Source organism: Carassius auratus, chromosome 20, assembly GCF_003368295.1.
Source record: "Carassius auratus strain Wakin chromosome 20, ASM336829v1, whole genome shotgun sequence".
Lineage (NCBI taxonomy): Eukaryota > Metazoa > Chordata > Actinopteri > Cypriniformes > Cyprinidae > Carassius > Carassius auratus.
Genome location: NC_039262.1, coordinates 20,729,102 through 20,873,280, shown reverse-complemented (window position 1 = coordinate 20,873,280; position 144,179 = coordinate 20,729,102). Strand labels below are relative to the sequence as shown.

Sequence of the window (144,179 nt, the reverse complement as noted above, 5' to 3'; positions counted from 1 at the left end):
ACGTACTAGTTTAGGGCCGTCGCCCAGATACTTCTGAATCAGCTCTGACCCAACGACCCGCAAAAACGTTGCAGACGTCTGATTGGCCACTGCCTTGGCAAGGAGGGTTTTACCTAACATCCAGAGAAATTATATGATAGATCAGGGTTTGTGATTTCACCCTTGTGAATTGTTTGGTAAAGAAATGATCTTGGCTCACCTGTTCCAGGGGGGCCGTAGAGAATGACCCCTTTGGGGGGCTTGATCCCCATTTCCTCATAATACTCTGGATGGGTCAGAGGTAGCTCCACGGACTCCTAGAAGTTAAAACAGATTCATTTTTCCCTGATTGTTTTCAAAATTACACAATTAAAAACTCAGCTCCGATCATTTTTGACAGACAAAACTGAAAAGATTTTATCTTGCCTTAATTTCTTGTATCTGACCATCCAGTCCACCGATATCAGCGTATGTCTCTTGTGGAGCCTTTTCTACCTTCATGACGGTAACAAGAGGGTCTGTGTCGTCCATCAAAACTCCTATGACTGCATGGACCTATAAACAACAAGTTATTTGATCACTTAATAGACAAATCTACAACTGTTCAGGATCCAGATGTAGCTTTCATTAGAGCAGCATTCAAATACAAAAGGTTGAAGATAGAATATATATTTAAAGGCATAGGCCACCCAAAAAAGACACTTAATGGTATGTTTTTTGTTTGTTGTTGTTCTCATACTTTTAGATACACTGTTGTTTGTAAATGCTACTCCTTATTAAAGCTTTAATACAGCATGGCAGCCGCATGTTTAACACTTTTTCCGAAGGCGGGGTTTATGAGGGTTTGTGATGTCACAAACCCGGGAAGTAACTCGTTGTAGTCCCTATGAGCCATTTATGTAGGCATTAAATTGCTTTAATTTTAAAAGACGAGATCTCCATTTGCGTTGAACTTTCAGCCTCATAACTTATATTATTTACAGATATTATTTATGCTCACACAGCATTATTACACACTAACGTTAAAAAAGGGAAATCGCAAACAACAACCCCTTTAAAAACATCTTAATTTTCATTTTTGAGTGAGCTATACCTTTACGTTTGACAAATTCATCCCATTTCCATTCAATCCTGACTGGTTTGGGGGATTTTGTACCTTGTGGTTGAGTAAAACAGAGCAGCCGGGCTCCAGCAGATCTTTGTCGACAAATGACAGGATGCTGACATAGTGCTCCGAGCCCACAGATGTGGAGACGATGGCATGATTGTCATCAATGATCTCTTCCAGGCTCCCCACAGACATAGGAGTTCCCCTCAGGTCATCGACTTTTGACCTCTCCTCCTAATAAAAGCAAAAAAACATAACCATCAGCACAGACAAACAAACAAAAAGGATGGCAAGAGAGATGATGGATGGATGGTGCACCTCCTGTTTCTCCTCCAGAGGTTTCATCTGCTCCTGGTTCCTGATGAACTCCTCTTCCATCAGCAGGTAATCTTTAATTCTCTCCTGCTTCAGGAGCTTCAGCCTACACTGCGTGTAAGGGGTGACTATATGAACAGAGAATCTGACATTAACTCAAAATCTGATGTAAAACACAGTGGAGTTCAAACGTTTCTTCTTGTACCTGAAGGCAGTTTGCTAGCAGCATCAGGGCCCTTGGACTTCCTCTTCCTCTTGCCCACTCTGGTTGGAATGGGTGGCTCATATTTCTTTTTCTTGTCCTGTTATGAAGAGAGACTAAATCAATAAATAAAAGACAAACCTCTGGCTGATGCCGTTTTAAAATACCAGGTATTTTTGGTCACCTTGTCATCCTTCTTTCCACCTCCTGGTCCGTGTCCTCCGCTTTGACTCTGGCCCTGTGTTGAGAAAGAGCCATGTCTAATGTTCATATACAGTGATATATATATATATATACAATAGACTAATATTTTAATTATAGCCTTAAATAAATAAATACAAATAAATAAATATTACATTAGAATGTACACGCAGATTTATAACAAAAATCTTAAGATGACATTAAAAGGATAAGATCATATATATATTCACGTTTTGTCTCGTTTTACGTTGTATGCGGGTTAGAAAAGTGATTTAACGCTTTAAGACCAACGCATCCTTCAAATGAAATTACTTGTGTTGTTAATCCTACATCGATGTATTAAACACGGGTATTAAGAGACACCGTTCACACGGCATTCACATATCATATTTGAAATTACAGAATAAACTTAGAGCAATGGAAACAAATTAAACGCCGAGTCTGTGAAGAAACTGCTGGCTCACTCACCATTTCCACCACCGCTGGTCGCTGGCAATAAACGTCACTACGGACAGACTAACGGGACAAAGGACGGGAAATACAGAAACGCGTTTGTTTATTGCAAGATTTGTGATTCTGGCCAAAAATAAATATATAATTAAATTTGTGATTCTGGCCCAACTCTGTAATTTCTCTTTAGCTAAACGTTTAATTAAAACTATTAATTCCGTCAGCTTCTGGACACGTATGAGCTGCAGTGGACCATAGTGTCCAATTCAATTTGTCGATGTAATTGTGTTTGTCATAATCTTGTGAAGGTAGGCCTGAATAAGAGTGCATTTACTGCCATTTCCAGTTTAATCACTTGTAATATGTTCTTACATATAATCTAAAATATTATATTACTTAGTTATCTATCATTATAAGGGGTATTGTTCACTATAAATATAACACAATAACGTATTCAGTGTTGTTTTAGTATGACTGATATATACTATTGTAGTACTTTGTATTACTTTATAGTATTAGTATACGAGTTATTTTATATATTATTTTGTAGTAATTTATAATACTATTACACTTCTTTTTATGTTTTTTTTATTAGATTATGTTCAATTATTTATATTGTAACTTGAATTTACATAGTTGTATTAATTTACACACACACACACACACACACACACACACACACACACATATATATATATATATATATATACACACACGCTGCCGTTCAAAAGTTTGCTATCATTGATGTTTTTTAAAGAAGTTTCTTATGCGCATCAAGGATGTATTTATTTTAACAAAAATACAGGAATTTTTTTTTATTTTGAAACATTATTGAGATTTAAAATAAGTTTTCTATTTGAATATACTTTAAAATATATTTTATTCCTGTGAATACATGCTGTTCTTTTTAACTTTTTATTCATCAAAGTATCACAGGTTACAGATATATATATAAACATGATTTGGCTGATAGGAACTGTGTGTTTTTGGTTCATAGACATGTGAACTTCAACGGTTTCTTTGTCATGTATGATTGCAGGTTTTGTTATTTACTGAATGTAGGCCATGGGCTATTTTCATCACCCTCTTTTTCATTTCACACTGTTTTGTCTGATTGCCTCCGTGCTGTTTCGGCAGGTTCTCAGGGGGTTGTCACACAACCAGCCCTGGAGAACCAGAAACAAAGACTCTTCACAGCACCAGCCAAATCATCTGACCCATGGAGCTGGTATTCACCGCTATCAGCCTTTTACCATCGGAGGGATCCTCCTCACACAGAGATATAGTCTCTATAGCAACCTCCTAACATCATGACAGAGTGGAGCTCTGGTAATTTGATCTGAAGACGCTCTTTTCCATCTTTACGTCTGAGTGCTGGCTAAGTGGAAAAAACCATTAGATTTATAAGTGTTTCATGTTGGACCAGCCGCATACACACTCACAAACAGAAAAAAAGACCTTAATTCAGGTTTATTTATTTATTTTGTCACAAACTGTTCTTTAATGGAGTTAGTTGATATGTCCTTTCTCAGTACATGTATCTGTGAATCAAGTACAGCATGATACGACTTAGCAGTGCAATGAGGAAGACACAAAGTTCAAGATATCATTGCCTTAATGAATTAAGACATTATTCATGCAGATGAAGTTGCGTAGAAAAGTTCCCATGCAGGATCTCAGTATAACTGATGCAATCCAAGCAAATGATTCATTTCCCAATCTACCAGTCCGTTAATGTCACACTTCCCCGTAAGATAGGAATATATTACCATCCTGTGACAGTGCTGAAATATGCAAGAAAACTAGTAATAAATTACATCTGTTTGTTTGCAAATGAATGCACTATAAGTTTACAAAGCCTCAATTAGAGAGATTAGTGTGAAATATGATAAACACAGCACAGCAGCTCAAATGTGCAAGGTCCAAATCAGCAGCAATACATTATTATTATTATAATTTTTATTATTAATAGAGTCTCATTCACTAACCATGCAAACATTCTCACTCAAAAATCATGATTAATAGACTTACAGTGGCCTCAAAACAATCTGGACTGTATCAAAAATACAGTCATACTGTGAAATATATTATACAATTTAAAATAATGCTGTTCTTTTTCACTTTTTTATTCACCAAGGAATCAAAGAATGGTCCAAAATATATGGAGCAGCACAACAGTTTCAAAACTGATGATAAATCAGCATGTTATAATGATTTCTGAAAGATCATGTGACACTCAAGACTGGGGTGATGGCTGATGAGAATTCAGCACTGCATCACAAAAATTTATTGTATTTTATAGTATATTAAAATAGGAAACAAATGTTAGGAATTGCAATAATTTGTTTTCACAATATTACTGCTTTCTCTGTATTTTTTAACAAATAAATAAAAATAAAAAAATCTTACTGATCCCAAATTTTTGAATGGCAGCATATATTAAATATTTTAATATCTTTATAGATAAATGTCTTAGATATTTAATAGCGCAAGCATATAAGTCATCAAGATACTTTTTTGTTTTCTATTTTCATGTAAATTTTAGTAACTGTGTTGTGTACTTTTGTCATTTTTAATAGTTATTGATTTGTTATGTCTGTATTAGTGCTGTCAAACAATTAATCACATCCAAAATAAAAGTCTTTGTTTACATAATATATGTATGTGTACTGTGTATATTTATTATGTGTATATATAAACACACATACATACAGTATATATTTAGGAAATATTTACGTTTATACATTTATATTCTTACATAATAATATAAATATAATTAATATAACATATTTTCTTAAATATACATGCATGTGTTAGTATTTATATATACACATAATAAATATACACAGTACACATACATATATTATGTAAACAAAGACTTTTATTTTGGATGCGATTAATTGTTTGACAGCGCTAGACTGTATAGATTTAATTAATTATATAAAAATTTTCAAATTGTATACATTTTTATTTTATTTCAGTTAATTCATCAAATACAACTACATGAAAATGAAAAATGTTGAAAAGTACATTTTTAAGATTTAATTTTATTTCCCATGAATGTTTATTTTTTTTCAACTACAATAAACCTGGTAGACACTTGTTATGAATCCACCATACATTTTCCAAGCTAACCTTGTCTGTGCACGTCCAGAAGAACATCTGTACACACAACTATAGGGCTTGGGCGCCGAGTTGCATTCTGGGGCTTGGCGGCCATGTTGCTAGCCTTGCGAATGTAAACATACAGTAAGTTGAACGAGAAGAGATGAGTATAGAGAAAGGAAAAAGATGTTAAAATCGCGAAAATGTTGTGGGATTTATAGGGATACGCTAAATATGGATGCCAGGGACCGGTATGTGGACAAAATCGGCACTATTAACGGTTTGGATTCATATGAAATTCCCAACAAATAGTGGAGTACCGACGGAGACTTGCTGCCGCACTTTCGCATTACAGATATCTTCGGCTACCTTGTTTGTTTTGTGAGCGCCTACACTTCAGAATAGTTCCGAAGCTACAAGTCATTGAATACTCATGTACAGTTCACAAATGGATTGGTATTTTCCTGTAAAATATCGCGTTAGCCCCTCCATCAGACCTGTCAAGTCTCTGTGTTGTTGTCCTGTTGCTACTCCTTGTCCTTCCAGCGAAACAGATGTTTTCAAAGCATCGTTTTGCTTACTTGAAAGCAACCTTAGCGTAATGTTGGGCTTTTTAAGATAGCGTGGTTGTTGTGAGAGCACGATTTCACGCCAATCTGTAACTAAAGTCACGTTAGACCTAGCTTCACAAATCGCTTCACGTTAGTTAATGCAGCAGTTTTGTACTTAGAATTTTTTATGTCAGCAGAGGGATAGCAACAAAAAGATGAATGTTGAAATTTCCCGTATTTTGGATGAGTCCCAAGAATTTTCCCTCATTTTCAATGTTGACTTAAGCTATATAAATTATTTTTCAGATGTTATGGTCTCCAACGCGCCTCCAAGCAGGAAAGCGGTGTAAAGTTAATCCATTCTCATTTTGTTTTCCCCATGGCGATTATATGTTGCGCTATTACACCCCACAATACAGCAACGGTTTACCATGGTTGAAATAGATTTTTAATTAATCAAATTAAGACACACGGATGAGAGGGAGTATGTCTAAACACTGCGCAGTAGCCCGAGTAGCAGTAAAGGACGCTGTCAACGTGGTGGGCATGCCAAGTAATGACATCACGACGCCCAAGCTCTATTAGTGAATGAGACCCAAAGGATGAGAGTTATGGTATTTGCTTGTCTTTGTTGTGATAACACTTTTCTGCGGAGGACGTCTGGTTGTTTCACATTTCTAAACGCTGGATTCATCAGTCTACACTTGTCTCTGCCAGTCGGTTGTTCATGATTCCCAGCGCTCCGACCCCTCCGGAGAACTCATTGTGACGTGAGCTGCTCCCTAACGGGCGAGGATAACCGTTGGCCATCTCTGACAGCTGCTTCTGCATGATGGCCAGATTAACTTTATTAGCGGCCAGAAAGTCCTTCATGGAGATCATCTCTCCAGACATCCGCCGTCCATCCGCCTCGCTGTCATTGACTCCGTCAGTCTCGATGGAGTTGTCCCGTCTGGTCCTCATGTGGCCGGGGACGACCACGTTCCTCCGCGGATGGCGGTTCCCTCGACCCGGGCAGCGACAGGGTGTCTCCAGCCTCCGCAAGAGCCAGTTGAGAACTTGCTTGATCACGATGGAGATGACGTTGAACAGCGAGTAGATGCAGCACACCCCTGTGAGGATGAAAAGGAAGTTGCCCACCCTGTAGGCCGCTTGAGCTTTGTACATCTCCCGCTGGTTGCTCACCATATCCCCAAAACCAATGGTGCTGAAAGCCACGAAACAGAAATAGAGGGCGTCCAGGTAGTCCCAACCCTCGGCTGCCGAGTACATAGCAGAGGCGCAGCAGGAGACCACGATGGCGGCGACTCCTAAGATGAGCATGACGCAGTACACGGAGGGTTTCCATCCGGCCAAGCTGTCCGTGCGCCGCTCTCTGCTGACGGTGGAGGGACGCTGGCAGCTCTGAGGCGGGCCGGCTTTTCGCCGTTCTCTGCACTCGTGGCAGGACTTCAAAACGAATGCGATCACTGTGATGACTCGTTCCAGGAAGAGGTTAAAGAACAAAATTGTGGCAGCACAGCCAATGAGACCGTAAAAGATCAAGAATATCTTCCCAGCAATAGTGACGGGTGTCGTCATCCCAAAACCTGTGGCACACAGAGAAACACAATCAGGGTGTGCTTTATAATGGGAAGATGTTTTACACATTCTACAGCAAAAATATACAATACAGGCTGCAAGAACACATTCTTTACTGTCATAATATATTTAAGTGTCATTACATATATATAGTTCTGTCAAACGATTAATCGCGATTAATCGCATACAAAATAAAGGTTTGTTTACATAATATATGTGTGTGTTCTGTGTATATTTATTAAGTATATATAAATACACACAAGTATTATATATTTAAAAAATATTTTAATGTTCATTTCTATAATTATAATAACATAATTTATATTATAAATAAATATATTTTATATATAAACAACATTTTATATATATATATATATATATATATATATATATGTATGTATACACATGCATGTTTGTGTATTTATATATACATAAATATAAACAGTACACATACATATGTTATGTGAACAAAAACTTTAGTTTGTGTGCATATAATCATGACTAATTGTTTGACAGCATGTGTGTGTGTGTGTGTGTGTGTGTGTGCTCTTGTTTTTGTGTCATATCAGGACACAACTCTGTATAATGACATGGGTATGACACAGGTGTTACAAGGAGAGGGGGACTTATGAGGACATAACCCAGCCTGCCTACCTTGTTCAGGCAAAATCAGATTTTCTTTATAGTTACTCAAAATATTAGATATAATTTTTATATTTAATATCATTTCATTATATAGATTTGATATTTTTGATAATTTTACACTTTCACTTTTTTTGTTATTTTATATATATATATATATATATATATATATATATATATATATATATTTTAGAATCTACTATATTTTGTGTTTTTCACTAAAATGTTATCAACCTACCTTCCTTAATCTGTCAAAATCAGAATTCTTTTTTTTTGCTTATATTTGACTCAAATCTGTTTTTTTCTTTCTTTCTTTTTTTGTACAAAAAGAACAACAACAACAACAACAACAACAACAACAAAAAAAAACTGAAATCCACGAGCTTGATCAAAACCAATCATAACAGATTTTTTTAAAACTAATTTCTGTTAATGCTTCTCAGTCTGAACGCTTAGATCTGATTTAATGTTTGTTTTTTTAGTGTTATTACACCAGGATGACATTAAGACATTTCATATTCCACCCTTTCTTTTTTATGCTTTTATCTCTGGCAAATGTGTTCAGATTTGGAAAATGTTCTCAACACTGTAAAATCCAATATTTTCCCTTACTTAGATTTAATTACTTATCTTTACTTAGTTGTTATACTTACTTATACTTCAAGGCAAATAAAACAATTTACTTACCGTTTTGAGTGACACTTAAAATATTCAAGTAGCCACAAAGGAACCAATGACATTAATAAACCAGTGAGAGGCAGCAGTGCACTAATATGTTGCTAATTGCCGTTTTTTTTTTTTGTTGTTTTTTTTAGCTCACCATTATAGTGATTAGCGTTCCCTTTGGTTGCGCACTTGAAACTTCATTTAATTTCCTCTCTATTAATGGAGAAATGCGTCATGAAATCAGAGTTATTTGATTTCAAAGAAAAGTAATAAATAGGTTTTTATAAAATGACCTATTTTTTAATTAAAGCATTTTTTTGTATGTGTTTAATAATGACCTTTTTGAGATTTTATTTGTCATAAATACCTTGATATGCTCTTTATATAATCCTTAAATAGTGAGTGGTAATATGCTGAAGTCACACACAGACCTAAACATTCATCATGTGGCATGATTTTTTTAAGTAAGCCCAACTTATTAGATTTTACTGTGAATAAAACATAATTAATGCAAAACATCATTGCTAAAATCTCACATGTTGAACCTAAAAAAAAAATGTGTTTAGAAATAATCAGATCTGGCACCCCCCTAACTTCCAATCAGTCTCAAAAATCTGATTTGAGGGAAAAAATAATAATAATAATTAGCAACAGTGTGTTTTGCCAGAGTAATTCCATATAAGTTGATTGTCTGATATAATCTACAGATGTCAGAAGGTCATGTTTGATGTAGATCATATGTGTTGCCTCTACACATAATAAACATCAAGCGCTGCAGACCTTTAGGATCAGCACATGCAGCTGTCGTGGCATGTCGTACTGCTACAGCAAGCTGGGTTAGGACTAATTAGAAACTGAGCTCTAATTGTCCTTTAACCAGCAGCATGCGCTCCAAATCCCACGTGAACCCTGGGCTCCAATCACCTCCTGCATTCAGACAACCCCACTTTCCCTTCTTCACAAACCACTAGAAGCAGGTTGTCAATGGTGACGGCAGCCCTACCGTGGCTTTTTCTGGTATTATCAATTTTACCAATTTCACATGCTCATTTTATTTTGGTTAAGATTTCACTGAAGGTAAATTCTGAAAGCATACAATTCACTGTCACATTTCTGAAGATCTTTTGCCTCTAAAATTAGGTGCATGAGATAAACTGACCCATTTGAGACAAAACACTAAGAGAAATCACATCACTGATAACTGTCTGTTCATATTGATTGCATGAACTGTCTGTCTTCTTGAATCTATAAGTATAGCAGGAGAGGGTAACAGAGTAAATATTAATAAGGCTAAATATGCTCCCCCTGCTCTGCATGTTTCCGTGAAAGCATCTAATTTTCACGCACGAACTGCCAGATGACAGACTGCATGGAAATAAGATCTAATGCATTCAGTATTCTCATTAGCTCTTTTGCAAACACAAATCTGACACATGCTGAGAATGAATAAAACTTGGTTTATGGAGATACTAATTATCATGGGTTCATATTAAAAGGGTTTCACTTCACAAAAGAGCAAGCAGAAAATGTCATCTGTGAGTTTGCATTAGTGCTGAATGAATGAATACATGAATAAATAGTTGATGTTGTTTAATTGATGGAAATGGAATTATTTTAGATTTACCTCTTTAATATTTTAAAAGGTTTTCACTAATGTTTAGGTTTAATCTCCTGCATTCTCACAAACGTGTTCTCTCTCTCTCTCTCTCTCTCTCTCTCTCTCAATATGTGCCTACACACCATCATATTCAACAATAATGTTTCAGGTGAATGTTTACAATAGCATGCACTTCTGTGGCTAAACAAAGAAGACACGTGATGGATTTTCAGCTCCATCTATTGAGCTGTCAAGACAGTCTGACAGAAAATCTTTGGGACCTGTTTTGAGACAAATGACAGTATTATGCACGTAACCCAGATACAGTAGTTTATTAATTTATTGTGTTTTACAGGACCTACTGAAAATGAGAGAAATTTGCGGTTAAATTGATATAATCATAATTACGAAATAAAGATTAAGATTATTAGACACAGTTATAAAACTCATGCGATGTTTAACTTACAGATGAAACGCAGAAATGGAATCTGATTTAGATATTTTATATAGGTATAGCCTGATTTTACAAATACAAATGTCGATGACAAAAAATATATTTTGAAGCTGTTTAGATAATGGATTTTATATATATATATATAAAGAAAAGGAAATGAATTCGTCTGCACAGATCATATCAGAGACAGATTATGTACAAATAAAATTTAACCTACGTAACGTTTTCCCCCATGTCTCAAAAATTTATTTAAAATCAATTAAAGAGTTAATTAAAATTGTTGATATCGGTAGCTAGCTCACATTAGTGCCACTGAAAGTAAATTATATCGTTATGAATGCGAGGTAAAACTACCTGTTGCGCGTTACTTTACTTTACTTCCGCTGACTGAATACTGTAAAAGCCTGTAGATTTAAAAGCTTCTGAAATGTTGCCTATTTGACCTAAATAGAAGACCGCTGCAGTTCGATTTAGAAGGTTATTCAACTCACCGATAGTTGAAACCACAGTTCCGACGAAATAAAAAGCTCCCGCGAAATCCCACCTGGGTCTGGTGGCGTCCACGCGGATCCCCGCCACATTGGCCTCCTCGTAGTTCCTCAGGAAGTTCTTCAGCTCGTCCGGACTCAGGTTGTGCTTGTGGGTGAACTGCTCGATCCTCTGAGCCCATCGCTCCTTGGCGAGCTTCTCCTTCGGATGCTCGAGCGCCGAAAACACCGCCGCGCCACACAACAGGTAGATGATGATCAGAAGAGCCAGCATGAGAAATCTGGCGTTATCTTCATTTAGAGAAGCGATGCTGGAGCAGCAGCATCCAGCCCGACAAGCCATTGTTGTTTGACAGGAATATTAGAGACACACATGAACCACCACATCCCAGTTCATCATGGATCATTCATTAATATGTCACAGATCTCAGTCTCAGAAGCCGTGTTGTGCTCCAGGTGTCCCGTTTGTGGCGGATCATGATGTTTTTGGTCTGGAGCGCAGCGGTGGATTGTGTGACCCCAACCTCTCCAGAAGCGCGCGTGGAGCAGATTGAGCTCAGTGCGTCAGATCAGATCAGATCACAGCTCTTACAGCTGCACACATACGACTCGGTGTCTAGCTGAAGATGTGCGAGAGATGACACATAAGAGAAATCTTTAGTTCAAAACGCGTGTAACAAGTTGTTAAGAATGCATGCATGTATTAAAGTTAATTGCAAACATGACAAATGTTGATTTATTTGTTGTTAAAATGTCAAGTGGTGTAACCATCAGTTAAAAATGACATCATTATATCACAGTCATTATTTCCCAATTTTTTAAAATAAATGCTCACCAAGAATGCTTTTATATGATCGGAAATACAGTATTATAATATTGTGCAATGTTAATAAAATCTAAAATAACTGTTTTCTATTTGAATGAATTTTAAAGTGTAATTTATTCCTGTGATGCAAAGCTGAATTTTCAGCATCATTACTCCAGTCTTCAGTGTCACATGATCCTACAGAAATCATTCTTATATGCTGATTTGCTGCAGAAACATTTTGTATTATCATCAGTTAAAAACACTTGTGCTGCTTAATTTGTGGAAACCATGATACAGTTTTCAGTATGCTTTGATAAATAGAAATTTAAAAAGCATTTATTTGAAATAGAAATCTTTTGTAACATTATGAACATCTTTACTGACAAATTTCAATATTTGTTGTCTTTTGGCGCAATTATTAGAAAGTTAGACCATTTTACATTTTTTACTTTTATCTCTACGAAAAGTTTCTTGACTTTTTAAAAATGACTTTTTAATAAATAAATCGACAACGTTATATCATAGAAGAGGTGTCTTCGAGTTATTTTGAAATTGTGTTTTTTTTTTTATATATAACTTAAATGCACGCAAAAGAATGTGGGTCCCCTCACTGACACATGCACAAGTCTTGTAGATAGTCATGTAACATTAAGCATGCTTGCATTATTAGATCAGATTGTGTGATGGGAATGCATCATTGCGATCAATAGTGTATGACCTTTTGGATCTGGTTGGGAAATTTTCAGCATTTACTCTGGGACGTCCAGAGGCAACTTCTGTAAATGTCACAGTTTGGACAGGGAGACGAAAATCCATTGTGCATTTAAGACAGACAGACACCATGTATTTATAGATTCCCTCCTAAACTGTCCGATTGATTAGTTTAGACATTGAGCAGAGCTGTGAAGTCTGATGCATTACGTTATTTTTAGAGCCTAAAAACGGCCTTGTCCTTAGAAAGGTTTCAGGACCTTGGACAGTTGATTCCCTCCATAATGAGTTGACAGCCATCTCTTATATTGTCATCATGATCGTGTCAAACAGTAACACCATGGTATTTTAATATAAAAGTCTCTAATGCATGGCGTTGCCATCGTTATAATGCTAGAATTCACAACTGTCTTGTCCCAAGAAAAAAAGGTGTCCATGGTAACAAGAACTGGCAAAACAGCATAAACTGTGTTAAATGTGAGAATGTGGTAAGAAATAATGAGAGGAAGCTAAGCCTGTTGTGGTGCTTTCAGCCCAAGCACAGCAAGAACCTGAAAAAAATTCATATTCATGTAAATCAACGATATCACATTGCTTAAACCAGAGGGAAAGTTAATGTTTAGATGCTACTAAGTGGACCTTACTGAGGCAAGTTTAGTGATTGCTTTTACTTGACGAATAACTCATCGTTCACCGTTCATGCTTACAATTATTTTATTTTATTATTTATTTTTTCTGAATATAATTTCATCATACAGGACATCAAACACAACAGTACTAATATTTCATTTTAGTAATTTTGTTGTGTTTTTATTTTATTTTTTGTTAGTTTTTTTATGGATATGTATTTTTATTCATTTTAGTTTATTGTGTTTTTGTTATTTTGGTACTTCAAGTTAAGCTAAATGAAAATTGGAAATGTTTCTAGACTAGATCAAATAAGTTTTTCAAATATATTTAATTTTATTTTATTTAACATTATAATTGTCTTTTAATTATATACATATATCTTTTGTCTTTTTGACTTTTGCATGCAACACATTTTTCACTTTCCACTCATTTATTCTTCATGAAATTTGGGAGTCTAGTTTTAGAGAGCAATGCTCCATGTAAAATAATAAAAAGTTTTCTTTTAGGTTTCCTTTTTTAGTGTACCTGCTTTAGGCAAGAAGGAAAGGAAATGTAATTTTGGCTTCAATAGAGTTGTAGAGCTCTTTAGAGTGATCTTAGTGACTGCTGTTGTACTGTGATTTCATAGAGGTCAATGCAACACATCCCGTTCTTCCTGGAAATTCCAAGTTTAGATGTGTTTGTGATTAACATTTGAAGGTTGTACTGCTTTGTTCTTTGCGCAGCAGTTCTAGAACAATTCCCTCTGATGTCAGGAAGACCTCCAAACTCCCAGGAGGCCGATGGATGGTTTTGGTAGGACTGACATCAAACCAACTGTGTGGAAGAGGAGGGGGAGAAAACCCCAGCACCGATCCAGCACAGAGACACAGGAGGAAGGATAGTTTAGATTTGCAAACAGTTGATGAAGATGCTGAAAACGTCCCTTCTCTTCTGCTGAAATGTGATTCTTTCACGCAAAGCGTTTTCTAATCATTAGTCCCACACTAGGATTTGCTGTCTTTGTTACTGTAAATGACGAATGGTTTTTGAATTAAGGTGAAAATTATTAAATAGGTTTATGTGCACACAGTTCAAGCACCTTTTATCAGCAGCGAGAGGAACATCAGTCCATTCCCTTCAAAGCTCCACTGGGACATTGGGGTCATTCAAGAGCGAGTCAACAGACTTTGGATCAAAATAAATGTAAACGAGAAAACAACCTCACTGGAATGATGAACTGAATTCTGCTAATGTTGAAATGTTTCAGTATATTTATGACGTGTAATGTAAACTAGAAATTTGAATGAATTGTCTTTTTCTCCTTTATGTCCCACGTGTTTTGCTGTTGACAAGAGGTTGTGCGTCCAATCACACTATGCAGTATTTTGCCAAATGATAGATTAAATTAAGTCTACATTAAATACGTGTTTGCACCCACACCGCTGAAGAATTAATTTAGAAAACAGATTTGTATATTGTGCAGTTCAGCCCGTCACAAATGTCTGTTTTAGTTGAAGAATGAGATATGGAGGGGTCTGCAGGGATGATATCGTGTTGCCATGGCTTTACGGGTGTTTTATAGTTACCGTATTTCTTCAAAGCTCTCAAAGCCCCTCCGTATGCTGTCTACATGCCAACCAATCACAGACAAAGACTCTGAAACTATAGTTACTGTATATCATTATATCATATATATCATATATCATTTTTTGCTCAAGTTTTATCAGTGCTGATTTATAGTTTTGAGGAAACTCGGATACTTTTTTAAAGATTATTTTCATAAAATAAAAAATAGTATTTATTTTAAATTGATCTTTTTTCAAACAATGTACATGTTTACTGTCACATTTAATTGATTAAATGCATCATTGCTGAATGTAATCTGCCCTTTTTGTACTGAGAAAAATAAAAAATAATTCAATAACTGCCTAGATATTATAAAGATTTTAGATATATTTTATAATGCTTGTCATTAGGTTGTCATGGTATACCGGTATTAATGATTTTTGAATATGAATAGTACACATACAATAATTTGACACATAATAATCCAGCACCAGTGCAGTTATGCAGCGTTAAACTCTCATTTGTGATTTGTTTCATTCATACATGACACCAGAGGGCGCCCTCACACAGAAAGTCCACAAGTAGACTCATAGATCCATAGATGTGATAAACCAATAAAATGCACTACATATTAAAAACACAAACCAACACATTCTTACCTGTGAAAGGTTATGCATTTTCTTCAGGAATTTAAATGTAGGGTTTTTACAAACAGATGCTGTACAATGTTGTTGCATTTTGAAACTCACTGATTGAAATGCTAATCGACATAGCCTTTATCACTGTATAGAATACTATAAAATAAAAATCAGTTCACTGAAGGAAATTCTTTTAAACACTTGATCATATTTATAACAAGTTTAGAGTAAAAATATGTTTTCTTTGACATTGTTCTAAACTAAAAACAGTTAGCATTTAAGTCTCTTCTGTTTAGCTCCTTTTGTATGCAATGGTGTGATTCATTGGTTGAAAAATAAATAAATGAAGAGTTAATTTGCAAAAAAAAGATAACAGTTTTTCTCAGAAACCACGTCTTTTTCATTGTGCATTCCAATTAATGTCAATCAAATTGCAGTTGGGTTATTTTGACTAGGTTAAAATTTAACAAAAAACAGCTAACTAAGGGGCGGTTCACATATCGCGTCTTTTGCGCGCGCAAGTTCGTTATTTCCAATGTAGGCGCGCGGTATGTGCGCTCATAATGGAAGTGGTGCGGTTGCGACGCGCACGCAGTGAGACGCGTCCATTTTTTCCAGGCACGTCCGCACCGCATCGAGTTAAAAACATTTAAACTTTTCAGAATGCCGCAAGCGCACCGCGGGTCATGTGACAAGGACTAACCAATTAGCTTCATCCTTTCCCGTAACAACGTTGAAAACTCAGTTAAGATGAAGGAACAGCTGTTCATAGCTGTATATGGATTTCCATTTTGAAATAGATTTAGTAGCAGCGCTACTGCGAGCGATTTTTAGTGCTGCAAATCCATTTATCCTTCGCTGAAATTTCCGCGTCTTCATGGAGAGAGCAGGTCATGGTTGCTTAGCAAAGGCAGACGCCCCAGGAGTGCTTCTGCCCGAGTGCTTTGGAAAGAAGGAAAAAAGCGACGCGCCTAGCGTTTTCCACACGTTTTAGGCGCAATATGTGAACAGCCCCTTACAAAATAAAAATGTTTACATTATTATTTTTTAATAAAAAAACTGAGTTATCTGTTTTAGCAAATAAACTCTTCAAATAAAGATTAATTTGATTTACTTATTTTACTTTTTCAAGATTTTTATAGATATCTCGATATATCGTTATCATGAATTGTTGAGATCACTATAATCGTGTAGTGAAAGATCTCATATCATGACAACCCTACGCCATTAATGTTTACAAACTCATAACAGCAGAATATATGGGGCTTTTTAATGCCCAGGTCATTTAACCAGCAGTGCATTTATATACAGCAAAACTTCAATGAAATAGTCTTACAAGCAAGAGAAATCGTTGCAATTGCAGTGAAAGGCTGACCTTCCATCTTTTCTCTGACGAGATCAAATATCAGAGCACTGTGATTACAGGCCTGGAGTCCAACAGGAGTTCTTAAAGCCAAACAGGGTCATTAGTCACTGCTCAGATTCCCTCACTGCAGTCTGTCTTTCAGCGGCAATCTTTGCCATTAAAGCCTCCAAGCCAAGGTCATGATGACACAAACAGCACTGCAGACACACAATCCTGAAAGCTAAAGGGTCACCTCAGAGTGCCATTTGGAGCAAATTTAATGCTAAGTGCTTATTTAATCCTGAAGAAATTGCAAGAGGGAGAATGTAATGTGAATCAAAAAGTCTTTCATAAGATCTAAATTAAAGAAGTATTGCAGTAGCTGAACCGATGCTGGTATCTTGTTGTTGGAGCAGAAAATAGGATTTAAAAATAAACAGAGGCGGTGCCAGTGCTTACTGATATTGTACTGAGGCTCAATATGAGAAATCCTGTAGCATCACACCCAAAAGACAGAAGGAGGATGTGCTCACAGCAGAGCCAGCAGCAGACATGAGGGGGGATCAGATGGTGTGCAAAATTGTGATGGCTCTCTCATTACGATAGCAGATGATTCACACCAGCCACAATCTGTTTTCTCTCCATTAGTAAAACACAGACATGAGAACCAGGAGCCTTTGGGGAACAACTGATTCGAAACACAAGTATTTTTAAGGGACATGTTGTCAGGATAAAGGGCCGACGCTGATTCTTTTTATTAATTCAATTATAATAATATTATGCAATTACCCCAGCTGATTCCTCTGTAGGGTGCAGTGGGTGGTTGCTAGGGCTTACCATGTGGTTGCTAAGGTCTTCAGAGTATTTATATATAATTTAAGTCAGTGGGGTCCAAACAGTATTGAAACATATCTTCGTACCAAATATAAAACAAACAAACGAAACGTAACGAAACCCCTAATTAAAAAAAATAAAAACATGAAATACAATTCTATAACAAAATCATTGAATTTACCAAACAAAACAGTGAAATATTTACCAACAAAACAAAAGATAAAACTAAAATCAAACAAAAAAATAAATACAAAACAAAACACTAAAACATTTCTCAAAATAAAACCTCACTGACTTTCATTATTGACAAACACAAACACTAAAACATTTTTAAAAATATATTTCTGTTTGTTTAGACACAGATGTACACACACACACACACACACACACACACACACACGTTTGTTTTTGTGAAACATCCCATAGGCGTAATGGTTTTTATACTGTACAAACTGTTTATTCTACGGCCCTTCACCAACCCTACACCTAGCCCTCACAGGAAACTTTGTGCATTTTTACTTTCTCAAAAAAACTCACTCTGTATGATTTATAAGCGTTTTGAAAAATGGGGACATGGGTTATGTCCTCATAAGTCACCCTCTCCTTGCAATACCTGTGTCATACCCATGTCATTATACAGAGTTGTGTCCTGATATGTCACAAAAACATGCCCACACACACAGACACACACACACAAGTGTCCCACAGTATAACAGGGGATTCCCCCGTGAGGGGCCGAACCTCTGGCAACCTCTCAGCATTGCTCTGGGCAACACTGATTACACTGTCACGTGGATGGTTAGGAGCAACAGCTAACAAAACCCTTCTGACCATCCCACGTCACTCTAACAACACACCGGAATATACAATTATCATGAATTACAAACCAACAACAAACCACAAAAAAGGCATTTCTTAAAATATCTTTCAAATACAAAAAATAAATAAATAATGAAAACAAAATGTGATGTGTATCATGATTTTACTTTCTTCTTGCCTGAAGATTCTGGCAAAATCAAAATAATATGAACTTATATTTACACATGCATTTAGCAGACGCTTTTATTTAAAGCAACTTACAGTGCATTTAGGCTATATATATGTATATATATACTTTTTTAACAGTATTAACTATTAAATTATTATTTTACTTATTACTTATTATAATTTTATTTATTATAAAATTACTATTACCAGAGTTAAGTATTAAATGTTTATTGATGAACGTGCTGTCATAGGAGTTTAAACCCGTATCTGTTATCGGGAGATTCTGGGAGATCCCAGTGGGCCACTCAGATTTGAGCCAGTGTGTAGAATTTTCGACCAGTACCCAGTTTTCTAATTTGAAACATGACTATGCTGGGGAATGATGAGAGTCATTATCTGACAGACAGTCATTTCTCCAGCATTTTTAGTGCTGACTAATGCAAACACCTCTAATTGGCCAACAAGATTTGTTTGTGATTGATTATAATGCTCAACAGTACAAAAATAATGCATGAAAAGTGATGCAACTGCAACGTGCAGATCTCAATGTGTCAGTCGTGAACTGACACTTTTAATTCATTTTCACATTGCATTTTAATCGTGACAGGAATAGCCTACTTTATTGAGCAGGAACAATTTTTGCCCATTTGTCTAGAATTTGTGGCACATTTTTGTTCATCCTGGTGGCATTTTTGCCATAACACAATTAATTTCGGACCCTGCTCTGCAATCGTTGTCTATCATGATAAACAGTCAAGTCACCTTTAAGCGCTTTATACAAAACAGCTTGTGTGAAAGCAGCTTTACAGTGATGAACAGGAAAATAGTGAGTTGATAATGCAAGAGGACGATAGTAAACAGAATCAGTCACAATTCCAAATAATGTCTGCTATTCTTTTTTCATTTGTGCATTTGATGCATTTTTTTTTGCTGTGCCTATTCATGAGTTTGATTGCAGAATGTTTGCTTAAGAAGTTTACTGTCGTTATTTATGATTATATTCTTGTTAAAACGTACAAGTTAAAAAAGGATGTTATTAAACTCTTGGAATAAAAATGAGCCCCACTCCGGTTAGTTATGTCTGTGAATGAAACTAAAGTATTTCACATTAATTGCATTTAAAGTCTACATTTAAATAGCTTTTTCAAATTCTAGACCGCTTTTAAATCTTCTGGGAAGTCTCACTCTCTCTGACGCCCAAGATCATTAAGTGAACTTGCTAAGAAAGTCTGTCACTAATTGACAGGAGAACAAAGAAACAGGAACAGAGCGTTCGAGTCACAGGAGCTGCAGTGCACATCATTATCTCACACCAGCACATCTCAATCGCTGCTGGTGCTGTGTGAGGTCAGCTGTGGTCCAGAGGTGGGCTGACGATGTGAGAGCGGGTGAAACAGGCACTTGGGTTGGGAAGCAGGTAATTAGTCCAGCACTTTTCCTCTGGGCCGTTCAACAGCTGCTCTTTCACGCAGTCCAACATACCAACAGCAGGAGAGAACAGATGCTGCTCAGGGCGTAATGAAGGAGCCAGAGGCTAGCAGATTCACAGCTTGACAGATGCCTTGAATGCTGGTATATATATGATGATTCTCCATCATTGCATATTTCTCTCCTGATTCAGCGACATTTGCATTTGGAGAAAGCAGTATTATGGAGTTCCAGAAACATGCTAATGATGGATTTGTTTCTGGAAATTATATACTTTTTTTGCTTCACAAGATGTTAATTGACGGACTGGAGTGGATTAATTATAGATTATTGCAATGTTTTTATCAGCTGTTTAATCACTCATTCTGACGGCACCCATTCACTGCAGAGGAACATCCCAAACCTGCATGCTGTTATTTCATTTAATGCAAATATCAAAGTTGCTTAAAACCTCTATGCACAATAAAAATAAAAAACATGATTGTGAGCAATTTGGGGGTAAACTACACTTTCAAAATTGTTTCAATGTAGTAAACCAATGGATTCAGATTGTGATACTAAAACTGATTGCATTAATAAGATGAGCCTTTTAATATTTTCCATCTGAACGACCTGTTTAAATAGTAAATACATCAATTCAATACAGGAAAATAACACTTTCTAACGGATTTAACATGCTAATTTTGTCTTTGGTATCACCTCCTGCTACGGAAGAGTGCAAAGGATACTTCAACACACAATCATGAGAAATTCTCAGTAAGTTCAGCAATTAGACATTTTATTCACCCAGCAACAAAACACACTTCTAAAAACTTGCCAAAAATGTATGGCTTGTCACCTTATAAAGTGCATATTTGTTAGAGGCAGACATGCTGAAACACTTAAAAAAGACATGACAGTCAGAATGAGCCCAAGACAATTTCGATTAAACAGACAAAGAATGAAACGTTTGGTCCTCGCAAGCCATGAATTACACACACAGCAAAGCTTCTTTAAAGAGCACAAGCATCTCCAGGAAACAAAAAAAGATCTGAACAATCCTTAAAAGTTTAATGGTAGTTGTTATTGATCCGAACCCTACCATAATCTGGCACTACGAAGAAGTTAGGAAGCAGACAGAGCCACAGTATTTTCCTTTATGAACCTCGAGGAAGAGAGAAACTATTCTTTGTACATTAAATTGTTAAAAGTAGTCATATCATGTTGCCCTGTTTAAACATTTCTTTTGGCCGAAAGTAAAACCATTTCCATGAAATACAAATATATATTCATTTACTATACTTTGTACAAGTTGGTCTTTATCCTGGACGTATTATGTAATAATCACACGAACCTCAGACGGCCAAAACATGTTTGAAATGAACCATCAACCATCACCAGAAAAAAATTAAAAATGACAAAATAAAACTTTGAAGTGGACACAGCATCTTGAGTAATAAATAAACAGAACATCAAGTGGTTAGATGCTCTTGCACCTTTAAAAAACGCCAATCGAAGCATGCTACTCAAACCCGCGCCTGACAGATCGCATGCACTCAACAAGCTTAACTGGCAATATCAGAGCTGTTGTTGCGGTTTCCGTATTTGTGATGAATGAAGAGGAGCACCACGCCGAGGAAGAAGCAGATGGAGCCCACGGTCATGTAGGCGATGCCCAGGAAGGGGTTTTTCCCTCCCATCCAGGAGATGGTGCTCAAGATCACACGCTTCCGGCCTTCAAAGCTGCGCACGGGGTAGTCTGAGGGGCGAGTGGTTGAGGAAATAATAAACCACAGTGTGAATAAGGGTGCTTTCACACTAGCACTTTGGATGATGTGAACGCTGTCTTCTGGACCCGCTAACCGTACCTGAGTCTGCTTAAAAAGGGTGGTCTGGGGTACGGTTCATGTGAACACCAGTACGGTCCGCTGCTGATAAATTGTACCAAATCACAAATGTGAACCGCTATTAATGACGTATGATTTAATAAAAATGTGTGTTTGTGCGTGTTTCACTCACTTTCCTGACGAGCATGATTGACGCACTGCAAACAGAGAGCTGTGCATCTCATTTCTGTTCGCCCTTCAGCGTTCTTTAGAGCATTTGCAGTACATTCGTAAGACAGACGCAAGTGTCGTTATGTCCCGAAGATTTGTAAACAAAACGAACCGCTCAAAAATGTCAATATATAAAAGTGCAGAGGGCAATGTTATGCATTTGCCGCCTTTTCCTGCATCGCTGTTTACTAAGCAATGGGGTAAACAGCTGCTGGCTTGATGACGCAAACGAACCACGGTTCAGACCCAATAATAATAATAATAATAATAATAATAATAATAATATGAACACGGTCCAGCAGGGAGCAATCGAATCATCGAAATATTCTCATTAAAAGTGTATTCATTTGATCAAAAATACAGTAATATTGTAAAAAAAACTACAATGTAAAATAACCGTTTTCTATTTTAATATATTTTAAAATGCAATTTGTTTGTTGTAATGGGAAAGCTGGATTTCAGCAGCCATCACAACAGCAGATCTTTTACTCAAAAAAACATTTTATTATTATTATTATTATTATTATTATTACTTTTGATAAATTTAATGTTAGTATTTTGAAAGAAAAATTGTTCTGACCCTGAATGTTTTAACAGTAGAATATACTTATTTTTCTTTATGTTCTAGGGATATGCAATGCAAGGATACTGTAGGTGACTTCCAGGCTGTAGTTGCCTCTGGGAAGCGTGGGTGTCATGTTGTTGTTCTTCTGAATGATGCGGTAGAGCTTTCTGAAGGTGGGCAGAGCAGCTGTGCGCATCCACACGATGAAATCCTCGTTTATGAAGCCGTTGTTATCCGCCTCAGAGTCCAGCTCATAAACAGGCTTGTGCCAGTTGACCGGCTTCGCTGTGTCTGGAAGATGAGGAGTGTTTTAGTAAGAGATATAGAAAAAAAACTACATATACTCCTCTGTACAGAAGTACATTTATTCTACCTTTAAAAACAGCAGTGAGATTTGGGTTGCTTCCACCAGGGTTCCTGAACTTCACACGTTTGTCCGTCGACCATGCAATCCCTTTTTTGTTCAATGGAATTTGTGTTTTTGATCCACTGGGATTAATGTAAAACAAATCCAGTGTGTCTGAAGCAAAAAGAGAAAGAGACGAGCAATATTACAACTCTTGAGGAAAGTCTTACAATGCTAAGTATTTGGATCCAGGTCTCACCATTAAACATGCTGTTAGCAATGGCTCCACACGGGGCTATAGGCTTGTTCTCATTAGTGCGGTATGGCTCACATTCTTTGCTTGGCTCCTGAAATATAGCAATATGCTTTGAGCTTCAACAGCATGCATCAAATCAAGAATTAAGTGCTTGTGCTCAGGGAGCAGCAGACCTAGTGTAACTTGGATGGATGGATGGATGGATAGAACTACAGATAGATAGACCGAACAACTGATCATAGATAGATAGATACCTTAAGCGAGCGCTCGTCTCCATTAAGCTGGCTGTCATCTCTGGACTTCACATATCGCCGATGGTTTTGGTAGAAATTTGAGAGACCATAGTACATGAAGACATTACTCTGAGGATATAAAGTTTGAATCAGGAACTGGTTACGAAAACCCATCATCATCTCCAATCAAATATCCTTTCTAAAAAAATTAACTGGGCACATTTGTGTTTATAATAGGCCTGTGTGCTGTTTAACATGTTACTTTTCAGGAAAGTGAAGGTTTTTGTTAGGTCCACAGTTTCCTCATAGGACAGATATAAGTAATCAGATGAAACTTCAAACAAAAAGTACTACAGATCCTTCAAAATAATGAACTACACCAGAGAGCAATGAATAATATCCATGAAGCCCCATTTTAATTCTCACTGATATACTCTATGTGCCCCTGGATCACGTGTATTTTTTTAGCTATAACCGGGAATACATTGTATGAGTCAAAATGATCCATTTTTATTTAATGCCAGAAATCATTAAAGGTCCTGTTCTTCGTGATCCCATGTTTTAAACTTTAGTTAGTGTGTAATGTTGTTGTTAGAGTATAAATAATATCTGTAAAATTCTAAAGCTCAAAGTTCAATGCCAAGCGAGATATTTTATTTAACAGAATTCGCCTACAAAAAACGACCTGTTTGGACTACACCCCTCTAGTTCCTGCAGTAATGATGTCACTAAAACAGTTTTTTGACTAACCTCCGCCCACATGAATTCACAAAAAGGGGGGCGTGGTCTTGTTGCGCTCCGACGGAGAAGAAGGAAGAGCTGTTTGTGTTTGTCACCATGTCGTTGAAACGCTGTTATTTTCATCTCAGAGTCTATTCATCTTTGTTTTGGCTTCCCAGGGACGCTGTACTTTTTTGTTTAACCTGGTTCCCGAAAATTATAATCCACATGTAAAACTATGTGCAGCACATTTAGCTGAGGACAGCTTGCTGAGGACAACTTCCTCAATCTCAATCAGTTTAATGCCGGATTCGCACAAAGATTATTCCTGAAAGATGGAGCAGTTCCCTCTTTGACTGGAGAAGGCGTTGTTTATGGACCACAACCGGTAAGTGTATTTTATTACTTAAATTGGTGCGTTTAACAGTTTCTGTAACTTATTACACAAAGGGCAAAGCTGTTTAGCTTTGTTAACTAGTTGTTATTCAAAACTACTCCAATACTAGCCCAGTCATGTTTCCAGGAGGGCCGCGTGCGCTCAGCTGCTGTCGAATCACAACACAGGAACCGCTGGCCCAATCAGAAGTCGTTACATATTTCTGAAGGAGGGACTTCATAGAACAAGGAAGTCATCAGCCCGTTTTTATGACAGTGAAACCGCGGTATACAGATAGGTGAATTGTGTGAAAAATACTGTGTTTTTACACACGAAACATGAACACATGTTATATTGCACACTGTAAACACAATCAAAGCTTCAAAAAAGCTTATATATATATATATATATATATATATATATATATATATATATATATATATATATATATATTAGGGCTGGGCAAGTTAACGCGTTTTTATCGCGTTAACGCATTAATTAATTAACGCCGACAATTAGTTTATCGCGCGTTAACGTACTTTTTATTTTGAAAGTCCGTTGCTCACTGCGTTTCACTACACATAGCTAGACTGTAATAAAACAACCGAATACAACACAAACCATGGGTCACAGGAGGGGTGGGATGTTTATCAGTAGGCTACTGGCTGCTTGGGATGAGCTACAGCGCAAAACAGAAAATCATGTCCAGAGCCGAATTCCATCTGGTTGGAATGGCTTGTATAAGCGACTCCTTCTTTTGTCTAAGTTCAATTTGTTTTGTTCTAATTCTGCAGCACTCGCTGCACTGTGCTTAAATGGCCAACAACCTTTCTGCATTTGGCCAGGACGTTGTCAAACGCGCTGTTGTGCAGATATACTATGACAGAACACTGGAGACTGTGCGCGTCGCAGGGGACGTGTTCAAAAGGCAGATGTCTCGCAGCAGCGATCATATTTCTTGCGCTATCTGTGCTAAGTGTGCTGACTTTATTTGAAATGTCCCACTGATGTGCAACAGGAATAAAATGTTTAGCGCACGTTTCAGCAAAATGTCTCTCTTTATCATCTCAATACAAATGTACTTAATTTTTATTTTATTTTATTTTTTATTCTTTTATTATGTGTTTTGTGTTTTCTTTCGCTGTCATTCTGTTGTACTGCGGAGCTTCTGTCACGAAAACAAATTCATCCTCATATGTGTAAACATACCTGGCAATAAAGCTCATTCTGATTCTGATCTGAAAATGTGAAAGACCTTGTGTGTCTAAGCAACTGGCTAGGTGCAGATGAGTAAGTAAATGTAAAGTTGGAAGAATGGATAGGCTAAATGAAGTTAATTTTGTCCACTCAACCTGTATCACTGAAAGATTTTTTTTTTTTTTTTTTTTTTTTTGGACTGAGATTCTCAGTCTCTTTAAGGAGATTGATGTTGTTGCTCGGAAGGGGGCAGTTAAAATGTTATGATTGAGGTTCTGGACATAATTTATATATATATATATATATATTACAAACTAAACAAAACTTTAATGTTTTATTTAATAAAACATTAATGTTTTATTTATACGTTAATGTTATATTTAATTTGATTAAATTAATGTTTAAGTTAAGATTTACAAAAAATGTTAACTGCTACTAACTTTTAACTGTTGTAAAAAAGCACTTTATTTGTTTAAAGTTTTGACAAACAAAATTGTATTGCACTTTTGTTCATACAGTAGAACTTTGAAAGAATACAATTACACAATACACTACTTTTGATTTCATTATTGAATTTTGCGCATGCTGCGATTAATCGTGATTAATCGCAGAAAATCATGCGATTAATCGCGATTAAAATATTTAATCGTTGCCCAGCACTAATATATATATATAAAAAAACTTAATTTTTGATTAATAATAATAAGCATTACTTAGGACATGACTCGAACATTAAAAATAAAAAAAGCAAACTTGTTTTTTGTCGATTCTAAACTGTCTATAAATTGTACAAATATATATATAATTATTTTTTTCGTATGTCAAGCTACAGGGTTAAGTCACGTGGGTTTGGAGCATCACGAGTGTGAGTAAACGATATTTACTTTTAGCTCAACTATCCTTCACCTGGAATGCAACATAATGTTCACGACACACACACAAACACACTCACTTCGAAAGGCTGGTCTAGATAGAAGGACAGGACACATTTGCACGGAGTCGTGCTGTTCCAGCTGAAGTTCTGAGAGCAGTTAAAACACGGACTGGACATGTCAGTCCCGGTGTAATCGATCTGTGAAGCAGAGAAACACGCGGTTACACAACACATGCGCCCAAACACACGCGTCACGGAGAGTCCGAGCGAACAACAGACGTCTATTCACCGTGAATTTGGTAGTAAAATGATTGTAAACACAGCGCAACAGACTCAAACCTCGAACTCGTTGATGTTGTTGGATGTCACGTAGAGGCCTATTCCTATGGGGATGAAGATGAGGCCGATTATGAAGAAGGCGGGCAGCACGGTCCCCGCGGTCAGGATGGGCTGCCAGGCCGGGAGCCTCTGCTGTTTGAAGGCCGTGTTGTCGGGCTTTCTGGTCCGGGTGGCGGCTCCGAGCCCCGCGGGTCCGGAGTGATGACCGTCTTCCTCCTTCGCGCTGTAGCTGGACGCCATCATAGCTACTTCCCAGCTCACAGCCCCAGAGATTTTATAAAAACACACTCCCTCTCGATTGTAGACGGAGGATTAATAAAGAAGTATAGTATATGTCCAATGTAGTAGACTGTGTTCACAGCGGCCTTCTTTCTAGCTTCTATGGAAAGTTGCTTGTTTTGTTTAAGGCGGTTCTACAGGAAGGAAGTGTCAGCCTCGGGAAGTGTCCGATTCGCGAATCATGTGCGAGTCGGTTCTATTGATTTAGCCGAACTGATTCGCGAATAGATTTTGAATCACTTTTACATACGAAAGAGTAAACACCGATACATACGTATTGCCAGGATAAGAAACGTACCAAACAAACTAACAAAATCCATAAATAAATGAACACGTTACAAAGACACACACACACACACACACACACACACAAAGAATACAGAAATACAGTTTTCAGCTTTAAGATTGACAGAACTTAGTTGACATATACTTCAACTAAATCAACTTTGAACAATGAAAAAATAGGTTTTTAATCAGTAAACTTTTGCTTATGAATGTGAAAATTAGCTAGCAGGAAACACACAATTATTATTTGTTTATTTTTTATTTTATTATTTTATTATTGTCAAACAATCCAAAGAAAGAATCTTTCAAAGAAAAAGAAAAGTCACTTACAAAATAAGATTGGATAAACATTAAAAATAATCTGACCAACATTGTTCTGTAGGGGGAAATTGCCAAAACAAATTAATTTAAGTCTTTTTCAGAAGAATGAAAACTGCAATTCACTTCAATGTCTGACTTATATTTTCTTGAAAAGCTTTAATAAGGTAACATTTATGAATCAACAAATGTTATTACTTTATTTGGCTTACGAGGCTACGTCCATACATTCTCCCATGGATCATGCACAATATTATTATCCAATATTAAGGAATTGTTGTCCTCTCTCTCTGAAAGCTGATATAGGTGTCAGTGAGCACATTTAGTTTGTTTGAATCAGTGTTCACATGTTTAATCTGGGCTGCACCACAAGATGGAGCAAGACACCGAAGCACAGACTGAGGTTCTCTCAGAACAGGTGTGAGCCACTAAACTTGCAGTATTTTATCAAAGCTGTATTTATGTCAAGCCTCTTTCCATTAAAACCTCCAAGTTCTTTATCATGCAGCTGTGGACCTTCAGACTTGCTCACCTTAAAAATCCCAATATCTCTCTTCTCAAGGTCTAACATGTTTTTTTTTATAGTTTGTCAACCTACCATTTCTTTTTATCCAGTAACTTCCTTTTTGAATTCGTGCAGTGCATCTCTGACTTTGTGATTTCTTTCTTTCTTGATCTTTGTCCTCCACTCTTTTTCAAAGCATCATTGCTCAGCTTTAAGTTCTGAGTTTTTGCGACTTTCCTCTGCTTACTTCATCCCCAAGGTCCCCCCTTTTTATATATATGAACTTTTTTTCTTAAATTTTCTTCTTCTTGTTCTTCCATGGGATCTCTTTAGCAAACAGCATGTTTAGTCTTGCAGAATGAACAAAGATCTGACCCGGTGATCTTTCATGAGTCCCTGAAGATGAGGAATTGAAGATTAGTTATTCACATATTTATGTACACATTGGCCATATGTGTGTGTATATGGGCCTATATCATATTGATCGCCTCCACACAGTCAAGGGTTAAAAAGGATTTGGAGAGTGCTGAATAAGCTAGATGCTAAAATAATCTCATGTGGAAAATCCAGTTTGGTTCCCTGGTGGTGTATCTTTCAGTGAAGTATCTTATGGCTTCTGCTGTTTGTTTAGCCCAAGCTGAAAATTCCATGCGAGTGTAAAATTCCATTATGGAAAAAAAATCTTCTGTTGTTTTAATATTTTGAGAAATTGGACACACTATGTTAATGTGTGCCTGATGGGCTGTATTTCAAAACGAGTCAGACAAAGTCACTCTGTCTTAGAAAGTACTGACTCTTAAGACTTTTGCATTTAATTTCACAGCACTGTATTGATAGACTATTTCTCAAAACTTCAGCATTTCTTCTTCTCACGCTCTACTCAAACTTTATTTTGTAGTAGGGTGCATTGAAAATACTCTATATTCCTGTCACTGAGAAACAGAAAGTGGCATTTCGCTATCGAATGAATCAGTGTGTTTGAACAAATTGATTGAGTGAATGATTCCTTGACTCACTTGTTGCCAGATACTGGCATAACATATATTACTCTTTTAAGGAATGTGCACAGAAAAGTGGAGTGATGTTGGATTAAATATCAGCCAGTAAAGTCAATGTACGGAAACTGAGTTTTGCTTAATTAGATTTGAATAAACTTTGAATTAGATTTGATTGAATTGTGAGAGTCACTCACTTACATTCTAGACAGTTGAAATGTCTTTATTATATACACTTCCATTGGAATAATTACGATTATGATTTCTGAAGGATCATGTGACATTGAAAACCATGCATACACAATGAAAATAATGCTTTATTTTGTGTTGATTCTTGTGCACAGCCAACAGAAATACATAAAAGTCTCAGGATGTCAGAAAATACCCTTCCTTTCCACCAGGAAGTGCAAATCTACTTGTAAACTCTTGCCGTTCTTGTTCATTTAAATTTTCTTTTGAATTAAAACATTAAGCTCATCAAGTTCCAATCTTGTCAATGTCTTGCTGCCTCACTGGAACATATCATATAATAATGGAGATTACTCTTTTTTTTTTCATGGCTTCATTCATGGAAGGGCAAAGAAGCTGCTCACCTGGTTTAGAGAAGTGAAACTGAAGTCTGGAAATTTGACTTTTCCAAACCAGTCTGAAATCTGACATGCCTCTGCAGAGCTGCAATGAAGCGTGCTAAGCAGTCCAGCATGGAAACACTGTCGTCTCCTCTTTTCCTCACAACTTTTCTGCTTTCTCAGCAGGAGATATTGAAATGCTAAACCACCATGATTAATCAACCGCTTGTAGCTGGAGACACCATAAGCTGCTTGGCCAAGAGAGACACAAACAGACAGCAAGGGGCCTGGATGCTGTCAGGGCCTGAAAGAAATATGCTAATAAAACAAGAACTGTTGGTGAGAAAGCGTTCAGTCAATGATTTCCACTGACTCTTGTAAAAGAGACACAGAAAAGCATAGCACCGGTATTATGTTTGCAATATTGCCTATTATGTACATGAATCAGAATGCACATGACTCCAACTGAATTTAGGGTAATGACTTTAAAAAAGAGGCCCAAGGTCACAGCTGGAGAACAAACATCTTTAAGTGGTGAAAGATAAGAGATAGCAATAAGAATCTGGAGGATAATGGCTCCATCGGTTGTGGAGTATTTTGGTGGACACCAGCAGATCTATCTAAGCCTCTTCAGAGGTCATTACATGAATTTGTCAATTACATGGCATTTTTGTGTATTTCAAGTACACAATTCTTTGTACCAAGAATGTATTTGTTTTTGTTTTTTAATGTCTTTATACTTGTTTGGGAGTGTGTACTTTGTGTATGCTAATGTATGCTACTTTGTTCATGCATATTTTTTGTGTAGCTATGCTTATTTATGAAAACCAGCATGCATTTTGCATATCTTTCCAGTGTTAAAATATATTAATGCCTTAGTCAAAAGTAAGGACAGTTTTTTAGTTTTTGCAGTACCGTGTTATTTATTTACAGTATTTCATTCATTTATTTATTCATGCTCCAAATCTGGTCATTTGAAATATTCCCTGGAATTAAAAAAAAAACAAAAAAAAAAACAGCCTGAGGAAATTAAGAGGTTAAAACAACTTGTTTAACCATCATTGGGACAAAAGCTGGTGGCATCAGAGCTGAAACTAAAGAAAGTGGTTTGTTCTGACCTTACGAGTGAAAGACACAAAGGTCGAATCTGATGGCAGGCAATGACAAGCCTCTGAGAATATATTTACCGCACAAACTGTCATATGAACAGGACTAATCTTAGGTGCACGGGTGTCAGTGTTCCTCCCCTGAGATCCATCTGGCCGCGTTGCTCTGAGAGGTCACTCCGGGGGGCGTCTGCACCCACTCTTTTCAAGCAGATGGCCTCACAGCGTAAAAAGTTCTCATGTCTTAGGATTCACTGGAAAAATGATGAGTCAGTCAGGATGTGGCCTGCCTTCAAAAATATCCCAGTGTCTTCCAGTGTCCTTGCCACCCTGACCAGCCATCCACATGATGACGGACTTCCATGATGTGCCATCTTTCATTAACCTCCCTGTGAGTGATGGATTAACCCTGAGGGCAGAGACAGAGTCATAGATTATTGAGAACCAGTTTGCCTTCGCTCAGCCTCTGGTTTATTGCAGATGAGACTGCGCTGCTTTAACTGCTGTATCACTCTTAGACTACAATATTAGAAAAACAAAACAAAAAAAACAGTTTTTCATTTGTGTTTAAATATACCAAAAAAAAATTGCAAAAATAATTTGATTCACTAAAGCTGACAAAAAAGGGACAAGGTAATATTACTAACACTTCCATAAGCAGAAATAATTATGGAGAAGTGCAGATGTGTCAAGTCTTTGTGATTATTTGTAGTGCCCACTGACATTATCATTTATTGTAAATGGAGATTATAATACATGGCAGATTTTAGCAGGTAAAGAATTGAAGAACTGCTGGAGGAGAATATTTCTACAATCCATCAGTCAAACTTCTGTATTGATTTCTTACTGTGAAGTCAAATATATCATGTATTTCATTTCTGATCATGAACTTTAAGGCTGCTTTTATTTGATGAAAAATACTGTGAAAAAAAAAATAATAATAATGTCAATATCGTTACTCCAGTGTCACATAATCCTTCAGGATTCATTCTAACATGCTGATTTAAGAAACATTTCATAAAATTATCAATGTTCAAAACAGCTGTTTACTATTTTGTGTAAACCGTGATACACTGCCATTCGAAAGTTTGGGTAAGAAATTCAGTTTTCAACAATAAATAGAAAACAAGATATGGGGGTGAGTAAATAATGACGTAATTTTCATTTTTTGGGTATTTAATATTCTGATGCCTGGGTGTAGAGCTCAAAGAAGAAGCCACTACCCAGAGGACAGATGAAGAAGATGGCAAGAGCGTCTCTCTTTCTGGTGCAGACAGGAGAAAGTCTCTTCCCTGAGAAGGACATGAACTCACACTCAGGATCTTGGCACAGTTGTAATGAGATGTGTGATCATAATGCACACCCCATTTACAGAAAACCAGCAAAGACATAACAAAGACATACCAGTCATCATTTCTACAAATGAAAGTCTGAAAATTCAGCTGCTGTGGTTGGACATGAATTCAGGATGCTGGTGTCATGTAGCCTGAACAATTGTGTGCATTTAGGATGTAACCTAAATAGTCAAAGGTAAATTTGATTTGCCTTTGATCAATGAAGCAAGTGTAAGTTTGGAGCAGTGGGTGCTGGGAGTGGATCAGTCCTCCACTCACTCCACTCTGGCTCTGTGCTGCTGTGGACCGCCTATGTTTCACTATTTAATCAGTTTCCAATGGATTAAATCAAAGCCCACACTACATTTATGCCAAAAGCCTGTCAAAGCACTGTGAAACTGAACACAGCGAGTAAATTCATTTCGGTATTGCTCTAAATGTTGGACCATGAGCTGGCTTTCACACATGGCTTCTGCATGCTGGCCGGTTTTTTTTATTTATTTATTTATTTATTTTTGTAAGTAACAGTGAAATATTGTTACACTGTAAATGTGTAACAGATGTAGTACCATGTATATATATATATATATATATATATATATATATATATATATATATATATATATATATATATATATATATATATATATATATAAACGCCTTATATTCAGGTGTTAAAAATTATTAGGCATGTTTTCTTCCACAGGTAAATTCAGTCAAAAAGAGAGGTTTAACTCAGACTGAAAAGTCAAAAATGATTAAATCCCCATGAGAAATATTAAAAAAGTTATGCAATAAAGAAATTTCATAGATTAGACATGACCATTGGACAACAAAATGCTTACTAGGACAGTATATATATAGGCACAAGAAGAAGCACAAGAAGAATGAACATAATGCAGAGTTTAGCCACTCTTTAGGCAGTAATTTTATAATTTATTTTTAATGTTATTGAGTGTTATCTTGCCTGAGGGAAGCCCTCTGAAACACTTCTAGAAAACAAATTAGAAACAAAACATGAAATTACTTAGTATAAATAAAAAATATTATGCTGCGAAAGCAGTTGCTTCCATCTGTAATTACTGTCTGCCTGAGTTTAGAGACTAAGTCATGTTTAAATCGTTTAAACGTGTTTATTACAATTTATAATAACTGTTTTCTATTTGAATATATTTTTAAAATGTAATTTGTTCATGTGATGTAAAAACTGAATTTTCAGAATCATAATTTTATCATAATTTTCATCATCAGTCTTCAGTGTCACATGATGCTTCAGAAATCATTCTAATATGACGATTTACTGCTCAGGATTTTTTTATTATTATCATTATGATACTTTTCTACAGGAAATATTGAATAAATAAAAAGTTCAAAAGAACAGCATTTATTAAAAAAATTGCAACAATGGTAAAGTTTTTTCTTTAATTTTTTAATCACTTTAAAGCATTCTTTCTGAACTGAATTTACAAAAAATGATGTATATAAAAAACTAAAGGTTTAGTTTGGACAGGCCCTAGAGTGAAGCGAGAAGTTTCTCACAGACTCTCAAGCCTGTGCTTCAGTCCCAGCATTGATAACTACTTGGGATCGTTAGGAGGATAACCTTAATACCGCTAATGCTTTCAAAGCAGGAGGAAAAATAAGATTGCTGTGTCATAAAATCAATGTCTCTTTATGAAGAATTCATTGCTCTAGTGTCGTTCTCCCGAAAGCTATAGAAGTTCTTGATTAGCGTCGAATCAATACCGTGTTGGAGACAGTGTGTGAATAAGCAAAGAGAGATGGCGGTGGGAGCCCCAGAGTGAATGAACCCTCTCCATCCGTGCGGATCTGTGTCAGTTCTGTGCAGTCTGGGTTAATTGGTCTGAGAGAGATCAATAACATCGGCTAATTTGCCTCCAGATCTCAGCAGCTCAGTGACATGGAAGGGAGTGCTGGATGCGTGAGACCACAAGCTTTTGATGAACGCGCTGAAACACCTACCATCAGCAAACTACAGCAATTACGTGTCCTCTAGTCCTAATGATGTGTGTTTTCCATGTCTGCTGCTTCTTCTCAGTTCAGAGCTTAATCACAGTCACTCAAAACCATCCTGACACCAGAGGTCACTGAACAGGTTGAGACACTGGATGGTTTTCTGTTGGTTTTATAACCTCTTTTCGATTTTTAGATCCAGTGCGATCGCTGTTGTGCGGCTTTGTTGCGTTGCTTTAGAATACCTTGGGAAAGGAATACAGCTCCAATACAAAGTCTCCATCTGTAAGCCTGGAGCGAAGTTTCCTCTTAAAGAGACAGTTCACTCAAAAATGAACATTCTGTCTTCAGTCACACAACCTCACGCCATTCCAAACCCATACATGACTCTCTTAGAGCATCATAGTTTTCATCAAAATTACTTTTGTGTTTGATAGAATGTTATTTTTGGGTGCTCAGTCTCATGAAAGTCAACATGTAAAATGTCATGTGAAAGCCATTTTATTTCCATAATCTGACATGTGTTCAGGTGAAGATAATCAATAAGGATAAATAGTTCTTTCTTTCTTTCTTTCTTTTTTTTTTGATCCATCTTTAATCGTGAAAAGTGGGTGTTACAGACCAAATGTAGTAGATATGTGGCCTTTCAAACTTCCTTCTTTTCCATAGATCACAAAAGGAGAAATTTAGTAGAATGTTCACGCTGCTCTTTTCAGGACAGTTAAAGTGAATGGTGACCAGAAGCTGTCAAAAAGCACCTTAACTCTATAAAGCCCTCTGTATCCTGTTTAATATGCAAAACCTGTTTTATACTACAGGTCCTTCTCAAAAAATGTGTATATTGTAATAAAAGTTCATTATTTTCCATAATGTAATGATAAAAATTTAACTTTCATATATTTTAGATTCATTGCACACCAACTGAAATATTTCAGGTCTTTTATTGTTTTAATACTGATGATTTTGGCATACAGCTCATGAAAACCCAAAATTCCTATCTCAAAAAAATAGCATATTTCATCCGACCAATAAAAGAAAAGTGTTTTTAATACAAAAAAGTCAACCTTCAAATAATTATGTTCAGATATGCACGTAATACTTGGTCGGGAATCCTTTTGCAGAAATGACTGCTTCAATGCGGCGTGGCATGGAGGCAATCAGCCTGTGGCACTGCTGAGGTGGTATGGAGGCCATCACTATTAAAACAATAAAAGACCTGAAATATTTCAGTTGGTGTGTAATGAATCTAAAATATGTGAAAGTTTAATTTTTATCATTACATTATGGAAAATAATGAACTTTATCACAATATCCAAATGTTTTGAGAAGGACCTGTATTGGGAGATATAGAGTGACAACTGCTATTTATATGCATTTTATGTAGCTATAGTAACTGGTCTGCTAAAATGTTCATCTGCTATATTAAGATCTCATTAATTTACATTACAGAATATTTAATCTTTTGTCAATTTAAATAGGAGCAACTAGATCAAATTGAATATTTTGCTCATTTTGGGCCCTACATTTTTTGAAAAATGTCCATCCATAAATCAAATATAATTGGCTACTCAAGAAAAAACACACATACAAACCTTGTTGTTGTTGTCAAAGGTTTAATAAACTCATTTGAAAGCTAAGTCATATAAGCGGGTAAGAAACTCTAGATTCATTTTGTGATGTTCGGTTTGAAACATGCTGAAACACTGATCTTTGTTATAAGCAAAGCATAGATATCATAGAGGGAAAGCAAGTCCATGGTTCATTACTCAACTTTCATGGGTTACTTTATGCGATAAAAACATTAAATGAGTAAAATACAGAATTGTCTTTTTTTTATTGCAATAACTGAACTGAATTGAAATCAAAAATGTCTGTTTGTATTATCATTGTTATATTACTCATGCAGATTGTTAACAATCCATCATAACTGAAGCAGAAGACAACGGCTCACATGACTGATGGCTCTAATGGGTAGATGAATATCAAACTCTTGTCTCACTCGTGACCTTCTCCGTTGCAGACCCAGTTGCCATGGCAGCCAAGTGTGATGCTTTTGACAGGGCAGACGGGTGCAAAGGTATGTGTTCATCACACACTCGTATACACACACGAACACTTTCATCTACAGCTGAACGGAGTGTTAACTTTGCCTCTGGATCGTACAAGAGTGATTTTGTTGGTGAATGTAGAATCTCTGTTCATAATTTAAACTTCTCAAACAGTTTCCATATGAACACCAATAGCACACAGTCTACACGCTGACCTCTGTCAGCCCATACTAATATCATTTGTAAGGAAGCTTTGAGATAATGATAAACTAATAACAGTAAAGCTTATTGAATTGTTGAAGTGTGTATAACTATTGCTGATGTATTTTCAGCTGTTTTGCTAATATACCATTCTGCTAACTGGAGAAAGCTTCCAATAACCTTCCCATTTTCAATATTTTCTATTATATATATATATATATATATATATATATATATATATATATATATATATATATATATATATATTAAATATATATTGTTGTTGTTGTTGTTGTTTGTAATTGTAATTGTAATTATGACTTAATATTTGTCTCATATTTATTTATTTTCTTATGTATGGGACTTTCTTGTTATTCTGATTTTATATTTAAAAAATGCTTACTTTATTTCTCTTCATTACTTACTTCTCAAAACTGTGACTTTGTATTTCCCAATTTCAACTTCTCGTATATGTGACTTTATTTCTTGCAATTGCAACTTTATATCTTTCAGTTGCATATTTTGTCAATTTCAGTTTTTTTTTTTTTTACTATTCTCACAATTGCCATTTCAGATCTGGCAATTAAGACATTGTTTCTTCTGATGGCAACTTTATTTCTAATTATTGCATTAATATTACTTGTAATTATGATTTTATATATCTGAATTCTTACTTTATCCTAATTGTAACTGATTTCTCAAAATTGTGACTATTTATTTTCTAATTAATAATTACATCTCATAATTATGACTATATCACACAATTGTGACTATTTCGTAGTGTTTTCTTTAATTGTAGTTTTATATTTCTCAATTTAATATTTTTTAAAAATTACAACAATTTCAAAATGTTTGTTTCATTTCTCATTAATCGTAACTATTTCTCACAATTTACTTTATATTTCCCAACTGCAATTTCTTGTAATTGTGACTTTATTTCTTGCAATTTTAAATATGTTTCATACAATACAATTTTTTCTTGTAATTAAAACTTTACATTTGTAAATTTTTTGTTATTGCAACATTCTCACAATTGCGATTTCCAATCTTTCATCTGAGACATTGTTTCTTTTAACTGCAACTGTATTTTTAACTATTGCAAATATATTTTTTATGTTTGTAGTTATTACTTGTAATTATAACTTTATAGATAAAAATGTTTCTTTATTTTTCCTAATTGTAGTTATTTTCTCACAATTGTGACTTTATATTTCTTTGTTCATTATTACATCTCATAATTATGACTTTATTTATCATAATTTTATTTCTCTACTTCTTAGTGTCACGTTTTTTCTTCTTCTTGTACTTGTGGTTTTATATTTCATAATTTTGTTTTTTTTTGAATGAGAAATTTCTAATAATTGCGATTTCAGATCTCACAACGGTGACTTTATTTCTCGAAATTGCCAGTTTGTCACAATTGCAAATTTATCTAAAAACTGCAAATATTTTGTAGTTGTGACTTTATATTTCATAATTGCAACTTCTCGTAATTGTGAATTCAAACTCTTGAATTCGAAAATAGCTTTATTTTTTACATCAAATTTAATCTTACAGTTATCTGAGTATGTTTACTACAATAACTGCCAACCTAAACGAACAAGTCCTTAATTCCCTGAACCACACCATCTCTACAAAACCCCACCCTTCAAAGACACGCCCTCCAATCTGATGTGAGCAAGCTTAAATTCACGAAATGATTGACAGGCATAGATCCATTCTAATAGCAGTAGTGATTTCCTAGGATGCTTATGTCAATAAGATCTGTCAGGCAGTGAGGACATTTTACGTGTGGTCGCATGAATCCCTCACAGCACCGTTAACGTGGGTTTACTAAAGTATAATGTGTCTTATATTGAAGAACATAAGGATTGTGACCATCTCCGTCCTTCACGCTCTGTGTCTGCATGCATTTAGATGTCCAGAGCGCCCGTCGCTGTCCATAATAAAGCAGCTCAAAACCCTGGACATCCGTCTATCCATTTAAAGCAGCATAGTTTCTCCCAGAGACCTTGGCGTCGGTTATGGTGGCCGATCCATCAACGTCCCAAGTGAGTGATGATGTCATCACCACAAGCCATCTGACTGATATATATTTTTTGTCAGCTCTCTCAGGAATGAAGGAGAAACGCCTCCAACAACCTTCCCATTAGCTGTACTGATATGGCATCTTCAGTCCACCAAATAACCCCCAAACCCCCCCCCCCCCCAGATCAGCAATTCCCACAGCGGTGCCTCTTAATGGCCCATTTCACCAATTACTGTTTTCACTGAACCAATTGAGCCCCGATTGTCTGCTTTCTGAGAGATGATAATTTGTAGCGAACTGAGGCCGACTGTGTCTCCCATGAACTCCAGCAGTTTAATTGCCATAATTATAGAATTACAACCGTAAATGAACTGCCCTGTCGCCATGGCACTGAGCGAATGGAGATCTTACTTGGGCTCTTCTGGAGAGCATAAAGAAGGACAGAGATGAGCCTCACAGGACGCTGCAGTAGATAGAAAACAGCTGAAAAGAGCTAATTAACCAACCGATGAAAGCCCATCCTCTATGTTCATTCTGGCATCTTCTTCCTCTCTTTCTTAGTCGCTTCTTGCTCTTGTTTTGTGTAGATTTGTGTAGATTCATTTCCAGCATTCACCTCTTTTTGATTTGTCAGATTTATGGAAAGGCTTTCATTGTGCTTTTATGGAGTCTCTCGTGATGTCTTATGACTGATGACCTGAAATGAATCATTATTTGTACAAAAAGGCAAACAATGTGCTTCTTTGAAGAGCCAGGACATTTGAAGGAGAGAGAGAGAGGAGGAATGGCATCAGAACATGAGCTTCATGAACCAACAGCTCTTATATGACAAAGGCTAGACATATCGTCATTGATCTGAGAGATATAGATATAATTGATTTAAAACTTTATTTATTTTTTACATTTTGTTTTTATCTGTGTTGTGACCAAGAACAAAGATTATAATATTTATTTTTAAATGATGCACAGTTCTTATTAATAATTTTATAAATATATTAATATATTATTAATATATTTATAAAATTATAATATTATTACTCTTTAATGTACCATTTACAACATAATACACTTTAGATATACATTTAGAGTTAAAAGTGCCTATCTCTTTTTTTTGTATTGAGATATAATAACAGGAACATTAAATGTGCAACAAATGTTCTGCCACTATTCAATCCAGTGTGAGTCAGGGACAGATCGCTCTCTCAGTCAGGATGCGCAGGTCCTCAGATAACCAGACCATGTGCTCTATGACTGTCCTGTGCTCAGTCTGATCTTGGCAGGGCAGTGAGCGAAACGGTTGATGGCAACTGTACCGGAATTTCATAAAGCTACAAGTATCAATGAAATGCTCTTGACCTTTGAATGGCTTTTTAATTCAAAACATAAAAAATTCAAAGACTCTTCGTCACATTCATTACCAGCACTACTTCATACATGAAACAAGATGAACGACCACGTTGTTTTGACCTTATGCTTCCTTGTGAAGCCAAGCAGTGCAGATGAATTTCACTCACAGTGGATCTCCTGTGAAAATTATTTATTTAATTTTTTTGGGCATTTGAATAATGTATCATTTTCGATGCTGAAATAGCTATGTTTGCGTTTTCCCCCTCCACTCCACCGTTCTCCTCCTTCCCTCAAAATAGAATGCAGAAGAGGGTTGTTGCTATGGTGATACATCCACTGGCTTCTGCGAGACATTTATAGCCACGCAATCCACGGGGGATTTAGCTCCCTGTAACTTTCCGTAATTTCCAATCTAATTATATCCCGCTGCTGTGGCTGGGCTGGAACAGTGCATGGGTGATCTGGGATTGAGCTTTTGGCTCGCTTCTCCCCATATGGTGACAGTGCAGTGTGCCCTTACCCATGAAAGCATGAAATATCATTTGGCCGCATGAATATAAGATGATATCACGTTAAAGGCCCCTTTGCAAGTGTCTCGTTGAGGTGTGTAAGACTGGGGTTTGTGTTGGCACGCTGTGCTGATGGCAGATCATTCACGTAGTACAGAAAACTCTTGAATGGTGTTCTGTTTTAACCCATTGAATATACATTATCAACCGATATATTTAAGCTTTTGTCATTTTAGTAATTCAAGTATTTTAGTTGCCAAGAAAATAAAATGTATAGTTTTATTACAGTAGCTTTCTTTAAACGTTTGACATTTTTCTATGAATAAATATATATTAAGCCTTTTCAATTATTTTAAGCATTATTTTAACTTGTTTTAGATTTAGTTAACAATATAACACTGCTGAAACTTCAGTTTCTTCCGTGCATGGAAATATTATTCAAATTTTGTGTGGTATGCAACATATCAGACTGTACTTAAATATGTCTTTATCGAGTAAGTGCATAAGTTCATTTAAACTTAAGATTTCATTGGACTTCATTTGCTAAATATCCACTATTATTGCCAAGTGATTGAATTTTTGCAGTATATGCATGGTTTACTCTGTTTAAAACGTATTTTTCCTTAAATATTTGTAATATTATATAGTTGTAGCATTTCGTTCCAATTCTCATTGCCTTCAGCAACACTTAAATGTGGAGTTCAGCTAGTAAGATGTTTCTATGGGAAACAACTTGAGTGACTAAACTACATCCACATCATCACCTTCTGTGCCCTACTTTTCCTGGTCTGAACAACAATAAAAACGCTCACAAACTGGAGAAACCTTAAAGGAGAATCAGTAATGTGAAAATAACACAGTGACAACTGTTAAATTGGCACACTTGGTTGTCTGAGCCGAAATTCAAATCAGCAAATTAACAAAAGTGTCATTCAACTCAGACTACATGAATAAATCATCATGTAGAGAATGTCTCGGGGTTGAATGAAAAGCTCTCAGACACATCTATTAAAGCCAAGCTGACCTTATTTCAGTTTGTAAGACTGTAGGGTGGAGGCCTGCTGACCACAACATCCTGTCGTCTCCACTGTCATTTTCTGCTTCTACAGCCACAGATATTCATTTAATATGACTCCTCCATGAGCAGCTGTGTCTCTACAAACTCATTACCACTCCCAGCCACCAATGATCAGAAGAGCCGAGTCAGATCCAAAGGCCTGTCTTCAGGGTTTAGTTGCATGAGTGATGAAGTTAGGTTAGACATGAGTAATGCATTAGACTCTCGGAGCGCTTGTGCAATACGTGCAGTCAGCAGGTGATGGAGTTACAGTGGGATGCATCAATATACAGTAGCAAACACAGACAAATATTCTAGGTGATGTGCTGCTATTGGTTGCTTTCAAACTGTTTTCCTGAAAGCTGGTGTGTACAGTATTTACAGTAAGTATGCTGGAATAAAAAGGGCAATTGTCACTTGATTTTTGTTGATGTTGACTTTTTGTTCATTTAGGAATTTCTATAAAAGAGTTGTTTTGGTCCATACAATGAAAGTCAAATGGGGTCATTTGACTTTCATTATATGAAAAAAAAAAAAAAAAAAAAAAAATCTGTTAAATCATACAGATTTGTACCAACATGAGAGAGTAAATAATCACTTAACTTTCACTTAATATTTGGGGTCCGACTAATTTTTACTTTTACTCTCTATTCATTTGAAAATCCACAAAAATATATATATTTTTTTTTAATTGACAATAATAAGAAAAGTTTTAGAGTTCTTTAGATTTGTATGTAGTCTTTATTGATTTTATATATTTTTTTTCTTTTCAATTTTTATCTTAATTAAGTTTTAGTCATTTTTGTGATTTTAATTTTTTATATTTCTATTTAGCTTTATTTGTATTTCAGTTTTAGCTCAACATTTTAGTAATTCAACATAAACTTATTTCAGTTTTCAAGAAACTAAACTATTAGAAAAATGTACAGCTTTATAACTGTAGTTTATGATTAACTTCTTATGTTTTTAAATGAATATTTGTATTAATTTCAGTTCTTTTTTTTTCATTTTTATTTTAAACATTTCGGTTATTTTAATAGTTTTATATTTAGTTAACAATAACAGCTCTGCTAAGGACCATGCAGTGATTATTAAAATTAAAATAATTAATTATGGCCTTTAACAGAGAAAAACCCAATATTAAAATGATATAATATTTTATCAAAAAATCACAACGTTATAATGTATGTTTCTCCATGTTACACTGAAGGCTGGAGTAATGATGAGGAAAATCCAGCTTTGCATCATAGGAATTAGTTTCATGTTTTAAAGTCTAAATTAGTTATTTTGAATTGTTACAGTATTCCACATTATTACTGTTTTTGCTGTATGTTTGATTAAATAAACGTGCATGAGAGTGTGTGTGTGTGTGCATGTACACACACACACACACTAAAAGATTCCTAATTTACAGTATGAACAGCTGTAATAAACCACATTTAATTACGGCTCTCACTGAAACTGTTCTGATGAAGGATCTCATATAAACCGAACGATATTTAATTAGTGGCGTAAACAGCAGCAATGCTTCTGCCAGAGGATGATGTCATTCCCACACCGGCAGAGGGAAAAGAGGTGGAGGGAAACATCTTTATTTATACAGTAAAAGCATTACATTTAATGAGGAGTTTAAGTGAAATATTATGATAATGTGACACTGACAATAAACCCAGTACTCTTTCTTATCATGATTGAAATCTCCTGAATATGAGATTAAACTAAACAAACTGGGATCGTGAACTACAAAATTTGGTCTGTTGTGTTTCAGAAAACTGTGTATGTTTGTTTGGACGTGTGTCATGTTACGGTGAGATAAACACACAAAGAAGATTAAGATTAATGCAAACGGTATTTTATAAATCCAGACAAGGGTAAATCCAGGACAGATCGGGCTGGAGACACACGTAGGGATGTGATAGACTGGATGAAAAACAGAGAACAGAATACAACTAATATAGTGGAGCAAATGATGATAATGAACCAGACACACCTGAACCAAATCTGTTTGAATAGTCTGATTAATATGCATTATGCAATTTTTGTGAGCATGCACAATTAATTGTTATTAAATATTACTCACACTGTTATCCTCTTACAAGGTAAATGCAGTATTCAAAGCAGAACATGATTTACTTAGTCATATGTGCATAATACTTCAATTAAACACTGATATGATCGGTGCAATAAAGATTAAAACCCTTAAGAGCTGTTTCTCACAGAAAGTGTTTTTTGCATTCCATGCACTGCGCTGCTTTGCCATTGTTTTTCTGTGTATGCAGACACTTAACATAAAATTTGTTGTAGCAGAGACCATTGCACTCTTTTGGAGCATCTTAAGCGTGACACTGCATGCTAAAAATGCCACCTTTATGCATTATGCATTTATGCCCCCTGTTAATGATTGCCACTTACAAGAGATGAAAACTCCAGTCATATCAATAGCCTAATAAAAGCTTGCTTATTTTGCATTAAGCAGGTCATGTTATGAGGGTGACCTTATTAAGTTCACATGACCATCAAAATCCCATTATATCATTGCAATTCACCTGTTATAGGATAATGTTGTTAGTGGTATAAATACTTGGTTGCTATGCTAATAGCAAATTTCTACAATTGATTAGTGGATAAAAAAGATTACCTTTGTGCGATGCTACATCCACACCGATAGGTGTCAGTATATTTTCAGGATGGTGCATATCAGCAAATAGACAGACAGACAGACATGGTGCTTTCCAAATGGGATATATCGCCCTCTGAAGGGCACTTCGGAGTGAAAACCATCATGGCCGCCATATTGAAGGGTCATTAGTGCTAAAAACTTGCCACTTCAAAGGATAGCTGCCCAATCAGAGCACACCTCACTTTTCAGAGCGATGAGCTTTGTGAAAATCGAAACATTTCAGAAAGGCACGACATAGAAGAGAAACAATAATGTACAGAATGTGCAAAATATTGTGTTTTTTGAACCCTAAACCGCATAAACACATTTCATTACACCAAATACACCAAATAATGTTACTTTTAGCTACATCATATATATGACATCTTTAAGAAAGGCTGCCAGGGGTTTTGAAATTGAAATTGATTTCATTTCACCTGTACTTGTCGAGGCGACATTTCTCAGCTTCTTTTTAGTTTAACTTGATGCACTAAAATAAAAAATAAAAAAATAAACTAACACCCGTCTAATGCATGACTAAAAACTAAATAGACAAACATAAAATTTACATATCAAAATCGTTTCGAAATATTTATAAATAATATTATCTCAATGATACTAAAATGAACGTTCATACACAGATTGGATCTTGAATGAGAAGCACCAAGCGCATCTTTATGAATGCTAGAGAAACCAAGCATATTGTTCCAATTTGATGTTCTTCCAACATTTGATAGCAATTTGTTCGCAATTAACACCAGCTGAGAGTTTAGCAAATAAAAATTGGGGAAACAAACAAACAGCAGATGACATTAAGCTCCTCAATTACATGTCGGTGACCAGATTGTTGGTGACAATGCCCATCTCAGCAGATGGAAGTCATCATTACTGAAGCTTTCACTTGAAGACTGATGTCGCGCTCACACACACACACACACACACACTCAAACACTCTTCGCAAGCTCTGTTTGCTTTTTCCTACCTCGTTGATTTGGTTTATTGTTTGTCTCTCAGCACTGGGAGGCCTTTTTTAACGCACGATGCAGAAGCATTCCAAATTGTTCTATTAAGTGGGTCATCATTTCCTACGGTCTCTTGAAAGACAAAAGAGCTTTTGTTCATCTCTTCCTGCAAGGCAAAAGCCCCCTGCCTCCATTCTCCTGTTGTATGCACATTAGAAAGCGTTTCTGGAGAACAGTCTAATGTCTATGATTGATAATGGAAGATTGCGAGGGGATTTATATGCAAGGAGTGCACATGTACCTCAGCGTTTCATGAATCGGATGGAAATTTTGGCACGAACCAAGCGTGTCTGTATGCCACGATGAAGAAAGTCACATTCTGCTTGTGCTCTGGTTTGAAGGTCTGAGTGTTTAAAATGGACATTTTTGCCCCTGGAGCTTGAGTCTGTGCCAGTGACTCAGCCCTGTAACTAATAAATGACGTCAGGTACATGTGCTATTCAGGACACTTCTCTTTAGAGCAAGGAAATGCTTTGAACGGAACTCAGTTTGTGATTTTCTTGCATACTTTTGAAGATACTATGATTGATTAAACTGGAAGACTGTTATGATATCTGAAAATGCCATAGCATTTCACCATGCAGGGTCAAGACCTTGTCCTGAAACAACATTCCTATTAACTAACCAGCTTTTGAGATTAGTTTAGGGTTAAGGTTATACGCTTAGGACTGGGATTACTGGTTTGAACTGCATTTTTGTCTGCCTTTTTTATTTTTCCCCTTTGATTTTAGGGGTAGTGAAAGGTTCTTGTTGAGATTAGGAATTGTTCCTCTAACATGTCATGGCTTGGCTAAATTACACTGACTACAGCTAACTGTGCATTAGCTTTCTCAGATGTTTTAACACCAGAACTTTTATCCTTACAAACAAAAAGCTGTGCATAAGTCTTCAGAGGCTCGTTTCAGAGAGGATGTTAAGTGAAAACTCTTAGTTCATTAACCCTGAAATAATTTTGTGTTTTCCATTTCAGAATGGGAGGTCTGTCAAACCTGAGAAAGCTGGGTAAGTCGAGCCTGTTTCTGAAAGAGAGGTAACTTATACTCTGAGCAAGCTGTAACTTACTCTGTGAACCTTACCTGATCAGGAGCAGTTTTTTTTTGGTTAATCCAGAGTTTCTTTCGTTCTCCAACTCCTTTTCAAGGCCTAAGCAATGTTTAAATACCTCATTACCTAATTTTTGTCTTATTTCAAGTACAAATTTAAAAAAATTCTTAAGTCAAGATGAATTTTCTAAATAATAAAAAGTATTTAAGACATTTAGTAGTGCTGTCAAACGATTAATTGGGATTAATCGCATCCAAAATAAAAGGTTTTGTTTACATTATATATGTTATGTTATATATGTTTCTTAGGCACAAACCCGTCAAAGAAGAGTTAGCTGTGGCCTGATGGTTAGAGAGTTGGACTTGAAACCTGAAGGTCACAGGGTTGAGTCTCGGTGCTGCCAGGAGCTGTAGGTAGGTGATGGGGGTTGATGAACAGCGCTCTCTTCCACCCTCAGTACCCATGGCTGAAGTGCCCATGAGCAAGGCACTGAACCCCCAGTTACTCCCCTGGCGCTGGATCTATAGCTGCCCACTGCTCCGGGTGTGTGTTCACTTCTCACTGTGTGTGTGTGCACTTGGATGGGTTAAAAGCCGAGCACCTATTCTGAGTATGGGCTACCATACTTGGCAAATGACATGACTTTCACTTTTTTCACTTTCTTTCACAGGTCTTCAGGTCAGGCTAATCTGATAAATGATATTCACTTGATAACATCTTGCTGTGTCCTCTGGAAGTAACCCAATAATTAGAAATTCCTTCAGGATTTCCAAGTGTGGTTGGATGCATTGATGGCATGCATATTCCTACCATCTAACCTACCGAAAATGAAGAGGATTACTGTGTGGAAGGGTAGGATGAGATATATGCTGTAACCACCACCACTGCTGTTAAATAAACTAACTATTCACAATCTATTTGGTAATCGTTATTTCCTACAAATACAGTAGCAACAGTTATTCTTTTTAAAAAGCATTAGACTACTTATGTGGAAAAAGCTGCTGTTCATTGAAAATACATTGAATGATATTTAATATGTCAAAAGTTTGAAATGTCATGTAGCATACACCCATGAAAAAACGGATAAAATTAGTCCAAATGGTGAGGTTCGTTCTTGTTTCTTATCTAAAGTCTAATCACCTCAGAATGACATGAGGGCGAGAAAATGGTTGCAGAATTGTCATTTCCGTGTGTACTATTCCTATAAACCTATAAACCTTGATATGTCCTACATTTCATAAAACCATTTCATGGGTCTTTAAATCAAGCCCACAGTTCATTGCATCGCTCGTTGTGGCTATTTGACACTATTTCACAACATTTTTGTATTAGGGGGCAACTAATAATGTAAACCTTTGTAATAATCTGAGTGAGTGATTTTTAAGGACAAATTTATATGTTGCCCTGGCCGTGTAAAGTTTTTTGTTACAGCTTACTCTCCTCACATGAACACCATAAAGTCAAGTCAATTTCAAGTCATCTATTTGTATAGTGCTTTTCACAAAATACATTGTTTCAAAGCAGCTTTACAGCAAAAATGAATATTTCGATTATCTTGACATCTTTATTTGCACAGGCCTTCAGCAGCACGTGCGGGAGAGGAGGAGCCGGGCTGGCCAGCGGGCGTGTGAGCTACGACTACAGTAAGTCAGTGAAGTGTGTCTGCTGTGTGGTATGTGGACAGGCATGTGGGCATTGATAGCTGGTTCCTCCCCTCCGTCTGATTAATGGCTGTGTGAGAAAGCAGCCACCCTTTCAGGCCCCTCAGACTTTCCAAAATAAACAACTCCTGCTCTCTGGATTACTATCGATCCGAGCCGCCGCTGAAGCCGAGCGTGCAAGGCCGAGATCGCTTTCCCCCGTTTTCGCTTTCCCTGTAATCTGTCCTTCTCTCACTTTATCTCCAGCCTTTCAATCCATCACTCGGACAATCATCTTGTCTTTCGACCTGCAATTGTGGTTCACCTGGAGTTGATGTCTTTGTCTCTTTTTGGAGGTAACCCTTTAATTTATATGACCAACATTGTGCTTAACTACTGTAAAAGCATTTAAATCCCGCTAAAAAGAAGTATGACTGCCAGTGGAGGGATAATGTTATGAATGTCAGAGATCTATAATGCCCTTGGCATCTTCTCAGCAGATTGGTATGTCGTCTTCTGCTGAAGCCTGTTATTATAGTCTCCTGAGCAACGAGAGGCCGGCTTCATGCGTGGTGTTCAAAATATGCTGTGTTTTTCTACCCATTCCTTGCATATTTTCCTCCAGCCAGTGTCTGAGTGGTCAGTTGACTGCCATGTCTCATATAGATGGGTTTGTATAAGGTCTGATCAACTTATTTTGGCCAAGAAGTGCCCACTTGAGAAGAAAATGACTGCCTGCATAGCAAACTAATAGATTGTTCTTTTTTAAGAGTGAAGTGTACTAATAATTGATGGTAATGGAAATATTAAAATAATTGCACTTCAGTGTATAGAAAATCCAGAAGTAACTGGGAAATTTGTTTTTGTTGTTGTTGTTTTTTTTTGTTATTGTAACCTGGCATTCTTTCTGTCCAAAAATGAATAACGAATGAATTATCATGGACATAAATGTAATGGACAAATCAAAGCAGAAAATACTGTATAGTTCTTGTGGATATGTACCATTCAAAATGGTTAGATTTATTATTTTATGATCACCAGGGCTGCATTTATTTTATTTAAAACAAACAAACAAAAACTAATATAAAATCATACTGCAATTTAATATAACTGTTTTGTATTTTAAAATATTTAAAAAATGTAATTTATTTATGTGATGCAAAGCTACATTTTCAGGGTTATTACTTCAGTGTCACATGATCCTTTCAGAAATGATTCTAATAGACTGATTAGAAAAAATATAATTATCAATGTTTAAAATAGTTTTCTGTAACATTATAAATGTTTTGTAACAAACATGTTGTTTGAATGTAATACAGGATGCTGAATATATATATATATATATATATATATATATATATATATATATATATATATATATATATATATATATATATATATATATATATATTTTTCTCTAATGACAAAAAAAAAAAAAATGAATAGTTGATTATTTCCCATGATAATGCAATCACAATAATTTCAATAAATAAAAATAAGTTTTAAAATACATGGCCATTGCAGATCAGATTTTTCTGTAGGCTGCACATCTAAAATAACCCAAGAATCTGAGTGTTGCTGAATAACTTCACTGTTGTTTCATACATTAGTAATTCAAGACCTTTACAAGAGTGAAACATAAAGCACATTTAAATGCATATGTAAATGACACAATAGCAGTATACTATAATAAAGATTTTTTTTTTGTTTTATCTCTAAAAAGTTGTAAATAAAACAGACTATTGGAGTAGGCCTATGTTTTACAAGAAAATAAAATTTCTGTTGTATGTACTTGAAAAATATAGTAGTTTATGTTTCTTTGTGATATTTTAACAGGTTTACTATAAATTTTTGAGTCAAAATGGTTTCTACCATTTTTCAGTGTATAAGTGAAATGCTGCAGTTGACACTTTTTACAGTGATCTGGAGCAGCCTTGATCATAAATCTGACTATTTCTTTGATTTATCACCCTATAATTGATACATAAAAACATTCTCCACGACAGAATTAAATTTAGCGGCATGCGGCCCCCCTAGAGCCTTTGGTGAGCAGGGCTTCCCTATGAGCCTCCGTCCAATGTCATCTTCTGAGTGCACCAGACGAGCACTAGGACCCTGAGAGCGCTGCGTGTTCTTCCAGGGGTTGCCTAACTCAACTCTCAGTGCACACACACACACACACACACACACACACACACCCCTGCTGAGGAAAACTGAGGGAGGCAGAGACTGGAGGAACGCGGCTCTGTTGTTGTGGTCACTCCGGGAACATGGAGAGGCTGGAGTGCAGGAACTGACCCGCTGTCGTCGGGAGGACAGGAGTACATGAGGAAGGGCTTCTTCAGAGCGGATCAGGATTAAAAGGTGACGCGATTGTTGATCTTCACGGCACGCGTGCGAATGCATGCGCGCTTGTCTGAGTGTGTTTGTCGTAGAGGCTTTAACAAAAGGAGGCTGGAGTGTGTTTGGGAGTGTAGGGACGGGTTGTGGAAATGAGTCATCGCTGTGCACGAGAGGAACACTTCTGTGTGTGTGTGTTTGGGGTGCTCTTCCTGTCTGGGGGGAAAGACGGCACTGTTTTTACAGGGGAAAGCGCGCGAGGCTGTTTGTTCCGTGCGAAATCGGGAGAGAACGGCGAGAGATAAAAGTTTGCCGTGGATCTGAAAGGTCACAGTTCTGTCATTAACTTCTCATCTGTTGGACCATCTGAAGAAGCCCAGGAGCGTTTCTGTGGGGAAGACAGGTTCACCACAGACTGCTTGTGATCTCTGATAGCCTGGACAGATGGTGGTAGGCGTGTGTGTGTGTGTGTGTGTGTGTGTGTGTGTATGTGTTGTGTCAGTCAGGCGGAAAACTAGTTAAGAGAGGCAGATCTGATGAGGAGCACAGCAACAGCAGAAAGATACACAGCTGACTGTACACATGGACGCTTCTAATCGCGCTGCCACGTGTGTGTGTGTGTGTGTGTGGAGTCTGTTTGGGACGTTGTTTTGGATTCTAGGGTGACTGTATCACATTGTTATCTGCCAGATTGGTTTTCCATTTTTGGTATTAACGCTGTATCGTGGTGGTCGGTTTATTTGATAATTTTGGGAATGAGTGTTTGGGTCAAAGGTCACCACAGAACTGTCATCTGAAATCAGCTACAATATGTGGCGACCAGTCAGCAGGTCCCATGAGGGATATGATGTTATAAACCTTGAAAATGAAAAGTTTGTCATATTTACTCACCCTCATGTTGTTGTAAAACTGTATGACTGTCTTTGTTTTGCTCAACACAAAGATATCTTGAAGATTGTTGGTAATCAAAGAGTTTTGGTGACCATTGACTTACGGGGAGAAACCCTGCTCTGAGCAAACCGAATGTGAGAGAAAACAGGTGTTTTTGTTTTTTAAAAACCTGTTTCTTATTTCAGACAAAATCTCAGTTGCTACTTTTTACCTTTTTTTTTTTTACAGTGAAACTGTTCCAGTGCGGTTATAATAAATACCAGCACTCTCAGACTGCCGACCAAGACGAGAAAAAAAAAAAAAAATATATATATATATATATATTATTTTTTTTTTTATTGTATCAATGTGTACTCCTCTAAACTGAAAAACAAACACAGTTTTGTTACTTGAAACATAATAAATGTTAACTGAAATAATATATATATATATTTTTTTTACTAAACTAAAATTAAATAAAAATCAAACTATAAAATTGCAATCTGATTCAAAACATTAATGAAATCTTTGATATTAGGCTATTTCAGTGATACAGAAATATCACTGGCCACTATTTTGTCCTGTTTTTCAGTAAGAATATCTTAAAATCCTCAACAAAATTCAACTTGCTTGAAGTATAATGTATATGAAATATATAAATGAAGGAAAATCTATATAAATGTAGTAAGATTGATTCAAAAACGTTATATTATTTATACAAACTTTTCACAGAGCAGTGTGTAAAGCTGATGATGATCAGTCCCTGAGTGCGAATCCAATTGATCTTAAGATGTGAAATGTGTGGAACACTGCAAAAACAAGCAACTGTTCGGCCACAGTTTTACTGATATGATGATATGATGTAATGCTCCACGATAATGAGTTTCAGGCCACAGAACCAAGTGAGAAGAGCCAGAACGCTGTTTTTCCTCTCAGTGTCCTTGAACTTGTTTGAGAGAAGAGAGCAAAGCGAGCAGCGAGAAGGGTGTTTAGTTTCAGGGGCTGATGTCATGACTCATGATGTCATGCTGTAGTCTGACTGATTGCTCTGCTTCTGATTGGTCGATGACCGCTTTGGCTGCGTGAGTCAGTGACTGTTTTTATTTTTATTGTCTAAAAATATTTACTGGCCGGTTGTTGGTGAAAGTGGTTGGCACTGTGCGTGTGTGTGTGTAGAAGGGCAGTGTATATTTGAAGCATTTTGAGCACTGTGTATGTATTATCGTCCAAACTAACCCTCAGTAATCAGGAGTAATGATTAGCTGCGGTTATCTTTACAGCTGGAGTATAAGCAGCTGTAAAAGCCCAGATTTCATGTGATGATGATGATGATGATGATGTCATGCCTCTGTGGCTCATGAGTGATTCGATCATCTTCTCCACTGGGCCATTGTGTCATTTTCTAAAATGATTGTAACGGGCTGTTTATTCTTGGAATATTTTAGTGATGCTTGCAGCTTGCTTAGGTCATAACTATTATTATTGCTTTTTTCATGTTATTTCTATATTATTATAGCATTTCTTCATATTTTGGAATTTATTTTTGTTTTATTAATTTTGTAATTTTTCTATTTTTATACTTTTAGTTTATTATACTAGTATACTTTTTTTTTCTTGCAAATATTTTGTAACCTTATTAATCAGGGTTATTATAGTTAACTAAAACCATAAAAAATATTTACTTTAAATGTTTTTTTTTCTTGAAAAACAAACAAACCACTTATTTTATATCAGGGGCCTGTACCATGATGGTAGATTGGTAGCTGAACAAATTCAGAGTTAGTTTTGAGTTGACAAAACCAAACCTCTCCAATAAAGCTTTGTTGGTAACATGATGCTGATCATCAACTTTCTTTGTCAAAGGCTTTGATCCATGTGTGACATCACTGGCGAACAGCCAATCATGAGCCTTGCAACACAAAGCAAGTTTGATTTACTTCTTGTGAGAGACCCAGCGAGATTCAAAACTAAAGGTTAAAGGTTTTGCTAAAGGTTAAGAGATTGAAGAATGTGACAAATTTAAACGTCATATGAAAAATGGAGGACAAATAAAATAAATTATCTTGCTCTATCAGTGCAGTCACAAGTGAAACTTAAGTTAGTTTATACATTTGAAAATGGAGAGGCATTTAATAGACAGCGCCGTAGATCACTGACAAGCTACGCAATATCGCGTTCATTATCCAAGATGAATCGCCTTCGATAATGAACGTGATATTACGTAGCTTGACAGCGATCTACGGCTCTGTCTATTAAATGCCTCTCCATTTAAAAGCAGGTGATGGCGATTTAGCGGTAATCACGGAACCGGATTTACTGACTAGGTGCGCATGATCATATCGTTAGATATATCGCCCTGCCCTACTAGCCAGCTAATCCAGCTTCATGTTTCAGGCGCCAGCTAATTTCTGGAAATATTTATAATTTTTATTTAGCTTAACATGATGAACTAAAATAACAAAGTAAAACTAAAATAAAAAATTATCAAAATTATATATAGACAATAGAATACATGACTAAAGCCCTGTTCACACCAAGAACGATAACTAGAAAGATAACGATATTCGCGTCCACACCAGCGAATGATATCGTCAGATTATTTGGAACGCACGTGCATCTGTCGCTTTAAATTCTTGAGGTCGTTACAGCAGGAAGGATTCTGATTGGCTGTCAATGTTTATATCGTTCATCAACTGGGGGAAAAAAATCTTTCTAAAAGTAGCTGCGTTAACATGGACACTACTAATCCGATCGTAATAGGACTAGAAGCACGATCAGAATAAAAGTCACATGTAAACCCAAAATATGACCCACGTCAATCGGATTGAATTTGCCAGGTCCAACTAAAATTTTTATCGGATTGTAAGGGGTGGATAATCCCTTTTGTAATCCGAGGGAGAGGACATGTAAACACTTGATCGGATTGAAAACCGAGAACGATTTTTAGAAATATATCTTTATCGTTATCTTTATAGTTATTGTCCCTGGTGTGAACAGGCTTTAACCCTAACTAAAAATAAAAACGCATTCACAGTATCAATAGAAAAACAATCTCAGTGATTCTAAAATGACGTGTGGCCTTCAAACAGAACTCTTGTTTTCTATACAGCCACATAATTGGGTCCATATTTTGGGTTTATGTGCTATATTGTCACCCTGGAAACCTTATGAAACATTCCTTCACAGCATTCTTTCTTCCATCCTTGACATTTTTTTTTTCTTTCTTCTGTGTCAGCTCACTTACAGCATGGGTCTGAGTGCACCGGCTGAATGATCTCTCAGACTCGGCACTTCAGAGGAAACCTCATGGGTCAAAGAACAGCTTGAGCTGAGCTTTTTAGTTTTAAGACATTATATTATTAAAGCTGAAGTGTGTCATTTTATGATGTAAAATACTGTCTCCTATCGCACTTTCTGATGCAGAAAGTCATCTAGAAGTAGGACATTTATGGGTTGGATTTTATATGTATATAAATCTAACTGACCCCAAATTTTTTAAAGATATTTTAGACTAAGAAAGTAAAGTGAATCTGATTTGTGTTGATCATTTTGTTTTGTTGACTTTGGTGTAAGTGATTGGTGAGATAAGTGTTTGTTCTGTGTTAGTTTAAAGGGAAATCTCAGGTGCGCTCTGATTGTTTCCAGCTGAGACCTTGACGCAAGAACAATAATCTTCCTTCTGAGCAAACGCCACAAATAAAATCACACACATGTATCTAAATGACTTTTTCTGTTGTGGTACTGAGTCTATCATTACCGGTGTGTTGATTATATCACTGGCTAGGTGACCGGCCGCGTATCCAGGTTCACTAGGATTTCTGTTTCCCAGATCTCAACAGCAAGAGCTGTGTTTCAGATCTCTTATGTGGACTCTGCTCATCTCTCTAGTCACTTTTCATGAGCTTGTCCCTTTGCTCCTGTGCGTCTCCCTTCGCTCTGTCTGGACCATGCGTGGGCCTGTTCTTTGGCAATGCAAAGGGGAAAAATACCTTCCTGTATGATGTCAGCGCTTAAACACTAGAGCAAAGCAGAACACAGTCTGAAAGAGGCCCTGAACTCACTCTCCACAAACAACAGCAAGAATGAGGATCATCTTTTTTTCACTGCTGCTGCTTAGCGTTCATACCTTAATAGTCCTTTCTGGCGAGGCTGTGGCGCGCTGGTCATCTGAGAACGGGTCTGAACGAACAGCTGTGATGGTCATGAGTGTGCTGCAGGTCTAGTTTCTCCTGTCTGAAATGTTGCTAGCGCTTGTTTGGAGAGGTCCACACATACAGTTCATAAACATACAGTGGCTATAGTTGACTGTTTAATGCATTTAATGAATAATTAATTGGTCTACTTTTGTGATTATTTCTTTACTGACTTACAAGAAAGTGCTTTTAGAGTTTTGTGACAAATCAGAGAAGCCGCTCAAACTCCAAGATGACCTCAAGAGACAGGTAACTAGCGACAGTAAGAATGTAGTTGAGGCAGATTTTAGCTTTGTGTGTGGTTGTATTTGGAGAGGAGATTCAGTAAACAATACTCTGTCTGAGGCAGCGAAATAATTTGGTTTATATTTATTTTGGTGTGTCAGAGTGAAAAACGTGGTAAAGTCAAAACTGCAAATTGGTTTTATCACAATTGATATCTAGACATTAATTTCTTTTTATATTAGTTTATTAAATGAAGATTGTTTATAATTGTTTATAAAATATTAATTGTTAAACATATATATATATATATATATATATATATGTGTGTGTGTGTGTATGTATATGTATGCATGTGTATATATATGTATATATAAACTTGTTTATATATTTTATATTTATATATATTTATATTATTAGAGTTGATAACTAAAAACATTTGTTTTATAAACCTTTTTTTTTACACTTTTGGCTATGAGCACAATTTTCCTTTCATATACAAGAATATACAAAAATGGACAAATATGTATTTCCCGTCTGTAAAGGGAAGGTGGCAGGCAACAGATTTCTCTTCTTGTGTGTTACATTAACTGCTTTATAGTCTCTGAATAAGCACAAATTAACACTTTATTAATGTGCTAAAAATGAAGAGAGTGATTGCTTCACTTTTTATGAATGGGAACTTCTGGCTTTTTCAGACAACAGTCAAAAATCTTATATCTTATGCTATTTATTTTTTTATTTGAACTGGTGACCAAAATCTTAGTGAATCCCTAGATGCTGCAGATATTTTCAGCTAAAATAACTTACGCTGCACTTAATTCAGTCCCCCTGGACAATCCTGATGGGTCAAGGCAAGGGTCACACTCAAGGTTCAAAGTTCACTGACTTAGCATCAACCAGCTGAAGATTAAACCAAGTGTTGAAACGATTCCATTATGGAGGCATCTTTTTCTGTTGACGGCCATTGAAAATGATATGGCAGATTTCAAATCACATCTACTCACATCTACAGCTACCATTGAGGTACATGGGAATGCTAACGGATATAGTTTCTGCCGGTATTATGGACTTCCTTGGTCTTGATCTCAGCACTGAACTTTTATTCTTGGGCACAATAAAGAGTCTGTTATTCTCGAGAAGCTGTCATTGAGGAGAGCTCCACTTTTGTCCTCTTATCGTGGTGATTAAGTGCCCAAGACCATTATGAGAGGGACCCTCGTGTAGAGCAGGAGCAGAGCCGCACACGTGGAGTTGAGATGCTGACTCCTCTGATTAATGCTCTGAATACGCTCAGAGGAATCAGGTATCACCAAAGTGTGCAGCTCACACTCTGAGTCTATTTATCATGTCTGTTACCAGAGCACAGGGGTTTTTATGAATCTTGAATAATGGAATTAAAGGTCCCGTTTTTCGCGCTTTGAAGCTTTGATTGTGTTTACAGTGTGGAATATAATGTTCATGTTTCGTGTTTAAAAAACACAGTATTTTTCACACAATTCACCTATCTGTATACTGCTGTTTTCACCGTCATAAAAACGGGCTGATGACTTCCTTGTTCTATGAAGTCCCTCCTTCAGAAATATGTAACGACTTCTGATTGGGCCAGCGGTTCCTGTGTTGTGATTCTACAGCAGCTGAGCACAGGCTGCCCTCCTGGAAACGCGATTGGGCTAGTATTGGAGTAGTTTTGAGAAGCAAGAGGGCAGGAGCATGTGCTGGAGATGTAGTTATAATCACAGGAGCGTTTCTACTGACGAGATGCGCATGAAAATCGCATTCGTTTTTTTGCACAGCCCTAACATCTAGTTAACAAAGCTAAACAGTGTTTACATGTGGATTATAATTTTCGGGAACCAATTAAACATAAATTGTAACCATTAATCTCCAAGTACAGCGTCCCTGGGAAGGCCAAACAAATGATTGGACTCCGAGATGAAAATAACAGCGTTTCAACGACATGGTGACAAACACAAACGCAGCTCTTCCTTCTTCTCTGTCGGAGCGCAACAAGACCACGCCCCCCTTTTTGTGAATTCATGTGGGCGGAGGTTAGTCAAAAAACTGTTTTAGTGACGTCATTACTGCAGGAACTAGAAGGGTGTAGTCCAAACGGGTCGTTTTTTTGTAGGCGAATTCTGTTAAATAAAATATCTCGCTTGGCTTTGAACTTTGAGATTTAGAATTTTACAGATATTATTTATACTCTAACAACAACATTACACACTAACTAAAGTTTAAAACATGGGATCACGAAGAACGGGACCTTTAAGTCAAAAGGGCCTGGTAGTTTATCATCCTTTGTCTTTTAGTGTCCAATGGCCAGTTTTCCTTTATGACTATTTACAATATGGTTATACTATAAGTTGGTAAACGTATGATGCCTGGTGTTTTAAAAAGTTCAAATTTTATAAGTCATGTTGTTTATTCCAGCCTTTAGTTGTTGTTGTTTTTTTCTGGACAGATATTACTGGTTTCTGATGGCTCCTTTGAATGGACGACATGCCTCTTTGGGCATAAACTAAGGTACACCTAGATTTTGTCAACTTAAAGCTGTGAAAATAAGTTATTAACCATTTTATAAAGGTTAACTTAAAGTGACAACCATCAGTTAATATTTAAAGTCTGTTTATGAAGTATTTAGTTCAGTGTGAAAGAGCTTAATGAGAGCACACTGAGCTTAATGAGAGCAGGAGCGATTTTAAATACATTTTATGTATTATTTGTTAAAATGACAAGATTTAGGAAAATAAATAATCTTGGTCATGTATTAAGTTTATCTATGTATTAATATGAACAACTATTATCAACAATATCTATCAAAAATTATAAATTTTCTTAGTAATGTCACACTGAAGCTGTCACATGACTTTGATTTTCAATTATTATCTCAAGCAGCGATCAGGCTCATAAGAAATGATCTAATCACTAATATAGGCAGGAGCCTGACCCTTTGAGGCCTTAAAAACAAGAAGCAAAACGTTAAAATCAATTCTAAAAACTCACAGGCAACCAGTGAAGAGCAGCAAGAATCAGTGTAATGTGGTCACTTTTCTTAGTATGTGTTAAAAGCCTAGCTGCAGCATTTTGAATCAGCTGCAAACTTTGGAGATTTCTCTTGCTAATGCCACAATAATGTGCATTGCAATAAAAAAGTCTGGAAGAAATAAAAGCATGAATGACCTTTTCCAATTCTGTCAAAGAAAGGAATGACTTTATCTTTGTTAGTTGCCACAGTTGTGCAAAACAAGACTGCACCACTTTAATCACCTGAACATCAAAATACCAGGCTTTACCGGGACATACAATTGCGTATCATCTGCACAGCAGTGGAACTCAATGTCATAACTGCACATAATTTGACTCAGGGGTAACATGTAGATAGTAAACAAAAGAGGACCCAAAATAGATCCCTGAGGGACCCCACAAAATAAAGGAGCACGAGAGTAGGAGGCATCTCCAAGCATCCTCGTCTCATCTTCCTCTTCCACTTCTCCTCCTGTCCTTTGTGCTCAGATCCATGGATGTGCGGCTGTTCCCTAGAGCTTCTGTCTAATCATGGTACCATCATCCCTCAGTCACGTTACCATGGCAGGGCCTGTCACACGGCATACGCTGGAGGACGTGTTGACTTTGAAATGCTGCTAATGACTAGAGGATGTTCTTTTTTTTTCCCTCTCTCTCCTGATGGTCAAGGGCCAGGAAAGAGCTTGGTAACAATGCTGGGTTGCTAGTCATTTGGTGTTACCTGCGGGAACCAACTTCAGGCTGATGGCGAGCGGCCCGTACTCCTGTTTAGTGGAGATAAGTGGTGATGCCACCGGCATGAAGCCTTTGCTTTTGTATTTTTGAACCACTTCAACTCCAGACTTCAGACTGTGAGGGGAAAGTTTCTGTAAATACTTAAGACTTGAATGAATGGACACTTTGAATGTCCTTTAATTGACCTTTGGGTGGACCTTTAAGGGAATATTTCAGCTTTATTAACTCTGTCGATTGCATCTGTAGCTTTATGATGTTTACCGCTGAAAATCGCTCCCAAATGTGCCTCAGTTTTTAAAAATAGACTGTAATGAACTTAGAATTTACTTAGTTGTGTAGCACTGGAAATAAACATTAAAAGATAGTTATCGCACTGTTTTCAAAGCAGAGTTTATAATAGGAGACTACTGTAATACATTCACTTGTCTGTGCACAGTACACAGTCTTTCAATTCTTGTCATAATCATGTAAATCTAGTACATTATATCCATTTTAAATAAGGAGTGTAACGCCTAAAACACTTAAAAAGTGCACATATCAAAATGACAGTTTAGATCATTTGCTGCTTGTGCTGGATAATTAATGTAACAGCTTGAAGCAAAATAAAACAGTACAATTTCGTCAGAGAAAAAAATGTTTTTACCAACTAAGTGACGAGTCCGTACTAACTATGTGGTTGGATTTTTTGCCTAGGAGTATTTGTTATATACGCTATTCCAAAGAGTTTTAATTTTAACATGTATATTTATGTAATTGTGTATATATAAAAAATGTCAAAAATTTGAGGTCAGAGAATTTAATTTAATTTAATTTTTAACTTTCACCACATCAAAGAATCCTGAATAATTAATGACTGTTTAAATAAAAATATGAAGTATTTGTTGAAACTTTTTTCAATATTGATGATGATGATAAATATTTCTTAAGCAGCACATCAGTATACTAGAATGATTTCTGAAGGATCATGTGACACTAAAGACTGGAGAAATGATGCTGAAAATACAGCTTTGCACCGCATGAATAAATTACATTGTAAAATAAATTAAAATGGAAAACAGTTATATTACATTTTAATACATTTTCATATTATTACTGGGGTTTTTTTTCTGTATTTTTGACCAAATAAATGCAGGCTCAGTGAGCATTAAAGTTTTAATAAATATTTATCAAATGTACTACTCTATTCCATGCCAAGTATATATCTCATGTATTTGGTTAATAAACTACCAGGAATTACTCGCCCCTTTTGCACTACAGCCCGGTATATCCATAGAAATGCTCTAGGAATGCTTTATTATAATGATGAAATTATGTATTGTGCAGATACTGTCACACCGGATATAAAAGCAAAGCCTTCCCTGCTCTTTCCCCCATTACTCCTCTCCCGTCAGTTACTGTTCAGGTCAAAAGCAGAGTCCGTGTAATCGAGAGAAAAGCCGAGTGAGAAAGAGAGGGGACCCTCTGCAAAAGCGTCTCTTAGCATGCTGCCAGTGTATGCTGTGAATGCAGGGGCCCGGGGCCAGCGCTGTTTTAAGCCTGACTTCTGAGAGTAGAAGTCTGCTCTCTGCACCAAACTTCACTCGCAGACCCTCGGGCTGAGAGCGCTCGGGTCACCTTCACTAAGCTCAGATCAGACAAGGGAGCGAGGGAACAGGGGAGCAGGGGAATAAAGCAAATGAGGGCTGTAACTCTTCCAACGGTAACAACTGGTTGGCAGCGGTGGTTCATACGGAGCAGTGCAAGCTCTCGCCCTGAGTCTATTGCGTCGCGACCCCCGCAGGGAGCACTGTGCGCTCCGGCCCCTTTGGACAATGAACCTTCACCTTGTTGCCATTGCTTATGGGCTTTTCTGATGTGGCTGGCTGAAAGGATGGACTGTATACTTTGATCTGCACATGGCTTGGCTGATTGGTTGGCCGTATGTACATGCCCTGGTGTGCCCTAACACTGTTGTCATGAGAACTGAGGAAATGAAAACTAAACAAGTCTGTTTTTTCTCAGTGCTGGAAAGGAGGGGGAATCTCCCATCTCTCTTAGTGCTGGTGTTGACATCGAGACAAAGGTCTATTATTTGCACTCTACGTGCCAGAACTGAAATCTCATAAGAGCGAGATACACCTCGGGGTTATGTGAAGGCAGAAGGATTTGTTTAGCAGGTTTTGTGGAATTTAAATATTTTGAATGAACATGAGTGCATTGAGACATTTGCTTTTATTTGCTTTGATTTAATTCGTGAGAATTCCTGCTGTAACGGATGTAAGTGATCACATATTATTTGTGGTTTCCATTTGCAACACATTAAACAAATAATGTTTTTTGTCTCATGGTGTTTTCATTTATAGCAAAAGTCTTTTGTCCCCTTTTGTCTGGTAAATCACTTCTTTGATGTTTTTATTTATTTATATATTTTCCTTTTGATTTTCTGGTTTTGTCTTTTTACAATAAGCAGCAAATATTTTGGTGTATGCTTGCTCTGAGATTGATTGTGTGCACGCACATGAAACCTGTGTGCATTCAGCCGCTTCTCGTCATGTTAAAAGGGGGGTGAAATGCTATTTCATGCATACTGAGTTTTTTACACTGTTAAAGAGTTGGGTTCCCATGCTAAACATGGACAAAGTTTCAAAAATTAAGTTGTACGTTTGAAGGAGTATTTCTGTTCCAAAAATACTCCTTCCGGTTTCTCACAAGTTTCGGAAAGTTTTTTTCGAGTATGGCTCTGTGTGACGTTAGATGGAGCGGAATTTCCTTATATGGGTCCTAGGGCACTTCTGCCGGAAGAGCGCGTGCTCCCGTATAGCAGAGCACTGAGAGCACAGACATTCACTGATCAGAGCGATTCACTGATCAGAGCGAGACCATCGCGAAAAGTCACAAAAGAAGTGTATTTTTGGTTGCCAGGGCAAGACAACCCTGCACTGATTACCAAAAAAAAAAAAACAGCATTAAGGGACCAGTGGATGGAGTTTATTTTTACAGAGCATCAACGGAGTTGTGTAAGTGTTTGTGTTTGTTCCCTGCATTTTCCAAAACCGCTAAGCAAATATATACAGTTTCAATACATACCACACAGAGACGTCCTGCTGAAGTCGTTGTTGCTGCTGCTCTCGTTCAGTTTCAGCCTCGGGATCTGATTCTGGATCATAAATATACGCTGAATCTGACTGTTAGCCATGGTTTGTTTTGGTTGGTTTTGTCCTCACGGTGTCACAGCTTCCAAACGCTCTCAACGCAAAAGCCTGCTGGCGCTCGTGATTCTTTAGCTCCGCCCACACGTCACGCCTCCAGCCGGTCGTGTTTTTCCGGGAAAAATCGGTACAGACTATCTTTCTCTTATGAATATAATAAAACTAAAGACTTTTTGGAGTTATGAAGGATGCAGTACTAATCTATAGGTACTCAAGATTAACAGGATATTGAGGGAAAACGAGCATTTCACCCAGCCCCTCCCCCCCCCCCCCAATTTAAGTGAACCATAATAGATGAGAAAGAAAACACGTTTATCAGTATATCAGATCGGTTTTTTTGGTCTTAAAGTGACAGCAGTCTAATAAACCTGCTGCCGTCTTTGTCATAAAGAAATCTCACTTTCGTCATTTTAATAGGAATAAATCCACATTTAATTTACACACTGTTACTGTTTTTTTTTTTTGTACGACATACAATTTAGGTAGTATTTCTTATTTCTGTTGTTTGAAAATTTTCATGTCCATTTCATTTCTTTTTGTTGTTTTTTGTGATCTCAAAATTGATGAAGAATTTTGAAATTACAATGGTTTCAAATATTTTAACATAAAAATATTATTTAAAGCATAAATGTTTATGATCATGGAAAAAGATATGATAAAATATTTTGGTCATATTTACCACCTCTATTTGTTTAGTTTTTCTTAGTATGTTTTGTTTAGTTTAGTTTTTTTGGTTAAATTTTTGTCAAGAATAAGTGTAAGGTCTAACAGGTGTACAAAAAAAAAGCCAAACAAAATGAGTGTGTGTGCGTGTGTGTGTGTTTTAATGCTAGTTGCATCATATTACAAAATGTATCTTTTTTATTGATTGGTGTTATGGCCATCGTTCCCTTTGTGAAGTAAAATAAATGAAAAAGCAGAAACAAAAGTAAAAAAAAAATACTTTTTTATTTTTTATTTGCAACTATGCTAGGTGAAATGAGAAAGCTTAAATGAACAAATTTAATTTGATTTTAATTTAATCCATAGTTATAATATTTATATGCCATAAGTATATCCATTGTTATCCAAGGTACATCAAAGAACATCATTATTATACCATGGGACTTTTTGTTCATTTGTTCTAACTAAAGCGGTCAATCTTGCAGCGTAGCGTCTCTTTTGTACCGAGCTGAAATATCTGTTAGATTTGAGGCGCTGATGGGCAGTCGGGCGAGCTGTTGTTTGCAGTTTTCAGATCTCTTTAGTCATTTGTCACGACTCTCCCCTGAAATATCTTGCTGAATTCCCCTTATTTCAAAGCGCTCCTTAAGGGCTTAAGCAAATCCGGTTTCAAACTTTCTGTTTGTGAACGGTAAAATGTAGCTGATTCTTGAGCGTAAGAGAAGTTCACTGGCAGCCCCAACGGTAGCCTGTTCGAGGAGTAGTTTGTTGTCATAGCAACAATAAAATTAGCTGGCCCTTTTCTGTCAGATGTAATGTTTTGTGGCAGTGCCACTACAGATGCACCAAAAGCAATCCTGCATATCGGGTGTATATATGTGCGTCTTTACGTTCCTAGAAAACAACCTCACATTGTAACCCTTGATGATTGATGTGTCAGTTTGCTGTGCTCACGACTGCTAAAGCCAGCCTAAACTGGTTGACTGGTCTGGAAGAAGATGGTTTTAGCGGGACCACCATCCTGGCTGAACTGGTCCAGCTGATCTCCCAGCCTGGCCAAGCTGGTTTTATCTGGTTGGTCAGCCAAAAACCCCTCTAAACCAGCCTGCAAACCAGCTGTAATCAGGCTAGTTTAAGTTTAAGATGGCCAAGCTGGTTTTAGCTGATTTTAGTTGTTTGCTAATCTCGTCTCCCAGCCTGGCAATGCTGGTTTTATCTGGTTGGTCAAATTAAACCCCTCTAAACCAGCCTGCAAACCAGCTTTGACTGGTTGACTGGTCTTAGCTGGTTTTAGCCGAACTCCCAAAATACTATGGTATTCCTTGAAGTACTTTTGAATACCATGTAAATGTAAATGCTAATAGCAAAGTACCATGATCTTACCATCACTGTACTACCCAAATACTTCTTTATTACTATTATTTTCTCATTATTGGACACGTTCATAGACTTGAACAAAATAGTGGACTATAACTGTTTTCTGTTGTGTTTTAGTAAAAAATGTAAAACTCCTTTATCATGATCTAGTTGTTTCCAGCTGCAAAACCCACACGTTTGTTTTCCTCGCTTGTGATGCCGTCCACATTTGTATAATCTGCCTTCTAAGCGCAGCCGTGCCTCGGCTGACCCCAGGGAGTCTCTGCTCCAGATTGAGAGGGGCGATAATGTTCTCGCTCCGTTGCTGTGGATACAGATGCTGTATTGGTCATGCGGCGCTAGCTGTCAGCTGTCAGTCAGTGCGAGTGAAGAGAGCTGCTGCTTTGACATGTGAGCGCCAGTGTCAGAAGCAGCCCTGAGGCGTGACTGTGCATTTTCCAAGGAGCGCTCCGCTGCATATGCTGTTATTGACTGATTGAATTGCCTTATCAGGGGGTGCTGCCCCTGGCACTTTGCTCCACATGCACGCGTGGCGTATGTATGATTGTGTGTGGGTGCATGTTGGCACGGGTGTCAGAGAGAGAGTTAAAAGTGATGGGGAACACTGTAGGGAGAGATTATCTGACTCGGGCAGTGTGTGATAAATTCGTATTTAGATTTTATGCATCTTCAGATAGTGCCGGGATTACTTCCTCTACAATCCAACCTCCTGCTAACCTTACCGCCCTGAAACTTCAAACGCACACACACACACACACAGACACACACACACACGCTGCTGCAAGAGAGAGAGCGGATCAGATTTTCCATTGTAAAAAAGGTTGCATCATTGTTATAACATAATTGTTGTATGGAAGCCTGAAAAGAAAGGTGATTGTGGCTTTGCATCTCACAACTACTTCAAATTATGGGAAATTAAGTCCTTTTATAATTTTATTTCTCGCAATTGTGACTTTACATTGCATGGATGTGACTTTATTTCCCATAATTGTGAGAAATCAACTCACAGTTGTGACTTTGTTTCTCCTGATTGCTCCTAATTGTGTTTCACACAATGACTTTATAACTCGCAATGCGACTTTAAACTGCACAATTGCGAGCTTATTTCTTTAATCTCACAAATGTTTTGTTTTTTTACTCTGAAACCCTGTTGCCTTATCTTTGTTTCCATTTAATTCGTCACAATGGCTTTCTACACCATCTGTCGAGTATCCCGGATTCTGCACTTGATTTTCTTCTTTAAGAAATTTTGAATGATTGGATCATGTTCACTTAATGCTTTAACTTGCTTTGGCTTATAATTCTAACCCAGGTGGAAAAGTTAAAGGGGAGTGATTTATGCATTCATTTATTTATAAAATACAATATTCTTAAAAGTTTAAAGCAATGTTATTGATCTCACTTTAAACTGTATTATCATTTACTCACCCTCATTTCATTCTTACCTTTCATTCTTTATGGAGACATAAAATCTAATATATCTATGCTCAGTTAAAAACAAAAGTTCATAAATGCTGCTAATTTGACTGGTGAGTTTAGCAGAAGTGGTTTGTCAGCTCTGAAGTTTCTCCATTGGCACTAATTTACTATAAATGAATGAATGAATTTGAGAAGCTTAAGCTTGAATAAACTGCATGCGTTTGTTGAGAGCGTCTCAACTCTTGTCGTCTTTTTCCTGTTTGCTGATTTCACCTCTGGAATATGGAGGTGGATTCCCGTTCTCATGCTGATTTTTCAGTCTCCTCTCATTTTGGGAGTTCACGGAGTACACATTTGTTTAATTGGGAACCAATATCTACAGATATAAGAGATAACTTAACATGCAGTGATTTTAGCCTCTTGTATTTGTTGATCCTGCAAACTACACAAACCAGACGTACTTTTACTAAGTTTGTTTACTGTAGTACTGGAGGTTTATTTTGATATGATGGTGCTGCATTTTTCATAGTAAAACACATGAGCAACTTATGATCTGTGTTTTCAGTCTCTCATAGTGAGTAAATGCTCCTTATAAACAGTTATTTAAAAAAAGGAGTTTTAAAGCTTCTTGCAGTTTCCTGAGAGAAAAAAGCTTGAGGATTTAACAATTGAAAAGAAAGTAGTTATGACTATAATAAATATTATTGTTGTTAAATACCATTATTTTATTTCCATTTAATATTTCCTAATTTAAGAATATTTCATTTATAAAATAAATAAATAATAATAATAACAATTTTCTTAAATACTTCATTTTAAATGCTTAAATATTTGAGTTTACTTTGAAATAATAATTATAAAAATTGAACTTTTTAACATTTATTATTATTGACTTATATTGATATATAATCTATTTAAAACCTTGGGCCTATTTAAATGCAGTTGTTAATAATGTTTTTTATTATTTAAATTATTTTAGGTATATTATTATTTAAATGGCTCTATTTTATAGTGAAATATTGTAGTTGTAATTTATTTTTTGTTTGTTTAATACTTCATTAGTTTATTGTTGTTATTATCATAGTCATATTGATATATAACCCCCCCCCCCCCCAAAAAAAAAAAATTGTCCAAATTGTGCAGCCCTACAAACGAGCACAAACATAACCAAAACAAAACAAACAAACCTTTAATGCCATTTTTAATCACAGTTTGTATTACAACAATTGCAATTGTGTGTGTCCAAAAATGCAAACCGATAGAGTTTATATAAGAGCTCCAAATAAAGCTTTAAAAAAATAATAATAATTCACTTCACAGTGTTGTGTTTTTCTGGTGTGTCTGCAGGAGCCGAGGGCTGCATGGGTCCAGTGGTCATGCCCCCAGGGAAGAAGGCGGAGGGTCCCAGCAGCGGGAGTGTGGCGCGGGGTCTGAGTCAGCTGTACCAGGACACCGAGGCAGCTGACCTCTCTCTGGCCCTGTCTGCCTCCCTCAGCCGGGCCGAGGACGAGGAGCTGACCAGCCTCAGCTGGCTGCACGAGAGCACAGATCTTCTGACCAGCCTGGGTCACTCGGGCCTGCGCAGCGTCAGCCCCCTGCAGGACTCTAACGGAGGCCATGAGCCCTCCTCCTCGCCGTCGTCCTCCCCTGAGCCCAGCGAGCCACCGTACCACCTGTCCACGGGTCCCAGCCGCAAACCGCCCTACTCCTTCAGCTGCCTCATCTTCATGGCAATAGAGGACGCTCCCTCCAAGCGACTTCCTGTCAAAGACATCTACGGCTGGATACTGGAGCACTTCCCCTACTTCGCCAGCGCCCCCACTGGCTGGAAGAATTCAGTGCGTCATAATCTGTCACTAAACAAATGCTTCAAGAAGGTGGATAAGGATCGCAGTCAGGTGAGGGCTCGTGTTTCACTGCACATTTTCATCTTCCTGAGTGATTTTCCGTCAGTAGTGCATCGTCCTGATTGCTTTAAATACTTCATCCAGAGGCGTTCACATGTTCTTGAATGCTTCTCTTTTCATTTATAGTCTAGGAGTTATGAAAACTTACCAATTGGGTTCATAATGAAGATAAAAAAAAATACTTTTTTAGAACACATTTGCCAACTTCTTTGAAATTTACTATTTGTATTCATGCAATTTTTTTTATACGAATTTGATACATTTTTATCCCTTTTTCATTATCCGTTTCTGTTTCAATTAAATAATAAAAAAATGTCAAGTTATACTATGCTAATAACATTTTCTTTGCATGTTGAAAACATAATCTAAATAATTATTTCCATGTTTTTAAATATATTTTAATATAAATGTCAATTTGATGATTAATTTATGAATAAGAACAAATTAATTATTAATTCATAAATATTATTAGCACATGACATTTTTACAAACAAACTTGTCATAAAAAGGTCAAGTTATGTGATATTTCCCACAGTTGTTTGGGTCCGCAAGGGTCTTTTCTATGATATCATCATGTCCTGTTTAAGGTTTGTTTGTTTTTGCTGGTTGAACGACATGAATTTTGTAGTTCTCATCACATGGCTTTGGAGTCAAAGGTTTTTCAAATATTAATAGCAGCGAAACAGTATTGTACAAATATTTGTTATTCTCCAGGAGGTAATAAGAGATTTTTTTTTTATTCCGCCAATGTTATAGTCATCTTATACAACATTTCATTAAGAAGTTAATATTGTGTTATTTTAGCCACAATGTTGTCTGTTTTGCTCAATTTTGCCAACAAAAATATAAAGTCAAATCAAAACTGTTCATCCCCGAGCAACCCACAGCGGCATTTCATTTCTTTATCCACGTTTTGAAATAATTTGGTGAACCATTGGCCATAGTCGCGCTGGCTTTGAAGTGGTGCTGCACAGACCGAGCGGTGTATGACGTCAAAGTACCGCGAGAGCGATTCAAAAGCACAAGGAGTCGTCTGCTCTCTGAAGCTCTTGCGGTACTTGCCACACACCGGTCGGTCTGATGGTGATGATCCGCTTCAAGTCAAACAAACCTAATGATTCAGTGAACCATTCATAAAGAACAGTTTACTTTACTCCTGAATGAATCAGCCATTTGACGAATGAACAGATGACTCAATGACTTAATCATTAAGACATTTACCACCGCTTTAGTTTATTATTTAGAGCAGTGGTTCCCAATAGGGCTGCACGTTTTCAAGTTTTTCATTAACCGTTAACCGAGGCCCTTAGCGGTTAATAATCGGTTAACCATAGTGTGCGCCAGGGTTTCCGTTGTCCGGTAATTTCCAGACATTGGCCAAAAAAAATACAAAAAAGAAATGTCCGACAAAATTTAATCTCTCCGGTCAAATTGTCCTATTAAAACTACCTAATAATCCCGCCCACTAACACAATCTGTATTTGAGAATAAGCCTAAAATGTATAAAGCAAATATACACCCACCTTTGGCTATGTTATAAAGGAACAGGCTCTAGTAATAGTTATGTAACTTTCCGTGTTTAGGCGAAGGTAACAAGCAGGCTCCGCGGCCGCCTCGCTAAGGCTATGACTATGTTTGACAGGTACAATATTTGAAAATCGATAATTATTTTCTTTTATTACATTTATATCTGAATTTATGTCAACCTATAGACTTTCAAATATCAAAATGTCATGAATTAATATGTATTTGTGTACAAAATGACATATAAACATATTTTCCTATTATATTTTGCCTGGAAACACTTCCAACAAGGCGTCAGTTCTATTTCTAGCATGCACGCGTCGAGCCGCGCCTGAGCCGCGCGTCTCACGCAGGCAGTCGGCAAGCTCTAACCTGTTAACATGGGAGCCGAATTAAAAACAGACACGCCACGCAGCTGAGATGCTTTCGCCACGCATCCAGTGAGTCCTGACCAGCCTAATGATGCCCGGGTGTTGGCTGTTGAGATTACAACAACGAGGTTGTACTTGAAGTATATCTAAGCGGGCAAAAAAAAAATATGAAGTATTGCATACTGTATTGCAATACTTGCATTTTGCCCCGTCACTCTCAATTTTAAAGTGCTCCAACGCTGTACTTTTTTTTTGCCCGCTTCATATTAGAAAAATGACTTCTTCTTGTGGACATTACAAATGTCTGTGAGCGCTCTGGCGGTCTCTGGTGGTGCAAAAATGTATTACAACTAAATTCAATGCACGCCATGACGTCACTTAACCGAGCAAAATGTTTCACTCGGTTACGCAATTTTTAACGGTTAATCGGTTAACCGGTTAACCATGGACACCCCTAGTTCCCAACCTTTTTCAACTCGTGACCCACACAACATAACACATATGTTTGCGTGGCCCAAAAAAATTAACTGACCCCGCTCTTGTTGGGTTAAAAACTTAGTACTCAGAAGCTAGATCGTTAACTGTCTTTATTGAATGAACTGGCAATGAACAGAAATAACGTTAATAAATTGTTTATTAAAAAAAAAGTTTAATAAATTGTCTTTTTGCAAATTAAGCGGTTGTGTGGCGTCTCCTTGATCTTGTTGCATTCCTTATCGAGGAACCGTAACAGTGCGTGTTTGTGTTATGATGTACAGTATAGACCAAAAGTTATGACACACCTTCTCATTCAAAGAGTTTTCTTTCATGACTAAAGATTGTAGAGTCACACTGAAGGCATCAAGGGCTATTTGACCAAGAAGGAGAGTGATGGGGTGCTGCGCCAGATGACCTGGCCTCCACAGTCACCGGACCTGAACCCCATCGAGATGGTTTAGGGGTGAGCTGGACCACAGACAGAAGGCAAAAGGGCCAACAAGTGCTAAGCATCTCTCGGGGAACTCCTTCAAGACTGTTGGAAGACCATCTCAGGTGACGACCTCTTGAAGCTCATCAAGAGAATGCCAAGAGTGTGCAAAGCAGTAATCAAAGCAAAAGGTGGCTACTTTGAAGAACCTACAATATGACAGATCTTCAGTTGTTTCACACTTTTTTGTTATGTATATAATTCAACATGTGTTAATTCATAGTTTTGATGCCTTCAGTGTGAATCTACAATATTCATAGTCATGAAAATAAAGAAAACTCTTTGAATGAGAAGGTGTGTCCAAACTTTTGGTCTGTACTGTATGTGTGTGCCTGTAAGAGTGTGTGTGTTGTTATGTATGTGTGTGCCTGTAAGAGTGTGTGTGTTATGTATGTGTGTGCCTGTAAGAGTGTGTTTGTTTTCTTATGTATGTGTGTGCCTGTAAGAGTGTGTGTGTTGTTATGTACGTGTGCGCCTGTAAGAGTGTGTGTGTTGTTATGTACGTGTGTGCCTGTAAGAGTGTGTGTGTTGTTATGTACGTGTGTGCCTGTAAGAGTGTGTGTGTTGTTATGTATGTGTGTGCCTGTAAGAGTGTGTGTGTTGTTATGTATGTGTGTGCCTGTAAGAGTGTGTGTGTTGTTATGTATGTGTGTGCCTGTAAGACTGTGTGTGTTGTTATGTATGTGTGTGCCTGTAAGACTGTGTGTGTTGTTATGTATGTGTGTGCCTGTAAGAGTGTGTGTGTTGTTATGTATGTGTGTGCCTGTAAGAGTGTGTGTGTTGTTATGTATGTGTGCGCCTGTAAGAGTGTGTGTGTTGTTATGTATGTGTGTGCCTGTAAGAGTGTGTGTGTTGTTATGTATGTGTGTGCCTGTAAGAGTGTGTGTGTTGTTATGTATGTGTGCGCCTGTAAGAGTGTGTGTGTTGTTATGTATGTGTGCGCCTGTAAGAGTGTGTGTGTTATGTATGTGTGCGCCTGTAAGAGTGTGTGTGTTATGTATGTGTGTGCCTGTAAGAGTGTGTTTGTGTTCTATATGTGTGTGCCTGTAAGAGTGTGTGTGTTGTTATGTATGTGTGCGCCTGTAAGAGTGTGTGTGTTATGTATGTGTGCGCCTGTAAGAGTGTGTGTGTTGTTATGTATGTGTGTGCCTGTAAGAGTGTGTGTGTTGTTATGTATGTGTGTGCCTGTAAGAGTGTGTGTGTTATGTATGTGTGTGCCTGTAAGAGTGTGTGTGTTATGTATGTGTGTGCCTATAAGACTGTGTGTGTTGTTATGTATGTGTGTGCCTGTAAGAGTGTGTGTGTTATGTATGTGTGCGCCTGTAAGAGTGTGTGTGTTGTTATGTATGTGTGTGCCTGTAAGAGTGTGTGTGTTATGTATGTCTGTGCCTGTAAGAGTGTGTTTGTGTTCTATATGTGTGTGCCTGTAAGAGTGTGTGTGTTGTTATGTATGTGTGCGCCTGTAAGAGTGTGTGTTGTTCTATATGTGTGTGCCTGTAAGAGTGTGTGTGTTGTTATGTATGTGTGTGCCTGTAAGAGAGTGTGTGTTGTTATGTATGTGTGTGCCTGTAAGAGTGTGTTTGTGTTCTATATGTGTGTGCCTGTAAGAGTGTGTGTGTTGTTATGTATGTGTGTGCCTGTAAGAGTGTGTGTGCTGTTATGTATGCGTGTGCCTGTAAGAGTGTGTGTGTTGTTATGTATGTGTGTGCCTGTAAGAGTGTGTGTGTTGTTATGTATGTGTGTGCCTGTAAGAGAGTGTGTGTTGTTATGTATGTGTGTGCCTGTAAGAGTGTGTTTGTGTTCTATATGTGTGTGCCTGTAAGAGTGTGTGTGTTGTTATGTATGTGTGCGCCTGTAAGAGTGTGTGTGTTGTTATGTATGTGTGCGCCTGTAAGAGTGTGTGTGTTGTTATGTATGTGTGCGCCTGTAAGAGTGTGTGTGTTGTTATGTATGTGTGCGCCTGTAAGAGTGTGTGTGTTGTTATGTATGTGTGCGCCTGTAAGAGTGTGTGTGTTGTTATGTATGTGTGTGCCTGTAAGAGTGTGTGTGTTATGTATGTGTGTGCCTGTAAGAGTGTGTTTGTGTTCTATATGTGTGTGCCTGTAAGAGTGTGTGTGTTATGTATGTGTGTGCCTGTAAGAGTGTGTGTGTTGTTATGTATGTGTGTGCCTGTAAGAGTGTGTTTGTTTTCTATATGTGTGTGCCTGTAAGAGTGTGTGTGTTATGTATGTGTGTGCCTGTAAGAGTGTGTGTGTTGTTATGTATGTGTGTGCCTGTAAGAGTGTGTGTGTTATGTATGTGTGTGCCTGTAAGAGTGTGTGTGTGTTATGTATGTGTGTGCCTGTAAGAGTGTGTTTGTGTTCTATATGTGTGTGCCTGTAAGAGTGTGTGTGTTATGTATGTGTGTGCCTGTAAGAGTGTGTGTGTTGTTATGTATGTGTGTGCCTGTAAGAGTGTGTGTGTTATGTATGTGTGTGCCTGTAAGAGTGTGTGTGTTATGTATGTGTGTGCCTGTAAGAGTGTGTTTGTGTTTTATATGTGTGTGCCTGTAAGAGTGTGTGTGTTATGTATGTGTGCGCCTGTAAGAGTGTGTGTGTTGTTATGTATGTGTGCGCCTGTAAGAGTGTGTGTGTTGTTCTATATGTGTGTGCCTGTAAGAGTGTGTGTGTTGTTATGTATGTGTGCACCTGTAAGAGTGTGTGTGTTGTTATGTATGTGTGCGCCTGTAAGAATGTGTGTTATGTATGTGTGCGCCTGTAAGAGTGTGTGTGTTATGTATCTGTGTGCCTGTAAGTGTGTGTGTTGTTATGTATGTGTGTGCCTGTAAGAGTGTGTGTGTTATGTATGTGTGTGCCTGTAAGAGTGTGTGTGTTGTTATGTATGTGTGTGCCTGTAAGAGTGTGTGTGTTGTTATGTATGTGTGTGCCTGTAAGAGTGTGTGTTGTTATGTATGTGTGTGCCTGTAAGAGTGTGTGTGTTGTTATGTATGTGTGTGCCTGTAAGAGTGTGTGTGTTGTTATGTTTGTGTGTGCCTGTAAGAGTGTGTTTGTGTTCTATATGTGTGCGCCTGTAAGAGTGTGTGTGTTATGTATGTGTGCGCCTGTAAGAATGTGTGTGTTATGTATGTGTGTGCCTGTAAGAGTGTGTTTTTGTATATGTGTGTGCCTGTAAGAGTGTGTGTGTTGTTATATATGTGTGCGCCTGTAAGAGTGTGTGTGTTGTTATATATGTGTGCGCCTGTAAGAGTGTGTGTGTTATGTATGTGTGTGCCTGTAAGAGTGTGTTTGTGTTATGTATGTGTGCGCCTGTAAGAGTGTGTTTGTGTTCTATATGTGTGTGCCTGTAAGAGTGTGTGTTGTTATATATGTGTGCGCCTGTAAGAGTGTGTGTGTTGTCACGTATGTGTGCGCCTGTAAGAGTGTGTGTGTTGTTACGTATGTATGCGCCTGTAAGAGTGTGTGTGTTGTTATGTATGTGTGCGGCTGTAAGAGTGTGTTTGTGTTCTATATGTGTGTGCCTGTAAGAGTGTGTGTGTTGTTATGTATGTGTGTGCCTGTAAGAGTGTGTGTGTTGTTATGTATGTGTGCGCCTGTAAGAGTGTGTGTGTTGTTACGTATGTATGCGCCTGTAAGAGTGTGTTGTTATGTATGTGTGCGCCTGTAAGAGTGTGTGTGTTGTTACGTATGTGTGTGCCTGTAAGAGTGTGTGTGTTGTTATGTATGTGTGTGCCTGTAAGAGTGTGTGTGTTGTTATGTATGTGTGCGCCTGTAAGAGTGTGTGTGTTGTTATGTATGTGTGTGCCTGTAAGAGTGTGTGTGTTGTTACGTATGTGTGCGCCTGTAAGAGTGTGTGTGTTGTTATGTATGTGTGCGCCTGTAAGAGTGTGTGTGTACCAGTCTAAGCTGTCATCCTGTCATTTGGTTCTCAACTTTGACCGAAATAGTTTTCCGTGTGTATGTATTCCCATAGCAACCGAGCTGTAGTTGACATGAAAAGCATGCTGTTTCTGTAGCAACAGCAAAACTGATGCTGTGTTGGTATGTGTGTAAGTAGATCTGTATATGCGTGTGTGGCTAAAATGTAGGAGCATTTCAGGAAAGTGGCATGAAGCACAGTGATCTGTTTTGATGGGTAAAGTTCAGGTTGCTTGACCAGTTGCATCACATATATTTACACTACGGGGCCGTTTAATGCTTGAATCTGATTGGCTGACAAACGTTCTGAGGTGTGTGTATATAGGTTGTGATTTGTAGGGAATTAACTGAATTAAATTAGAATATATGTGTTTCATTGTTTAAATTGGTTTCATTTTTCACTCTGAACCCTTTTTGTTAGTTTTTTTTTGTTTTTAAGATTTTTAACTGTTGGTGATTGTAACAATATAAAAACTTCAAAATCACGGAGGTGGATGGCACGACACTCCTCCACCGCCCGGTGGACGGCGACGGCTCGTCCGGTTTTGGGGCAGCCAGCAGGAGTCCCCCGTTCCCTGCTCCTCACCAGGCGAACGGCGCTGACTTCTCCACTCCCTCACAGACGGCAGCGTCCCTCCACATCTGGAGCGGGAGCTCGTCCGTCCCTTCAGAAGGCTACTAGTGGTTTAACTGAAGACTAAGTATAATGATTCACAGTGTGTTACTCAGTAGCAGATGTTTAGACACTGAATGCTCAGGTAGATCAGTCCCAGCGTTCTTACAAGACTCAGTCGACAGAGATCCAGCCAAACACTACAGGTTAAAGATAACAAATGTGTCTGCACTTCATTTTTTGAGTACTAAACATTTTAGCAATTTAGCATTTTAACAATTAGCAATATTCAGTGCACTGTGTGTATGTCTGTGTTTTAAAGGAATGATATTTTAAAAAAAATTTAAACACCGTTTTTCCCATGAAGTCATCTTATAATGTTAGTCAAGGTAGCTTAAGCCACAATTTAATTTTACATGACCTTTTCTTACCCTCTGTCTGGCACTTAATTAAGCAGCCTGTTTTTTGGTTTCTGTACCTTTAAGTATTCTGTATGTAAATGGTATTATTACTAACCCAAGGGTGTCCATGATGCATTTTGTTAATGTTCCCAATCGTCTGTTTAGCTGGCACACGCAACCCTCCAAAGCAGGCTCATGGAAACTCATTCTCCATCCAGGTTTTTTTTTAGCCAATCACGTGAGCTGTAAAAGCCATGTGGCTAAATACTCTGAAAGCTGCAAAATTGTGTTGGGAGAACGCTGTTTGGCTGATGGCACAAAAATAATGCGCACAGTCCCAAGCCTTTGAAGTAGCGACTGTCCATTACAAACTTTGAGCTTGGCAAAAACATCTACTATAATGTAATGAGTCATTTGCTATTTTCTATTTTGTAAGAACACATGGCAACCTTTGAATTACTGTAGATAGAGATGCTTTTCATGTTCATGTTGTGCACTGTAAAAAAATGACTGATTTTAACTATAAAAGACTGTAAAAACCTATTTATTGGTTAATGGTAAGTTCCCCCACTATTTACAGTGAAAAACTGTTTTGTAAATTACATGCACTTTCATGGTAATATAGTTTTTGAAAATGGTGAATGTATAAGTTACAGTGAAAAAACGTAAATTGACATTCCCAGAATGCATTGCATTTCACATTTGATGGGTCTTATTTATTGTGTACATTAGGGGGTATGTTACATCTAATGTTGTTCAGTTGATGTTTACTGCATTATTCATGTGTGTTACCATTATGGTGTTTAGTGTTTGTGTGAATGACACTGTGCATCTTTTATATATCTTAATATTTAAAAGCTGCTTATAAAGGGCTTTGGTTCACCATGAGACTTTCTTTCTTTACAGTACATTTTTTTATAGTGATTGTTGCAGGAGGGACTTCTAACCAGACAAACCTAGACTCCTCTCTTTGAGCAGGTTGCACTTCATACAAGGGTTGCCCTAAATACTGAATAAGCATTAATATAAGGGGGCGTGTCTAAATAAGGGGGCGTGTCTAAATGAGGTTGTGTCAATAGAACCATGAGGGTTTCTGAGGAAGCCATTATTGCAGCTTAGTTTCTGAAAGTGGAAAATCCAGTTTTCCATGATTTGACCCTTTTAAAATTCATGGAAATGTGTGTATTCTTCATAAGCCACGAGTAGAAAGCCTCTCTTTCAAACATAGGCAATCATGTATTCTGGCTCTCTGAGCGTAGAGTCTGTGGCAGAGATCTGCTTCCCTCATTCACTACGGTCGGGAAAGATTAGCGCTTGGGTCTGGGCTGGTTTTAAAGCGCCATCATTGTCTCCATGTAGACTGAGATACTCGTGCCAAACCCTCCAACCATCCCTCTCTTCTACCTGTTGCCATGGAGACCGGTGAAACCACAGGTGCATGTCTGCTCCTCCTCTGTCTCCTGTAGAGAGGGGTCGTGTGGCTCTGGCAGGCAGGTGAGCTGGAGCTGTATACCGTGTCGGAGCTGGTGAATGATGTACGTCAATCGGTGATGTTGTTTTGCAGGCGTGTTGATAGATAATTGAGGGCAGATGGAAGACTGGTGGGGGAAGTTATGAATGAAGTCATGGGGAGTGTATTTGAATTATCCTGCACCCCGGGTGGAAGCGGCACGCTGGGCCAATGGCTCCTCCAGCAGTGTGGAAAACACACACAGATACATGAAATAAAGTTACTTCCCCCAACCTTTTGGCAATTGGCAGCTTGTCGGCCCGTCTAATCAAACCTTTCCCTTAATTGCCTTGTGTAGTGTGTCGGTAAACACTGCTGATCATTGCTATAGCGGCTGTTATGTAACTACGGTAAAATCAGAGTGCTTTCATCATCCCGTCTCACTTTTTGTGCTTAATACGAGAACTGAGATCAAAGCAGCACGGGTTGAATTTCATGCCTTGTGAGTTGTGTTTTTTGGTAAAGTGAAATGTGGCTCTGGAAGCCCCCGATGGAGGGCAGACAGCTTAATTAGGTGGAGAACAGCTTCTTTGATCTAAAAATATATGCCAGTGTTGCCCGTTGAGGCGGTTTTAAAGGTGCCTCTTTATTCACTAGACAACGCGGGTCTCGAGTGCTAGGTCTAATCCTCCTCCCCGCTTTTTCTCAGTACTTCGCAAAAATGTACTCGGTGATGATGTACGGTTTATTTCAAAATAAACGTTGAAGGTTCTTGATAGCATCAGGCTAAAGTGAGTCTAAATTCAAATCTGCGTTTAGAGTAGGGCTGTTTAAGACTTTAGCACCAATTTTAGTTTAGCCCACCTTGCAAGTAGAGGCCTTTGCACACTGAGACTGAAATTGTAGTATGCGTTTTTTTCGTATTCGTCATCCTAAAAAAAAATTGGCACGCACAGAAACCTTGCACACTGAGTCTGCAGAGCAGTACTAAATGGAGTCTTCAAGCTGTGAGGATGGTTTTGCTGTCCTCTCGCTTCTTAAAAGGAGGAAAAGAAAGGAAATATTGGGACCATCCAATCTTGAGATAGAGACAGGAAGGAGAGTTCACCCTCAGGGGCAGCGGGATTATAACGAACGATTCAAAGTTTACTTCAGGATGTCAGTGGCTCAATTTGATGCTAGAGCCACATATTTTAAAAAAAGACCACCAATTTCTGTGAACTCAGTGTGCAAGGATCCATACAATCTTTCTGTAATGGATTAGTTACTTTTTTATTATTATTAATTTACTTAATGGCGTAACTAGTGAGTCCACAACACTGGCAGTCGAGGTTCACCTCACTCTTGGGATGGTCCTTTGCTCCAACCCAAATCAAACTCTTCTGCCTATAGCTTAGACCTTGATTGGTTTGCCTTGGGGTGTTTGATTAGGGTTGGAGCTAAACTCTGCTGGAAAGTGGATCTAGAGTGTCAGAGTGGCCCACCCTTGCTATAAAGTATCTCTTAATAATATTAATCTTGATACAGATATCGAAAGATTAATGATGTATCATGACAGTACTTTGTCTTCTTTGTATTTCAGAGCATAGGAAAGGGTTCTCTCTGGTCTATTGATCCTGACTACAGACACAATCTGATTCAGGCGCTGAAGAAGACTCCATATCATCCGTATTCCCCTCGGCTTCCAAAACCTTCTACCTCCCCGTCTGACTCTCCTCAGCAATACCACAGGTAACGCCTCAATTTATCACCCAGGTTTTTTTTTTTTTTTTTTTTTTTTTTTAGTTTTGGCCATCCATTTCTTTTCCCTCTCTTTCCTTTTCCTTTGCACCTACCAGTTATTGCTTTTTTCCTGTTTGGCGGTTTGTTTTCTTCTGGTACTTTCATTCACACTTTCCATTTTGTGTGGCCCTGAAAATCCTAGTCCGGACTTTTCCATTTCTAAATAAAAGTGCATGAGCACAAAAAACGGTCTTAGTGTGGAATGTGACTGAGAGGACGTTAACTTTACCATGGCTTGAATCATTTTAACCATACAAGAGCTTTGGATTAAACAAATCTTCACTTTATCTTTAAGAACGAGAAAGATAGGAACCCAAAGAGAAGAAAGATCACATCCAAGTTTTTTTTTGGTGTCCTCTCTTATGACCTTCCTGGGAGAACACATTGATCCAGTGTGTGAGGGTTTTGGGTCAATTCCTCACTCATTCTTGGACACTCTGTCAGCCACTGGACATGGTCCTCTGGGGAATCTGTGGGATGTAAAGAAACGGCACATGCTTGCCCTTCCCGAGTCGTTTCTTCTCCTCTGCTGTTGCTGTGACGACCAGAGTACCTCCATGGCAACACATGCATAAGACAGGTGGAACAGTAGCACAAAGCTATTTTTCTGGCAAAAGAAGAAGAAGAAACAACAGAGATAGGACAGACAGTTAGGGCTAAGAAACACATTATAGACTTAGCAACACTAAACTCCATAGCAACAGAAGATTTCAGGTGGCGGTTTCCTTGCTTTTTCCTTGATTTTTTTTTACCCCGCACTTCCTCTTGTTGGATGAAGGAGCTGCTCTCTGTAGTTTTGTGGTCTCTAGTTCTCTTTTGCGCAATGACAGTCAGTTACTGTGTAAACGTTTGTATATTAAATTACACAGTTGTGGCTCCTAACACCCCAGTATAGTGACGGGGATGCTATACTGTAAAAAGCACCATCATTTGGATGAGAAGTTGACTCTCTGTGGTCATTAAAAATCTCATGTCATTTCTCGTAAAGAGTAGGGGTGTATCCCCAGTTTCCTAGTCAAATTCCCTCCACTGGACCTTGTCAATCATGGGCTCTCCACTTGATTGGCTCTATGACTCTCTCCTCTCCAGCTGTGGCTGGTGTGTGGTAAAAGCAGTGGCGTCGTTGTCCTGTGGGTGCTGCACATTGGTGGTGGTTGAGGAGATATCGACTTCATATGATTGTAAATAGCTATATAAATGCCTTATCCATCCATCCATTAAACCTGATACTCCAAATGTATTTTCTGTAAAAAAAAAAAAAAAGTTATTGCAGCTTATGCTTTTACATTACTCTAACTCATCAAAATATGTTGAGCAATGTTTTTAAAAGGTTGGTTTAATGTAATTTAAGTTGAAATTTCTTATATACTTATACAAAAAAATTCAAGGCAGCAACTGAAGTAAAGCATTTTAGTTTAAATAGGATGGATTTTTTTTTTTACATTGTGGAAATATGATAGCTTAATATTTTTACATGGTATTTAGATGGTCCAAGTAGGTTTAGGCCCGATCGCAAATCTATTTTATACCCCTTTCCCTTCCCCTACCCCTCCGCCTACCCCTTCCCCTTTACCCTTGAAACAGAGTGTCAATGGGTAGGGGAGAAAATATTCCCCTAAGCATTGGGACACCACTACTATGCCATCACATGTCATCATTCGTCGTCTAGATCTTACAATACATACACATATACATATAATTCGGCTCCCATGTTAACAGGTTAGAGCTTGCAGACTGCCTGCGTGAGACGTGTGCATGCTAGAAATAGAACCGACGCCTATTTTTCACGCGACACGCAAGCATGATGGAAGCGTTTCCAGGCAAAATAGAATAGGAAAATGTGTTTATATGTCATTTTGTAAACAAATGCATATTAATTCATGACATTTTGATGTTTGAAAGTCTATAGGTTGACATAAATTAATAAAATAATAATAATTATCGATTTTCAAATATTGCACCTGTCAAACATAGTCTATTTTTCCGTCAGTACTGTTGATGGTTTCCTTTAACAGTAGGCTTTATATTTATGCTTAACATGAAGGTGTAGGTGTGTAAAAGTTGAAATTGTTGTCATGAAGACAAGAGCCTGGTCTGTCGGCGGTCACCTACAGCAGCAGCAGCACGCCAGCGCCACCTCAGGCACGGTTCTGGTGTGTAAAGACACAGAAAATACAAAGCATCCGCCACGCAACTGACATGCAGCAGAAACGCCACGCATCCAGTGTGTCTCCGACCTAAGACACTTGAGTCTGTTATTAACCATTTAGGAGTTATGAGAGATTTCACACTTTTGACCGCTGTAGCGCCCTTGTCAGGCCGTTTGGGGTGAGCTTTGGCGACGTTGTAGACTGTGTGAGCACTACCATCACTTCAGTAACATGCATTTACATGCATTTGATATATATTTCTTTAATCTATCCACTGGCATACTAATGCATTAATTATGCAATTAGATCCGCTCATACTTAATTCATAAATTGTACATTTTATGACAGTGGGATCAATTTTATAAGGTAAATGATAAAAGTGATGTCAGTCTGCTCATCTGTGAAACTAACACCCCCTGGTGTTCCTATCACTTAAAAAAGTGAGTTTGTGGATCGGATTTCAGGACTAAAGGAGTGAGTCAGTCCAAGTTTAAAGGATCATAGCGATTGTTATTGGAAGAACAAGCCATTTGGATCCATTGCTCTTGGACAGTCTATAATGAGTAATCATGGTAAATAATGAGATTTGCAAGCCTCGCCAGAAAGTCTGTACTAGTTTAATTCGATTCTTGCTCTACCTCTCAGGCTCCAGTTTGCATTCCACACCATCCGATCTCATTTACTTAGTTTCCTCCCCTGTTTTTATCTGACTTTGACTAGGATTTCAGAAGTTCATAAAACAAATGTTTTTTTCATTATCATTTTCACAGTATCTGGAATTTCCCTCTCATTCTCGCTCTGTGTTTATGACCCTCAGTCCTCCACTATGGCCAGGAAGTCCACTCTTCAGAAAGAATGGAGGAGTGCTCTTACAAGGTAAAAGTCCTATATTTTTTGTTACTTCTTCTAATCTATTTCTTAAAGACTCCATTATAATCAAAAGTTTTGTATGTACTCTCATGTACTCCTCGCTGTTGATAAATTAGCCATAGTGAAAAGACATTACCATTCAAAGGTTTGGGGTCAGTATGAATTTAAAATTTATTTTAATTCGTTTTTTATTTTCATCAAGGCTGCATTTAGTTGATCAAAAATACAAGAAAAACAGTAATATATTTTACATAAGTTTTCTATTTGTATATATTTTAAAAGGCAATTTATTCCCATGATATTAAAGCTGAATTCTCAGTATCATTACTCCAGTTTTCACATCAGTCTAATATGCTGATTTGGTCTTTAATGACTAGACGGTTCAAAAGATAAAGTACTTATTCGAAATAGAAATTTTACAAATATATGGACATGTCTGTCATTTTTGATCACTTTAATGCATCCTTGCTGAATAAATGTTAATTTGTATTTAAAACATGTACTTTTTTACAATTTGCAGTCTGTCTCTTACAATAAAACAGAACAAAAATATTGATGACTCATCGTGTACTACACAGATTTTTTGTCATATTAAATAATTACAATAAAATAACCCACCTCCTAATACCACCTGTCACCATCCAGCAAATAAAATATTCATGGTTGCAACTTAGCCTTCTACAGTAGCTTATTAAAACAAATCCAATAAGTCTCACTCAAACTTCCAGTTTTAATAGGAAATATGACAAACCATTTCATGCTCCCTGTAAAAGCACCACGCAAGAGATCCTTTACTTTCATTTATAAAATACATTTTAAAAACTCTTTATCGCACAAATAGCTGCATTGCACCTACGGATTACCTTTGTAACATCTTGGGAATATCTCATTTCCCACAACTGCTCCTTCATCTCTCTTTCAGTCCATCTGTTTGTCTCTCTCTCTCTTTCGCTCCCTGTTGGTGTCCCTGCCGTTTAAATGTCCATTTGATTCCAATCAGGGTGCTCTCTTTCCACTCCACCGCGAGCAGCTAAATGGAAGGAAATGGATACATTATCTGTCTGTAGTGGCTCCTCTCTCCTTCTCGTCTGCTCTGGATAATGGAATAATGGAGGCAGAGCTGCCTGTGAAAAGTGTCTGAGTGATTTGAGTCACATTTGAGTGATGTCAATGTCTTTGTGTGTGTGTGTGTGTGTGTGTGTGTGTGTGTGTGTCAACTGCTGGACCGGACACTCTCTCAGCTCAAGGCTGCTTCACTTAATCTTGCTCCTAGCTTACAGTTTGTGAGTGGCTGGACACCTGCGAAGGCTCTTCTTGTCGTGGCCCTTAAAGCGATAGTTCACTCAATAATGAAACTTCTGTCATCATTTATTCACTTTCCATTTTTTTGTCTGCTGTGAAACCAGTAGCAGTGGATTGAATACTGTTACTGACCTTTCAACAAATCAGTTGAGCGAACATAATGTCAGTTAATATTTCTGGTGAAATGGTTTATGATGTGTCCGTGCTACTTTCCACTCACCTTCATGTTTGTTTCAAATACAATTTTTTTTTCTTCCCCTGTTTTTTTTTTTTTTGAGAAGTTTAACAGAATGTTCAAGCTGCTCTTTTTTCATGCAGAAAGGCGGCAGAAAGCACCTTCAGAAAGTAATTCATATGACTTTCATACTACATTCCAAGTCTTCTAAAGGCATACGATAGCTTTTGTTTGAAGAACGTATGACAGGATTTTCATTTTCAGTTGATGATTTTTCTCAGGGTGATGTTCTTCAGATCTTTTAGGGCAGTGGTTCTCAACCAGGGCACCAGGAGCCACTAGAGGGCGTCAGCACTATTCCAAAGGCCCCTTAAAATAGCTTAAATTGGTTTCAAATAAGCTCAGTTTGATCTAAAAACGGTTACAATTCTAGATGTAAATTGACATATTTTAATGTATCACGTTTTCTTACCTCCGCAATTGTCATTTCTGTTTTTCTTTATTTTTTCCCCCCTATTTTTTATTTTAAATTCACTCATTCATACAAGTTTTCAAGACTGTGGATAATGAGAGAAAAAAGGTTGAGAACCGCTGTTTTTTTCAGTTCTCCTAACCATTTCTGTAAGATATTTATCAGGGATGTAGATGTTGTATGAGCAAAACAAATGCTCAGAGAGCAGCATAAACTGCATGTTCTGCTGTCGAACATGCAGTTTATGCTGCTCTCTGAGCATTTGTTTTGCTCATACAACATCTACATCACTAATAAATATCTTACAGAAATGGGAAGTAATGTAATGTAAACAGGAGGAATGTAATCCAGTCGGGTTTATTTTCTCTGTGTTGTAATTTGGGTTTGTTTTTCACAGTTCCTCAGAGAGTGATACAGCACAGCTCACGGGTGGCTGCTCAGGGGCTCTTTCCGGTTATCAGACCCCTTCCTTTGAGTCCTGTGAGCAAGAGGACCACAGCCGTGAGGTAACTATATCCTGCTCCATCAGTGGTGTTGTTTATTCAACTGTTGAAATAGTTTTTTAGTAATTGAAAAAAAGAAAATAATTGAAAATAAAATATAAATATTAGATAAAAGAGAAATTGAGTTTGAAGTACAAAAAATAAATAAAATAAATATAAATATAAACAAAAATGAAAGTTAAATAGAGATATTAAAAATAATAAAAATGGCAAAAGCACATAAAACGAAAATTGAATTATAGAATATTAATAATTACTATAATAGTGAATAAATAATATTTTTCTTGCCTTTAATTCATATAATTCAATTCAATTTCAATTCAAGCTCCATATAAATGGGGCTTACATAATAAAATGCAAATGCAAAGCGGTTTAAAAGAAAACACAAAATGCATTTTGTCTTGTTAAAATATTTGTACATATTTTTTTGACATAAACCTTACAAAATTGTGTTAGATATGTGCTTAAAGTGAGAACTAATGTTAGAAAATTTCATTAAAAAAATTGTCTTTTTAAATGTATATGTCTGTTTTCCATGTTATTAAATTTACAGTGCATCTAATGCTTACTGAATAGTATGGAAATAATAAATAAAAAAAAATAATAATAATAAAAAAAAAAAAATATATATATATATATATATATATATATATATATATATATATATATATATATATATATTATATTATATATATATATATATATATATATATGTGTGTGTGTGTGTGTGTGTGTGTGTGTGTGTGTGTGTGTGTGTGTGTGTTATTGTGACTTTTTATCTCATAATTAAGACTTTTTTTAATAACATTTGCGTGATACAAACTCAAAGTTGTGAGTTATAAAGTCAAAAAGATAAAGTTTTTTTTATATATTCATTGGCAGTAACAGGCTTCCATAAAATAGTGCTCTTAGCAAATCTCAAACTGAATAATCATGTCCTATACTATATATATATATATATATATATATATATATATATATATATATATATATATATATATATATATATATATATATATATATATATATATATATATAATATTATATTATATTATATTATATTTCAAATTGTAATATCAGCCATTGATTGATTACCTGCCATAACATAACACACCATATATACCCTGAATACACAGCGAGTTTATTGAAGAATAGCATCTGTGTAACTTTAATAATGATTGGCCTCTTAACAGATCAGCCCTGGGCGACTATCTGACACGGGGTAAAAACAGCCTGCTCTCTGACTCTCCTCCACCCAGCGATGATCAGGAGGAGGACCACACGTACAGCAGCTCGCAGTCCCTAAATACAACGGGGGACATTTCTTCCTCCACTCAGGGTTCCCTCTCTGTCTACAGCCCCGGTCAGGAGGTGACACTCACTGAGGTCAAGGAGGAGCAAAAAGACTTCCCGCTGGACGCCACACCACCTCCTTCCCAGCTGCTCCAGCGCAGAAGACTGCTGTGGACCAAAGGTCACCTGCGGACCCCCGGCGACACGCTTCCCCTGAAGAAGAGACGGGCGGAAAAACTCCTGGTCAAAGAGGAGGAGGACGAGGAGATGAAGGAGGCGGCGGGGTCGTTGCTTCACCTGGCCGGCGTGCACTCCGGCGTGAATAAAAACACTCTGCGTACATGCAAGAAAGAGCTGAAAGAGGAAGCCGATGATTAGTAATGAACGAAAATCCCGTTAACACAGATCTAAATACTTCTGTTCCAGGATATCAGGTGAATTCTAGTCAGTTGTTGCAATATCAATAAAATCACTGTTGTCCCTTGTCAAATCTGATTTCCAGGGTGAAAGATTCTCATGTTCATGTTGTTTTGTGTGAATGTGTGTGTGTGTGTGTGTGTGTGTGTGTGTGTGAAGAGGGAGAAAAGCCATAGTAAAATTTGGGTCATTTGAGTGAAAATGTTTTTTCTTTTAATTCCTCAAGCCTACCGAACAATTGAGATGAACTAATTATGTTGTAGCAATCCTTCTAGTTCACATCAGAAAGCTGCTCTCAAGTGTGCCAAAGATATGAAACCTGTTGATGAAAGTGCAGCTAATACATGCACACTTGTTAAGACCAATAATTGGTTCAAAAAATAGTGATACCAACCTATATTACAAAATAACATCCGATGAATATCTGGGTCAGTGACGTGACGCTCAGTTGTCTTTGTCTGGGTTTATTGATTGATTTAAAAATACGTAGTTCATACATACAGAGGTTTTTTTGTGATGGGCATGGTTTAATTTCTGAATTAATAGTGGCAGTTTTTGAGGCATACAGTTAAAAATGTCTGTTTGATACAGCTGTACTCATTAAAAGTAATATGGCATTACATTTTATTCCTTTAAAAATAATAGTATTTTATTAAAGTCATATTATAATAATGTTATAATATCTATTTTTGGTCTGCAAAAATGCAACAACATCAAACTCATATGATTGTGTCTATGAGACTTAAAGATGATTTGCCAAATTATGACACGTTCCATTAAAAAAAAAAATCATAATTTGGAAAACGTTTTTTCAGAGACTACATTTTTTTTGAGGTGTAAGGAAAATATTTGTGTAATTAACGGTGACACCACATGATGTCAAGAAATAAGTCAGTGACCCATTTATTTATTAAGCAGTAAATGTTTCGTATAAAATGGCCTGTGTCCAGTGGATAACAAACGTAAAGGTCAAATGCAATATTCCAGTTCTCTCTTACATGCCTGGTATTTAAAACATTTCTGCAGTTAGGTCTTATTTGAAGCACACTAAAACTAATCTAATGAAGCAATGTGTCACAAATGCCTATTGTGTTGCCAAATGTTGGTGTTTTTTAAGATTCTTTAAAAAAAAATGTAATCTTCATCACAATCCAAGCAATTTGTCCTGTCAGGATAACACTGTAAAAAGTTACTCCCACCGAAGGCAGTTTTTGCCTGTTTTTCAGTTATATTGCATGGGTGCTTGTACATAAGAAAGAAGTATTTTCTTTTCTAAATGAAAGATCGTGTAAGATAGATATTTAGCATGAGGCATGGCTTATTTTCTTACAAGAAAACAGAGAGGCTTCTCTAAAAGCGTAGGTTTCTTTCTTTACTCTCTCTTTTTTTAAAGCTGTATTTCTCTTCTGCGGCAGACAACTCTTCCAAAGGAAGAGACTTCACGGAAACCCATTAATGAACAGATCTGCCTTGTATTGAATATCAGGTGAAACTGATTTTGCCTTTTTCGTGGTCCTCTGTTTGGTGGTCCTTTTCAATTCATCGATGTAAGTGTTCAAATGTTGTTAATAATCAGTGTTGGATGACCCATCACTCTGTACACCCTTTAAGGTTGTGCCTGCCTTTAGTTGATGTGCTTGGATGTGTCTTCAGTTCTTTTGTACCGGTTCCATACTCGGTCATTTTCATTGTGCAGTCTGCAGCATTGATATCATAAATTGTACTGAAATAGTTTGACAAGGAATTAGAATTGGCTTTTGGATAATCCCTTATTGGCGCGATACTTCGCTATTGACCTTGGCTTGTCCGTTTCCTTTATTTTTTGCTTCCAACCCTCGAAATCTGTGCATCTGAATGTCCAAGTGTGCACGGGGGTCCTACAGTCATCTTAAAAGGAATAGTTCACTCTAAAATAAAAATGTAGATTAGTTTGCTGCTTCTTTTGAACAGATTTAAAGAAATTGAGCATCGCACCTCAATGGATCCTCTGCAGTGAATGGGTGCCGTCAGAATGAGAGTCTGAACAACATCACAATAATCCACATCCCCTCCAGTCCATCAATTAACATCTTGTGAAGTGAAAAGCTGTGTTTGTGAAGAAAAAAAAACTTTAAATAATGGCACATATTTCTCTCCTGATTCAGACAAGAGGAGTTTTTCACTGGAGAAAGCAATATTATGGATTGAGGACTCATATGAAATTATTTGCTTATACAAACATGCACATTTTCACTTCACAAGACATTAATTGATCGACTGGAGTCATGTTGTGGATTACTGTGATGTTTTTATCCTCTGTTTGGACTCTCAATCTGACGGCACCCATTCACTGCAGAGGAGCCAGTGGTGAGAAAGTGATGTAATGCCACATTTTTCCAAATCTTTTCAACAAACAAACTCATTTACATCTTGGATGGCCTGAAGGTGAATAAGTTGTCCATGAATTTTCATTTTTTTGGTGAACTGTTCTTTTAACATTGTTTTGAAAGCTGCTAGTGGACATCGGTCAGCATCATTCAGATATTTGCTACGCAGCATCTATCACAATGTTTACACTCCACTTGCGCTTTATGTATGAATCGCTTTCTGAATGTCATGTGTCCCCCAGGGGGAGCTGAGCACAGATATATTAAACATTTCAGCACTTTTTTCAATAGTAAGATAGGACTGCTTGTCTTCGGCAGGGGGTCTAGTGATGGAGCGGCACTGTATGTGTGAGTACGATGTGAAATTAGAGACGTACAGTGGGATCTTTATTTCATCCACATATAGGCAATAAGCTGCTGCTATGCTGTTTTGCTTGAAAGTGATTCCAGTCCCAAAATATGCCATTTGTTTTGTGTGCCCAAAGCATCTGATTTAATGGCTAAGATTCATACAAATCCATATAAGACAAAAGGGGGAGAAAAGTATGCATGAATTGTTTATTGGAAAACATTCACTGCCTCTGAAATTATGTGTGAAGTAATATAAGGGTTTTGTCAGTGTTGATGATGTTTGTTTTTGCCAAATATGTTTTCGTCCTTGTACTTGCGTATGATTTTTAGAGCACAGTGGAATAATGATGAATATGTATTTGACCAGGTCTATTTTCAATACACTCAGATGCCAATGCTGTACGAGTATAAAGCTGTCTATTTCCTTGGTGTGCAATCATATTGCCAAAGAACAAGATCAAACTATTTCATCAATACTTGTAAATAACCACGTCGTCTGTATGACAATAAATGTCACATCATGTTGTTACTTTTTCACATATTTCTCCTGAAACTTCAAATAATGTTTATGTAATGTATTGTCTTCCAGTTGCAATAATAAAAATATCAGAGTTTTAAATGACGAGTTGTTTTCATTTATTTATTTTCAGTGGTAATTCAGCTGGTAGCAAAATGTATATTATATCATATTACATTATTATTATTTTTATTTATTTATTTTTTTTGCTAACATTCTGGCAAGGTTGTCTTGATATTATATATCATCACTTTTATAGAAAATTCATAACTAAAGGCAATACAGGCTCAATCAGCAGCCACCAGCTCACTTTAGCCCATCTCTGTTGCTATGCAACTCCAGGAGCCATAAGCAAGCAATCTGTGCTTGATACATTTTATTAGTCTTTGTGTTGAGTCTTTATGAGTAAAACACTACAGGTGTATTTTATACCTTTAATACATTTCATTTTGAGTGCCTTTTCTTGCTTGAAAGACAGGCCTAAAATTTCAGAGAGAACAATGCATAGAGAGTGTTTCATTTTAGATTAAGTGAAATGAAAGTGAGTGAAATTCTTTTAAAGAGAATTTGGCATTATATTACTTGAACGTCTGTATATCCTCTGTAGTGAATGGGTGCCGTCAGAATGAGAGTCCAAAAAGTTGATAAAGCCATCACAATGATGCACAAGTAATCCACACCACTCAAGTTCATCAATTAATGTCTTGTGAATTAAATATCAAAGAAACAAAATCCTCTATCCATAAAATTGCTTTCTCCAGTGAAAAGGGGACTTGCCTGAAATATGCATACAAGCAAAACTAATATATATATATATATATATATATATATATATATATATATATATATATATATATATATACACACACACACACAATTATATAATTTATTTGGATCATAATCATAATAATATACATAATTTGGGTGTCATCAGTTTATATGAATTTCATTCACTTATATTTCACAGAATCGTAAGTAAACACTAAAGTTTTCATTTTTGGGTGAACTACTCCTTTAATACATTCCGTGATGTTGACACTCCATTGCCATACTTCTGGCAAACATGAACTCTAAATTTCTATTTATCTTCTACAACCAGATTTGCATTCAAGTGGCACAGAAGCTTCACCTAATGTGTGATTTAATTTAGGTGTTTAACGCTTCTCAGAGGAGGCATAAATGCATAGCATAAACTGCCTTTGATACAAAGGTCTGACGTGGGTCCAAGCTACATAATTTAGTCTGTATTTATGCGGCATAGTATCTTTACACTGAATTTTGAGCCTTAAGGCTTCTGTGTAAAGGCACCTAAAACCTGAAGAAAAGATCTGAATTTAGACAATCCACTCTTTAACTTTCTAATGAGGTAGGCTAGTAACTCACTTCCCTGTAGGAGTAAACGTCTTTAAATATCTATCTCCAAGAATGTTGACACTGTTAGTTAAAACACAAGAAAAATAATGATTAAAATACATTTTAAGATAAGAACTAGTAGTTTCTTATGGAGTGGTACACATCGCTCTCTTGTGGTGAACAACATGATAACTCCTTCAGGCTTGTATTATCCAATGAAGGACTAGCTATACATTTCACCATAGCTTGCTTTAATCATTTATCTTGTGTTAATTGTGCAATTTAAGCATAACCCTGAGGCAAACTCTGATGTTATGAGAGAGCGACTCCTGAGAGTTTAAATTCGTTTTTAAAAACATAAAGCTTAAAGATATATCGGCTGGATTTGTTACAGCTTCCATAGCGAAGGGCTGATCCAGGATCTGCTGACTAACCCCGTCGCGTTCGATGTAAGACCGCGTCAAACTCTCGCGATACTTCGTACAGCGCCCGCTTGACCCTGCCCTGTGTCTCGCGCAGCTCCGTATATAAAGGCGGAGGACCGGAGAAGACGGACGGCTGGGGAGCGGCAGCCCTGGGACTGTGAATAAGACCGTAAACCGCTGTGTTTTTATTTCCAGAAACTTTAATCGGCAACTTTTTAAACGTTTTAGGTGTTTCTGTGCTTTTTTTTAATGGTTTTTGGGGTTCTTGCTTGATAGTCGCGGTGTGTTTGTTTCCGCTCATAATGGCGAGCTCGGCTAACTCGAACCAAGTGGTAAGGATCAGAAAACGCCTTCATACTCCTAATCACACACGTGTCCAAGCATTGTAGTTAGACGCAGCGCATTTAAACCAAACCCACACTTGGCATTTTCAATAATAAAACATATTAGGCACACGTACACACACAATCTGATCCATCTGAGCTCTTTGTAGGGAAGTGTGTGTGTGAGTGTTTGCTGATGGGGAGAAAACAGTGGCTCTGATCCATTGCAGTAAGCTTTATTATGTGTTGGAAAAAGCGCATTAAAGTGCTAAACTAACACGGACTTTGGTACATTGTTACGTATAAAAAGCTGTGTTTGATGCGGAAAATAAAACGTTTGCTCGCATTCTTCGTGTAGTTAACTCGATATATTAGAGTCTGTTACTAAAGCACCCTTGGAGTCTAAAATTACACAAACAAATTCAACAGATCTGCGTTTATTTAAAAAAAAAAAGCCGAGTCGTGTTGTTCGTTGCCCCGCGTTACAACTAAAGCCTTTCTAAGCTACGTTACATCACAACAATCTCATTTTAACGAATTGTAACGTTACACGACCCCCAATGTTACCGAGTCCCCTGCATATAAACCCCAACACGACCCGATTTTCACAATAAAGCCCGTTCACGGAAGCCTGAGCACTACAGTGTTTCACCATAGCTACCGTCTGCGTCTCTCTCCGCCTCTGACCTTCCTTCTCTCAGACGCCCGGTTTTATACAGCCATACCGGGGCTCTAATATAGTCGGCCCGGGATGGGAAGGTGCTACTCGGCGCTACGTCACCGGCTCTGCATATAAACACCAGACCGCGCTTTAAATAGTGAGCCGACGGACAGGACGCGACGCAGACCGCGAGCCCGCTGCCTGTTTTCATTTTTAGAGAAGCTGTTTATTAGTGGCGCCATAGCGATGTGGTTTCTGGGTAGAGAAAGACGTTTGCTTTCTCATTCCGGAAGTGCGTGTGTTTTGAATATCGTTTCATTTTGGCCGTGCTGCACGCGCTGTTTATGTACAAAGCAGCCATTATGGACGCGTTACATGAACGCTGTGTGTCTATTTTTTGCTTTGACTTCGACCCGGTTACCAAATGGTGATTGGGGAGTCAGACTCAATGAGATCGGTTCTTTTGAACGGTTCAGTTTCAGAGAGCTGGCTGAAAAACAATCCAGTATTTTTGCGTAATTACGTCATCCCCGATGTTCCGTCAAAGCACTGACGTGTGTTTTTACTCTCCACATCTAGGCACACATTCGATGTTTACTGCTTTATGTTTTGTCCCGGTTCAGTTTGTTGCAGACATGATTCCACTAAATAACAAAGTGTGTCAGAAACCAAATATATTTATGTATTTAAAAATATATTAGTAATTTACATACAATACAAAAAGTAATCTGTGTTTGCCTGAAAAAGATTTAAACCGTAAATGTTTTTGATAGTTGTCATGAAGCCAAACTGTGAACATAATTGCATTTTATTTTTTAACAACTTCTGTTATGAGACCATTAAAATTAAAATTTTTCCTTATTTGTCAAATTCGCAGTTCAATCCAAATCATCTTAATCATTGTTTCTTGGCTCATCATGAATCAAATTGCCAAGAAATGCTTTGTTCAATACGTTACAGTATTATAGTAATACAGTTTTATTTTAGTCCACTTTGTAAACCAATTATATGAATTGATATTCTGGACCAATTGTTAATTCATTACATTGATTTGTAATATTTTGTAATTCGTTAGTAAGAAGTTATTTCAGTATGTTTGCTTTCATTGTAGCCTAAAGTGTACAGAGCAGTGATGGAGGATGTCATCAGTGAAGTCCGAGAGCTTTTCCTTGATGAAGGAGTGGATGAACAGGTGCTGATGGAGCTGAAAACGGTAAGATGTTTGATGTTACGATGAATACTAATCTGCTGCATGGATCGATGGTTTATTCAGACCTGCATTTTGCTGCTCTTCTGTTTCTGAGCAGCTGTGGGAGAATAAGCTGATGCAGTCCAAGGCGGTGGACGGTTTTCATACGGCGGAGCAGCAGGCTCTGCAAGCTCAACAGCAGCAAGCCCAACAAGCTCAGCAAACGCAACCACAGACCCAACCACAGCAAGTCCTCCTGCCTTCAGTGCAGCAGCGTGAGGCCTGCTCCGGACATGCACGTGTTCTTAGTAATGAAATAAGATCCAGTAAATATCTAATAGTCAGCTGTTTGTGTGTCTCTTCTCAGCTACTCCGCAGCAGGTCATTGTTCAGGATCCCAAGATTTTCCAGCACATGGGCAGCGCTGGAATGGTGAGTGTCGAGTTCTTCTAATTCACGTGTTAGTGTTTGGAATTTTGAAGTAAATGTTTTTTGGTTTGATTCATGCATTTTAATAAAATTTGTTACTGTTGCACTTTGACTTGATTTAAGGTTTGAAGTTCAGAGTTCAAATAAACTGAAAATTGTGAGCTCTGCTGTTTCCGTTTGCTTGGGTTAAGGGCGTTGTTTGTCTGCTGCTTTAAATGCTCAAGCTCTTTAAAGCAGGATTGACTCTGATTGGCTGTTGGGGTGTTTATCATTAATGAGCTGAAGTCATTCTGAAAGTGATTCCATTGATATTTATTGTTCCTCAATGGCATTATAGCAGTTTTTAAATTTAGAATGATTTTTTTTTTAATACAATGTTGTTGTCATTGGTGTGAACGGCCTGTAGAGTTGACTCCATCACTTGTTCATTTTTCCAACTTTGATGCAAATCTGAACATGCCAGCATCATCCCCCAACAGTCACAGTTACTCACGAAGCAGAAATGTCCCACTGACAGTGAATGACTGGCGTGGTTTGGTTGTAGTTCTCTGTACATGTGAATACTCTGTAGGATCAGCATTAATGCCAGCAGGAGAACAGATGAGTGGAGTCTTCCTAGAAAACGGTTTAGACAAAGCTGGCGACTTCAAATTAGATTACAGAGCAGATTCCAGTGAGGATATTGTGCTCGCTGCCTCTCTACCTGATCATTAATGTATGCGTGTTAAATTAAATTAAATTCTTGTTTCAATCTTTTGTTTCACTAGAGTACAGCAACAACTTTGGCTTTACCCGCAGGTGTCGGACAGTTTATCACTCATCAAGGTAAGACATTAAAATCTTAAGTGGTTCTCAACCATTGGGCCTCAAGATGACTATAAAATAACTTGAATGCATATCAAATTCTTTTTCACTTCCATAATTGAATCACAATTGTCTTCCAATGATTCTAATGGATTCACAAGTTTCAAAATCGGTGTTCTAAAGCAGTGGTTTCCCGTGTCCCCCTGCTCCGCACACGCTCTGCTCTCTCACCCGATTCAGATAATCAGCTCCATCAATGAACTGTGTTCCAGTAATACACTTATGTGACATTACTGTCGGATTCAATGTACTCAGCACAGCATCGTCTTTAAGTTTCTACCTTTCTGAAAATCCTGCATCAAATTGTTTCTTGTTTTAAATCTAATCTGCAGTAAAATGAAGTGAACAAAGGAATCTTACTGATGCGGTCTGTATCTTTAAGATTAAAGTTATTCAAATAAAGTGTATTGTCTGGTTTCTGCATAGAGCTGCATTTGCCGCTCTTCATTTTTCTGTGTGAAGTGGTGGGCGGGGCTAAAAAGGCAGTGATGTAGAAGCAGTTGTTGATCACCTTCTGCGGAGGCAGTGTTTAGCCACACTATTACGTCAATCATAGAGTAGAACATTCCACAAACTGTCGTTTTGGCAGACTGCCAAAGTTTTGAGTTCTGAAACTTGCGGGATATTTTTTATAGTACAATGACCTCTTACAGAATGTCAAGATCAAGGGAATTGTTTTCTTAGTTCATGACCTCTTTAAAGCATGCAATCTATAATCAGACCAAAGTTATTTTTGACCATAACTCTTGGTTTGTGAGGTTGCTTTGGAAAAGTGTCTGGATGACAAATTTATTAATAAAGTACCGTATTTCCTCAACAAAAAAAAAACCGGTAGTCAAATAAACTCCGGGCCTCTTATAGTGGCCAGGGGCGTGGTCAACACGGACAAATAAAGGCCAGGGGGAAATGTGTGTGGATAATCAGCAGAGCAAGATAACGAACGTACACGCCCACTGCCGGAGCATTTCTCGAGTCAGGAACCAGTCGGATTCGAGAACATAGGATCTGATGATACTGCGGTCCGTAACTTTGTTTGTGTTCAAAATGTAGAAAAATGTATATAAATGTATAATGTATATAGGGTGCACCTATAACAAGTGTTTATATTCTGACTATTTTAGATTGCTTTGGGGGTACCGCAGCGGAGTAACCCAGTACCTTTGTGATGCTTCATAGACGTAAACCGAGAGAAGTAGTTCCGGCTACGATGTTCTTCCGCAAGACGCAAGCAGTTCTGTTTATTAACCGCTAGAGCGTCAAATTTACCAACTGCAGCTTTAAAACGGTTTATTTAAAACAATTACTTATCAAACGGATTGAATTAGAAATAAAGGCCTGCCTCTAATAAAAGCCTGCTTCAAATAAAAGAGTTACATTATGCATTTCAGGTAAATAAGGTTCAGGTTTTTATTTGAGCAATTACGGTAGTTCAAAATAGTGGTCGACCGAAATTAAAGTTTTACTTGTGTTTTTTTTTTTTGACTACTGATATCTTGGAAAGCATGGGTGATGATAGCCAATAGAAAGTATATATATATATATATATATATATATATATAATTTTTTTTTTTTTTTTTTTGTAATTTAAGACCATGTAATATGAAGGTGGGCAAATGCGTAAAGCGCATCATAATTTGAAAACAAGTTTGTAGCATTAAAGCGGACTGACCATCACACAGAGAACACACTATCATGCAGATCACATACACAATTCACAAGATCCCACAATTGGATTTTGCAAGGTTTGTGAAATTTTAAATGTTCATTTGTCATTCAGATTTGTTTAAATTATATAAACGCATGTTTGCTTATAATACTTTGTTATAATACTTTTTGTCTACATGAATTCCTTTTTGTTTTAACGATTATTAGACTTCTATCTGTATTAGACCGTAAACAAGGAGAATGTGAGTTCTCAGTGCAGTCAAAATAAGTCACCTCGAATAAATTGGCCGAGCAGAAATATTTATCGGCAGATGCTGATATAAAGAAAAAAAAGCCAAATATCGGCCGATATATCGGCCTTGGTGATATATCGGTTGACCTAGTTCAAATCAGGGATATCATTGTGATTCTCTTTGATCCACCCCTTAACATGCATCATTATTGTGAAAGCTTTGTTTAATAAGCTAATAATTTTAACTGGCCAGCAGCCTTTCACTCGCATTAATCATCCATTTCGTTTGCAACGTCCTCTTTCTACAATCCAATAAATTCCTGGTAGACTCAAGTTCTGTCATCTCTCTTTTGTGTTGTTCACAGTTTACATTTTTCACAACTTTCTGCATGTTAACACAAGTGTGAATGCCTTTTAAAAAAGCCCATCTCTCTGTGTGTTCAGGTCAGATCCTGCAGGTGGTCAGAGCTTCTAATGGAGCTCAATACCTCATTCAGCCCCAGCAGCAAATGTTGTTGCAGCAGCAGGTCCTGCCACAGATGCAGCCTGGAGCTGTGCAGGCTCCCGTCATACAGCAGGTCAGTGCTTCATACTTCACAGAACACACAACAGTGACACGTTTGTTCTAGTTCTGTCACTGCAGGGTGTGTTTTGACTACGTCTATGCACTTGATGAGTGGGACTTGTTTCCCGAGTCAGCAGAGGTCCTCATCATAGACAACCAATGCAAGAAGTCTGTCGGATCATGTCTGGTTTAAAATGCAATATCAGAACTGATGGAGGATGGTTTTACTGGAAAATATCTGATGGAAGTAGAGCAGGTTTTACTATTGCAGGGTTACTCCAGTGGATAACATTTAGTGTAATTAGCTATGTCTATTTTTACTTTTTTTTTTTTTTTTTTTTTTTGTTGCATAGATTTAATTACCATGCAAGTAAATAATATATAATATACTTGTGTGGTAAAGTGATTTTACCTTTTTACCTACATAAAGAGAGCCATGTCATGAGTCAGAATGTGTCACAGGTAGTTTTTTCACAAACTGAGCTAAGTGCTAATATATTTAAGTTGAAAATATTGTCATACAAAAAACACCATGGTGCATTTATCGTATAAAATGTAAAACTGCCCTAATGTTGAAAAAAACATTTTAAATGGATAATACTTTTACCAGTGGTAAAGTAAATTTAAGTAGTATTGTTCCAGTAAATCTATTACTATTTTCACCATATGTAGTATGGAAACTTACCATTATCCAATTACCAGGTTTTTACTGTAGCTTATTTTTATTTTTTTTTGGTGAGGAGTCAACTGATCTGTGTATGAGAACCGAAGTGCAGTGAATGTGTGTTTCTCTTCATGTAGGTGTTGACTCCTCTTCAGGGAGGTCTTTCCCAGGGGACCGGAGTCATCATCCAGCCGCAGCAGATTGTCCTCACAGGAAATAAAGTACAGCAGAACACTCAGGTCAGCAGAACTCCTGACCTCAAGCATAAAATACACCTCTCCGATACTGAAAAATGCATGAGGCTTGCGTGTATTGAGGGGAGTTGCATGTCTTTAGGTCATGCAGGCAGCGGCGATGGCTGTGCAGCCGGAGCAGGGAGCTGCTCAACCGCAGACACAGCCTCAAGCACAGGCACCGCAACAACAGCCACAGCAGACACAGGCCTCGCAGCAACCTCCCATGGTGCTCCAGGTGGACGGTGCAGGAGACACGTCCTCAGAGGAGGACGAAGAGGAGGAGGACGAGTATGACGAGGACGAGGATGAAGACAAGGAGAAAGATGGTGCAGAAGATGGTCAAGTGGAGGAGGTACTCTTTGGATGGTGCTATTGTTAATTAAAATCCATTAAATGTGTAATTTGATAAAAGGAGTATCTAAAATTCAAAACTGATTGAAGATGAATAAAGATATATAAAGGTATATAAATGATATTTATGTGCTGGACAGTGTCTAGTTTGGTCCAATCATAGACTTGTCAAATAGACAAACTGTCTTTTAATTTAGGAGCCATTGAACAGTGGAGATGACGTCAGTGATGAGGAAGATCAGGAGCTGTTCGACACTGAGAACGTGGTGGTTTGCCAGTATGACAAGGTTAGTATTGTCACTTGCGTTAACACATTTGTAAGTCTATATATACATGTTTATTCTGGATTGAAGGTTTTAAACCATGATAAACAGGGATTCTTTTTTTTTAATTTTTTTTTTTATTACGTTTCTCTTAAATGGGTGATAACTGGGTCTACATAGAATGTATAGATTCCCACAGTTTTATATATAAATGTGACCTGTGCTGGCAAAATGAGAATTTAAATTTTTTTATCTTCAAATTCCTTTTGAAGATAGTTTTACCAGAGTTGAGCCAAATACAGTTTGGGTTTTTAGCAAAAATAAGTTACATGAATTACAAAAATAAATAAAAACATGCTATAATTCAGCCATGATATTTTTTGCCATGAAAAAGCCACGGAAGCTGGAGTGGCATGCAAACAAACTATTAAACAGTCACAATCCATAACCTGCAAATTAAATGCAAAAATATTGAGTTTTTATTTAATGTTAAAGTGAAATTGGACATTTGTATGGGAAGTTTGTATTAGTTTACCATTACATAGAAATGTATTGAAAAGAATTATATTACTGTATGTGAAATCTGACATTGCATAAGGAAAAATTCATACTTAAAGAGAACAAAATGAATACATAAAAAATGGTGACATGTTAAACCTTTAGAAATGTAATGCAAACTTTTTTTTTTAGTTTTTATGGTCCATGAAATTAAATTCAGACGATGTCTTTTTCTTCAGATTCACAGAAGTAAGAACAAATGGAAATTTCACCTGAAAGACGGGATAATGAATCTGAACGGGAGGGATTACGTGTTCTCCAAAGCCATTGGAGATGCAGAGTGGTAGATGGTAAAGAACTGAACCCAGAACTGTCCACTCTTAAGGCAAGACACATCGAGACCTGAAACTGTACATTTCAGGAGATTCCCACTTCAGGGGCTGAAGAGTAACGTCCCAGTGCTACTGTGCTGTTTAAATGATAGCGGCATGAAAATAGCGTGTGCCATCCAAGAGATTTGTTTCTTTCTCCACCCCCCCCTCTTAAGATGGCCCTTTTACCTGTAGAGTTTCACAGGACCCATAACTTCTCTTTTAGAACAATGTTCTTGCCCCTCAGATGAATGAAACCAATTTCAGCGTCTGGCGCTATCTAAAGTTGACTGGTGTGTTAAGACGGCCAGTTTCTACTGCATCCACACGTGTTTGTTGGTAATTTCCGTAGCTAGGTCAGTAATCTGAATCCAGTGAATCGTCCAACACGAGGACCATTTCATCACCATTCGCCACCTTCCACTAACACTAAAACAAGCAACCAACAACTGTGTTCCCATAATTTCCTTCCGTAATTGCTATGTTTTTAGACCTTTGTATGTTGAACAGCAGAGATACCAATGAAAACCGGCAAATTTAGTGCAAAATTGTCGATCTCACGAAATTGTTGCCGTGTTTGTACGTCCGTCATGGATTTTTCTAACTGTACTCTGACTAAAGATCTGCTCTGACAGAGCTCGTGTTGTCCTGCGTGTTTGTGTGCAAGCTGTTGTGTTAGGTGTCAATGAAGTGCTCGGTCAGGCCACCCTTCATTCTTTACTTGCGGTCAGGCTTATTTTACACATTTCTAGTAGTTTGTATTTATTCCTGAAGCTCGGGCAGCGTTGATGAAACCGAACTGTGCTTTTATTGGAAGAAGTGCTCCTTTCAGAGGAGGAGTTCAGCACGTGATTCAGTGCACTGTGGAGCTTTGTTAGGGTGCTTTTATTTTTGTTTTATAGTATTTAGTCTGGCTTTTTAAGATGTGCCCTCATACAGTTTGCTGTGTTCGGTGTCTGTATGTTCAGCAGATGAAACTATCGATACATTTTGGTACGTTTGTTTGACGAAATGGCTTGGACTAGTGTTGGGGCTTTTTTTTCTCCTTGTTTGTGCCTTTCAGATTTAATTTAGGTATCAGGTCCTTTGTCTAAAGGGGGAGAGCCTTTAACAAATCCTACGAACTGTACATTTCGCTTTGCTTTTCTAATCGTGAGTAAAGAAAACTTCAGAACTACTGTGAGGGAACATGTTTATTCATATACTGTTTTAACAATCAAACTGCTCTGTCTCTGATTCTCATCTCTATGAAAGTTGTGTTATGTAAGTAGAGATCTTTAGTATCTTGTTGAAACATTGAGTTTTATTTTGCCTTTTCTGAACTTTATTAAAGCACTATTAAAATGGACTCTCATTCTTGAGCTACATTTGCCTTTTGCAACTTGCCATCTGAAAACTTATTCACATGTAGGTTTGTTCTTGTTCGGGGTGGATGCCTGAAATCGGTTGAAACTGACCTTTTAAGTGTCATGAAATGTTCTGCCTGTGAAACTACTTTCCCTTATTGTCATTTGTTGTGTGGGTTATTAAAGGGATAGTTCACCTAAAAATTAAAACTAGTCCATAATTTATTCACCCTAAAGCAATCCTAGGCATATGAGTTTATTTTTTCCCTTTGAGACGAATACAGTTGTAGTTATTAAATGTCTAGTCTTGGCTTATAATATAGTCCTCCATTTTTATTTATTTTTAACAAATGCTCATTTTGTATTTCTAATTTGTGCCCCCATAATTAAAAATCTAAGAAGCTAGGGTATATAAAGAAAAGCCAAAACAAATTAAAACAAATAAATTTAGACCGAACTGTTGCTTTCTAATTTAATTCAATTCTAATTATGAATCTTGTCTGTTAATAATTGGTTAACGAGTGTCTGTTGTTAGGAGAATAACTGAAGTGAACATCCCTACGCTAGAGCTTATACTACACCGAAGTCCTTTATCATTCACAGACTCATGTTCAGTTAGCTGAAGCTGGATATTATGGTTTATAAAGCTTTGTGTGAATAATTTTCTTACAGAAATGCATCTATTAATTTCAGAAGGCCTTTATTAACCCCCGGAGCTGTGTGGAGCACTCTTTATGATGGATGGACTTTTTTGGGGCTTCACAACCTTGACCCTTATTCACTGCCATTGTGAATCCTGCAGAATTTTTTAACTATAACTCCGAATGTATTTGTCTGAAAGAAGAAAGCCATATACACCTATTGCTTGAGGGTGAATAAATAAATACATTGGTTAAAATCTCTCAGTGGTAGTGTTAAACGACACCCTTTTTTTTTTACTACTAACAACTAGTAAAAGTGCATGTCGCCTCTGATGACCCCTTTCAAATATAGTATCCCTAAAAAGGAACGCTCTGTACCATGCAAAAAAATTTGGGGTCAGTAAGATTTATATAATCTTATATATAATAAGTGTCTGATAGATTAAAAGTACAGTGAAACAGTAATATTGTATACTCTACTGTTTAGTGTCATATGATATTGCATGTGCGCACATTTTCCACCCTTGAAAATGTAAATGTATTTTGAATATGAATCACCTGGGTTTAACAATACCAATAATACTGCCACAGTATGTCTAGGCATTAAATGAGCCTGTTGATGATGATGATCTGCTGAGAAGCACCCGGCTGCAGCCTGCAGATCGAGGCGGGGCTGCACCTGGGGTGTGGTTGGCTGCACGTGCAGCCCCGCCCCATACCTACTCTGATTGGTTCAATCGTCTTCCATAGACTTACATGATTGTTGGTGTAGGACGGAGAATGCTGTTTAAAATGCTAAAAACGCTGTACAGTTTAATAAAGCCTTCATAATGCACAAAAGAACAAGCATAAAAATAACATTACCCTGTAACTCGCCATGTCCCTGAAATAATTGTTTTGGTAAATTAAGCTAATCTTTAGACTAACATACGAATATAGTAAATTAATTGGGTTGATTATCCACAGTAAGACGATCAGGTCTTCAGATAGAAGAATTAATTATGAATTAAATAATTTTAGAAAATAGGATTATTTCATATCATCAGAGTATGGGAAAGGAAAATGGAAGGGGTGTATCATTACTGTTTTAATCTATATGGCATGACAAGACAATTATTGTTACATATAATTATCCGTCATGCAGTTGATAAATGACACTGCAATATTCTAATGTGTCTGCCAATTCAATTTTTATGAAACTTTTAATTTTCTTTACTACATTGCAAAACATAGACTTTTCTTCCCTTTATTTCAGAAAAATATGCTGCTCCTCGTTATCTGAAAGTGAAGAAATCGATAAACTTTTATTTCTATCGGTCAGTGATGATTCTGAAAGGACATACCTGTAAACCGTTGCATTTCATGATAATTGTGCTCTTATCTTAGTGAAGTCTCGCAGCCACTGTCAAATATTGAGATAAACTTTATAAAGTATCATCTATTTATATTAAATTGGTATCTTCTCCGATATACATTTTGTGACCATTGCGCCGATTCTTTTCAATCAGCTGGAATGATTCGGGACATTCTACGTTAAATGTGGCGTAATGCATTAAAACGTGTTTTATAAAGACCAAACTCAGTAAACATTTTTAATAACACACTTTATTTACAGACAACCAGGTTATGGGTGGAAATTAAACGCTTTGTGTTCGTATTCTGTGCTCATATCTGCTTGTCGGTGAATAAAATGCTATATTAATAATTTGTTTGCTGAGTTTGGTCTTTTTAAAACACTGTTTTAATGCATAAAGCCACGTACTTTCACGTTAAGCGTGCTTTTAGAGTGTCCCAATTATTCATTTGTGAATTAAACTGTTCAAGAAGAGCAAACTTGCAGCAGCTAACATCTCTTGATTCAATAAATCAGACATAGTGAGTCAAGTTAACAAAAAACTGCATCATAGTAAAGGCTTTGTAAAACTGTATAGCTTTTTAAACAGCATTCTCCGTCCTACACCAACTACGCACACATTTCCTTCCTATCATGTAAGTTTTTGAAAGACGATTGAACCAATCAGAGTAGGTATGGGGCGGGGCTGCACGTGCAACCCCGCCCCAGGTGCAGCCCCGCCTCGATCTGCAGGCTGCAGCCGGGTGTACTTGGATCTGCTTGAAAACGTTGATCCTTACTGCAACAGTCCACCAGGTGGCGATATTCCCTGCAAAAATAATTTGCCCATAAATCATAATCATATTGTAAATTTATTAAAGTACTGACTAGACTGTACTGAAACTGCTTCACAGATATAGTGATGATGACTGGGGAGAGAAATGTAAAGTAAAGGACATGATTTTACTTACAAGAACAAAACATTTAGGGAGGAACACTAAAAACCAAGTTTTTCTTCCTCCTTGGTCACGACATAAATGCTTAATCTCCAGTTAAAAAAAAAAAAAAAAAATCCCTCCAGGTCCACACCTCGTTCCTCCTGAATCAGCACTTTTCTGCTGCAGGTCGCCAGAGTTGCTCTCTGAGGTTGATTGAGCACCATATCAGCACAAGTCTCCTTCCTCCATCATTTTATCTCGATGACATTCGCCTCGAATTTTCAATCACAGTCCATGTCCTAATACCTACAAGTCCCTTCGTCCCATCCGTTCCTTTCGTCTGAGGTCACAGAGCCACACAAGTGTGCGTATATTCACCATCTGGGTTTATATGCCTCATCAATCTTCACACACACTCCATTAGGCTTGTAATGGAGAGCACAGCTGTGTTAATGCCTCGGTTTCAGATGAATTTAACGCCTACAACAACATCAGCAGATTATCTCCCACTCTTTAAAATAGGTATTTTATGGTGTGGTTGTGGAAAGTACAGCAGTAGCCCTGAGCTTTTATATTTATCACTATCTACACCCACCATTCAGCTCTTCAGTGTCCTCTGAAACCCGGCAGGTTGTTCACATGTACAGAGGGCCGTGTGTTGAAGTGTGTTTTCCATGTGGACGTCCTGACAGTTCAAACTTAGTGAACGTTTTTGGATGCACGCATAACCCAGTGGTTATGTAATGGAGGAAGCAGATGATTCAAGCAGTAGAAAGACAATAGTCAAGAAACATGATTCACATTGTTAATATTTTGACTCAGTTTCGGGGGCATTACAGATGAACAGACGGGGTAGATTAATGCCGGTGGCCGTGAACTTGAAAAGATGACTCTTCCTGCGTTTGAAACAAGATACTGTACCTTCTCATGTTCATTCATGTTTATTTCATGCTGTAACTAGTAGTGTAGATGATCACAACTAGGATTGCTACATTAAAGAGCCACAAAATGCTAGTTATTGTTTGCATTTCTTTAAAATGAATTACAGAATTTGAAAGCTGAAACTTTGCTGCGATTTATTTTTCACTGCATGAGAACACAATGCGTGGCATGAGAAAGGCATGGCTTGTCGGACATAGCAAGCAGGTCTTTACGAAGTCACTTTAAGCGCCTAACCAAAAGGAAGAAAAGTCTTTGTGAGAGCGATGAGGGAGTGAAGCGACCAGAAGCAGCTGAACGCTGGGGTGTACTGTTTGATGAAAGATTGAAACGAGAGCGATGGCAGCACTGCAGGCCAGAAACAGTCTCCTGGATCTCATCTAAAGTGCACTGACTGTTCTTGACCACGCTCTTGTTTCTTCTGAGAGGACATCAATACTCTGCTAGTGGAATAAAGGACTGGGAGAGGCGTCTCTGTCTGCAGTGTAATGGGAAGATCAGACTTGGCTCACATGCAGGTCAGTGACCTTACGGGTTTAATGGCTCTAGAGGCCATGACTCGGTGCAGGGTTGAGTAAAGCTAAACTGATGCAGAAACGGATTTGTTATTTCAGACCAGGAGAGACACGACGGTCCTAGCAATACGATATGGGCAGGGGCCCTGTGGTTAGACATGTACATACCTACACACATGAATGTATGCATGCATCCCAGGCTTGTCTGAAACATTTGAGACAGGGAAGAGCAAGGTGATATTCTGTAACATGCACATGCAATGAAAAAAAAACACATAAACACCCACCCACAAGCTTATATAACCAGGAGACTGCCACTCCACCACTTTATACATGATGAATGTATAATAACTGAATGTGTAATGGTTACGGTCACATAACACGCAAGTAAACAAATACAATATTTCATTTTTTTGTGTGTTTTTTTTTAAAATCCTTTTATAGTTGTTTGTTTTCATTTAATTAATGATTAGCTTTTCATTTGACTCACAAACCCCCTGCAGTTCCTTCACAAACCCAGTTTGGGATAACTTGAAGAAATACAATGTTTAATGCACTTCATATTATTAATAACAACAACTGGAATGTATTTTCTAACTCTTTGTATTTTTATATCAGTATGGTACAAGATTATCCTTTTTAAATCAAGGCAAAAATCGAGATGGGTCAAAAAGAAATCTAAAAGCAGTCTGATTATATTACCTAAAATGTGTAATTGTTCATAATGTAATGAATTACCTTACTAACCACACATCTTGTCATGTAATTTAGAATAAGTATTACAATGAAAATCACACACATGAAGCGTATATGACCAAGTCTAGAAGTTCATGCAACCAGACACCAGAAACTTTACTGAAAACCATCGCAGGATTTATTGTTTTATGGCTTTTAACTTTGTGTGCAGTTAATAATAATGTTAGTTTCTTGTTAAAATAATATTACTTCAAGAAAGAAGGCATTGTTAACAAAATAACATTCTCAATAACGTGATATGCTAATGAATGTTTTAATCGAAAGTTTTAACTTCGTGAATCTACAATATTTTATATTTCAAACTTAAGAACATGGAAAAAATAGCAACAACCACCTAATGTACAATGAAACAAGGATAAATATTGAAAGTAATATAAATTATTTAACATTTATCACATTTTCCTTCTAAATTATATAAAAAGTATTCATTTATTTAAAAAACTAGTTGTTTTACAGAACATTCATAGATTACAGTGACATATCATTTCAATAAAATAAGGAATTGGCGATTTCATGTGATAGTTTTATGAATCTGTAATTGCCACATCATGAGTATCACTTCAATCAGATGTGAAAATGTAACAACTCATTGATATCTGTTTTTCACAACGTAAGGAAGCCCCGCAATACGCAGGGCATCAAAAAATTAGTTTATACTCATAGTGTTCTTCCCCACGGAAATCTTTAGTAAAAGGCGAAAGATTTATACGATCTGAGGAAAAACAAGAGTGTACTGACTGTCTGAAGGGAAGCAGGAGGTTCAGATCAATGACGACACGCAGCGTAACGACGGTAAGAGACACGTTCATCATTATCAGACATGTTCAACTCACCTGAACATCAGCAACATCGATAAAGAATCTTATCCATGTGTCTACCGAGCTAGTATAATCAAATACAATTAATAAAAATGTTAGAAATGTGTGTGAAATATAAAGTGTCGTGTTGCATTGTGGGTAGCTCTAGCTCGTGTCGTGGTCTTCCGGATACGTCATGCCCCATTCAGTTCCCTTGACTCTGAGATCTGACCAAAGACCTTCACTCTATAAAGACACTAAAGCATATAAACTGTGTTATATCATAACAGTTGTCGTTAAATTATTATAACAGGTCCATTCATGAAACCATCTCGGGTCATTCCTGCTAAATCTGACTGGAGCTTCATAAACTTTATAAACTCTTGTGAGTGCAGAGTAGAGAGAGAAACATGAGTCGATTATCACTAATCTCTCCCCAGGCGGTGTGCTGCCTTCTTTAACCACTTCAGCTGGTTTAGTATCATTATTTGAGGACGTTTACAACAGTCTCATGGTTCACACAACTTCAGGGGACTTTCTAAACCGAGCTGTTTCACTGGATGGCGACTCAAGCGACACCAAACGAGGATGGTCTTTTTTTGCACTTTTAACATTTGCTGAAAGATTGCCTGACATAAAAAAAGAAGAAGAACATTATAGCAAACTACAGCATTAATCATACTTTTCACGCATCATCAAACCCTTACGATGTAACGTCTTCCTGGCGACCTCGCTAAAAATGTCATTCATTAACGTTACTTTAAAATATAGGCATAACCCTTCCATTAATTTATACGAATCTAGATTTAAGACAATTTAGGACATCAATATGAATAATAACTAGCTAATCATGACCGAGTAGCCTACCTCTGTACTGATTTAAAATATGAACAGGTCATCACCACATTTTTTCAAAATTTATCCACCCACCCACCAAAGCGGATTAGCGGAAGTAAGCCTATGGGTGAGACTTCCGGTTAATTAGCCGATATAATGAGGAGAACGACAACGTGCAGCTAACGGTAAAACTGTTTGCACTACAAACCAATGTGCTCATAATTAAGATAATACATTAAAATAATATGATAAAAAACACCCCAACTTTCAATATCAAGCAGCAAAACGAAATGTTTAGCTCAGCTAAAAATAGTTGGACTGAGTGGACGCAGATGAGACCAGAAGCCAATTTACAATTGGCCACGCCCCTTTTACGATATAAAAGCAAGTTTTTAAAAGTTTGTAGATTATTTAATGTATAACCAATGAATAGGAATATTAAGTTTATTTTTTAATAGGCCTATATATTTACACTGCCAGAAAAAAATGCAAAAATTGTACCTTTAGGGTTACAACAGCTTGTCACTGGGACAGTACCCTTAAAGGGACACATTTGAACCTTCTTTACCCCTGAAGGGTGCATATTAGTACCCTTAAACTAGCATTACTCATATGGTCCTATTATGAACTCTTTGGGGTAAAGAAGGTACAAAGTTTCTCTTTAAGGGTACTGTCCAGTGACAAGCTTTTGTACTCCTAAAGGTACAATTTCGGCACATTTTGAGTGTAAAGAGGAGAAATGCAAATAAAATCTTAAAAATGACTTGGATATTTCTTTCTGTTTGGAGGGAGTTTTATTTAAACATGTATAAATAACATATAGGCCTAAGTGTTTTTAATAGTTTCCTTGCACTGATTCTGCAGTTTAGTGTCTGAATGAAACACCTGGATTTGTATGTCAGAAAAAAAACCTACATATTGCTGTGTCTTTTCTAATTGAAAGTCCATTTTATGCTCATGTACAGTATGCCTGTGTTTGAGTGCCTCTGTGTGTAATTATTCTGAGGATCTGCTGTGCAAATGCCCCAACACAAACTACACAGCATGCTTTGCTGACTTTGCTAAAAACCAAAAGAGCACAAAGACAGAAATTGTTCGATGTTATCTTCCTCGGGTGGCACAGGAAATGAAACTATATCAGCATTTTTTAAATCCCTTAAGATCTCTAATATCTCAGATGCTTCTTCTAGACAGCAATTAGATTAAACAGAGTGGAAACTTTTGCTTTTCAGATTATTCCCTTAAGAAATCTCAAATGATTCATTTAGGGATCTCAACAATGTCACAAACTTAACCCTGAATTCCACGAAGAGTTAAAAACGAAGTTGTGAAAGTGTGTAAAGATATCGCTCAAACACAATATACTACGATCACGTTTTCTGTTGGCAAATTGTTCTTAATCTCCCAGTTTCTTCATGGCCTGTGTCATGCATCATAGCCTTTGACAGACGACCCAGCCATTAAATAGTAACAAAGTCTCCCTCCTCAACTTCACCTGACACTCCGTCGTCTGCAAACTGACACGCTGGAGATGATCCAGGGATGAAAGTTAGACTAATGAGCTCAATCGTTCGGTTTACTTTGGCGCTTACCTTTCAGGGGAGACAACCGCCCTATATACGGAAGACACCCAAGTCTTTATCCCCTCACACCTGTCTCACAATCTTAAGGCTTCCTCGGTTCTGGACAGGCTCCAGAGGTCCGTTTGCAGATGATGTCTCAGGTGTGGGCAAGAGAGAGGCTTTCGATCACTGTCGGCTTTAAAGATCATAGATATGTGTGTCTATTAAAAAATGTGGGTCATTTTATTAAAGAACAGATCAACAAATCTGGTGCAATCAGTCAGAGGAAAAAATATAACAGATAATTGCGCGAGATAAAATAAGAAATAAATTGTAAGAAAATCACAATAATGAGAATGAAAGTAGCAATTGTTAGAATAGAAATGCACCCTGTGAGATATGAAATTGCAGATATGACAAATAAAAGTCAAACTGTAAGATATTAAGTAAAAATTCAGATAAATAGTTGCAATTAAAATAGTTGCAGATGTGATACATATATATATATAAAGACATTTATGATGAAATTAAGTCACCATTGCAAGATGTAAAATCGCCTTTGTGAGATAAAAAGTTGCAATTGTGAGAAATAACTTAAGAAATAACTGCGACTTATTTATCAAAATTACTTTGACATGAAAAAGAGAAATGAACCAAGAGAAAACATTACCTTCTACAGCCGCGAGAGGGCGCTCTATGCTGCTCTGTGCTCCTGTAGTCTACACTGCTGTAGACAGTAATGTTTTCTCTTGGTTCTTGGTTCTAAATAAATGCGATTTATAGTCCAGTGCGACTTATATATGTTTTTTCATCGTCATGACGTATTTTTGGATTGATGCGACTTATACTTAGGTGCGACTTACGAAAATACGGTATACAGTCACACTGCGAGAAACAGCCACGAAGACGAAGTAAAAAATTTAACAAATAAAATTTGCTATTGTGAGAAAAAAAGCTGCGATTTTTTTAATAAAAAAAAACTAACAATTATTACCACTGATCTATTATAGATCAGTGATTATGACAAATAAAGTCGTATATACTTAAAATGACGTTAATTGTAAGATATGAAAGAGCAATTGTTAATAAATTCTAAAACTCGGTATTGCAATGGCAAGAAATAAAGTTACATTTAGGCTACTTAAAATCAAGTTAGTCGAAATTGCAACTGCAAGTAATACGGTCAAATTGTGGTATATAACACTGCGAGATATAGAACACAATTATGACAAATAAAGTCCCAAGTCTAAGACCTTAAAATCGCATTACTTTTTCCCAATAATCTGAGTATTCCTCGACTTAAAATACAATCCACCCACATTAAAGTATCAGTGCATGTTTGTTTATTTATTGTTGTGGACTGTGGAACAAATTTGATTCAGCTTAAACCCTCGAGCAGAGTTTTAGACACATATCACACTGTACACATCCTTTGTTATTACTTTTTTCAGTCCCACACAACCAGCATGGAGTATCGTGCCCCAGTCATACACAACAACGGCTCTACTTGGTGAGTCGATTTACCTGTGGGAGGCCTGAACAGCTAAAGGCAAGTGTTACTCCACCACAATAAAAGTTACACAATCAAATGAATCATGATTTTCAAATGTAGGCTTGCTGGTGCAAAGCCCCGGGAGGAACAGATTGAGATCTTCAAATGAAGAATAGTTTCACTCGATAACGATTGGCCCTGTTTGTTGATACAGGAGGACAGAAAGATTCTCCCACAACAATAATAGAACAGACTCGGTGCTATAGACGATGTGCATATCATGTTTCTCTTGCACCTGCGTCAGCTCGAATGCAACAGTCTCTCTCTCCATCTGTCTCGCCTCACAGAGAGAGACAGAGACAGACAAGACGGTCAAAGTCAGTGGCTGTACACTCTGTCCCTCCTCGGTTTCTGCTACGTCAGGGATGGAGTCTTGTGACATCACTGTACACACATGCCTCAGGTACTGAGGAGAACACAGACATACACAATCTGATCTTTGAGTGCTTGTGTTCAAACATGTTGGACTCTCTGAATTGTTGTATAAAAGCAATATCAGCATCGCATTAGCATTGTTTTTTTTTTTTTTACTATCTGCACGGATTTAGCCATAGATTCAATGCAGACATTCGTCAGACAATCCAAAATGCAACGCTCTTGCTCGAGGATAGTGGATATTGCTTAGAGGGAAAGTTCACACAATATAAAAGTAATATAAAAATTCAGCCATTATTTACTCTCCCTGGTGCCGTTCAAAAGATATATGGTTACCATTTATTTTCACAACACAAAGAGAAAAAAAAATGCCCTGCTCGAGGTGCATGGTTCACAATTCGAATGAACAATGATCTTCAACCATATGAAAAAGCCTGACCCATCATAGACAGCAAGGGTACTACCATGATCAATGCACAGAAATGTAGATAGGACATCGTTAAAATGGTCCATGTGACATCAGTGGCTACTCCATCATTTTATGAAGCAATGAATTAATAGAGTGTTTCTAAATGATCTGTTCTTTATGAATGCTTTAAAATCTTGGCACAAAAAACAATATACATTCATGAAACTTTTTTTCCTGAATGTTTGTCTAACATTAGGCTGCTTTTTTCAGAACGTGCAGAGAACATTCAAAAGTAATGCTCCCATAAAGTAAAAAAAAAAATGTTAAAATGAAATGTTTGCATAATGTTTGATCATGTGACTACCTACCCATAAACTGTGTATATATAGTACTGTCAACCATTAATCACAATTTATCAATTCCAAATCAAAGTTTTTGTTTACATGTGTGTGTGCTGTGTATATTTATGTATAACACGTACACATGCATAAAAATATTTTAGAAAAATATGTTATGTTTATATATGAAATATATTTAAATATTATATAAAAAGAACATAAATATATACATTTTTATGCATGTAAATATTTCCAAAATATATGCTGTATGTGAGTGTATGTATATATAGGCTACATAATAAATATACACAGTACACACACATATATTATGTAAACTTAAACTTACTTAAATTTTGGATGCGATTAATCACTAATCAATATATATATATATATATATATATATATATATATATATATATATATAACTATTTAACCTTAAAGAAATGTCATCCACCTGTATGTTGAAAGCATTGAAGAGTGTGTTTTTCTCCTGTGCAAATTAGCAGGACACACAGACTTGTGTCAGACTCAGTGCAACAACCTCCCTCTCTTTCTCTTTCTCCCACTCACTCACTCACTCACTCACAGCTGCAGAGAGAAGCACAGAGTGGAGCCGCCATACAGCAGCAGCACACAGCGCGATGGTGCGCCTCAGGACCGCGTCGCGCAACTTAACTGCGTTTCAACACGCCATCAAACTCACGGACTTGTGAGGCAAATCAGTTCAACTGTTCAGACCTGAACTACGCAAAATGGACAAGCAAACTACTTCCAGGACCCTAAACCAACACATCAACGAATGAGCTCATGGTGATCTCCACAGAACGGACCACGCGCCAAGCACGGTCACCTTCGCTGTTGAGGAGACTTGCGAGGGGATCCCAAGAACAGCTCCGACGCGTCCCTGGCCAGCAGTAACGAGCGAACCGGATCCCGCAGATCAATGAAGAATGCGCGAGCGCACGCACAGTCGATGAAGCCGGCGGCGGGATCATGCGTGTTCTGCCCGAGCCGAGCGCGCAGTCACTGCGGCTGGTGTTTCTCTTCGTCTTCGTTATGGATGTAGCGCCGTCCCCGGCTCTGACCGCCGGCTGCCCGGACCGCTGCGTGTGCGACGACCAGCTGGTGGTCCAGTGCGCCGGGCAACAGTTAAGCGACTTCCCCGTGGATCTCCCGCTGGCCACCCGACAGCTGATCATCTCCAATAACCGGATCGGCGACCTGCCGGCGCTGCAGCTCAACTACCTGTCGGACCTGGTGTACCTGGACTGCAGCAACAACTCGTTGACGGAGATCTCCGAGTCTACTTTTGGCAACCTGCGCAAGCTCGCCTACCTGGATCTGTCTTTCAACAGCCTGACGCAGATCGAGGACCGGACGTTTGGCCCGCTGGCCAGCCTGGTGATGCTGAGGATGACGGATAACCCGGGGCTGTCGGAGATCCACCCGGACGCGTTCGCGGAGAACGCGGCGCTGCAGGTGCTGGACGTGAGCCGCAACAACCTGACGGCGCTCAACATCAGCTCTCTGATCGCGCTGCCGGCGCTGCGCTCGCTGGGGCTCAGCGGGAACCCCTGGAGGTGCGACTGCGACACGGAGGACCTGTGCCTCTGGATCCAGATAGAGGGCTTCAAGTTCCAAGGTGGGATCATGCGCTTCTTATCTTTAGCTGCTCTGAAAACTTTCCAAGTCCATTGTATAGCTTAAAAACTGACAGCCATGGTTGCCACAACTATAATAACGATGTTTGTCATTGTCAAACATGATTTTAATGAACATGTACCATAAAAATGCACAGGTTAGTAGATTTTGTAGCAATTTAGGCCTTTTTACATTATTTCTCAATACACTGACATTGTGTTATCTTTTAAAATATAATATTTTCTGGTCAAATAAAGCCAATTAACTTTTTTTAAATAGAAATATAATAGTATTTTATAAGAGTATTTCTTCTATGATGCACTTTTGAACTACTTTATAGTTCTGTAAAGTGCTGAACACCACTCAACAAATCAGCACCCCTAATTAAAAGCCATTCTATGCAAATAGGTTTTTAGCCTGAATTTTAAAACTAGAAATACTAATGGAAACTCCATAAACCATTCCATAATCTAGGCCCAACAACTAAACTATGAACAAAGTTTTTTACTGTGTATTATATCAATGTATCAAAATTGCCAATAAGTAGCCTAATTTTTTGTTTAATAATTAAGTGACTTATAATATGGAGATACTGGAGCAAGTTATGATCATCTCTTTCTGCTACGAGCTGAAGTCTTTAACCGCTGCTGCATTAACAAATGTTACTGCCTTTCCTCCAGGCATCATAATTGAGCATAATGGAAGTGCTAATTGTTAATTAGTCATTTAGCTGATGATTTTATACAAAGCGTCCTCGTACACATATTATACAGTCTCCCAGGGGCAATTTGGAGTTATGTTTCACGATCAAGGGCACTGTGTGTCAGCCCTAACAAGTGATGAAGTAACCACATTTTCCAGGTCGGATAATATAAATGTTATAATAATTTAAGATTCAACCATTTCAAATAAGTTGAGCACTAATCTACACAGCCCCGACTTCTGAAGTCTGACCAACAACCAGCCTCAGTTAATGACTGGAATGCATTACCGTTGCTTTTTCTTTTTCCTTCGAGCCACACTGATGAATATTAAATCTGTGTGTCAGTGAAATATCATTATTTTAAAAAATACAATATGTAGTTTAAGGTGATTTCAATTAATTCCAGTGTTGGTGCCAGGAGAGAGAGGAAGGGAATGAAAGGCCAGCTAATTATCTCCACCATTAGACCTCCAGAGTGAGTGGGTCTTTATCAGTCTTATCACCCCAGTTCGCGTTATCGAGTTATTCAGGCTGATAATTTGATCTGAAGACTGTGTCTCGGTGGAGCAGAGGGCAGGGCACAGGCAGACCCTGACAGTTTAGTCTTAGGGCAAATGTACTCAAATGTTAATCTCTGCACAAACGTGACATTTTGAGCTGAATGCTCATCGTTATTTTTAGTCGAGCAGCTGTAAATGAACTTGAGATGTGTGTGCTTCACATGATCCATGTCACGGTATATGAATAATGCATGCGTGTGGAAGGGCTCATCCAGTTTTTGTGGATGGTTATTTTCTTTCTTCCAGTTCAAAACCTTGCTTTAGTGCAATGATTGATTGACAAGGTAATAGGAAGAGCTTTGGTGTTGTCCAAAATGCAATTGGCCAGATTAGCGCTTACACTACAGTACAAATAGGTTTTGGATTGCCTCTCAATGTGGTTTGAGTTACTTTCTGAGCCTCCACATTACTGAAATGTTCTGAAACCCAGAAACATATAAGAACATTGTTAAAATAGTCCATGTGACATCAGTGGTTCCCTTTATGTGAATTTAGAAACTTTATAATTTCCCAACAATTACAGAAAGTTAGATAACTATGTTTGCATATCCCACCTCTACCAACATTGTTCAACGATATGCCGTTTGCCAAATCCATAGTTCCCACAAACATCCGAAAACAGCATTTTGAAGTTTCAAGATGTTTACAGCAAAAATCTGAAATTGATTTGATCTCAAATTGAATAATTAGCAGTTACGTTATGCTCCATCAGCTACTTGACGTCATTATAATGTGTTAAACAATATAGTTCAAATGATGAATGTGTAACGAAGTTTCTACATTTTCCAGGAAACACTCATGACTAACTACTTAGTTTCTCCATGCATCGGACTAATTAGGCACTTATTTAAATAAATGTAAATAAATGTATTGGGCCCCATGGAAGCTTGCTGAGGCCCCCAATGGGTCCCGGCCCCCTGTTTAAAAACGTTTTGGTTAAAAATCACCAAAGTCTAAATCAGATTTGTAAGCATTGGATCTTCTGTGTGTTTTGCTTTTCAGACCTGAATGGATTTGATTTGGTTGTGCTAAAATCAGATTGAACAACTTTTTTTTTTTTTGGAGAGCAATTTTGTTCTTGGTGCTTTGTCAGCTGTTACACCATAATTAAGCTGTTAAAGATAGAGCATAGAAAGTATAGAAAGTATAACAATACACACAATCTGTCCAATCCATCTTTCCAGAAATAAGTTAATGTAGTCTGGGAACTTAATAGAGAAAATGGAGCTTTTCCAGACGTTGAGATTGAACATAAGCTCTGGCCTCTCCGTTATCGGGGAGCAAAACCCTAAGAATGCAAAAACCTAATTTCTCTCAGTCTATTCAAAGACACGCTGTCTGTCTGCTCATTGTCTCTCTCCTGATTAGACTCTCTGACGTTTTGGTGTTGCTACGTCCACAGAGAGCAGATGGCTAATTATGTCTTTTTTTTTAAAGATGATATGAGAATTCTTGTCCCATTATATAATCCTGTCCAAGCACCCTGACTGCACCAGCTTACAAGAGCACTGGTGCGTCTCTCTTAATCACCAAATATCACCAGCTTCAGACGAGAATACTTGTTTGTGAGCAAATTAAAGTTATTGTTCACTAAAAAATGAAAATACTGTCATCATTTATTCATCCTCATGTTGCTGCAAACCTGTGTGACATGAACAGAAAAATTCTGAAGGATGAGAATATGAGCTTTCTATCTTTAATCAGATGCAAAATCACCATAAAAATATCATAAAAGTGATTAATATGACTTGTGTGCTATATTTCAAGTCTTCTCAGTTATTCATCTCGACTTGAGAGAAGTGATGTCTGATTTAATGAACCCTTCTTTTGAGTCAGATCTACAGTTAATCAGACTTTTCCAGTTCTTGATTTCAACTCATTCAGTGATCTAGGCACAGCAGTTTAAGGAATAAAAAAAAAACTGTGTTAATCCTCAAAATGCATAAATTTGATCTATAGTTTTAACAAAAGCCCTGAAGCTGTCAAAAGTCAGATGACACATTTTGCATCATCCAATGGATATTTGCTGAGAAAAAAATATGTGGTTATGTGATTGCAGGTAACATGGGCAAAAAGTGTTTCACATTATACATTTACAAAGCTGGTTGAAAATTTACATTTACATTTACATTTAGTCATTTAGCAGACACTTTTATCCAAAGTGACTTACAAATGGGGATAATGGAAGCAATCAAAATCAACAAAAGAGCAATCACATGCAAGTACTATAACAAGTCTCAGCTGAATGCAGTACATGTTGCAAGGTTTTTTTATTATATAATAAATAAAAAGAAAACAATTAGAATGAAAAACAATAGCTTTTCTAATCTTTTTGTAAAGATAAAAAGCAGTTAATGAATAGAGTGCAAGTGAAGATTTTTGAAGAATTTAATTAGAATAGAGAGTGCTAGAGTTTAGAGTGTCAAATAAAGAAGGAAGATATGTGTTTTTAGCTGATTCTTGAAGATGGCTAAGGACTCAGCTGCTCGGATTGAGTTGTGCAGGTCATTCCACCAGGAGGGAACATTTCATTAAAAAATCTGTGAAAGTGACTTTGTGCTTCTTTGGGATGGCACAATAAAGCAACATTCACTTGCACAACGCAAGCTTCTAGAGGGCACATAACTCTGAAATAATGAAGTTAGGTAAAGGGGTGCAGAGCCAGTGGTAGTTTTGTAGGCAAACATTAATGCCTTTAGTTTTATGCGAGTAGCTTTAGGTAGCCCATGCAAATTGATAAACTGATGAGTGACATGCATTCTTTTTGGTTCATTAAAAATTTATCTTGCTGCCATGTTCTTGATTAATTGTAAAGGTTAGATAAAAGAAGCTGGAGTACCTGCCAAGAGGGCATAGCAATAGTCCAACCTGGACCGAACAAGAGCTTGAACAAGGAGTTGTGTAGCATGTTCTGAAAGAAAGGGTTTGATCTTCTTGATGTTGAATAAAGCAAATCTGCAGGATCGGACAGTTTTAGCAGTGTGGTCTGAGAAAGTCAGTTGATCATCAATCATAACTCCAAGGCTTCTGGCTGTTTTTGAAGGAGTTATGGTTGATGTGCCTAACTGGATGGTGAAATCGTGATGAAACGATGGGTTTAATGGAACCACAAGCAGTTCTGTCTTAGCAAGGTTGAGTTGAAGGTGATAGTCCTTCATCCAGCAAGAAATGTCTGTTAGACAAGCTGAGTTGTGAGCAGCTATTGTCAGATCATCAGGATGGAATGAGAGGTATAATTAAGTGTTATCAGCATAATTCTGAATGACAGAGCCTAGTGATACCATGTAGACAGAGAAGAGAAGTGGTCCAAGAACTGAGCCCTGAGGCACCCCAGAAGTTAATGTTGCGACTTGGACACCTCACCTCTCAAGCAGTGGACAGATCCAGCAAGATTATTATTGAAGATTTAGAATCTGCTCTTGCCAGTCTTAGGGCTTCAAAAACTGAGAGCAAGGCGGGAGGTTGTTCTGAGTGAGAAAGGCAGAAACTTAGTTGAACATAGCTCGTTTAAATGTTTTTGCAATGAAAGGAAAAAGGGAAACCAGTCTGTAGTTCTCTAAAAGAGATGTGTTAAGGTTGGGTTTCTTAAGTAGTGGGGTTATGGGGGCCTGTTTTAACTGCTGAGGGAAAAACACCAGTGTGAAGGAATGTGTTAATGATGTGAGTGAGTGCAGGTACAACTGCAGGAGAAATGGCTTGAAGGAGATGAGATGGAATAGGATCAAGTGGATAAGATTAAAAAGGATGAGTTTGGAGACTTCTTCCTCAGAGAGTGAAGAGAAGGATGTGAACGAGTGTATGTTTGATGGTAAGATGTGCTTGTCAGATTGTGGTGTGGAAAACTGTTCGTTGATGGTATTAATTTTATTAATGAAGAATGTGGCAAAGTCGTCAGCTGTTAGAGTTGATGAAGGAGGGGAGGAGGACAAAGGAGTGAGGAAAATGTTTTAAAGTGCATGCAAGAGTTAGACGAATTGTTAATTTTGTTATGTTAGTATGTCATTTTAGCAGTGGAGACATTTAGCAGTGGAGACATTATCAGAGAAGGAAGAGAGGAGTGACTGATACATAGGTCAGTAGGATTTTTTGATTTGCGCCACATACTTTCAGCTGCCCCGAGCTTAGAACTTAGAGTTTAGTCCTGAATTACTAGTAATAGATGTAATGAAATCTGCTTTGTTGACTGCAGACTAACAATTCCAGAGACCAATAGAAAAAGAAAGTAGCGTATTAGCAGACATGGGAAAAGTGCGCAGGTTGTTATTGCACTGCCTTTAGTGTGTGATCTGTGATGCATGGTTTGTGAGTAGTAGTAATAGTATGGATATGGAAACACATAGTAAGAGTTGGTCATTAAACTGAAACCGAACTGAAGCAAGGTGTAGAAAAGAGGATGAATCAAAAGCGATACGTATGTCCCTGCACGGTAGAGTCGATGGTCTTTAAACTCTTCAGTCTTAACAGGAGGATGGCTTCACACAATTGCTGCCACAGTTTGTAGCAAATTGATAAACGTATTCTATTTCTATTATATGATGAAAGCTCCAGTTCACATTCATTGTAGTTTTTTTGCAACAACATACAGGTAAGTAGTAATAATTTTCTTTATTCTGGAATTCTGAAGGGCAATGCACAATTTTAGTGAGCTATACTCTTTTAACGCACTCTCCTCTGTCTACTTGTAACTAAAATGTAGAAAGAAACACTGAAGTATGTAATAATACTCTTTTGTGTGTGTGTTGGTGTGTATAGAGTCTATTAAGTGTGTGTTTGGTGCAGATTGAGTGACCACTCTGTGTGATTCACACCACTTTAGCATCTGTGAGTCATTTTGCATTTTCTGCCTCCCTATTTCTCTCTTTCACCCTGAAATATTCACAAACAGGCCTTCAAAATGCCTCTATTTAAATCAATGTCTTAGTCCAGTGCAGTATGCTAATTACAATTCTCCGCGCAGCGTTCATTAAGAAGAGAAAGTGCCGAAACCAATGTTGTAGAGTTGGTGTCAGCCTGAGCTATAAATGTAGGATGAAATCCTGATCCATCACCATCCTCCTTCAGCGTTGGGTGTTATTGATCTTTAAAGATCTCTCCTGCAGTTCATGTGCACTGAGAGAAGTTAACGTGAAGTAAAGCAGTTTATTTGGTTTCACAAAGCATCACTCTTGGCTTGTGCTGTCTTAACAACCCCTTGAACTGACTTTAGGAATGTGAATTAATTAATTTCTTTCCTGTGTTGACATATTTACTGTTGAAACAAAAGGACATTTTGAAGGGCTTGTGCTTATTATTTTACAGCCAGTAGCCTTTAGTTTACATCACAGTGCTACTGTGCTACTTGCTAGTTGGTGGTGGTTTGTAATGGTCGGGTATTTGGTGAGTTAACACAACCCAGTTAGCCACTATAACTACATCTTCTTGAGCTAAAAAAGTATATTTCTCTTTTAAATGTCAATAACAATTACGCTAATTAAATGAAAAACAAGCGACATTTAATGATAATATTCCATTACAATACTGATTATGCTCTCGTGGACTTGTCTGCTGCTTTTCATGTCACCATGGAAACCCATTTCTAAATCTGAGTGAAAAGAATAAAAATGTGTTTGCAACTTGATATCTCACAATAGCAGTTTCATTTTGCACAGTTGATTTTATTGCAGTTGCAATGTTCTTGTAATTTTAAAGACTTTTCTATCAATTGCAGCTATTTTTTCATAATTATAACAATCTGGGTGTGATATATCTTCCAGTATGACTTTATATATTACAATGATTGCACATGATATCCATGTTCAGATTGGGCGGATCGCATGTCCAAGCTCCCTGTGAATGGTCAATCGCATCTTTATTTTGCACAATTGTGATTTTATAGCTGTTATGTATAACGTTGTTTCTCACAATTGTAACTTTCTATCTCTCATTGTCATTTTGTAACTCACAATTGATGTTGTAATTTCATTACTTCATTACTGTTCTAATTCTTGTCATTATGATCATCCAAAAAAAGTTTAAAATCACAGTTACTAGTTAACACTGAGTATTGGTCTTAAAACTAAAGAGTGACCTTGTTTCTTATCATTTGCGACTTTTCTAGTAATTGCGACTGTATTCTCATGATTATAATAATCTGGGTTTTATTCATACTGTCATACATAATTCATGCATCTTTTTATGATGTTTTTGTTTTTGTTTCACAATGTGACTTTTTTTTATCATGTCTCTCGTTGTGACTTTATAAATCTCAGAATCTCATGTCTCTCAGTTGCAACTTTGTTTCTGATAACTGACCTCATAACTTTTAGCTGTGACTTTATTTTGCGTAATTGCGACTTTATATCTTATAACTGCAATTTACAAACTCAGTTTCTGAAAATTGTGACTTTAAAACTGTCCCAATTGCCATTTTAATTTTTTTGTATGAGGTAGAAAAGGGCCTCCATATATCTGAGTGCAGGATAGCTGCAGACTCCCCAGTGAAGAGTTCGGGATTGTGTGGGACATCATTTTTCTGGGTCTATAAAGTCAGCATATGACATCTGGGCTTGGTCATTGAATTTTTTCTAGAGCGACAACATACACAGACCAGTAGCAGCTCTGTTATGATGTCTTCTGGCTTGATTACTTCATTTTGTGTTTGTGTGTGTGTGTGTTCTCATACCTGTTTTCTCTATTTGTCCTGGGCCTCAGAGAACCACGAGTTTCATTAACTCACACATTGAAGACTTCCTCCTTTGGGGATACCTCTTCTCCAGTTGTTTAGTGTGTGTTTGTGTGTTTCAATGAGGCTTCTTGTGCTGAGAAACTAAATTTCACCATCTTGCTGAGTTGAAATCAAGTTTTACTTCAAATAAACACAGGCATTCACTTATAACTGAAAAAAGTTACATGCTGCTCTCTGCAGCCGTGTTTTTGTTGGGTAACATGCTGAAGTGTTGACACATGGATAAGGGTGTTTGGATGATTAGATGTGAGAGGTAATTGTGAGTCCTGCAGTGGTGTAGTAAATGCAGCGTATGGGAGTGTGGGTGTTGCACACTGAGTGGATGCAGAGGCATGTGCGACGCCAGATGCTTCTGCTAATAGGGTCTGATTTAAAGGCGAGCCTGGGGCTCACGGTAAGTTCGTTAAGTGCCACCTCATCCTGTGGGTACTAAGCACATGAAAAATGAATGCGACAATTGTGTGTAGTACGTTTAGAGACACCATTTACACCATAGAGTATGTGACAAATACAGTTAACAAATAAAGCTTTTAAAATAGCAACTATTTGTCAGTGGATGTATATCAGTATCAGTTTTTTTATTTTTATTTAGGGGTTTCACTGGAACGGAGAGTGGTCAGGTGAAGATATACTAAAATACAGCACGCAACTATGATATGGGGCATCAAGGGCAACCTTACTAATTAGAATTAAAAAGTCATTTTAAGAATTTTGAAAGTTTGAAAGAATTCTCTTGTTTTCACAAAGGCTGCATTTACTTGCAGTAAAAAAAAAAAAAAAAAAAAAGTAATAATGTGAATTATTATTAAAACACTTTTCTATTTATGTAAAAATGTAATTTATTTCTGTGAGGCCAAAACTGAATTTTCAGCTTCATTACACACACACACACGCACACACACACACACACACACACACACACACACACACACACACACACACACACACACACACACACACACACACACACACACACACACACAAAACCCTTTTATAATTATTATAAATTTTGAACTGCTTAGTATTTTTGAAGAAACTGTGATAAACTGCCACTCAAAAGTGTGATTATTTTTTTAAATGTCCATAAATAATACTTTTAGGGATGCATTCTACTGATCAAATATGTCAGTAAAGACTTATAATGTTACACATGATTTCTATTTCAAATGAATGTTGATCTTCTGAATTTTTCTATTCATCAAAGTAACTTGACAATATTTCGGAAATATCTTTTTAGTCAAAACGGTTTTAAACATTGCTATATTAAGAATTATTATTAATAATTGAGCAGCAAATAAGCAAGTTAGCATGATTCTGAAGGATCATCTGTCACTTAAGACTGGAGTAATGATGCTGAAAATGTAGCTTTGCATCACAGGAATAAATTACATTTTAAAACAGTTATTTTTATAATATTATTTTTCACAATATAACTCTTTTTACTGTGTTTTTGATCAAAGAAATGAAGACTCTGTGAACTTAACTTTTAGTGTTTATGAACTGAATGAATTATGTCACCTGAAAAAGTTTTTCTTGACAAAATGCAGTTTCTTTCATGTATTTTGAGCCAAAAAGATAAAAGACAGATGCATTTCGTCAACACAAATAAAATAATGCATTCACTGCAGTTCCTTCTAATTTGTGCACACAATGAATTCAAGATCTGACTGATGTCACCTGTCCCAAACTGACTGGCTGGATTTTAAGGAAACAAAGTTTAAGAAGGCTCTGGCTGCAATAATCAGACTTTCAGCCAAGATCTATTTGTTGAATTTTCCCCTTGAGTTTACAAGAAAACTAAAAATATATAAAAGATGAATATTTTAGCTGTTTTTGTCCACATTTTCTAACGTTTTTGTGACGTTAGATGGAGCGGAATTTCCTTATATGGGTCCTGAGGGCACTTCTGCCGGAAGAGCGCGCGCTCCCATATAGCAGAGCACAGAGAGCACAGACATTCACTGATCAGAGCGATTCACTGATCAGAGCGAGAGCGTCGCGAAATCTCACAAAAGAAGTGTGTTTTTGGTTGCCAGGACAAGACAACACTGCACAGATTACCAAAGAAAAAACAGCATTAAGGGACCAGTGGACGGAGTTTATTTTTAAAGAGCATCGACGGAGTTGTGCAAGTGTTTGTGTTTGTTCCCTGCATTTCGAAGATGCTTTTTTTACAAACAAGGCCCAGTTTGACGACGGATTTGCACATCGTTTATTTCTTAAGGATGATGCAGTCCCAACGAAAAAGGGTCACGATCATGTGTTGGAACCGCAGGCGGTGAGTAAAACTGCTTAAAATATCTCTGCCTCCTTGTTAGTGCGTCCCCTCCCATCGGACACCGGGGTTCGAGCCCCACTCGGAGCGAGTCATTGCTGCTGCTGCTCTCGTTCAGTTTCAGCCTCGGGATCTGATTCTGGATCATAAATAAACGGCTGAATCTGACTGTAAGCCATGGTTTGTTTTGGATGTTTTTTTCCTCACGGTAATGTCACAGCTTCCAAACGCTCTCGCGTCACGCCTTCAGCCAGTCGTGTTTTTCCGGGAAAAATCGGTACAGACTATCTTTCTCTTATGAATATAATAAAACTAAAGACTTTTTGGAGTTATGGAGGATGCAGTACTAATCTATAGGTACTCAAGATTAACAGGATATTGAGTGAAAACGAGCATTTCACCCCCCCTTTAAAGTGCTTCTACCTACATTTTTTGCAAAACTACAAAAATATATCTATAGGTATATAGGTATATGTCTCTGCACCTTACATCTGAAATGAAAACTAGTGGCATGTAAAACACAATTCCCCCCCCCCCCTTTTCACACAAATATTATGAATACAGTGGCAGATTGTTGTTGAATAAAGACTTATTTCATTGCATTTCCTTGCACAATACTGTTTTTTGACCTTTTACCACAGTTTATGATTTGTAAACTAATTCTTTTTGACATTTTCAATTCAATTCAATTCAAGTTTATTTGTATAGCGCTTTTTACAATACGAATTGTTACAAAGCAACTTTACAGAAAATAATGTTTCTACAATATTTAGTAGTAGCTTATGGTGGTGACTGTCAGTTTGTGCACGTTTGACAGGATTTTTTTAAACAAGACGTAGTCAGCTAGACGATGAACATTATTAATATTATTAATTAATAATTGTTATATGATTCAGTCACACATGTAGCAATAATTGTTAGTTCTGTTTGTTGATTCAGGGTTAGCATCATCTGAGATCCTCTGAGGGTCAGCATCATCTCTTCTCAGGTGTTCTGGATCCAGACTGGAGCTTGTGTAAATCCTAGTTACCACGGGATGTAAATCCTGTGGCAAAACAGAGAAACAGATAGAGACATCATTAGCGCAGCTGCTGATCCAACAAACTAAAATTAGTTTAACCCAAGCTAATGAATAAAAATGCACCTTTGATCAGATGCAACTACACTCACAATTTAAGAGATACATTATTCAAATGCTTGGCGAAAGAGATGCGTTTTTAATCTAGATTTAAACAGAGAGAGTGTGTCTGAACCCCGAACATTATCAGGAAGGCTATTCCAGAGTTTGGGAGCCAAATGTGAGAAAGCTCTACCTCCTTTAGTGGACTTTGCTATCCTAGGAACGACCAAAAGTCCAGCGTTTTGTGACCTTAGGGAGCGTGATGGGTTGTAGCGTGGTAGAAGGCTAGTTAGGTACGCAGGAGCTAAACCATTTAGGGCCTTATAGGTAAGTAATGATAATTTGTAACTGATACAGAACTTAATAGGTAGCCAGTGCAGAGACTGTAAAATTGGGGTAATATGATCATATTTTCTTGACCTGGTAAGGACTCTAGCTGCTGCATTTTGGGCTACCTGTAGCTTGTTTATTGAAGATGCTGGACAACCACCTAGAAGTGCATCACAATAGTCCAGTCTTGAGGTCATGAATGCATGAACTAGCTTTTCTGCATCAGAAACAGATAACATGTTTCGTAGCTTGCCAATGTTTCTAAGATGGAAGAATGCAGTTTTTGTAACATTGGAAATATGATATTCAAAAGACAAATTGCTGTCTAATATGATAATATTTGCATCACATAATTGGCTCCATATGTATGTTTTTTCTTTCATAGTAAACTTGCTCGGTTGCACACCTGGTACAGCATTGCACTTGCGATGTGTAATGTTTGGGTACGAGTCCCGTGAAACACGAGTCACAATAAAGAACTTGTAGTGAAATGAAAGAGTTGCAGTAGCTAAAATGTTATGGTTTCTTCCTCAAATGTGTTATATCTTACATCTGCTTTTGTTAACACTATCAGTTAGGTTTAGGATTGCGTTTAGAGAAGGCAACGTGTTATTTTCATATGCAATAGAGCATTAAGTATTTTGCGTCACATAATGGACATTTAATTTCTGGACTGCCTCAATAAGTTCAATAAACAATGTAATAAAAAAATGCTAGGGTTAAGTTCATCTGTTTGGGATAAATCCGAATGTGCTTTTAGAAAATTGTCATAAATTGATAAATCATCTGTCACCTCAGGCATGTTTTCTCACATTGGAGGGAACTTTTCATGGTTCCTAGAACTATTAGAGGAAGTTAAAAAATTTTGCGTGTTTGCACCGCAGGAGCTACAAATGTATTTGGTTCTAGGAATTCAGTTTGGGGGAACTAATGGTGCTTTTCCATGCATGGTATGACTCGGCTCTGCACGGCTCAGTAGGGTACGGTACGGCATGAATCGGCTCGGTTTGCGAAAAGTGCCATAAATTAGCTCCTACTTCAAAGTAGGTTCTAAACAGTTCTATAGGTACTACTAGTGATGTAGTGTACGCTGATTGGCCAAATGCATACAAAACACCAGCTAAACTGCAATTTTTAAAAAAGCTGTGGAAAATATTAACACCACGAACATGGAAAACAGCGATAACGGCATTTACCAGTTGTCTACGGCATTTTGTTCTTTTTTAAGCTTTGACATTAACACTTCAAGCTGTCATAGGAAATTGACTCAAATTTGCATGCACACAGCAGTGAACACACACCCGGAGCAGTTGGGTGTTCAGTGCCTTGCTCAAGTGCACCTCAGTCGTGGTATTGAACGAATCCGAATCTCTAACCATTAGGCCACGACTTCCCCATGTTGTTAATAAACACCGTTCATAAAGTTGTGGCTGTCGGTTGCTTCCGAGTTCCTGCTCCCGGTGCGAATGCATCCAGTAAGATGTCCCGAGAGGGAAATTGCTGGCTTGTTCCTAGAACTACGACATGTAAAAGCTCCTTATGTCAAACAGAATGTCTCATGCTGTCTAACTGGGTGATTTGTGACTAGAATAAGCTGCAATGTGGAACAGACTTTTTGCTTACAGTCAAAAGTGTGGCTACACAGTACACAGGTCTACTGACAGCCACACAATCAAAAAGCTAATCATCCTCTAGACACTCATTGTGATTAACATTTTTGTAATTTTGCTGTCTATTCATAATTTGTGTGCCCTTACTTTCTGACTGTTGAATTGTGGCAGCTCATTGTATACCTCTCACTGCTTCGGTCTATTAGGAGCAGAACTTATAACCCAGGGTCTCATCAGGATATGAATGATTGCTGCTGGCTCATCATCTAAGATACCTCTTAATAAACTAGTCCAGGTGATTGTGAATTATTGTGTCTGAACACAAGATGATGATATTTCTCAGCGGCTCAATTGTTTCTGGATCAGCTGCTGGAGAGGTGATGGGTCTCCTCATTGTCAGCACTTTCACAGTGTGGAGAGAGAGATAGAGAGAGAGAGAGAGAGAGAGAGACAGGAGGACCATCTGACAGAACAGCATTCTTCCTGATTGACACTCACCCAGAGAACTTTATTTCAATCTGACGTCTTTCGAATCACCTAATCTCTGAGACATATTAGCTCTGGTCCAAACTCTAGTGAGCTGCCTGCCTACGCACCATGTAAGACTTGGAAAAGACGGAAAGACTATTCCAAACAGAAGGCTGTAAAACTGTGCTTGCTTATAAACTACCTTGTTTTGTCCAAATTCCAAGGCAGCACCGCATGTAAACTTCATGGTAAGGCAGTCCACTGGAGGGCGATATTACAAGGATGCTCTTGGCAATAGTAGATGTGACTCACGATATCAGCAGAAATAATGTTAGGAAGGCAGAAATGGCGAGATTTTATAGATGTACGCACCATTTGAAACAATAAAACTTAAAAGCTGTTTGTTGCTCTAAATACTTTATTAAAGTAACATTTCAATTTAGTTATACTTTCTATTGGTTCAATTATTGTTTGGTTTAAGAATTTTCTAAATTTTTTTGCTTGTATACAAAAGTTTGAGTCTGAAAGATTTAAGTCTCTTACACTTACCAAGGTTGCATTTCAATAATATCTCTTTATTATAAGTGTTGAATTATATATTGTTGAATTATATATATATATATATATATATATATATATATATATATATATATATATATATATATATATTATAATAAGTGTTGAATTATATATATATATATATTTTTTTTTTTTTTTTTTTTTTTGGTGGAATTGTTTTTCTTTATTATTTGATGAAAAGAAAGTTCAAAAGGAGAACATTTATTTGATTTGTAAACATTTATTTTTTTATTTTTTTGGTAATTAGTACAATTTTTACTGTCAATTTCGATCAATTCAATCCATCCTTGCTGAATAAAAGTATTAATTTATTTTTAGAAAAGATCTCAAACATTGTATATCTGGAGGAGCTAGACTTACTTTTGGGCACTTTTTTTGGACAAAAAGTTTTACTTAAAATGACCCAAAACGAGTCAATCACAAGATAAGATGACTGGTTGTCTGAAAAGAAGGTGAACTGATGAACTTTAATAACAACATAAGAGATACACAAAACATGCTTGTAACTGTATTATTGTATTATTTACTCAGATACTGTGTTGTGTAATAATGACATTGTATTCTGATTCTGTATTAATTCTCTCATTGTATTCGCATATCGATTGACTCAGAATGACAATAGATTAGTCTGGTGACCTCCATCCATACTGACTGAATGCCCTCAACCTCACGAGTCCTCTGATATCTGAAGTACGGTTGTGTATGTGTGAGTTTTTTGAGGGGGCTGATCTGGAGAGAGTATTAGACTCATATCTGCAGCAGTGAGAGCGATGCCTTCCAGCAAGTGCTGTTTGAAGGGAAAGAGAGCAGCAGTTTATGTTTCTGAATGCTTGTGTTGTTCTCTGCAGTACCATATTGCTTTCACTCCGTCCCATTCCCTTGATTTTAGCCCTATTATTCGCTCCTTCTCCCCTGATGAAGAGCACTTGTTGGCTGAAGGGTATCTAGTCCGGCCAGGCTCATAGGCTCGGAGCCAAAGAAGAAGTGGGCGGTCTCAGGAAGAGAGTTAAATATTCATGAGTCAGAGGGAATAGAGAGAAAAGCAGATAAGATAACAGATATGCAGAAGTGGAATGGGTTTTCCAAAGCCTAGATGTCAAACAGATGCTTGCAGATACCTTCTGTCATTTCCTCTGCTAGTCAATGGTGTTTTGACGAATGATAGCAAAAATAGATTTGTTGTTTTGAACACATGGGAATTTGTAGGCACAGCAGGATTCGATTTTCGATTCAGTGAGTCAAGATCCGATTCCTCATGGTTCTTGATGCATCTCAGTGTCTGAGTGCTGTTGTTGACTCATTGTCATGATGCAAGTGTGGTTCTTTAGACGTGACGCAGCGTGTGATGTGTTTGGTAATGACCTCAGCAGACGCCGTGGCAGCTCATACTCCGCAGACTCAGAGGAAGGTCACCGGATAGATGCTGAACGTAATCTACCTCAGCTGAGGCCATTGGTGGGAATGAAAAATATACATGTTCTCAAGGGCTTGTTGTGTTGCTTTATTTACTAAGACCTGTAGTTGACCTTCAGGAGAGTTTTATAGTGCAGTCTGAATTCTGCTTAACAAATTGTAATGCCATTTTACTCAAATAAACATAAACATCTGATTCAGTTTGCTTGTGCTATTATCATTGGATATCAGTCTTGTATTGCAATTTTCAATATGTATTGTTGCGGTGTTTTTTTATTTTTTTATTCAATAGCAACAGTTCTTACTCATATTTGGTACATGGCATGTGTTCATTTTGCATCCTGTGTACATAAAACACAATTTTATGGAATTGTGACTTTGTATGTGAACTTTGTCTTTATTCTTCATTATTGTAAATCAGATCTTATACGAAACAGATCAAAATGAATTGTTTTTAAATTAAATTCATATTTTTATTTCGGCAAGGATGCATTAAAGTGACCAAAAGTGAGGGTAAAGGCATTCATAATGTTTCAAAAGATTTCTATGTAATAAATGCTGTTCTACTGTACTTTAAATTCACCAAAGAATCCTGAAAAAAATTGAATCATGTTTTCCATAAAAATATGAAGCAGCACAACTGCTTGGTAATGATAAGAAATGGTTCTTGAGCAGCAAATTTAGCATATTAAAATTCTTAGGATTCTTTGGTCATCCTCATTTTTTTTTTTTTTTACTTTTTATTCATCAAAGAGTTGAAGAAAAAAAAGATCACAGGTTCCAAAAACACTAAAGCAGCACAACAGTTTCCAGTGACACTGAAGACCACACACACACACACACACACACACACACACACACACACAAACACAACAGATACTTTATAAAGCTGCTGCCTGGGCTAATTCCTGTACAATAATCTTCTCCCTCCGCACACTTATCAGAAAGTCCATCCTCACTGAGATTCAGAATGAGAGTGAGGAAAAGTCTCCCACCTCCCAGCACTTCATCCTCTTAAAAATTAACATATGCAATTACATAATTACTGGGCTTTAAAAATAGCAGGCCACTCTTCTGAATAAATCTGAGCTCATCCATATTAGATTAAACCATGCACTATTGCTAGAGAACTTTACTAGGGATGCTTAGAAAATGGAACGTAAATGAGAAACTGGTCATTTCAGGTTAATGTGTTTAACTGTAGTTGTTTTCTTCTATGACATTTTAATGTAGAGCATCATATAGTTACTATTTTTAGTTTAATCGTTTTCTTTTTAAAGATCTTTTAAAAGCATGAAAAGAACTTAAAGGAATGCCACTTTTTTTGAAAAAAAAAAAAAATTGCCCTAGAGGCAAACAGTTGAGTTTTACCATTTTTGAATCCATTCAGCCGATCTCCGGGTCTGGCAGTAGCACTTTTAGATGAGAGTATAGTTCGTAGCCATATCAGCCTAGAAAATCGCAACTTTTCATTTTCCGTCAGTCTTTAAGAAAAATATAAAAACTCTTTGGTCATTTTTGAGCGAGATGCTAACGGTCTAATCAGATTCAATGATCTATGCTAAGCTAAGCTAAAAGTGCTACCGCCAGACCTGGAGATCGGCTGAATGGATTCAAAAATGGTAAAACTCAAGTGTTTAACTCTAGGGGAGTTGGGAAATGAGCCTATTTTCAAAAAAAGTGGAGTGTTCCTTTAAGGTGAATGGTTTAAAAAATGTGTGCCCATGAAATTTCATCAGTATATTGGTATGAAAGAAATAAACTCAAGGTATTCAAATATTCTAGCACAGTTCATGAGCTACAAACAGGTGCATGTGAGTGCAGTACCGTCAAGCGTTATATTATCTCTCTCTGTCTCATGAAGTGTTTGGCAGGAAAGGATGCATTGGACAGGCATCTGAAATTTGACAGCCATAAGGTTTTAAATTTTTATTTTTTTTCATGCCGTGTGTTGGATAATGGTCCCGAACATTTTGGTGTCCCTACCATGCTTTTTAACTAGAAAGACAACATGCAAAAACAACAACAACAACAATCTAGTGATAAACCATACTGGAAATAGTACACAAATTCATTCAGGTCTAAGCTGAACTGTACTGGTAATTGGTGGGCAGGCCTTTCTCAGAAAAAAGCTGTGGATTTTCTAGGGACAAGGATTTAGTCATGAAAGCCAGGCAAGCACAGAGATATTCATGAATCATGCTTTGAATGATGTCATTTTTCCTCAAGCACATTTTAATATGCGTTGAACTGTGTGTGTTTTTCAGTCTCTCTGAGATCTTGGAGAAACATCGCTGTTAGAAAACGCAGTAATGTAGAACTAATACTGAATCTGAAAACACTGCTGATTCATCCACCAATATTTATTTTCCAATCTATTCATGTATTTAAAAACTAAAAACCAATAAGCATTCATTAAAAACAATTCCAAAACACCTTAAAAAGGCAGTTTATACACATAATAATGACTTGATAATGATATAGCTTCTATGATTAGCTTTTTTATTTTTCTGTATCAAATAAATATTATAATACCATACAATATAATATCATTATATTATAATGTCAGAATGAAATTCTTGAAATCCTAGGTTGGCATGATAATTTTTTCACAGCTTCGTAATATCTAAAAAGTTTTTGTCTGCCAAACCAAAGTCAAGTGGAAGAAAAGGAAATGACATCATAGAAACGACCCCTCTACTACTATTACTACTAATAATGGTATGAAGGTTTCTCCATTAATATAATAATATAAATATAATAGACTTTTAAAGGATTTAAAAGCACACTCTTATATACCATTGACAATCATACAAAGGCAATGAAAATTTGTCCTGTCCTGAAACTAATTGGAAGTTTAACTAGCACTCCATGAACCTTTATCTTATCATTAGCTCCTTTCCAGTTTCTTTCAGACTGCAATCAGCAAATGCATCTTAACTGAGATTAGAAATAACCTGCATACATTCTGTGCCCATCTCTGCCTTTCCAAAGCTCTGTTTAAATGTTGTAGCGGCCGAAGCAAGACTAACGGTAAAGCCACAGGGTGTTCTGTAATTGAGGTTGACGGGACAGTCTCTACACTGCTCACTCAGCGCAATCGACACTAACCTTGAGCAAAAGTGTCACTGAAAACACGACAGTTTACTGAATAATTCACAGCTATTAACAGCACTGTGGCACCTCAGTTATTGCTGAATAGGGAAATGTTTGGTTTGGTCTTTAAAGGCATAGTTCACCCCAAAATGACTTATTTTGGGTTCCATAGGGTAAGGAAAATCATATGATTTGTGATGAGATGACAGCGAGCAAATGATGACAGATTTCTCATTTCTAGATGAACGATCCCTGTAAGTGAACTTGTCATTCGCTGATTGTATAAAAAGTCAAATGAGAGACCTTTACAAGTTTTATTGTTTAAGTCCCCTGATGAAAAGTTGAGAAACACAGTTGAAATGAACTTCTCTGTTAAAACAGATGGTTATTGATATCATTTCTCTCTGTCTGGTAGTCACCTGCTGTTCATATGTCTCCAAAATGAAATAACAACGCAGTCTCTTTCAAGACCTGCCACCTGCGTCTTTCCAGAACTTGATGTCCGATAACAATATAAAAACACATCACGGCTCCAGAGACCTCAAATAATTAGACTGTGAAAGAACTGCTGATGATAAAACAAGGCACGATAACAGCGGCGTTTGTCTGACACACTTAATCAGCTTTTTGCAAATGGCAACAGATGTTCCATTTTATATCTTTTATCATAGTAGCAGGTGTTTTGGTAATAATAATAATAATAATGAAAATAACGATAAGATGAAAGCTTCCTGTAGACAGCATGCCATCTGTGGAAGGTTTCCTGTAAGGAGCTGACAGATACAGCAGATCTTGCTCTGATACAGTGTGTGTGTGTGTGTGTGTGTGTGTGTGTGTGCGTGTGTGTGTGTGTGTGTGTGTGTGTTTGTGTTTGTGTGAAGGTATGTGACAGCTTTGACTAGAACATTAACATCACTACATCCTTCTGCTGCTAATAATGAAGTATTAATGATCTAATTAGGCTGAGGGTATGCTTTTTGGCCATACCAATTAACAGTTCCAGTACCCTGAAGGATACTTTTTTATTTTTGTATGCGTGCATGTTTAAAAAAAAAAAAAGTACTATATTTATTCAGATGCTACCGGCCCAATTAGTGAAGTGAAAAGTTAAGTTAAAGGGTACTTTAAATCGTACCCTGCAGAACCCTGCCTTAGCTGGTCTTAGCTGGTATACGCTGGAAGTATAGCTGGTTTTAGCTGGACTTACCAGCAAAATAATTGGTCAAAACCTCTCTAAAACCAGCCTGCAAATCTTTTATGACCAGGCCAGATGACCAGCTAAATCCAGCCGACCATTTTATACAGGTTTTATTTTTTATTGTTTTTATTTTTTAGCAGGGAAGTAGCTTTTAGTTAATGTCTGTTTCATCTAAATGGTCTTTACAGAGCTATAAAGGGGCATAGTGATGGGAAAATTGGGACAGGATGAAAAATTATGTTCAAAATGATTTTGCTTTATCGTTAAAAAAGTTTGCGTTCCTAGATAAACTTGCAGATGTTTTGCATTCCTCTAAGAATTGTGTGTAAGTTTCCCCAAACATTGCATTAACTCACAAAGGTTTTGTTTCCCTGCACTTTGCATTTGCTCACAAGTCTTTTGTTCCCACCAAGAAACTTTGCATTCACTTGCAAAAGTTTTGCATCCCTCCAAAAAACGTAGTGCTTTGCATTTGCATTCCCCCAGAAAAAATGTTGATTATTCACAAAAAGATTTAAATTACTCCAAATGTAGGGTTGGGGTACTTGGATTTAATTATACTGCACATATAATGCACATATAAATAACCTCAGATGCACTTGTTGGACTTGAACTTGACATGGACTCTTGTCATTTTGGACTTTTTCCAAATATGGTCCAATCCACATCCTGTAACATGAAAATAAAACAATTTAGAAAATAAGTAACAAACATAAAATTAAGAACTCAGTTGGTTAAGGACTTGGACTCGGACCCAAGACTAGTTTTTTGTTCCTATAAGAAATTTTGTGCTTGCTCACAAAAGTTTTTCATTCCTTCAAAAAACTTACTCACCCAGGAAACTTTCCTGAAAGGTTTTGCAAGCAAAAGCAAAAATTCTTGGGGGAATGTAAAACTTTTGTGAGAGAACACGAAGACATTTAATTATAATCTTTCCTCCCATCATATTTTTTTTTTTTCATTACTATGTGGCATTAGGCACTCTGTGGGCCATCAGTGTGAAAACGAACTCCTATAAGTTGACAAAACCGATATATTGATTACTAATCTTCATATTTTGCCATTCAAACGCTCTTTTTCTTTGTCCATTGCTGCAAATACCACTAAAAATCGAATTAGCAATAACAAGCAGCAAATCACATTTGACAGTTTTGACAAAATATAAAAGCTATTCTCTGTTTGAATAAAAGGAACTCGTCGTTCACTGGTTTCAGTAGGTGAATAGAAAATAAAGGAAAGAAAACAAATTAAAGGTGATTTGTCTAATTTCTGTCATGCATCCCTAAACAAATCTAAATAGCAATGAGACTAAATGGAGACAAAGCAATAGGGGGAAAACATTTTCTAAATGTATTTTTTATCATATAAGTTGATGTGCTAACTAAAAATGTTAATGAATGATAGATAAGATATTTTTCGTGAGAAATTTGTGACCTTTTTCTGGACAAAAACCTAAATATTAAGATTAATGTATTATGTTATTCATATTTTGAGCATCAGAAAGCTATGTTTGAGCTAGTGTGTTCATTTGAGTATGTAGCTATATGAAGACAGACAGTCCCATCACAAGATTTTCACACTCTGATTTGCAGCTCTATTTACTCTAGCGGTGCCCAGGTCATTTGACAGAGCCATATCTGACAGGGCTGTCCCCCGTGGCATTGCCGGGAGTGACCCCCTTTCTGAGACCATAATTACTACAGCTGACTGAAGCTGTATGAGTAGGCAGGATGTCACTCTCTGTTCAGATTTATCTGGCTGCTATTAGACCCATGCAGGGTGTTCCACTTAAATAGTTCCCCTTCTGCCCGGGTTTCACATAGAGCCGGAACATTTCGCTACCCTGTACATTTTTGCTCCAAGAACCTGGTGGGACATTAAAGAACAGGCTTCTAGGTTAACCCTGAATGCTGCTGATGCCCTTTGTTCATGTTTGATCATCTTTAAATTTCCCTTAGAAATCTTCATTGTGTAAAGAATATTTATAGAGTGGAACGCACACTGTAAAAAACATTCCATAAAACTTTAGGTAAAAAAACGGCAGCTGTGGTTGCCGGAATTCTACCGTAAAAAATACGGTAACAACATTTTAGATTTTAAATTTACAGTTAAATACCGTAATTTCATTAACTGATATAATGTTAATATACCAACCTGTGAAGTACTGAAATCTGTTTTGTACCTTTGTGATACACTGATAACCACCACATGCAGGTGGTGATGAAAAAGTCACGCACCCGGCTGCTGCCTGCAGATCGAGGCAGGGCTGCTCGAGTAACTCGAGTACCTACTCTGATTGGTTCGATCATCTTTCATAGGCATACATGATAGGAAATGTGTGCACAGTTGTTGTAGGATGAAGTATGGTGTTTAAAAAGCTAAAAACGCTGTGCAGTTTTTAAAAGACTTCATTATAATGCATGAAAGAAAAAACACTAGCCTGTAATTCGACATGTCCCTGAAATGATTGTTTTGCTAATTGTTAATGTGAATGAACAGTGCTCTCTTCCACTCTCAATACTCATGGCTGATGTGCCCTTGAGTAAGGCACTGAACCCCCGGTTGCTCCCCGGGCGCTGGATCCATAGCTTCCCAATGCTCCAGGTGTGTGGTCACTTCTCACTGCTGTGTTTGTGTTATTTCAAAGAAAAACTGCAAAATTTGAAATGAGTTTGACACCCCTGTTTTAATATGTTATTTTTAATTATTCATTTGCATTCATACTTTTCCCTTAAGTAATGCAGTGTGTTAAATTTAGTTTTTGCTGTGATTTTTTCGACTAACTTTTTTATTTATACCAAACAAGGCCACAATCATATCTCGAACATTAAATTACAGGAAAATATTAATACCAGACCACTATGGTAATGGTAAAGGAAATAAATAAATAATAAGATTTTTTTTTGTAATCAACCTGAACTGCAAATAATATTTTTCAGCCATTTTAAAATATGCACCCATTTAATTTTAAAGGTGCAGGTTGTAGAACCTACACTACCAAAACAATAACAATCGTGTGGTTTGATGACGCTAAAAAGGAGCGTGGAATGATGGGATTTGTTGTCTTCTACCCAACCACTGACGGCCATCAATCAGACGATCAGTTCAACGATTTTTGCAGATTTTATATAGTTTACATAAAAAGTCAATGCAAAGACGCGATCAGACTATGGATCAGACACATCCTCGCGCGGGTCTAGAGACGCGATGCCCCGCGTTTGGCGTGTATGCCCCATAATACTAATCTTGTTGATCGTTATAATAGCATACGTTTCCTGTAAAGATCCAAATAAAAAAAACTCACCTGTCGAGTAAAACACACGCGAAATCGGAATCTCTTTCTAGTTGAAGTTTGTCACGAAGCTACTTCCGCATTTGTCCACGACACTGTTGTAATGTGGTTTCTACGTCAGTAAAGGCGGTAACAAAGGGTAACTAACGTCATTGACAGGCGACTGCCTGGACAGGCCCCGTGTCACTGTTTAGAATGGGAATTTTCTCATGATTTACAAGTAGTTGAAAACATTAGAGATATTGTTAGTAATCAGCTCGACAAAATATATAACACTAGACTAGGGGTTTTTGAATATTTTACAGCAAATATCTTACAAATTGTACCTTTAATTGTATTCCTAATATCTTAATAGCGCAAGACAGAAAAATGCTATTGTCATCACAATAATTATGAAGTACCATAAATGAAAGCCGAACTTTCAATTCAAAACGGTTCACATGCAGTGAACGCACATTACTGAATTTTTTTTTTTTTTAGAACATTAAAAACTGCTCAGGTAAATTCAGTGGTAGGCTATGATACATATTAATGTATAAAACTCCTCATAACTCACAAACTCCCGGTGATAGCGCAGATAACTGATAACACTGAAGCCCCACGTTAATTCAGCGTGCCTAACATCCAGCTAATAAAATCAATATGCTGCAATTTTCTGGAGTTATTTTATGATTGTTTGGGCAGTCTCAATCTATATCTTAAACTTTCATAAAATACAGTCGGCTTCAGATTAGTTACTGATATATAAATATGCACGAAAAAATTAAAACAAATAAAATAACCTAGGCTAACGCATCTCTGCCCACGCCTGGAGCCGGCCCTGTGTAATAATGTCCCATCAAAAACAGCATGAAAAATTGCTGTACCTCTGGGGTGAGGGGAAATGGTGACTTGTGAGTAATTTGACGGTGGGCACAGTGAGATTATCTCTGTAATGACACGTTCTGAGCAATCTTATGAGCAATTGCCCTCTTTCAACGCGTGTGTGTCACAGATGATGACGCAAGAGACTATGGTTTGAACTAATATGCCCTCAAGAAAAGAAGGATGGATGGAGAGAGGGGAAAAAGAAGGAGAAAGAGAGGCTAATCATAGAGGGAGGAGGACAGATTACACATAAATGACAGAGTTATGGTTGTGGGACTTTTGATAATGAGAGCGAGTGATGTGTCCTCACACATAGAAACCCCTCTAGTCTGGGATGTTATGTTATGTCGTACATTGTGGAAGGCTTTGAGAGACAAGTGTGTATGTGTATGTGAAAGAAACGTTTGAGGCCGTCGAGGTCCATTCAGTGCCACATTCTGTTTGCATCTTGCAAATGCTTTCTGTGTTAATCTCTGATCCATGCAGAGCTACAGTGACGACACTAAGAAACACATTAATTTCTGTCACCACAGTGCTTCCTGTCAGACCAAACCATATCAGCCCTAGTGCATGTGCCTGAAACATAGCCAAATATAGCTTGTGTGTATGCTCATACAATTTAATGTCTTGAAAGTATGAACTCAAATAGTCTTATGAATGCTTAAATCGATGCATGGATGTGCGTGACAGAGTAGAGACTTACAAGCTCCTCTTTCGGTCTTGTGCTTATAGGAAGACAGTTATTTTATAGAGCTAATTGGAAAATGATATTGCCTGCAAGCCATTTATAATCTGCTGCCAAATATATCTCAGATTTGTGGTCTAAATAAATGTTCTGAGTTCAATTTCCATAAAAAACTTGGCTAGTGTTTGCCGTAGCAGTTGGAGCTCACTTCAGAAAACCTCCACCTTCCCCAGCTCCACCTGTATAGATCTGCTATGGGGAGCTTTGTGTATGCTACGGGGTTATTTCATATGTGTTATGTGTTCAGCAGTAGTATTTCATACATGCTCACAGCAGCTGGATTTATTTGCAGTAGCAAGTCTCAGTACAGCAGATCTAACCCACCAAGACCAAACACATTAACATTGTCATGTACATTACCATGCCATACCCTCCTAGAGTTGTCATGATAGAAATATAGTTAGCTTTATCATTATTTTTCTGTGGTGTTTACTGACCCTTTAACTTTTAACTGGTATTGTATGAAATAATAAAATACAAAAATAACATACCATGAACATCTTAGGCCAGAGGATTGATAGCAGGTTATATTTTTTTTATTTCGTCTGTAGAAAGATGCATTATTCGAGCTGTAAAATTAATTCAGAATGATCCTTTTGCACTTTGATTGCATCTTGAAGGGCACTGAAAGTTCAGACTTAGTCTTTTAATAATCGGATTACTATCTGGAAAATGTGGGTAATATAACAGCACAGAGCGCCTCTTATTTTCCTTGTTTGTCCTGATATAATCTCATGGCTCATAGGAGAGTAGTTTGAGACCAACTTAACAGGAAATAAAGCCCAGAGGTCACAGAGTCTCTGCTGGGGCAGGTGGTTGTTCCTGGCCCAGTTCACAGAGTATGGGACACACTAATCATCATAATGACTTGCATAATGTCTGTCTGCTATTTTTGCCTGTATGGGAGAAGATTAGTTACCTGTAATCCCTGTCTTTAGCACCAAGTGGTCTTTTCCACGCTTCTCCATTGAACATCAGATGTTGGGTTTTGTTTATATATATGTTCTTAGGGCAAAGAAGCCTAATGAAATGTTTGAGGGATTCTAATGTGTTTTGTAATTTGGAACTAATTGCAAAACTGATCCTATTGGGAAATATTTTCATAATCTACACAGAAATACATCCAATATGGCGCTGATGATGATTGCTAGTTTCTCTTGTCTTTAGTTATATCCCTGCAATCAGTTTCACCAGAGACGAATTGCTGGACATTCGGCACTACACATCACTCTATATATTACAGATTTTCCACTATTCTGATGTTTTGCTGAACATAGTTGGCTGCTGAAACAGTTCTACTCCGCCATCATTGAATCCATCCTCTGCACTTCAACTGTCTGGTTCAACTGTTTAGTCAACTGTCTGGTTCAGCTCAGCTACCAAATCTGACCTCAGAAAACTACAGAGGATAGTCCGGACTGCTGAACAAATCACTGGTACAACCCTCTCTACTCTCCAAGAACTGTACTCATCCAGAGTGAGCAAAAGGGTTGGCAAAATCACTCAAACTGTTGCTGTCTGGTCGACGCTACAGAGCTCTAAGCACCAGAACGACCAGAAACAGGAACAGTTTCTTCCCCCAGCCAATCCATCTCATGAACACTTGACAATAACTGTGGAACACACAACACTATATATAATAATAATAATTCCTTACATTTATATAGCGCTTTTCTAGGCACTCAAAGCGCTTTACAATGTCAGGGGGTGTCTCCTCATCCACCACCAGTGAGCAGCATCCACCTGGATGATGCGACGGCAGCCATAGTGCGCCAGAACGCCCACCACAGACCACAAACCAGCTTACTGATGGAGAGGAGACAGAGTGATGAAACCAATCAGCAGATATGGGGATTGTTAGGAGACCATTATGGTCAGAGGCCAATGGGCGAATTTATCCAGGATGTCGAGGTCACACCTCTACTCTTTTCGAAAGACATCCTGGGATTTTTAATGACCACAGAGAGTCAGGACCTCGGTTTAACGTCTCATCCGAAGGACGGTGCTTGTTGACAGTATAGTGTCCCCATCACTACACTGGGGTGCTAGGACCCACCCCCTGCCGGCTTCACTAGCACCTCTTCCAGCAGCAACCTAGTTTTCTCAGGAGGTCTCCCATCCAGGTACTGACCAGGCTCAGTTCTGCTTAGCATCAGTGGGAAACCGGTCTTGTGCTCCAGGGTGATATGGCTGCCGGCACTCATACACTTATTTATCTAACACACACACTTAGTCTACACTTCAAATTTGCACATAATTTACCTGCACATACAAAACTGTCTATTGGAATATACTCTACCTGCATATACAATTGTAAATATGTATATTGTTATTCCTTATTAAAAAAAAATTAATCTGGGTTTAAGTTCTGTCACTGTAATTCTGTTGCATTGCAGAAGCTTCTGTCATTAAAACAAATTACTCGTATGTGTAAACATACTTAGCAATAAAGCTCATTCTGATTCCGATTTTTTCTCTTCTAGAATAGAAGAGAAAAAAAAAAGATCAGGTAAATCAAGAGCGCATGGAAATGCCATAAGACTTCAGTGATTAAAAAGAGTTAATCAGTTTTTTTTAATTTTTGGAAATCTTTTTTTTTTTTTTTTTTTCATATGGACATTCCTAGTTTCTGTAAATCACAAAACATTTTTAAAACAAAACTTGTTATTGATGTACACATTCCTCATAGGTGTTTTGACATTTGAAACACTTGGTTAAAAAGGTCATCCAAGTTCAAAAATGTGAACTAAGTAGGACACGATTTAAAAGAAACTTTATACATATATCATGCTTGACTGTTGCCTGCTTTGCCTGTGCGCCAGTTAATTTTCGGGCTTTATTTTAAATAAAAAAATAATGGAGTGTGCTGTCATCTCGTAATGACTGAACACTGAGATCTGAAGCACATTTGGCTGGTGGAGCTGCTCATTAAATCTCTGCTGAATGCAGGAATCTTTCCAGGACAATCAAACCCAGAGGTGACTTATTGCCGCCCCTGCTCTCTCACAGTCTCTTCTCGTCTTTGTAATGAAGGAAATAGTGCTTTTTGATTAAAGGTGACGTGGCATCATTTCTCTTAACAACTCAGATCACCAAATGGCCAGACATTAGTTAATAAGACGAAAGATATTGAGTGTAATGTCAAAAAGACAAATGAAGAAAAGAGAATTCTTTAACTACTTTTTTTATTGAGTTCCCACTGTATGTAATGAAAAACTGAGGATCACAGAAGCTGAGCTGTGTTCAGCCTCAGTCTCAGTGTGTGTGTGTGTGTGTGTTTGTGGATCATTCTGTCAGGCTGATATGTTGAGATGACAGGCTGATGCTCTTCTGGGCTCAGATTTAAAGACGGGGATGATGGTTACTGACCTGTATCCTCCTCAGGACTACTGCTGGAGGGATCAAGACACTGTGTGTGTGTGTGTGTGTGTGTGAGTGTGTGACACAGAGGATATAATTGTTTCAGAATTAGTAAAAAAAAACGTATGCACGTTCAGCATGTTTAATAGTAAACGTTGTTTTTCAGGTTTTAGTATGTTTGCTAAAATGTACATTCATACATATTATTATTAACACTAATATTATTAATCATGAGAATGTCTGTATTAATTTGTAACTTAATTCATAACTAATTCTTAAGGTTCCTTTCAGAATGGCAGCATTACTCCAGTCCTCAGTGTCACATGTTCTTTAAGAAAATATATGCAGATTTGATTCTCGAAAATATTTCATGCATTTAATGTTGACAACTGCTTGTATAATGCATTTTAAATGCATTAATTATGCTTTTTAATGCACTGTACAGCCTTGTGAATAATTTTAATAATAGATTATACCTACAGTTAATGCATTATAAAACATATAAGTTTATCTTTACACTATGCATTTTAAATTTGGTTATAATTATTTGTAGGATATGATTTATTACAGCATAGATTATTAATAATTATAATGCATTTTACCCTTTAATTGCCCTTTATAATGCATTATACATAAAGGGTTAACCTATTTTTGAAGTTCTCTTTTCAGGATTGTTTGGTGAATATAAAGTGAATGTTAAAAAAGACAGTATATATTTGAAATAGAAATGCTTGTCTCATTATAAAATGTTTACTCTCCCTTTTGAAGAAAGTACTCCATCCTTGTCTCTTCTCTGACTTCTGTCTAGATGAGGGGCAGACGGTGTGCCAGGGGCCGCCGGACATGCTGGGTCAGCGCCTGGCAGAGGTGGGCATGCAGCTGCGATCGGAATGCCACCAGGGACTGGGTTACTGGGACTACCTGTTCTTCATCGCCATCGGTTTCGTCATCTTCAGTGCCGGGACGGTGTCGGCGTGGGTGATGGGCGTGCTCATGGTTCTGTACGAGCGCTACAGCAAGAGGAAGAGCGAGGAGCTCGACAGCGAGGATGAGGAGGAGACAGTCACCCGAGGGGCAGGAAGTGGAGGAGGGGGTAACCATGGCAATGGGGACCTGAGCAAACCAGGCATGCAGGTGTGACCAGAGGACAAAGGGATGCTGAGAAATCTTTGATGAACAGACAGGGAGCTGCGGACAGAGCAAAGGAGTTTTTCTTTTCTATAAAGAGGTTTAAAGTGCACTTTTTTAGAATGTGTCAACAGTAATGTTAGATTAAGATAAGAGCAGGGCAGGGCAGGACAGACTGATTAGATTTATTTATATTCTTATAGGTGGCCACAGAGAACTTGTCTGTTTCTGACAGATCTGATGGTTGGTCTTGGTTAAAAGCATAGAAATAATGCTCACACACACACACACCATGCTCTCTGTTAGTAGTGTAATTGGGGCAGGGTGACAACACTGTGTTTCACTCTTAAGAGAGAGACAGCAAGCGGGAAGGAATAGGGGAAAAGACAGAGAGGTAGAGAGGCTTGAAGACTTATCCAGTAACCTATCTCAGCTTTTATTTACTTGCTTGGTCAAAGAAAGGCATAAAAATGGAGGATATACAAGGCAGTCTCTCCAGATTCATGCAGTGTGAAATGAATGAATAGAAGATGGAAGACACTTCTAAACTGTCTGCACAACTCCATGCAAGGCTGAAAAAGCTTTTTAAGGTGGCCACAGACTGACTGACTGCACAAATGATGGATTGATAAAAAAAATAAAATAATTCCAGGCCTTTACAATAAGGATTTTTTTCTGCTTGCCCTGTCTGGTTAGTAGTTTTCGCCCTGACTAATATAATATAAATATTGATGAATAATAATTATATGGGCAAATTATAAGAAATATTATAATGTACATTTTAAATTTATAAAAAGATACATTTTTATCATCAAAATAAAAAATTGGGTTGGGTCAGTATTTGTTTTTAAAAATTAATAAATATATTCAGCAAGGATGCATTAAATTTATTAAAATAAAAATAAATGTTTTATGATTTCCACAAGAATATTAATTAGCAAAACGGTTTTCAACACTGAAAATAATACTACTAATATTAACATTGTTTATAATTTATGTTTCTTGAGCACCAAATCAGCATATTAAAAAAGATTTCTAAAGAATCATGTGACAATGAAGACTGGATTAATGGCTGCTGAAAATTCAGCTTTGTCATCACAGGAATAAATAGCATTTTAGAACATAGTAAATAC

General features: G+C 37.3%; 6 protein-coding genes and 1 non-coding gene across 10 annotated transcripts in view; 3 read left to right on the top strand and 4 right to left on the bottom strand.

Annotated features, from left to right (window-relative positions):
* Window positions 1–2,328, bottom strand: part of LOC113121162 (26S proteasome regulatory subunit 4-like) — a 3,966-nt gene extending 1,638 nt beyond the window's left edge. The window contains exons 1-8 of the mRNA XM_026291430.1: window positions 2,274–2,328; window positions 1,789–1,842; window positions 1,608–1,704; window positions 1,406–1,530; window positions 1,136–1,321; window positions 406–534; window positions 200–296; window positions 1–113 (exon numbers count right to left, since the gene is read on the bottom strand). The exon at window positions 1–113 is cut by the window's left edge and continues 77 nt beyond it. Coding sequence (XP_026147215.1) covers window positions 1–113; window positions 200–296; window positions 406–534; window positions 1,136–1,321; window positions 1,406–1,530; window positions 1,608–1,704; window positions 1,789–1,842; window positions 2,274–2,276 — 804 coding nt within the window. The 5' untranslated portion in view covers window positions 2,277–2,328. The remainder of the gene's footprint in view (window positions 114–199; window positions 297–405; window positions 535–1,135; window positions 1,322–1,405; window positions 1,531–1,607; window positions 1,705–1,788; window positions 1,843–2,273) is intronic.
* A 4,008-nt stretch (window positions 2,329–6,336) lies between these two features.
* LOC113037858 (potassium channel subfamily K member 13-like) lies at window positions 6,337–12,005 on the bottom strand. The gene is made up of 2 exons (XM_026195201.1): window positions 11,343–12,005; window positions 6,337–7,500 (listed from the first exon to the last, which is right to left on the bottom strand). Exons 1-2 carry the CDS (start codon window positions 11,680–11,682, stop codon window positions 6,605–6,607), a joined length of 1,236 nt encoding a protein of 411 aa, XP_026050986.1. The 5' UTR covers window positions 11,683–12,005; the 3' UTR covers window positions 6,337–6,604.
* Window positions 12,006–21,025: 9,020 nt separating this feature from the next.
* Window positions 21,026–27,668, bottom strand: LOC113121161 (cell cycle control protein 50A). The gene is made up of 7 exons (XM_026291429.1): window positions 27,211–27,668; window positions 26,950–27,069; window positions 23,726–23,833; window positions 23,475–23,562; window positions 23,243–23,389; window positions 22,954–23,160; window positions 21,026–22,006 (listed from the first exon to the last, which is right to left on the bottom strand). The coding sequence occupies exons 1-7, from the start codon at window positions 27,451–27,453 to the stop codon at window positions 21,813–21,815; spliced, it is 1,107 nt and encodes a 368-aa protein (XP_026147214.1). The 5' UTR covers window positions 27,454–27,668; the 3' UTR covers window positions 21,026–21,812.
* A 22,630-nt stretch (window positions 27,669–50,298) lies between these two features.
* Window positions 50,299–89,612, top strand: LOC113121160 (forkhead box protein N3-like). 3 transcript variants are annotated; one of them, XM_026291426.1, is made up of 6 exons: window positions 50,299–50,495; window positions 67,513–68,063; window positions 78,895–79,043; window positions 82,062–82,120; window positions 84,461–84,569; window positions 85,760–89,612. In XM_026291426.1, exons 2-6 carry the CDS (start codon window positions 67,527–67,529, stop codon window positions 86,235–86,237), a joined length of 1,332 nt encoding a protein of 443 aa, XP_026147211.1. In that variant the 5' UTR covers window positions 50,299–50,495; window positions 67,513–67,526; the 3' UTR covers window positions 86,238–89,612. The 3 variants fall into 3 exon arrangements, with proteins under 3 accessions (XP_026147211.1, XP_026147212.1, XP_026147213.1); XM_026291427.1 differs by lacking the exon at window positions 50,299–50,495 and adding an exon at window positions 50,640–50,921; XM_026291428.1 differs by lacking the exon at window positions 50,299–50,495 and adding an exon at window positions 58,212–58,282.
* Window positions 89,613–91,377: 1,765 nt separating this feature from the next.
* On the top strand, window positions 91,378–100,948 carry LOC113121159 (transcription initiation factor IIA subunit 1-like). 2 transcript variants are annotated; one of them, XM_026291425.1, is made up of 11 exons: window positions 91,394–91,457; window positions 91,565–91,620; window positions 93,384–93,485; window positions 93,580–93,736; window positions 93,829–93,893; window positions 94,658–94,715; window positions 97,096–97,229; window positions 98,018–98,119; window positions 98,217–98,468; window positions 98,665–98,754; window positions 99,468–100,948. In XM_026291425.1, exons 2-11 carry the CDS (start codon window positions 91,591–91,593, stop codon window positions 99,573–99,575), a joined length of 1,098 nt encoding a protein of 365 aa, XP_026147210.1. In that variant the 5' UTR covers window positions 91,394–91,457; window positions 91,565–91,590; the 3' UTR covers window positions 99,576–100,948. The 2 variants fall into 2 exon arrangements, with proteins under 2 accessions (XP_026147209.1, XP_026147210.1); XM_026291424.1 differs by having other exon boundaries at window positions 91,378–91,620.
* A 5,736-nt stretch (window positions 100,949–106,684) lies between these two features.
* Window positions 106,685–106,799, bottom strand: LOC113037969 (U5 spliceosomal RNA). Its single transcript, XR_003274713.1, has one exon. It is a non-coding gene; the product is annotated as a U5 spliceosomal RNA (small nuclear RNA).
* A 5,689-nt stretch (window positions 106,800–112,488) lies between these two features.
* Window positions 112,489–143,692, top strand: lrrc52 (leucine rich repeat containing 52). The gene is made up of 2 exons (XM_026291423.1): window positions 112,489–113,579; window positions 142,727–143,692. The coding sequence occupies exons 1-2, from the start codon at window positions 112,931–112,933 to the stop codon at window positions 143,056–143,058; spliced, it is 981 nt and encodes a 326-aa protein (XP_026147208.1). The 5' UTR covers window positions 112,489–112,930; the 3' UTR covers window positions 143,059–143,692.
* The last annotated feature ends 487 nt before the right edge of the window (window positions 143,693–144,179 follow it).

Bases quoted from the DNA above. Each gene is read 5' to 3' on its own strand.
- LOC113037858 (XM_026195201.1), bottom strand. From the start codon at position 11,682: ATGGCTTGTCGGGCTGGATGCTGCTGCTCCAGCATCGCTTCTCTAAAT. The intron at 7,501-11,342 runs GTGAGTTGAATA...TGTGTGCCACAG, and splicing joins AACTGTGGTTTCAACTATCG to GTTTTGGGATGACGACACCC.
- LOC113121161 (XM_026291429.1), bottom strand. From the start codon at position 27,453: ATGATGGCGTCCAGCTACAGCGCGAAGGAGGAAGACGGTCATCACTCC. The intron at 27,070-27,210 runs GTTTGAGTCTGT...TCTGCTTCACAG, and splicing joins ACAACATCAACGAGTTCGAG to ATCGATTACACCGGGACTGA. The intron at 23,563-23,725 runs GTATCTATCTAT...GCTATATTTCAG, and splicing joins GAGACGAGCGCTCGCTTAAG to GAGCCAAGCAAAGAATGTGA.
- LOC113121160 (XM_026291426.1), top strand. From the start codon at position 67,527: ATGGGTCCAGTGGTCATGCCCCCAGGGAAGAAGGCGGAGGGTCCCAGC. The intron at 68,064-78,894 runs GTGAGGGCTCGT...TTTGTATTTCAG, and splicing joins TGGATAAGGATCGCAGTCAG to AGCATAGGAAAGGGTTCTCT. The intron at 79,044-82,061 runs GTAACGCCTCAA...TATGACCCTCAG, and splicing joins TCTCCTCAGCAATACCACAG to TCCTCCACTATGGCCAGGAA.
- LOC113121159 (XM_026291424.1), top strand. From the start codon at position 91,591: ATGGCGAGCTCGGCTAACTCGAACCAAGTG. The intron at 94,716-97,095 runs GTAAGACATTAA...CTGTGTGTTCAG, and splicing joins ACAGTTTATCACTCATCAAG to GTCAGATCCTGCAGGTGGTC. The intron at 98,755-99,467 runs GTTAGTATTGTC...CTTTTTCTTCAG, and splicing joins TGGTTTGCCAGTATGACAAG to ATTCACAGAAGTAAGAACAA.
- lrrc52 (XM_026291423.1), top strand. From the start codon at position 112,931: ATGCGTGTTCTGCCCGAGCCGAGCGCGCAGTCACTGCGGCTGGTGTTT. The intron at 113,580-142,726 runs GTGGGATCATGC...ACTTCTGTCTAG, and splicing joins AGAGGGCTTCAAGTTCCAAG to ATGAGGGGCAGACGGTGTGC.